Below are 144,179 nucleotides of genomic sequence, written 5' to 3' on the forward strand. Positions count from 1 at the left end.
CCCTCCGTAGATTCCAGGAGTTCCCTGGCCCGGGGAACTAGAACCTGCTTAGGGTCCCTTGTCTAGGGTTACAGATGAAGACCACAACGGTAGGCATGGCGAAAAAGAAGATCTGTGATACGGCGTGTATGGCGGAAGTGGCGACCCCTAATTTTAGGGTTAGTATAAAATTAAACGTAGCGTCTGATCCAGAGTGGGCGGCTACAAACAGCGTCTGACCCAGAGTGGGCGGCTGATAAACAAACTCACCAACCCGCTTGGCAAGCGTGGTGTTTTAACTGCCAATAACCCCCTTTCAAACCACAATGGCGAGTACTAAAACACACGGATATGGTCCCCAGGTGGGTAGGGCATCTAGTGCCAAATCCCACACCTCGAAAAAGGTCAGTCTCACGGAGTCTGGGGGAGACAAGAACTCGCTTATGAAAACTCAACGAAACAAAACCCTAAAACTAAACGTCTGCACATACAATGCAAGATCTCTAAATGGAGACGAAAAAATTTTAGAGCTACAAGAAGAACTATCGAAAATAAAATGGGATATACTGGGCCTTGCAGAAGTAGGAAGAAAAGGTGAAGAGAGAATACAGATGAAATCGGGAAACATACTATATTACAAAGGTAACGAAGACAACAACAACAACGGAGTTGGCTTCATGGTGAACAAAAGGATTGGCAAATAAGTAAGCACATTTAGAGGAATTTCAGACCGCGTAACATACATGATAATGAAAATTAAAAGAACGTCACTAAAGATAGTACAGATATATGCACCTACCTCATCCTATCCAGAAGAAGATATTGAAGCATTTTATGAAGACCTGACAATGGCCATGGAAGAACGTAAAACGAGAATAACACTAATTATCAGAGATTTTAATGCAAAATTAGGAATAAAGCCGGGTGAAGAAGAAACAAGGATAGGAAATTTCGGATATGGGTCAAGAAATAATAGAGGAGATACCTTAATGAACTATCTGGAAGAGAGGAAACTATATGCTATGAACTCGTTCTTCAATAAGAAACCGCAACGAAAATGGACATGGATCAGTCCTAACGGTCAAGTAAAAAATGAAATAGACTACATACTTTCATCGGGAAAGTCTGTTGTACAAGACGTAAACGTTCTTAACCATTTTACAACTGGTAGTGACCATAGATTAGTTAGAGCGAACCTAAGCATTAATGGGCAACTTGAAATGAAAAAGGGAACACAAAATTTACGAAATTTAGATATGGAAAAATTAAGGAAATTAAACAAGAGTATAAAGAGAATTCGCCGGTCATACGATTAGACAAAAAGAAGAAAGATGGAATAAAATTATTACAGAGCGGAGACCATGGACATATAAACGAAAGAGAGGGAGACCACAGATGCAGATGGGTAGATGACCTAAAACACCAAGCCGGCTCAAAATGGATGCACATGGCTCAGGATAGAGAAAGATGGAGGAGCGAAGGGGAGGCCTATGTCCAATATTCGATGTCGCAAGGCTAATAGAGAGAATAGAAATGGTGCAAATGAAAGGAATACATTCTTTATTTCGTAAACCGGCGACTTTAGGGAAAAATCCCGAAACTGTCCGATTTTTATTTTTAAATCATCATTTTTTGACATATTAAATATCATATTGGTGACAACATCCATCTGGGCTTGATGACGTAATCGATGATTTTTTTAATGAGAATAGGGGTTGTGTGATAGCTCAATTAAAAGTTATTTAATTCTTTATTTATTAAAATAAACATTAACACAATTATTTATAGTGTCCAAAGAAATTGTTTTTAATTAAACTAATTAACAAAAAAAGAAGAATGTCAAATAAAACATTACTTTTCGCTTAAATGCAATGTTCAAACTGCCAAAAGGTAGGTGGGTGGCAGCTTGAACATTGAATTTAAGCGAAAAGCAATGCTTATTTGATTAATAACCATTTTTTGCTATTTTCTGACAGCAGTAAAAGTTATTTTGAATTAAATAAATTACATACATAAATAAATTTAATTTAATGTTAAAACTGCCACCTCACTGCATTGTTGGCAGTTTGAACATCTAATTTAAGCGAAAAGCAATGTTTATTTGTCATACAATTATTGTTTTTTATTTTCTGGCAGCAGTAAAAGATATATATATATATATATATATATATATATATATATATATATATATATATATATATATATATATATATATATATATATATATATATATATATGTATATATATATATATATATTTTGAATTAAATAAATTACATACATTCTTCTTTTTTTGTGAATTTTTTTATTTTAATAAAATTTTTGGACACCCAAATAGTATACATTTAATTACGTTAATGTTTATATTACTGAATGGAGAATTGAATAACCTTTCAAATGAGCTATCACACTACCCCTATTCTCATTAAAACAATCATCTATTACGTCATCAAGCCCAGATGGATGACGCCACAGTATGATATATGGTTCTAGGTCAATTGCTCGAATGCAATTGCTCGAAAATCAATTGCTCGACATGAAAATTGCTCGAAATACAAATTGCTCGAATAAAATAAAATAAAATAAAATAAAATAAAATAAAATAAAAAGAGAAGTATATATCTAAAATGTTTATTCACAATAATTCACAAAATACCCACAAAAATCCAATACATACCCAATAAAGAAACATTGGTGATTCGATGTTTAGACAGCTACCGATGAACAAGTGTTTTTGGTTATCGAGCTAGTTAAATAGTAATTACTGAAACATATTTAAAAGTAATTAAAATAAAAAGTACTATAATATAAAAGTACTAGTGAAAGTGATTTGTATACGGAATATTTTAATTGTAAGTAGATGAAATTTATTATTTGTGTCTATTTGGATTGAATATTTCAATAAATCACGACAATTATCTCTACATTATCCAATTCCATGAACGGGTGTCACAGCGAAAGCTGTGAGACAGCACCGGAGTTGGATTTTAAATAAATTTAAAAGATGTCATCTTCCAGTCAACCACAACAAATTGCATCATATTCAAAAGCAGTTAGCCAACCACGCAATATATTAACTCCAGACAGAGATCAAGCCATTTTATTTAACACTCTAGAGAATTGTACAATCAATGACTATCTTGAAGGATTGAGTCAGCATATAGAACCAAGAAATATAATTTTCGCATCCCGTATATCAAACGGTAGAATATGCATATATCTATCATCTAAAAACTTAGTAGACAAATTCCTAACAGAAACAAAGAAGATAAAAGTAAATGGAAATATACTAGAAGCAAGAAGATTAATAACTCCATCAGTCCGCTTAATTCTGTCCGGTGTATGTCCAAGTATACCTTCGAACTTAATTAAAGACGAATTAATAAAACTAGGTCTAAATCCTCTATCAGACATATCATACCTAAGAATAGGAGCAACCAATCCTGCTTTCAGTCACATTCTAAGCTTCCGACGACAAATTTTCATTTCACCTCTGCCAGACAACTTTGTATTACCTGAATCTTTTTTTGTCGAGTTAGAACAAACATCATACCGCATATTTATAGCCCAAAACGATACATGTTTCAAATGCAAATTAACTGGACACCAGGCAGCTAATTGTCCAAATATTTCATCTCATAGCCATCCTTACAATGATAATGCAGTGCAAACAGAGATGAAACAAACTTTACCAATAAATCATACTCAACAAGATAATCCGCAAAATACTCCCACAATTTCAAATACCATTCCCTCCACACCTACCATGTCTTCTCAAACCACATCGCAAACAGAAGTCATCCCGCATTTATCAATAAACACAACCCAACAACCACCACTACAAAATACATCCATACATTTAACCACGTCTTCGGTCAACACTACAATCGCAACACCTACATCGTCTGAGTCATCCTATAATATCCAAAAACAAAAATCAACCTCACCCGAAGCAAGTCAAAACTTACCTCTAAACAAAAATACACAGATGAATACTCACGAACCCCAGATAACTTCGGATAAAACAACAGGAAAAAGAACCTTAGAAGATGCAACATCGCCACCCGCCGAAGACGAATTCGAAAAACCTAAACTTCAATTAATGAAAAAAACCAAAACTGACGACAAAAACTTAACAGATGAGATAACAAATCTTAAAACGTTTTTAGAACCAGTTCGAGAATATCTAGAAAAAAGCGAAACACAATTGTTAAACTTTGATCAAGTAGTGGATTTATTCGAAAATATACAAGGAGCAAAAGACATAATCAGCATAACAAAATTATACTCAGATGACTCTCAGGCACTTATAAAGTTTCTAACAGAATTACATCCATATTATACCGACAAAAGAATGAAAAACAAAAGCACCAGATTAAGGAAAAAACTTGGCAAATACATTGGTTTAAAAACTTCATTCTCGGGAGAAGACTCCGACTCGTCTATAAGCTCTTCTAAAGAATAATTAAATTCACTTCTCTACTTCAATGGAACTTAAATGGGTTCTATACCCATTTCGAAAAACTTAAACATATTATCTCTGAAACCCACCCATCTATTATCTGCCTACAGGAAACAAATTTCAAAAATTCAAGCCACGTATATAACTTTCGTAATTATTCATGTTTCTACAAAAACAGATTAAACCAAAATATTGCCAGTGGAGGAGTAGCAATTTACGTAGATGAAAAATTCATGAGCACACAGTTAACAGTGACTTCAAATAATATTGAATTAATAGCTATCTCAATAAATATACCTCAAAAGATTTATATATGTAATATGTATATCCCACCAAATCAATCCATATCCCAAGAAGATTTAATAGCTATTATGGAACAAATTCCTTCACCTAGAATTATCGTCGGAGATCTTAACGGACACAATCCGATGTGGGGCTCCATAAAACTCAACTCGAAAGGTCGTATTATAGAAGACATAATAACATCCCAAAATCTGAATCTACTTAACGACGGAAGACCAACCAGATTCAACATCCAAAATGGCACAACATCGGCAATTGATATTTCTCTGTGTGACCCAATTTTGTCCACCACATTAACATGGGACGTACTACCCTATTTATACGGTAGTGACCACTACCCCATTATAATTTCTTTAACACATCAGAGCACAATAAATATTGAGTCATCTATCATAAAGTGGAATATTAAAAACGCTGATTGGACTAACTTTACCAAACAAATTGAACAGGACATTAACCAAACCAACTTCACATCATCAAACGACATAGACAAATTTTTAAGTACATTTTTACAAATGATCACTAATGCCGCCATGACATATGTAGGAAAAACAAAAATATTAAAGAAACATAAGCCTCTTCCATGGTGGACACCTGAATGCAGCCAAGCTACGAGAGAGTATAAGAAAGCTTTCAATAAACTAAAGCGTCACAAAACAGACGAAAACACAACGGAATACAAAAAACGACGAGCTGAGGCAAGATACATTCTAAAAAAGAATAGAAAAGAATCCTGGAAAAAATTCATCTCATCTCTAAATACCTCTTCAACAATAAGTACAGTTTGGAGAAACTTAAGAAAAATCTCTGGTAAAAGCCAACCATATAAAATTCCTTTTCTAGCAAAAAATAACAAAATAATTAGAGATAGAAAAGAAATCGTAGATATGTTAGCAGACCAATACGAGTTAAATTCCAGTGATGAAAATTATACTGACGATTTCAAAATGCATAAAAACAACGTAGAAAAAAACATACTGGGATTTGACGAACATGAGATTCACAACCTTAACGTTCCTTTTTCCTTAATAGAACTTGCCGAAGCCTTAAACTCTTCGAAAGATGCAAGCCCGGGACCAGACGGTATTCCCCTAGCATTTCTACTACATCTTCCAGACAATGGGAACAATTTATTATTAGACCTTTATAATTCAATCTGGAGTAACCAGGTTTTCCCTTCAACCTGGTCCGAAGCAATAATACTACCTCTTCTCAAACCTGATAAATCCCGGACATCACCAGAATCATATCGACCAATATCTTTAACCAATATTATATGTAAAGTGCTAGAGAAAATGATAAATAAAAGACTGAGATGGTATTTAGAACAACAAAAACTTCTTATCCCACAGCAAAGCGGATTTAGGCAAAATCGATCCACTGTAGACAACTTAATAGACTTAGAGTCAGGCATACATGAAGCATTTGCAAATAAGCAAGATTGTATCGCAGTCTTCTTTGATATTAATAAAGCTTACGATACTGTGTGGCGATTCAATATCATAACGAAATTGCATAATTGGAATATCAGAGGAAATATGTTAAAATTTATATCAAATTTTCTTCAATCTCGCAGCTTCATAGTTCGATCAGACAACGTTAACTCAGATAAAAAAGTTCAAAAGAACGGAGTACCGCAAGGATCAGTTATAAGCTCAACCCTTTTCCTAATAGCCATAAACGATATACTTCAACAATGCTCACCAATTGTCAAAGGAAGACTATACGCTGATGACTTAGTTTTATTTGCCAAAGGAAAAAACTCTACATCTATACAAAAACATTTACAACAAACAATCAATCAGTTAGAAACATGGTCTAGGTCTATCGGATTACAATTCTCACCGACAAAAACTAAATGTATTCTATTCACAAGAAAACATAACACTCGAACTCCGCATCTGAAGCTATATAACCAAACCCTTAGTTTCACAAATAATGTCCGATTTTTAGGTATGGTTTTCGATCAAAAGTTATCATGGAAAAAACATACAGAAGAACTTAAAAAATCATGCCAAGCAGGATTAAATGTTATGAAAACTATTTCCAGCAAAAACTGGGGAGCAGATCAAAATACACTATTACACGTATATAAATCTTTAGTCAAATCCAAACTCGACTATAGTACGATAGTTTATTCATCAAGCAAAATGTCAGTATTGAAAACCTTAGAAACTGTTCAAAACGCGGCTCTACGAATAGCTACAGGTGCGTTTCGAACGACACCAGTTGAAAGTTTACAATGCTTAACAGGAGAACCACCCCTAAGTTTACGATGCAAATATCTTTCTCTCTCATATGCTTCTAAAATAGCCAGTAATAAAGAACACCCTACTTATACCAATACATTCACAGATCGATTTCAAGGCACTTTCTCTGCAACAAGATTAGATCCACCATTTTACGAAAGAATTAGGAGAAACCTTCATGACCTACATCTTCAATTTCCTGAAATTATCCCAACAAATTTCCCAACTTCTCCACCCTGGTTAATACCAATTCCCAAAATTAATACTAACCTTAGTATATACAAAAAAAGTGAGACCATAACAGACCTAATCAAACAATCATTCTTAAAAGAAATGGAAACCTTTAAAAATCACTACAAGATATACACTGACGCATCCAAATCATCAGACGGTGTTGGTGCAGCCATCCTCACACCCAATACATCATTAAAATTTAAATTCAAGCCTATTACGTCGTCATTCACTGCAGAGTTGTATGCAATATTACAAGCACTGATCCACATAAAAGAGTCGAAACAATCCCCGTCTCTCATAATAACCGATTCACTCAGCTCACTTAACATTATCAAACGTCTTTACACCAATAATCCAATTGCCTTACATATCCAATCAGAAATAGCGATCCTAAATAAAAAAAAGATCACTGTCGACTTTATGTTTGTCCCATCACACTCAGGTATACAAGGAAATGAGGAAGTAGATCTACTAGCCCGTTCAGCATCCCTCAGCCAGGACTCCATCCTTATTAACGAGGTTTCTTCCGATGACCTGAAGTCAGAAATAAAATATAAAGTGTTTAGTGCGTGGCAAAATAAATGGAGTGCGTCGCAAAATAAACTCAAGGAAATCAAACAATCAGTGAAACCGTGGCCGCAAATAATAGCGAACAGACCCGACCAAGTGAAAATAACACGTTTACGGCTGGGGCACAGCAACCTAACACACAAACATCTCTTTACGCGAACTGTGCCGCCTATGTGTGAAAACTGTGAAACAACACTCTCCGTGAAACATATATTAACTGAGTGCAAAACATATGAAACAATAAGAAAGAAGTATACCATCCCAATGAATATAAAGGAAGCCTTAGGAGTAAACATGAATGTTAAAAACACAATAAATTATCTTAAAGACTCTGGACTGTATCACCTATTGTAATTTTTATTAACTTTACTTTTGTTATATTTTTTAGATCGCTAATAACCCCTGTGGTTACAGCGTAAATAAATAAAAAAAAAAAAAAAAAAAAAAAAGAAACATTGGTAATGGGTAAGCATGTTAATGGGTATTTAATGATTTTAATCTTTCCCTAATACCTGGAAATTATTATAATACCTAATTATCATAATGAGAGAAAATCAAAACCGTTATTTTTCTTATTATTTTAAAAGTTCAAAGATAGTTTAGATTTGTAATAAATACTTTTTCAGCATAAATTAATGTACTATTATATATCTATGTGACATATCACATAATTTGTCCTAATTCAAGAATCTTTCTTATGTCTATATTTTGTATTATTTTGAATAAATATTTTAGATATATAATTTTCTTTTTTATTCGAGCAATTTGTATTTCGAGCAATTTTCATGTCGAGCAATTGATTTTCGAGCAATTGCATTCGATCAATTGCATTCGAGCAATTGACCGGTTACCATGATATATATACATATATGTCAAAAAATCATAGTTTTAAAATAGAAATCGACCTCTTTCATGATTTTATAAAGTTGCCAGCTTACGAAATTAAGAATTTATTCCTTTCATTTGCACCAAACTGTATATAAAAAACTTGTATAATTTAGTTGTTATTATCATAGCCTTCGTTTTTAAAACATTTAACTTTAGTTTGTTGCTCTTTAACAAACGATAATATAAAATTCCGTTTCCATTTTAAACAAATTCTTAACATTGTTGTTACTAGATTAGGTATTTGATCGCTAGCGCTGACGACCCGACAAAAATAAACTAAAGATCGGAAATACCTATAATGCGCGCATATAATACATATACCAGTATATTATTATGTATATACCCGCGCATTATAGGTATTTCCTTATTTTATAATATTGATGTTGCGTTCTTTTTGCTTAGTCATATTACATCTTTGGTGTGTAGAAGAACAATATTTCAACATTATGTTGTGATTGGAATTATTGAGTGAAAGTTTCTTTATTTTCGCATCTATCTGTGATTATTTATCAGGTGAGTTTTAGTAATTATACAGGGTGTCCAGAAACTCTTCCGACAAACGAAGACAGGAGATTCCTCAGATAATTTTAAGATAATTAAAGCTAATTCATCTAGTCCGAAAATGCTTCCTGAGGGAGATAGAGCTCTTTGAAGATGGCGTGTTGTAACTAGTTTTTCTTAAATACCTCCAGACATTTAGAAAAATAAAAATTGGTACTACTAAAAATGCGAATTTCTAGTACCGGTCATAGGCGTCCGTTTTGGTTAGGGTGACGGTTATTTTATCGCATAACTTTTGTCTTTACATTTAAGCTTTTTTGACTCTGGATTATTAAATTATGAGTTATTCTAGTACTAAAAGGTACTCTTGCTTCAAGTCGATAGAATACACCGTTTTATAGAAAAATTGATTTGAATATTTTTCGTTTTTTTAATTAAAAAAAAAATTAAAAAAAAACTATTTAGAAAAACGAAAACTGGTACGTTTATTGATCTTCCAGAGGTGAATCGATTTTACCAATTGCGAATTTCTAGTACCGGTCATAGGCGTCCGTTTTGGGTAGGGGTTAACAGTTATTTTATCGCATAATTTTTGTCTTAACTTTTAAGCGTTTTCGACTCTTGATTATTAAATTATGAGTTATTCTAGTACCAAAAAGTACTCCTGCTTTAAGTCGATAGAATACACCGTTTTCTAGAAAAATCGATTTGAATATTTTTCGTTTTTTTAATTCCAAAACAAAATTTTAAAAAAACATATTTAGAAAAACGAAAACTGGTACGTTTATTTATCTTCCAGAGGTGAATCGATTTTACCAATTCCGAATTTCTAGTGTCGGTCATAGGCGTCCGTTTTGGGTAGGGGTTTACTTTACAGTTATTTTATCGCTTTATCGGTTTCGTCTTTAATTTTTAAGAATTTTTGACATTAGATTATTAAATTATTAGGTATTCTAGTATTAACAGATGCTCTTGCTTTGAGTCGATACAATACATAGGTTTTTTTTAATATTTTTTAAATTTTTTTCAAATTCAAAAAACGAAAATTTTTCAAATCGATTTTTCTAGAAAACGGTATGCCCTACCGACTTAAAGCAAGAGTACCTTTAGGTAGAAAACCTCAGAATTTAATAATCCCAAGTAAAAATGCTTAAAAGTTAATGACAAAAAATTTATGCGATAAAATACCCGTTGCCCTACTCAAAACTGACGCCTATGAGCGGTACTAGAAATTTGCATTTAATGGAATCGATTAACCTCTAGAAGGTAAATATGCGTACTAATTTTCGTTTTTCTAACTAGAAGCGTTCTGGAGGTATTTAAGAAAAACTAAATACAAGACGCCATCTTCAAAGAGCTCTAGCTCCCTTAGGAAGCATTTTCGGACTAAGTGAATTGGGTTAAATTATCTTAAAATTATCATTATCTGAGGAATATCCTGTCTTGGTTTGTCGGTAGAGTTTCTGGACACCCTGTATATTTTAACGTTTGGTCTAGCGAATTATTTATTTACTTCAATAGATCACATTTTTAGTATCTTATCGTATTTATAATAAGTTGAGATTTAGTTTTTTATTCTTATTCTTTCTGCTGCTTATTCATTGGCTGATTTATATATCTATGGAAAGTTGCCCGATCTTTTTCACGATAAACCCATACTTCTTGTGTCGATTGGTGATTTATCTCTTGCACCTTTGACCACACGGGTCTCCCCTATTCTGCTTATGTGGTTATTTCATTCATTTTTTTTTATATTTAGTACCTTACGTTACATTTTCTTCTAATGTCTTTTAATGTAAAGTTGTCTTTGTGTTGTGGCTGTGTTGGATCTTGTTTATGATGCAATATCATTATGTCATTATTAGTATGATACTGGTTTTATAAATTCTTAATTTCATTTAAGTGTTAATATGTCGGTTTCTCCATATAGTTTTATAGTTTAGAGAAATAAGGAAAAAAAATATCCTGTTGGTGACACAACCCCCTCCAGGCCGAAACCAAATTTTTTGAGCAGTATGGACATCTACAGTGCTAGTCAAAAGTCCGTACCCCCCCTCGTATCTTTTGAACGGTTATACCTATAATCGTGAAATTTGGAGGGAGCAAATAAACGGACGTAAGCTTCTTAACTAGTAATGACAGGTGACGTAATAGTGACAGATGACTTTACAGCGCCACTGTGACAGATAATTTTAAATGGGATCTTATGGCAAGTAATACCTCGTTTGAAAGATATTCAAAATACCTATTCAGCCATACTAATTTTTTTGGATATAAATTGATTTTGATTTTGGTAAATAAATGAAATAAATATAAAATTGTAGTTTCGCATTTAATTAATAAAAATTCAAATGTCCGCCTATGGTTTTTTTGTCAAAAAAGTTCACGTTTTTCAGTTCTCTAATAGTTTTTACGTCAACGTCAACCCTTTTGGCAAGTAATCATAGGTGGAGGTTTGAATTTTTATTAATTAAATGCGAACCTACAATTTTATATTATTTCATTTATTCATCAAAATTAGCTTAAACTCAAACAAAATTAGTATTACTGAATAGGTATTTTCAATACCTTTCAAACGAGGTATCACTTGCCATAAGGTCCCATTTAAAATTATCTGTCATGGTGGCGCTGCAACGTCATCTGTCACTATTACGTCACCTGTCATGACTAGTTAAGACGCCTACATCCGTTTATTTCCTCCCTCTAAATTTCACTATTATAAGTATAACCGTTCAAAAGATACGAGGGGGGGGGGTACGGACTTTTGACTAGCACTGTATATTAATAACCTTTATGTTTCCTGCAGCCGATGTTGATGATATACATAGTTATAAACAAATGAAGGTCAAAAAACGGTAAATTTTCACTTTTTTCGTCTATAACCAAAAAGTTAAGTATTGTAAACAAATTTGAGAGTGAGAAACTGATAAATCGTATAAAAAACTTCAATATGGCGTTCACTGAATATATCTATACCTATTGGTTGCTTAGAAAATTGCAAAATAAATCATAAATTTTGAGTCTTTATAAATATTCATAACTTATGTAAAAATTAACTTAGAACGTTCTTATTACACGGAATGCTGAGACTTCTGCTGCTTAAATCATACCCTAAATTTCAAACCAATTGGTCAAATAATTTGAAAGGTATTTAATTTGTTTATCCCAAATTAATTTTGTTTGCAACGCTATAAGTCAGAAAATGCTGAATTTACACTATTACTTTGGATCGTTTATGAAAGAAGAAGATTTATACTATTAACTTAATTAAAAAAAATGACGAAAAATAATTCTAAATACTGCAAAATTATTTTGCAAAAACCTGTGAATTAAAAAATGGGGGGGGGGGCTAACTTCGTCCCTAATAGCCCTAGGACAATTGTTTTTCTTTCTAAATGTGTATAAAAATTCATTCTTTCCAAATATGAAAAAATCATTTTTTTACGTCTAAAGTTATTCTTATTGTTTATAAGTAAGCAAAAAATCGACGTGTTTTTGCAAAATAATTTTACACTGATTAAAATTACTTTTGTAATTTGTTTTTAATTAAGTCAATAGCGTAAACCTTCTTCTTCCATAAACTGTCAGAAGGCTTACTGTAACCTCATAATTTTCTGACTTATAGTGTTGCAAAAAATGAATTTGGGATAAACAAATTAAATAACTTTTAAACTATTTGACCAATTGCTTTGAAATTCAAAATATAATTTAAGCACTAGAAGTCTCAGCAATTCGTGTAATAAGAAGGTTCTAAGGTAATTTTTACATAAGTTATGAATATTTATAAAAACTCAAAATTTATGATTTATTTTGCAATTTTCTAAGCAACCAATAAGGATCGACATATTCAGCGAACGCCATATTGAAATTTTTTAGACGTTTTATGAGAATTCTTACTCTCAAATTTCTTTAAAATGCTTAACTTTTTGGTTATAGACAAAAAATGCGAAAATTTACCGTTTTTTGATCTTCATTTGTTTATAACTATGTATATCATCAAAATCGGCTGCAGGAAACATAAAGGTTATTAATATAGGTGTCTATACTACTAAAAAAATTTGGTTTCGGCCTGGAGGGGGATGTGTCACGAGAAAAATCTTATTTTTCTGGACTATTATTAAATCATCCTGCCACTCTATTTGCTTTTTTTTTTCTTGATCTTTTACTTTTTTGTCCAGGACTCCATAGCTGGACTCGACAGTGTAATTCCAAGGTATTTTATTTCTATTAGATGTTAAAGTTTTAGTTTTCTGAGTTATCTGGTTATTCTGGGATATCAATATTGCGTCGTCTACATAACTGAGTATGTTGATTTCTCTGTTTCCCATTCTGTATCCTCCTCCTTTGGTGACACTTCTGATGATTTCATTCACTATTAAATTGAAGTTCATAGGGCACAATAAGTCCCCCTGTCTTATTCTATTGCCTATGTTCATAAATCCTGTAAGTTCTCCATCTTTCTGACTTCCATTTTGTTGTTTTTGTAGATGTTTTTAATAGTTTTTATGACACTTAGGGAAACTTTTCTATTATACGGAAGATGGAACACATCTTTGACTCCTACTCTGTCCTGTTAAATGCTTTCTTAAAGTCAATGTTTGTTTATGACAAATATCGCATCTATACACGATCGTCCAGTACGAAAACCCTGTTGTTCATCTGCTAAACTTATCCTCTCATTCATTAGTTCTTGTAACATGTGTTTTAGGGTAGTATTTAACAATTTTATGCCTCAATAATTTTCTGGATGTTTTGTATCTCCTTTTTTTAATAGTGGAATTAGTTCTCTAATTTTCCATTCTTTCGGTACACGGTACTCTATTGTGTTTTATAATTTTGTTAATCCATATTGTTAATAACCCAAATAATACTAGCCCTAAGAAAAGCTAAGAATAACAAATCTCCAGGCGAAGATTGTGTAGTTACTGATGCAATCAAAATCGGAGGCACTTGTCTTCTTAAGAAAATAAAAAACCTTTCTAACATGTGACTTTTAGATAGTAATATACCCGACAAATGGCACAATGCTGAAGTAATTTTATTGTACAAAACATGAGATCCCCATGACTTAGAAAATTACAGACTTATAAGCCTTCTTAGTCACTTATAAAAACTCCTTACAAGAATAGTAACGAATCGTCTTGAGAAAAAACTTGATTTCTACCAGCCAATGGAGCAAGCGGGATTTCGTACCGGATTTGGAACAAATTATCACCTACAGAACATTAAAACGGTAATAGAAAAGACTATCGAATAAAATCGACCACTCGTTTTGGCTTTTGTAGGTTTCCATAAAGCCTTTGACACGGTAGAATTTGACAAAATTATGGAAGCACTACAAGCATACCGCATTGACTACCGATACACAAGATTAATTTACAATACATACAACAACGCAACTATGTCGGTGAAACTACATAAAAACACGGACCATATCCCAATCGGCAGAGGAGTCCGACAGAGCGATACCTTATCGCCTAAACTGTTTACCGCAGTACTAGAATATGCTTGTAAAAACCTTAACTGGGAAGAGCGAGGCCTGCATATTGACGAAGATTAACAAATTTGAAATTAGCAGACGACATAGTTTTATTCTCTGACAACCTCAAGGAGATATGTACAATGCTACATGAACTTTAGTTAGTGTGTGCCAGTTTAGGTCTTAAAATAACCATCTCCAAAACAAAATTCATGGCAAACCTAGTACCTAGCGGAAATATCAATATTGGAGACGACGAAGTAGAGCTAGTGGAAAATACATATACCTTGGACACGAAATAAAGATCACAAGAGACAACCAAACATGCGAATTACGAACAAGAATAAACCATGGGCAGCCTATGGAAAACTCAAAAAGACATCTTTAAAAGCGATATACCAATTTCTTTAAAACGTAAAACATTTGACCAATGTCAAAGTGTGTTGCCTGTGATAACTTATGGTGCCGAAACTTTGACATTGAGAGCTACAACTTCTAAAATGCTGCAAATAGCCCAGAGGAAAATGGAAAGGTCAATGCTGAGTATATCGCTTCGTGACCCAGTTAGAAATGAAGACTTAAGACGAAGAACAGGAGTTACCGATGTAATTTCCCGAATTGCCAGCCTGAAATGGAACTGGGCCGGACACATCGTCGTGTAAAATCGGAAGAATTTTTGCAAGAGCCTTTTGATTTGCAAGATATTGTTAAGCACTGTCCTGTTGTGTGCCGTATCGTTTTGTATGTCCAGAGAATATCGCATCGCGGCGAAAAGACCGCTGGATGCTGGCTAAAACGCATATCCCTCTCTCTCTCTCTCTGCATCGCACACGGGCGGCCGATTATAGGGGCGGCCAAAAGCAGTCCACTGATTATATTTTTTTAAACGAAAATAAATTCAAAAGACAAATAGTAATAATTCAGATATTTCTATAAACTCTAATATTTGAAAAAATCTAAACAAAATGCAAGAAAATGTTATTTATTGTATGAACTGCCCTTTTGCAACTGTAGTCATAAAGTACCGTGAAATGGGGTGAGATTGATCAATTTTACCTTTATTTTATTTATATTTTAAACGTTTTTGTTACTGTTCTATATTTAAACACTTCACGTGTTATAATAATATCTAAAGAGTAGTGATTTAACACTAGTTTTGTTTTAATTATTAAAAAAATCCACTTATCTCATAAAAAAAGGGTGATCAATCTTAGACCCGTGACTGGGGTGAGATTGATCATGATGATTTTATAGCATGAAACAGTAGTGCTTTTAAATAGAATATGATCAATCTTAACCCTGACTAATTCGGTCAGACAGTTTTTCGAATTTTTACAAAGGGGTGAGATTGATCATGCGGGGTGAGAATGATCACACTATTTTTATTGTACTATTCTTTATTTATACAAAAAAAAAACATATTTTAACAACTAAAAATGTAATTCAGAACAATTTATATATAAAAAAAAATTTGATTTAACATTCTTTTATATTAATTTCTCCGCGAAAATGATATTTTTGTATCCTATCAGAAATCGTCTCAAGTGTTGGATCTGGTAGTAAGGCAACTACTTCCTTGAAGGGAACAGTGGATATGTCATTTTTAATTATTTTGAAAATCTTCCTCGATCCTGCTGATTTAAGGCCTTGAACTTCGATTTCTTCTTCTTCTAAAACTCCTTTTACCTGACAGACATAGGTAGATACTCTTGGGTAGATGCACAATTTTTTTCCGGTGTCATCTGAGATGTTGGACTCGTTGTAATTAAAAATATTTTCAACTGGAACATTTTCAATCGTTTGTTCTAAATTGTCAAAGTATTTTTTAATCAGGTCCGGAGATACTTCTGCTCGGCTTTTTTTAATATTAGTTGCTAATCTTTTACCAGCAATACCTCCGTGTCTCTTCAACAAGCTATTTACCCAGTCAATTCCAGGAATATTCTCCTTAAACTAGATACACTTCTACCAGTTTTGTCCAAAAAACTTTTAACGCACATTCTCAAATCAATAGCACTTAGAGGATATCCCTAATCTGCACACGTTAAAATGGCTACTTCTATAATGGCTAGAATGGCTACTTCTTCTTCATATTATGTGAATACAGATTGTCCACCTCTTTTCTTAATCTTCCTTCCATGGTACTTGTTATTTAAAGTTCCGTAGGACAATTTGAATTTTTTTGCGGCTTTTCTTAGCGATAATCCATTTTCCAATACATCGTGCAGCGCCTGATTAACTTGTTCTTCATTAAAATTGCCATACGTTCTAGTGCCTAATTGTCTTTTGTACGTTCTTCCCATTGTGATTGATATTCTTAAATCTGTGACAAAAATTATAAATTAATTTCTGGAACTTACGTAACGTGGGGTTAGATTGATTACTTGATCAATGTCACCCCATTCAATATTATCCGCCATCTTAAAAAAGCTGGCGTTAGTTAAAATGCTAGATACTTAAAATTATTATTACAGAACCATACAAAATAATTTTATAACACTAGAAATAGCAAACTTACCTCTGTTCTTTCTCTACCATCAAAAGTACACAAAGTATAAAAATAGGCCAAAAATTATGGTTAATTTCAAAGCCACAAAACTTCTTCCCAATGGCAATTGCAAACTAACAACGACGTGAACTGATCATAGTCAATATCCAAGAAATGAATAGTGCCACAACCAGAAACAATTTTACATTGTGGCCGGTTGTATCTACATATATGTGATACAACGACAAATGATCAATGTCACCCCGGGAGATCAATCTCACCCCATTTTACGGTAGTTCCGGGAATGCTTTTTAATTCAAAGTGGCTGGCGGTTTTCGGACTTTAAGGATATTTTTATCTATGTGGTCCATATGCGAATTTTTCAAATTCTGAACATTTATTATTTGTTAAGAGACTACGACACGACAATAGAATACTTTCCGAGAATTTAGATAAGTGCTTGTTAAGTTGCTCTCATTGAGTAATAAAAAACTCTTTTTTATTACTCGATGGTTTAAAAAATCTGTTTTATTACTCGATCGTTGCTCTGTTATAATATTGTTCCTTTATGCTTGTATGGTTATAGATGGGTTATAGTTCAGTCTAAGTTGAGAATTTGATAATTTTAGACACGCTTTTGATAAACGATTTTGTTTGTAATAGATGTATAGTAGTGTGCCCGTTTCTTTTGCGCACTACTGTATTTCAAATAGGCCTGGAACCCGCGTGTTAAAAATAGTCGATTAATAGCAAGCTGAAAATTTGTTATTAGCTTAACGGTGTCTAGTCGTGCAAACTTTGATGTACGGGAACACTGGAACAGGGGAAGTTTTAATTGTAAAACAGTTTAAAAATTTGGAACTTCAGATTACGAAAACTTCCCATGTATTTGTCGGACAGAACATCCAATTAATTTGTTACCCTTTCATTAAACTCTCATGCAAAAATCAGACTGCTATTACTAACCAACATAATTCCTGTCAGTTGACATGCTCTTCGTGTTTCACTCATTAAAATGCCCAGTTGGTCATAGACACTAGTCTGATTTTTGCATGAGAGTTTAATGAAATGGTAACGAATCAATTGGAAGTTATGTCCGACAAACTACATGGAACGTTTTCGTAGTCTGACGTTCCAAATTTTTAACCTGTTCCACAATTAAATCTTTCCCTGTTCCAGTGTTCCCATACATCAAAGTTTGTCCAACTAGGCACCGTTAAGCTATTAACAAATTTTCAGCTTGCTATTAATCAACTTTTTTTTGGTACGCGGGATCCAGGTGTCTAAAAGTAAAATCGAGATCAGAGCAATTATTTTTCATATACCCGTTACGGTTATAACGATGTATCTCCTGCACATTTCTTTAAATACTAGTACCTATGTTGAAACGACTAAAGTGTTAAAATAAAAGGGGGCGGCATATATTAAGTTGCACACGGGCGGCCAACACTTTAGCGGCGGCCCTGTCTCGTCATCTCCTCGTTGTAGTCATCGGGAGAGAGGTGGCGAACTGTTTACACCGTTAGCTCTCGGCTGAAGAACAGTTAACGGAGTAAGAGAGAGAGAAAGAGCATCGTCCAGCCAGTTTCAAGCAGAATAAACACATGGCTGTTTTCTTTGTTCCGGCAAACTAAACAACCATCCTGGAATCCAAACAGGCTGGCCAGTCCCAAATTCAATTTAGTCTTTGCATGCGGCATATATCCCAAAACTTCTACACCGACATCTCGCCAACTTCGGTTTCAATTGACCGTTAGTGTGGTCGTTCGTTCGCTTACTCGCTTTTTTCATTGCTCCCAGCTCTGCTCCAGTGGCGGCCGGTGAGGTAGTGCCATGGAGCCATGGCACTACCTTATTTTTATACAGAAACATATTTTTTTTTATCTTTAAACCGTTTAAATGTCCGTTCATTTTTTTTGCGTATTTCTTTTCTCTTTATAAATTATATAATATCTGGCAACTGTGCAGTGTAGTACAACCCTCGCCACTCACAGTGGAAGGAATGATCGCATCGTGCCCCGTGCCGAAAGCTTAGATGGCTCAGCTGAAAAGAGAAAGATTTTACGGGTATTCTATGTAAGTGACAGAGATAGAGCTATATTGCACTTTTCATACACGTTTAGACTATTCGTGCCTAGTTCGATCTAATATTTTTTACTATGCTCATCATAGTGAATATTGGATCGAAGATCCAAAAAGATTCTCGTACAGGGTAGTACATTATATTTTCGAGTTTTTTTACGCGCTCGCTCGCTCGTTTTTATATTTATAATTATTACATTTTTAATGATTAAACTTTTAATTATAAACTATTATAGTTTTAAGTAATTTAAAATTTTTAATTTTTAATAAAACCCGAGTTAAATTCAGCTTATCGTGATAGTCTAATTAAACACAATGAACAAGAAGTGGATAAAAAATCGATATGTTTTGAATCAAATTAAAAATTATATCTATATGGTTTTATGAAGCTTTCGAGTTAGTTTTGAGAAATCACGACGAAAAGGAAAATTCACAAGATAGAGGCATCTTTATGGAACTGTTCAATGTTAGCCGAATTAGACAACGACTTAGGTTTATATTCAAAGTTCCAAATCTTTAAAAGCATGTAGGGTAACGGGTACAGTGATTGGCCACTTAAGGGATTTCAAATTGAATTAAAATTGTAAATTGGTATATTTTAATGTGAAATATTTTGTAAGGGTTTTTTAATAACAATGAAACATCAAATTTTATAAAAACTCAGGTTATTTTAGTAAAAATAATATTGTACATAAAAAATTAACACAAATTTGAAAACATACAAAATTACACAGTTATTGGCCATGCAAACATAGTTATTGGCATATAGAATTACAGTTATTGGCCACTCATAAAATTCCTAATTTTCTTTTTTTGTTTGTGGAGTTAGGGCACACAAAACTATTTAGATTTTCAATTTCTTGTTGTTTTTTAACACAACTACCAATATGGGAGCATCTGACAAAAAATAAACATTTTATTCCAACTTTTGATTTAGAAATATTTTAGGAACAAGAATAGCACAATCCTGTATACAAAAGATTATTATTTACAGATATGTTGGTGTTGACCGATTGTTTCACTAATATATCTGAGAGAATTTGTATTTTTTTATGTTCTGGATATCCCTCTGTTTCGAAAAACAACTTGTGACGTTCCGCCCCTTATAGAATCGATTATTGATGGGAAGATATTATTTAACTATCCAAAATATTATTTAATTATTTTCAGAATTATTTTCTTTCAATGTTTATTCAAATAGAACTTAAACCCATCTCAGAATTTTTAAATGCTTGATGACGTCACATTTAAAACGTGGCAACATTGGTTTCCCCACTTTGACAGCCAATGCTTAGTAGAGGGGTACGAAGGATTCAGCTGTGAACGTGAGCCTTGGATTGCGATTGTTTCTCGAGTGTTCGGTCTGAATCGTAGTGTGCGGGGTCATTAGACTCAATTATTCACCTCTAATTCTCAGTTCCAAATTGATTAAATATTACAATAAAAGTATAGTGAAGTTATCCAGCAGCAGTGGATTTGAAGAATTTTAGAGCATACTATATCCAATGAGTTCTACCCCGCACCTACCATGAAATCTTAAAGCCACCCTACAACAACACCAAGGCCAGACCACACAGAGAGAAACAATCAATAGGCGACCAGCCTGGATTATTTCCACATTTTCTTTTTTTGAGTACCTCCAGCTGCTTTCCAACAGTTTTGAGTACCTTCAGCTACTTTCTACCAGTCTTCCTCTCCTGTACCTCCAGCAGGACAGCTGCTAGCGAGAGTTAGCACCCTTGGGTGCTCATTACATCAACTTCAAGATTAGGAAAGAGTGGTTTGTTTGGGAACATTTACTGTGCTCTTATTAAAGACAGACTGGTTTTGTGATATTTAGTACATTTTTTTTTATAGTTCAATTGCACACACATTTTTCCTGCTTTATATTTTTTATAGGTTTTTTTTCTTTACAACATAATATTTAATTGATAGCGTTCCCCAACACTCTGCAATCTATAAAGGTATAAATTTCTGAGCTCAGATATTTTCCCTGATAATAGTAGTCGGTACTCTTATCTTGATTATTTTTAGGCTGTGTTCCACTTTTGTATAATTATTTAAACTCATTCCATTATTTTAGTATATGTTTAATTAAATTTTTAAAATTTAACTTCACATATTAGTCAAAATTGTAATTATTAACTTTATTTAACTTGAACTTATTAACTTTACTTAACTTTAACTTATTAACTTTATTTAACTTTAACTTTAATTTATTAAATTCATATGAACTTCTGGATTCTAATCCCTCAGATTAGTTTTTGGTTTCACTTGTTATTATTACTATTATAAACCACGAGTTAGGAAAAGGATCTGTGTATCCACTCGTAGGTTTATTTATTCAATAAGGCTTGTGCCTGTCCCACTCACAGTGAGGTATTTATATGTTATATATAGTATCAGGTAGTATTTAATTAAGGTGTACGTATTATAAACGTACAATTATTATTTGGTGAGGGTTCTACTAACCTAGTTGTAAGTTGTACTTCCTGTATTAGAGGTACCCGTAGTCAGTTTTTCTAACCTTATAAAGAGTATTCTTAGATCATAGTTGTATGATGATTTTGTAATTGACTTTCACTAGTATCACTTTTTCCTGTCATGTTAGAGTTACACACTAGTTACTTGTCCTAACTCAGAGATTGTTAAAAAGATCTAGTAGTTACATTCAATAAATATACATTTATTGTGATTTTTTTTTCTTATTACTCCTTTATTTTTAGTAGTATATTTTATAATTTAATAATCTTTAATAACTTTTCACATACTTGTACTACAAATTTAACATACTCTATAGCAGCGTAGAATACCTGGAAGAGCGTTAACCTAGTTATCCTTCTTCTGGCGCCCAAAAATTCATTCTATTTTCAGTATATTATTATATTTACTCTATCTATTTTCTGAACATTATCTTCATATCTTCTTTTCGAGCCATCATTGTCACTTCCTTTAATCTATTGTCTGGCCAAAAATAGCCGTGCAAATTGGCCGAATCCTTCCTTGAGTGTCAAGTGGCCCTTCTCATACATATTTAGCTAGCCATTCAAGTTATATCTATCTATTAATGATTTCTCATCTCTAGTCCTGTATCAATTCGATATTCTTTGTCTTGGCATCCTTCCATACAAATACTACTACAAAGTTGTATTTTAGTTACTCCAGCTTCTTCAACGGAGAAGCCACACATTTTTGTCCTTTGGCTACATTAAGTAGACCTTCTTCTTTTTACTACTTCTGTTGGAGTTTACCACTCCCTTTTCATTCACTCCAACAGAAAATCATCAGCTAGTTGTTACATCGGCTTTCCAACGTGGTGGCTTTATTTTTGGTCTGAGACAGTATTCATTTAGGTCAATTCTTCTCTTTTATCTGAAATCTCTTTGTTATTTCCGTTTGGTATCCTATACACATATTGTTACTTATTTATTTTATTTTTAATTTCTGATACATATCAGGTATTCTTAAACGCTGTTTTGATTTTTGTTTATATTTTGGGACCTCATTATAGTATATGTTTGTGCAGCTTACATTCTGGGTTAGATTTTGAATTTTTATTGGGAACTTATATTTAATATTGCTATTAATAATATAATTCATATAACAATTTTATTTCTTCAGTCAATAGTGGTATAGTTGGAGGTACAACTAAGTGTTGATTATTATTATTATTATTATAGATATATATTTTTTCTAGAGTGGTGGTAAGTTACATATAAATAAAAAAATTTACTTCCAGTATTTAGGTAGTAGGTTTACTTGAGTATACAATATTTATTGGATTATTTATCCATTTATTTGATCTTATATATTTATTTGATCTTATTTATTAGATTATATACTGCATTATATATATATTTTTTTTTGCTGGCTATTTTGATTTTGTTGGTGTGTTGCTGATATTTTCTCGGTTTATATTATATATATTTTGCGTGCAAACTTTCATATTTTCATATTTTTCATATTTCTGTTCTTTGGACTATTTGTCAATAACTTTGCTCTCATCATGTGTGCTTTTAAAGCTGAACATCTTCTGGTGGATGAATTGGATTATGAATTAAAGATTCGGGACATAATGCCAGAGGAGTCGACAACTGTCGATAAAAAACGCAATCTTTTGAGAGGTGCTTTGAAACAAGAAGCTGGCAATAGAAGTTTTCTCCAAATTTCAGCTGTATCCCTTCCTTTTGAGGAACAACAAAAAGGAATCACTGAAACATTGGACAGCTTGTCTAAAAAAATCGAAAAGTTTAGGGGAACTGTAAAGGATACAGAGTATGCGCGATTAACATCTCGTCTAGGCCATATTTCTGCCCGTGTACACTTGCTACACTGTCCTTCTGAAGAACAGGAACCGTTCAAGAGGTCTGTTTCTCTTAAAATATTAACACTAGAGGGTGAACTTGATTCTAGAGTTAACCCCATTGCTACCTCTACTCCTAATGCTTCAGTCAATGTACCTAGCTTTACGTACTCCAAACCTGTTCAAGTACACAAATGGGGTATTTCATTTTCAGGTGAAAAACAGCACACTGATGTGATGTCATTTTTAGAAAGGGTTGAATGTCTTCGAATATCTAGAGGTGTTTCTGAAGAGGATTTGTTTGCTGCTTCTGCTGAGTTGTTCACCGGGACCGCTTTTACATGGTTTATGAATAACAGGGGTAATTTTTCTTGTTGGTCTGATCTGATTAAAAAGTTGAAGTCGGATTTTCTTCCGTATTCATTCCAGGATGATTTATTAGATCAAATTAAGAATCATAAGCAGAAACCTGGGGAATCTGTTACTATGTTTATTAATACTATATTAGGTATGTGTAGTCGTTTAGACACTCCTTTGTCAGATTTAGCTAAAATTAAAATCATCCTTAAATGTCTATTGCCCTTTTATCATCAACAATTAGCTCTTATGGACATTCAGAACATTGATGACCTTACTATAAAATGCAAACGTTTGGAGGAAACGTTATCCTGGTCTTCTCAACCTCCATCCACATCTCGATCCTCTTCTAACTCTTCTTCTCAGCCAACTTCCTTTAGGCAACGTTCTTGGCTAAATAAGGGTCATGAACATAATGTTTCGGTTGTTAGTTCTCTTGTCTGCTGGAATTGTGATCAGCCTGGTCACCCATTTTACAATTGTGGGATTCCTCAAAATCGTATTTTCTGCCATGGTTGTGGCCGAGAGAACACCCTTAAAAGAAACTGTTCTAAGTGTTCGGGAAACGACACGTCGGAGGTCCGTCCCCTGAACGTTTCTCCGTCCAACATCCAATCAGGGAATCAAACCCCATCGTCAAACGAAACTACAGGACCAAGCACATCCAGCAACCCAAACCCATCTTCACGAAAAGGGAAAGGGGTGTCGTTCAAGAAAGCAGCACACACCACAAAACAAAATTAAACCAGAAATTTATTTCTATAGATAATACGTTAGATTCGCTTGATTCAAATGATCACAGATGGTCATTTACAAACGCTTCTTTGATTGGTAGTGTTCAACGTAACAATAATAATTGTGATAGTAATGTGGTTCCATTATCTATATTAGATTCTAGTTTTGTTAATGATGATGATACGTCTGGGTTAGTTCCATATAACGGTTGTAGACAACCAAATACTTTAGATCTAGATATTAATTCGTTATTAGTTAGGAAACAAAATGATAATAGGCCATATCTTCCTATTCAAATTTTAGGACAATCGTGTTTAGCTTTGTTAGATAGTGGCTCTAATATTTCATTGATAGGGGCACATTCGTTAAATTTATTGAAAAATTCTAGTATTCCCATTATGCCCATTTCATCTTTGCAAGTATCTACTGCAGATGGTACAGTTCAGTCCATTACGGGCAAACTCCAAATTAAAATCACAGTGGCAGATTTATGTAGGGAAATTACATTTTATGTTATTCCTTCCGTGCAGAATTCTATAATTTTAGGTATGGACTTTTTCAATGCTTTCAATAGTACCTTAAGTTGTTCTGATTTTTCTTTTTCCATATCTGAATTTAATTTATCTACCCTTAGTGCTATTCACGATTTTGCTAGTTTATCAAGCTCTGAACAAAGGCAATTAGAGAGTATGATCTCTAAATTTACTACTCTTTCTTCAAAAGACAAACTAGGTCGTACGTCGTTAATCTCTCACACTATCGAAGTGGGAAATCCCACTCCTTTCAGATTATATCAGTACCCCATACCTCAAGCCTGGCAGGCAGATTTAGAAAAGGAAGTAGATTCGATGCTTGCTTTAAATATCATAGAACCTTCAACATCGTCCTACTGTTCTCCGCTCTGGTTAACGAAGAAGAAGGATGGATCCTTCAGGATCTGCTTTGACGGTCGAAAACTAAACAGTATCACAACTAACAGGGATGCTTATCCTATCCCCAGAATAGATGTGATTTTGAGCAAACTTCAGAATGCCAAATACATCTCTTCTATTGATTTGTCTAAGGCCTTCCTACAGATCCCACTGAGTGAAGAGAGCAAGAAGTATACTGCTTTTGCTGTCAGTGGTAAAGGATTATTCCAGTTTGTCACCATGCCTTTCGGTCTTGTTTCTGCTCCTCAGACAATGTGTCGTCTGATGGATTTAGTCATTGGTCCACCGTTAGAGCCCTATGTTTTCTATTATTTAGACGATATTTTGGTTGTCACTCCTGATTTTTCCCTTCATATGGAAATTTTAGATAAGTTATTTTTACGTCTTAAGGAAGCTAATCTAACGGTCAATCTGGATAAATGTCAGTTTTGTCGCCCTAGTCTTAAGTTCTTGGGTTATGTTGTGGATAACCAGGGGCTGAGGACTGATCCTGAGAAAATAGTTGCTATCAAAAATTTTCCTATACCAAAGACCACCACCCAAGTCCGTAGGATATTGGGAATGTGTGGCTATTATCGGCGATTTGTACCGTCCTACTCTACTTTGTTGTCACCTCTTACTGATCTTTTGAAGAACAGGAAAAAGGGACAGACCATTACTTGGACTCCTGAGGCTGACGAAGCTTTTAGGCGCGTTAAAGATGCTTTAACGAGCGCTCCGGTTATGATGTCACCTAATTTTGATGAGCATTTTTATCTAATGACAGATTGCTCTAATACAGCTTCTGGAGGCGTATTATTTCAGTTGAAAGATGGCTCCGAACACCCCATAGCGTACACTAGTAAGAAGTTGAACAAGGCCCAGAAAAACTATTCAACTACGGAGAAAGAACTCTTAGCTATCATCCATGGGTTAGAAGCTTTTCGTTATTATCTGGAAGGTCGTAATTTCACTATAATTACTGATCATAGTTCCTTAGTATGGCTTCATAGTATGAAAAACCCTTCACAGAGGCTTTCTCGATGGATATGCAAACTGGCTGCCTATTCATATAAGATTGTCCATAGAAAGGCAAACGGGGTAGTGGTCGCAGATGCTCTTTCACGTGTCCATGATATTAATGTCCTAGATCTGTCCTCTTTAAGTCCTGATATGTGGTATCAGAATATGATTGATAGGGTCACTCAAGACCCACAAAAATATCCTGATTTTAAGGTAGAGAATAATATTCTGTACAAACACATCTTAAGTCCGATAGAGTCCTTATCCAATATGTCGGAGTGGAAAATAGTTGTACCTACGCCAAATAGGGAAAATATTCTGCATATGTTTCATGATGAAGTTACGGCGGGTCATTTTGGTTTTTATAAGACTTATCACCGTATTGCCGAATTATATTATTGGCCTGGTATGCGGAAGTCTATAAAAAGGTACATTTCTAAATGCATGGTTTGTGCTACTTGTAAACCAAGTAACCTACCACAGGCTGGACTTATGGGTTCCTTCAGGAACATAAATTTTCCTTGGCAGATGATCTCAATGGATCTCATTGGACCTTATCCTCGGAGTTACAAGGGTAATACCTATTGCCTGGTAGTTGTGGATTATTTCACTAAATTTCCTTTAGTTTGTCCCCTTCGCCAGGCCACAACTCCAGCAATTTTAAAATATTTGGAGGAACAAGTCTTTTTGGTGTATGGTGTTCCTCAAATTGTGTCATGTGACAACGGTCCTCAGTTTGTATCGAAGGCCTTTAAAGATCTTCTAGCTAAATATAAGGTTCAAAAGACCTTTTATAATGCTGCCTACCATCCACAAGCAAATCATACTGAGAGAGTAAATCGCAGTATTGTCACAGCTCTAAGGTCCTATACTTACCCTGATCACAGAGCTTGGGATCAATATATTCATTCCATAGCTCAAGCCATAAGGACTTCTGTCCATGAAGTTACCCAGTGCTCTCCAGCATATTTGAATTTTGGTAGGAATGTGGCTTTATCAGGTGATTATTTTGGTGTAATTTCAGACAATTCCGAAAATCTTCCTCAAATATCTGAGAAACTTCATCGCTTAGATGATCTCCAGACGTTACCTCATATTTTCGCAGACATTAGGAAGAAGTTAAAAACTTCTTACCTAAGGAACCAGCAGCACTATAATTTGAGGAAACGAGATCTGCGATTCTTTGTTGGTGATCGAGTCTTAAAGCGCAATTTTGTCAAATCCAATAAGGGTGATGCCATTTCTGCAAAGTTTTGCCAGAAATATGTCCCATGTACTGTCTCAAGGGTAATATCTCCTTTGATTTATGAATTAAAGGACAATTCGACTAATAAGCGAATTGGTCAATTTCATGTAAAGGATTTACTGCCTGACAACACCATGGACGATGTGGATTCTCCAACTTCATCGGAAGAAGATTAGCTTAACAGGGTTGTTTAAGCTAATATCTTCCTGTGTTTGCCTTTAATTAGTTTTATTATGGTATAGTATTTTAGTTTAAATTGTTAATCACCAGATAATGCCTGACCATAGCAATTTTTATCCTTCGGCATGGCTTGATGATTTCTCACGTATTAGTTATTAGGTACCGAATTCTTGTGTAATACCGCTTGTATGAGTTTATTATTATTTTTTTTGTATTATAGATTGCATTTGAGTCATTATCGACAAATATTCTCAAATACTAATCCAGCCAGTAGTATTACCAAGTTAATAACCTCCACTTGTACTCTTAGTTTTGTACTCAACCTCTCAGAATAAAAGGGCTGTTGATTATTATATATTAAGATATTTGGATGTGTGGGCTCATACAAGTATTCTTGCTTAATATAGATGGAGCTATGTTACACTACCATATCTTAGATTATGTGTTATATCTTGGATATTTGATTACATACCTATTATTTTTTTTTATTGTTTTTATATCATGTCATTGGATTTGCCATATTGGAAAGAAGTTGTGGTTGTTAATTTGTTATTGGGTTACTTTATTGATATTTGTCACAGGTACCTTAAATACTTTATATTAATTCGGATTCTTACTTCCTCCACAGGATGATTCTGGAATGAATTTGGAATTTTGATTTATAAATGAATTCTTGAGTCCTTCATATTTCTTCTTATGAACTAGTCTGTTAATGCTCAAAGTTGGTGAATACGTGGGTTCGAAGTTCAGCAACTGATCACTGCTATCCGATTTCGTAATCCATGTCTTTCTTGTCAGAGTAGGCAGATGTTTATCCATGATAATATTTCTGGTTGGGAAATGGTGTACAACACTTCCTAACCATTCTTGTGCAATTGTTCCAAATATTCCAGGCACATTTTCACACGATAATAGGGAAGTCTAGTTTGCTTATTTTATGTCTCTTAGTTCATAGTATATTGATGCTTGACCTTCCATAGACGTAGAGTCGTAATGTTAGTGATTAACCCACTGGGACAAATTATTGATTTTCTTTTTAGTAGATTCCCTCTTCTTTCCTTAGGCATTAATTGTTGCTTAGATTCAGGAATATCTCCTGGATAATCCTATGTATGTTCACATGAATATACAGTCTTATGAAAGATTGGGAGCTCGTTCCCGTCATATTTTGTATTTACCATGGAGTCATAGAACTTATAAGTTCATCCTTTATTTTTACTATTTAGTTTCGATAGGCTCATATTACCGGATGAGGGTAGATCTAGAGCTAATTTAGTTAGTTATTTAGTATTAGTGAGAATTGGTCCATAAATCTTCCTGATCGTTCTTCTTTGGATATGCTCCTATAAATCTGGTGTCCATTGCTAGTCCGATTTTGGATTAAGTGTCCGATTCTTCACTTATTTTGTTTATTTGGTTGTATAGGTTCGTATTACCGGATGTGGGTGTACGTAGACCTAATTTATTTATATGATTTAGTATGGATCTGAATTGGTCCATAAATCTTCCTGGTCGTTCTTCATTGGATATGCTTTTGTGAATCTGTTGTCCATTGATAGTCTGACTTTGGATTGAGTGTCTGATTCCACATTTATTTTGGTTAATGTGTTTGCATTCCTTTGGTATGTTCACTATTTATATTAGTTGGTATTGGTGAAAATTATTCTATAAATATTCCTAGTTGTTCTTCTCTGGATATGCTATTACGAATCTGGTGTCCATTGCTAGTCCAATTTAGGATTGAGTGTTTGATTCTTCACTTATTATAGTTATTGATTTCATTGGTGACTTTAGTATATGTACTTGCGTTATGGTATGAATTGGCTCTCACCTTTGCCTGGTTGTTCGTCCTTGGATATACTCCTTATAAATCTGATGTCCATGGATAGTTCAACTTTGGATTTACTGCCAATTCGACACTTATTTGTCATTATAAATTATGTCTCATCTTTAGCACTTTTACTAGGACTTCGGGTCATATTTTGCAATTTCCGTTATTTGCTGCAGTGACCATCCTACTTTCCCTTGATTATTAGTGGTGATTATTTGTAATCTTGCGAATCAACGGGGAATGATACACTAAGCACTACTACTCTAGTTTAATATTTTGAAAAAAAAAAAAAAAAAAAAATTTTTTTTAAATAAATTTTTTTTTCTGGTGGTTGAAAGGGAATGTGACGTTCCGCCCCTTATAGAATCGATTATTGATGGGAAGATATTATTTAACTATCCAAAATATTATTTAATTATTTTCAGAATTATTTTCTTTCAATGTTTATTCAAATAGAACTTAAACCCATCTCAGAATTTTTAAATGCTTGATGACGTCACATTTAAAACGTGGCAACATTGGTTTCCCCACTTTGACAGCCAATGCTTAGTAGAGGGGTACGAAGGATTCAGCTGTGAACGTGAGCCTTGGATTGCGATTGTTTCTCGAGTGTTCGGTCTGAATCGTAGTGTGCGGGGTCATTAGACTCAATTATTCACCTCTAATTCTCAGTTCCAAATTGATTAAATATTACAATAAAAGTATAGTGAAGTTATCCAGCAGCAGTGGATTTGAAGAATTTTAGAGCATACTATATCCAATGAGTTCTACCCCGCACCTACCATGAAATCTTAAAGCCACCCTACAACAACACCAAGGCCAGACCACACAGAGAGAAACAATCAATAGGCGACCAGCCTGGATTATTTCCACATTTTCTTTTTTTGAGTACCTCCAGCTGCTTTCCAACAGTTTTGAGTACCTTCAGCTACTTTCTACCAGTCTTCCTCTCCTGTACCTCCAGCAGGACAGCTGCTAGCGAGAGTTAGCACCCTTGGGTGCTCATTACATCAACTTCAAGATTAGGAAAGAGTGGTTTGTTTGGGAACATTTACTGTGCTCTTATTAAAGACAGACTGGTTTTGTGATATTTAGTACATTTTTTTTTATAGTTCAATTGCACACACATTTTTCCTGCTTTATATTTTTTATAGGTTTTTTTTCTTTACAACATAATATTTAATTGATAGCGTTCCCCAACACTCTGCAATCTATAAAGGTATAAATTTCTGAGCTCAGATATTTTCCCTGATAATAGTAGTCGGTACTCTTATCTTGATTATTTTTAGGCTGTGTTCCACTTTTGTATAATTATTTAAACTCATTCCATTATTTTAGTATATGTTTAATTAAATTTTTAAAATTTAACTTCACATATTAGTCAAAATTGTAATTATTAACTTTATTTAACTTGAACTTATTAACTTTACTTAACTTTAACTTATTAACTTTATTTAACTTTAACTTTAATTTATTAAATTCATATGAACTTCTGGATTCTAATCCCTCAGATTAGTTTTTGGTTTCACTTGTTATTATTACTATTATAAACCACGAGTTAGGAAAAGGATCTGTGTATCCACTCGTAGGTTTATTTATTCAATAAGGCTTGTGCCTGTCCCACTCACAGTGAGGTATTTATATGTTATATATAGTATCAGGTAGTATTTAATTAAGGTGTACGTATTATAAACGTACAATTATTATTTGGTGAGGGTTCTACTAACCTAGTTGTAAGTTGTACTTCCTGTATTAGAGGTACCCGTAGTCAGTTTTTCTAACCTTATAAAGAGTATTCTTAGATCATAGTTGTATGATGATTTTGTAATTGACTTTCACTAGTATCACTTTTTCCTGTCATGTTAGAGTTACACACTAGTTACTTGTCCTAACTCAGAGATTGTTAAAAAGATCTAGTAGTTACATTCAATAAATATACATTTATTGTGATTTTTTTTTCTTATTACTCCTTTATTTTTAGTAGTATATTTTATAATTTAATAATCTTTAATAACTTTTCACATACTTGTACTACAAATTTAACATACTCTATAGCAGCGTAGAATACCTGGAAGAGCGTTAACCTAGTTATCCTTCTTCTGGCGCCCAAAAATTCATTCTATTTTCAGTATATTATTATATTTACTCTATCTATTTTCTGAACATTATCTTCATATCTTCTTTTCGAGCCATCATTGTCACTTCCTTTAATCTATTGTCTGGCCAAAAATAGCCGTGCAAATTGGCCGAATCCTTCCTTGAGTGTCAAGTGGCCCTTCTCATACATATTTAGCTAGCCATTCAAGTTATATCTATCTATTAATGATTTCTCATCTCTAGTCCTGTATCAATTCGATATTCTTTGTCTTGGCATCCTTCCATACAAATACTACTACAAAGTTGTATTTTAGTTACTCCAGCTTCTTCAACGGAGAAGCCACACATTTTTGTCCTTTGGCTACATTAAGTAGACCTTCTTCTTTTTACTACTTCTGTTGGAGTTTACCACTCCCTTTTCATTCACTCCAACAGAAAATCATCAGCTAGTTGTTACAAACTTTCTTTTAGCCGACTCACCAGCACGTTTTTCTTTGCTGGTTTAAAAATTTGTACATTTGGTTTAGGAAGTATTCCTCAAATTTGATGAATTCTTATTGTTGGAGACATCAAAAGATACGTTATCAATTGAGGGCAGAATAGCGTTTTCCTCTACAGAATCAGGAAATTGGTTCCGTGGCAGTTCGTGGTTTTCTTTGGCGTTAATCATTTCTGGTATATGTACTCTAACTACACTTCTCAAAATAGTGCTTTTAATTGTATGATCAAGAAGTGTGTCTGATTTAAAAGTATTTGTATCTACAATATCATCTGTATTTAGTGTAACATTTTCTTTATTCTTCACAACATTTTGACATTTTTTGCTCTCGGAATTGGCTCTTGTGGCAATTTTTTTTATTACTTTCTTCTTGGTTTCTTTATTTTGTTTACTTTTATTGTTTGGTTTTGCGTCAATTCGCTTTTGTTTTCGTTCTAATTTTATTTTTTCTTGTTCGTCTTTCTATTCAATTTTACGCCTTTCTGCATTTTGACGATCTGAAGAAGTGAGCACGAAAGGCAACCGTTCTGTTTGCTTTTTACCCTTTCTTTCTGGGGTTTTTGGCCAAAAAAGAATTTGTTTGAGGTGTCAATTTCTTTATATAATGCGTTGTCTTGATTTACTAAAGGCAGATTATCGGATGTCGATTGATTATCTAAAGTCATTGTATCTTCTGTGACAATAGTATCTTTTTGTTTGGGTTTTCTCGTCTAAACTTTAATACTGCCCGGTTCTAATTTGCCTTTAATGGTTTAAATGCAGCAACATCTGCAGGCTGTATAATTCTGGTCGCATTGGGATATAATGCCACTAAAATAATTTGTAACTTTGAGCATAATTCACTGGTTTGAATGGTTAAGTAAGTTTTATGTCCATCAACGAACAAAATGACTGGAAATTTAGTGTTTTTTGCAACTAGGTACTTATATAAGACGTTTCCTATGTACTCATAGAAGTTTTCATTCTTCATCCATCCCGTATCGCTACAGCCTATGCCCCATTCTCGAGGAACTGAATTTATAACATTGCTAGGAAGTCGTTTGTATGGGTAAATAATCATCGGTGCTGTTATTTCTTCAGATGCTGCAAACCTAAACATAACCATCAAATTAACTTTAGAGTGATGTTCTATTTGATATTCATTTTTGCTTCCCTTTACAGCCAACACTCGTTTATTTTTGGGACACAAGAGGAAGCAGATTTCATCCCCATTAAAAACACGTGAAGGGTCTTGAAGAATATCAATGTAACGTTTACGGTGTAAATATTGTTGAACACCGGTGAAGCATTTTCTTATATCTTTTTCAGACCCAACTGAACTTGCTGCTGTTACCGCTTCTGGAGTTCGCTCGCTTAAATCTGGATGTCTCTTTAAAAAGGATCTATAGGTACCAACCTCTTCCGGGCCGATTGTCAGTAAAAGGATTAGCACGTGGATTTGCATCAAGAAAACCTTTAACCGAGTCTTGTATAGTTCCCACTCTTACTGGAAAACCTTTGTCTTGGCATGTTACGATCCAATTCTTTAAACGATTCTCTTCCTCCAAAGAAAGAATAGGATTGGGACCAAGGTTAGTTTTTTTCATTAAATTTTTCGCAGTTCTAAACTGCAATGTTGCTCATGGCACATTAAATTGTTCAGCGGCTTTCCGTTGGCTCATGCCATTTTCTATGGCCTGAAAAGCAGACTGAAGATCTTGTTCTGTATATTTTTTGTGATACGTTTTATCTTTCCGGATATTTGGCATTTTTTATTCTAAAAATAAAAATCATTTAATAGTATCTAATAATGTTATCTATACAATACTTACGTTTCATATTTGATTCATATTGCCCGCATTGGCATTAATTTTATAACAACTAAAATAATTGTAATTTTATAAAAACGAATCCGGACAAAAAATATATTCTTATTACACATTACAGTTATTGGCCACCCTGTGGTTTAGTGATTGGCAGTCGGCCAACCACTAGTTATTGCCATAAAAAATAAGAAAAAATGCTTGAAATATGTTGTGTTGGGCCAAACTAAGCTAAAAGAGCCTACATTATAATAAATATTTTAATTTAAAGTAGGTACAGTAATTGGCCGATAGGCCAATCATTATAATGCCGACATATTTAAGATACAGTGCTTGGCCACTAAAATTTACCGCCAAAAATTATAACCTTACTATTAAAACCACCGATAACGTAAGATGTACCCCACTAAATCGCCACAAAACATTAATATAAGCAGATACACAATATTATTAGCCAAGATAACTCACCTCATGAATGGCCTTCCTTAACAAATTCTTTAAAAAACTCTTAAAACTGGTTGCACCTCCTAAGCTTCGAACAACACACGCTGTCACAACTAGACAATATTAACTGAGAGAGATAATGGCTAGACCAAATATATAGCAATGTTGCCGAATTGCAATGCAAATACATTTATTTCCTTATACCTTCTAAAAATCTTAATATTTCGGATTTTTGTGAAAGTGGCCAATCACTAGTGACCGGCCAACAACTGTACCCGTTACCCTACTACCTCAAAACAACACAAAATGAACTCCTTCAGTGCATCTTAGATGTTTATAACTAGGAAATAAGGAAATAAATTGAAAATTATCTTTGTGTTGCAGTGATTGCCGATGAAACGACAGACGTCGCGTCGCTGGTGAATTTCAGTTAGTTATAGTTGTCCGATATTTGTGTAAAGGGCGATAAGTTGAGAGATTTTGGAGATTTTACTTGTTGGACGAACATGATGTCAAATCAATCACTGAATGCATTTTAAATGTTTAAATTTCTTGACACCCCAGAAATGGTATATAGCTACATAATGTAAAAGTATCCGTACCTATTTTTTTTTATTTCTATTTTATACCTTTTTTGACAATATCGTGAACCCGTCACTAAAAATTTAGGCAGCTGCCCGAATTCTGGCACTACCTACTTAAAGTGATACGAGCCGCCACTGCTCTGCTCTGACGATGTTACCGATGCTGGACGCTTCCGAACACTAGATCTGTGATAACCTCGGGGAAGTCATAACAAAGAAGCCGATTTTTATACTGCCAGGTGTTAAGACTCGACTGCGCCAATTAAAAATAAGAAAATGTTTTTAAACTTTCATTTCGTTTTTAGTCCAGGGCGCATCTGTTTTGAGATGGACGTTGAGAGGTGACTCAAATTTTTTTGCAGAAATTACTTGGAATTAACTCATATAATAATAATTGAGTTATCCTCCCACTCAAAAAGGTCCGGAACATTGTTTAAATAATCAAAATGTCAAAAAATTAAGGATAAATTCGATTTTTTTCATCGTTTTTTGATTATAACTTTAAAAGTATTCACTTCCGAGAAAAGTTGCACCAACATAAAAGTTGCGTAATTAAATTTCCTATAATATAGGTTATTGGTTAAAAATTTTAAAAGTTGTCAACCTTGTTGCAAAATAGCAATAATTGCGAAAAAAACACATAAAAAACAAGTATTCGCATTTTACGTTTTTCAACCATTTATGCTACATCTAGAACGTTTATATTTTACCCAGAAAATATATATGATATAGTAAAACAATACTGTAAATTTCATTAAGTTCGGTTCAATAAATTTTGCAAAATAAATTTTGCAATCCAGTTTTCCCAAAAAATTCATTTTTTCAAAATGTTTCAGGACTGAAAATAAAGCAGACAGCAAGTTGATATTTTTTTACATATGAAAGAATACTTTACCTTTCATTTGCAATTTGCAAAATTAAAATGGGTTAACTACCACGGCGTCGCCCGAATCAGTGATGGGAGGTGGACGAAGAGATTACTTGAGTGGAGGCCGAGATTAAACACAAGAAGTAGAGGAAGAATACCTACTCGTTGGACTGACGATCTCAAGAAAATGTCAAGAAATTGGATGCAAAGTGCTCAAAATAGAGCACAATGGACAAAAATGAGGGAGGCATATGTCCAGCAGTGGACGCAAAGGGCTGAAGGAGGATGATGATGATGATGATATTGTTAATTGTTATGTCGTTTTTTTACACAATATTTCAGTAATTAGTTTAGTGTTCCGTCTTTACCTGCAACTTTTCTGCTTTTTATCTTTAAGTGATTGTCGAAGTTCCTGTATATTTATATTAACTTCTTCCTCTGCATAGAGCTTTTTGGATAGTCAGTTCATGAATCCTTTTCCATCTGCTTTGGTTCTGTTAGTTTCCTTTGCCTCCGTCCTTTGACCTCTTATAAAGCGCCTTATTTCCTTTAGCAGTTTTCCTTTTATTTTTGTTAACTTCTTATAGCAGGGCAATTGAAAATTATCCATGCAATGTTTGATGTTAATCTTGTAGTCCGAGTTCCCCAAAATTATTTTGGTAAATTTACAAATAACAAAAGGTACAGTATTTTTCTATTTGTAAAAAAATTTCAACTTGCTATCTGCTTTATTTTTAGTCCTGCAATATTTTGAAAAAATAACTTTTTTTTGCGAAAGCTGGATTGCAAAATTTATTTTGTAAAATCTATTAAACCGATTTTAATACAATTTACAGTATTGTTTTCCTATATCATAAAGTTTTTCTGAGTAAAATATGAAGGTCCTAAGTGTAGCATAAATGGTTGAAAAAGGTAAAATGCGGATACTTCTTTTTTTATGTTTTTTTTCGCAATTATTGCTATTTTACAACAAGGATGATAATTTTTAAAATTTCTAGCCAATCCTATATTGTAGAACAGAGGCCGGCAAGGGGCGCCCGCGGGCGCCACTGCGCCCTTCAATAAATTTTAATGCGCCCTTAAACTATTGTTAACTTAGACAAGAAATTCAAAACGTATATTTTTTATACGTTTATATTAATATATTTGTTAGGTCAAAAAATAGTTGGCGCCCGCCATGAATTTTTAATTTAGTATTTCACTCTTTACATTAAAAATGTTGCCGACCTTTGTTGTAGAACATTTAATTACGCAACTTTTATCTTAGTACAACTTTTCTCGAAAGTGAATACTTTTAAAGTTATAATCAAAAAACGAAGAAAAAAATCGAATTTTTCCTTAATTTTTTGACATTTTGATTATTTAAACAATGTTCCGGGCCTTTTTGAGTGGGAGGATAACTTAATTATTATTATATGAGTTCATTCCAAGCAATTTCTGCAAAAAATATTAAGGGTCACCTCCCAACGTCCATCTCAAAACAGATGCGCCCTGGACTATCAGTTTATGTTATACTATTTATTTTATAGATGATGCTAAAACCGTTGATTGATAAATACGGATACCAGTATATTTACATATGTCAGTATACCTATTTATCAGCCATTGCTAAAACATTGATTTCTTACAATTTTGACTATTAGTTTTCATAATATCTGAAATTTTTTGTAGCTATTTAAATGGCTTCCACAACCTTAGCAGACAATCTGCCAGGTACGTATCTCTTTTGTTCATTCAGTTGATTTAGCACAATGTCTATCTGACTGTTCCATATTTGATTTCCTTTTTTAATTTTATTAAACTGCCAATTTACAATCTTCTCCATGAGATCTGTAAGCAGACGTGATTACATTATGTACATAATTTACGAGAGGCTATCAGATCAGGTATTCTAATCTTATGAAATCATAATGCGACAAGTCACGCTGTCCGGAACATTTTTTATCGATATGTAGACATTAAATGACGTTTCATAAACATCATTTTATTTTTTGCATTTCATTTTTAATAATAAAATTATTAACTAATAAACTAATTAGTATTTAGTATTCACTATTTGTAAATTCATTTAAGTTGGTTAGGGCCCTGAATAAAGAGTGTACCTCCTGGTCAATTTAATGTTTTCACTTTCTTTTTGGTAGTTTTTTTTGCTTTTTATTTATTAGTATATAACTATGCATAAGTATATTTTATGTGCGCAGATGTACATAATGTTGTTTTATTTGGGATGCTGTAGCAAAGAGTAAGTTATTATCTGTCGTGGCTGAATGGATTAAGCAATCCAATACCAATAAGAAAAGAAAAAAGATAATGGAAATTATCATAATGTCGGTTGAAAAAGCATTTAGTTTTACTTCGAAAATACTTTCAAACGTCTAAATAAACATATATTTAACTGAAATTCTAGTTAGTATTCATTAAAAATAACAACAACAAAAAAAAAGATTCAGAACCATATTTTCAGGATTTGTTGAGACAATTTAATTACAAAGTAGATGACATTTAGGATTATATTTTGGGTTAGCCGACTAACCCTATCGTCGTTTAAGAGTTGATACTACATACTCCGGTCAACTTACACATACACATCCGAGGTTACAAAAGTTGCCATCAAGCTGAAAATTGGAAGGATTGTTCAAAATACCATCATAAATGAAATCTAAAAAGTCCTCATAAATCCGACCCGAGCCAAAAAATTTACGCAGGGTCAAAGGTCACTAAATATAGTTTTTAGCGATTTTCAGCGAAATGGTAAGTTTTGTCATAAAATTAGTTTTAACAAATAATGTAGATTAGATAATTATATATAAAAAATGTCTTATTACTTTTTTTCCTAAGAGCCACCGTTTTTGAGATACAACGATTCAAAAAGTTGTAATCGTCATAATATGCGCAACGTTTCCACACCACCTTTGAGGTAGTGTACTTTGCTAGTTTTTTAACATAATTTCCCCAGTAGGCCTATTCCACGGATCTGTTATGATTCTGTTTAATTTGAAGCTATTGAATAATTGATATTGGCAAGGGTTAAAAATGATAAAAGTTATAAAAAGCGGTATAAATTAAAAAAAAAGGGAAATTTATTCAACTGGTTCATAATTTTCTAATACTTTTGCTTCCTCTTCACCTTGTTCTTCTTCTTCTTCACCTTCTAGTTCTTCTTCTTCTTCTTCTTGTTCATCCTGGCTGCAAGTAAATTGCTCCAATAATGACTCATCGCATTCCTCCTCGATAGAATCAAATGAATCCTCAATTGTTGGTGATTCAACATTGGAGCACGGGCGGTTTTGACAATAAGTGCATGTTACCGAACAAAACAGTCCAACTTTTTTGCAACCACATTTAGCGCTACATCCCTTTTTACAGTTGCAAAAAATTGTGCTCAGGAGTTTTCCGGCGCAGGTGGGAGTAAAGTTTGAATTGGTTCTAATGAACTGTCGACTAATTTCCATCCCTAGTCTTTTGGATCTCGCTGATAACCCAGCCACACTTGAACTTGGTAATATACCCGAAAAATATGTTGATGAGCAGCCGCTGAGGTTGGAGGAAGACAAGATAATTGCACTTGTCTTTTATTTCGAGTTTTTTAAAGAAAAATGCATATCGAAACTTATCTAAGCACATAGTTCTTTTAGGCGCTCGATACATAGAGAGAAGAAAGCTTATTCCGTTGGAAATAACTTCTTGTGGAGTTGAATTAGTTTTTTTGAAAACTTCAGCACATTCAAGTAAAATTAGGTTTAACACGTATTTTCACTCCGGAGTAGTAATCAAGACTAATTAATAACTCGAGGGTGACATCTACCTGAAGGATTTCTCCACCCAGGAAGATTACGTAATTTGCATAATAGTAAACAAACTAAATTTGTATAAAGTTTATTGTATATTGAAATGTTTATTGGTAGTTAGCAGTAAACATTTTGCCTAGAAAGTTGTCTTTCATTATTATGTCCAAACCCTTCTGAGAAAAGAATAGGTAGGCTGATTAGATTAGCCGGCGTACCGATAGAACGTGTTTATTCCGACAAAACCCATCTTTACAAATTGAATAAGCCGCATAAGTAAGAAGAATTTTTATAAGTTAATACTTTGTCATATCAATTTATTATTTTTGTTGGGAATAAGTTGTAAAATTAAAATAATAATTCTTATTATTTTCGCGTTACATTCACTTTGTAACGATTTTTTTGTTGGCTCTGTAATATAATACAGCTTAACATTGCATCCCTCGGTAGACCGCAAGCTGTATAGTACAAACATTATCATATTTATAATATCTTATATTATTATGTGTAATATAAGTTACGTTGACCGAGAGAATATTATCTTTACTTGTATTACAGCTTCATTGATATATATACGTGGTGTACTAATACATATTATGACGATTAGAACTCTTTCAATTGATTGAATCGTTGTATCTCAAGAACGGTGGCTCTTACGAAGAAAGTACTAACATATTTATTATAGATAATTATGTAATCTACATTTTTGTTAGAACTAATTTTATGATAAAACTTACTGTTTCGCTGAAAATCGCTAAAAACCATATTCGGTGATAGGTCTGGATCCCGCGTATGAAAAAAAAGTTGATTAATAGCAAGCTGAAAATTTGTTAATAGCTTAAGGGTGTCTAGTCGGACAAACTTTGATATATACGAACACTGGAACAGGGGAAGTTTTAATTGTGGAACAGGTTAAAAATTTGGAACGGTCAGACCACGAGAACGGCGCATGTATTTTGTCCGACAGAACAGACTTAAACTCTCCGAACAGAGATTAAACTCTCATGCAAAATTCAAACTGCTATTTATCACCAAATGGGCGTTTTAATGAGTGGAACGTGTGGAATATGTCAAATGACAGGAATTATGACAGGTGATAAATAGCAGTCTGATTTTTTGCATGAGAGTTTAATCTCTGTTCGGAGAGTTTAAGTCTATTCTGTCGGACAAAATAAATGTGCCGTTTTCGTGATCTGACCGTTCCAAATTTTTAACCTGTTCCATAATTAAAACTGCCCCTGTTCCAGTGTTCCCATATAACAAAGTTTATCCGACTAGACACCCTTAAGCTATTAACAAATTTTCAGCTTGCTATTAATCAACTTTTTTTTCATATGCGGGATCCAGACCTATGACCTTTGACCCCGCGTAATTTTTTTAGCTCGGGTCGGATTTATGAGGACTTTTTAGATTTCATTTATGATGGTATTTTGAACAATCCTACCAATTTTCAGCTTAATGGTAAATTATTGTAACCTCACTCCTATTTTTGAGTCTAACTAGACCGGTCTATACAGTGCGAGGCATAAGTTAATAGAAAATTATGCTCATTTTCATAGTTGATTTTTTCATGAACAGATTATCGGATTACAGTCCCTGGCCAAATTATTCGACGCACTATAAGATTTTATAAAAAATGTTAATTATGAGGGGATACTACGTAGGTTTTTTGTATGTGTTACAGTTCAAGTTGATTATCCAGTTGGAGTTGACTCCAACTAGTTGGAGTCAACTCTAACGGCTTGTTTCAGTAAAAGTTGATTATAAATATAAAATGAAGATTTATATTCAACATTTACTAGTAAAAGTAGACTCCAACTAGGAAAAGTATACTCTTCCCAATGCCATTTAGTAAAAGTAGATTCTGATTCACACAAACAGCCGATTCTAGAAATTAAATGTTACTGAATATGTTCAAATTAGTCTAGGATGTATCGTCGCTCCGTTAGGTAAATTACTCCGATTCGAATTTTTTGCACAAACTTACTCAAAATGAGGTCCTTATAACAAATCTACTAGGTGCCAGGCAGTACCTTCATCGATAAATTGTTTAAACAATTCTTTTTAGACAAATTCACAAAAATAATTTTTTCACTTCGAACATTTTTTTTTTAGATCATTTGGGTTATTCTGAGCAAAAAAAGGTATTTTGTGATTTTTCTCTAAAATTGATTGTTGTCGAGTTATACGCGATTTAAAATTTGAAAAATGCGAAAATAGCCATTTTCAAGGCTTAATAACTCGGTTAAAATTCATTATTATGAAAGTCAGAAAGTGACCAAATCAAAGTTTATAGCCCCCTCTACAAGATCCAGCAGAAATTTTTGTCACTATTTTATTACTAAGCTTTATCTTTAATTATTAACAATGAGCGCAAAGTGCGTATTAGGCGGCCGTCAATGGTGAGTGCTAAAGAGATGCACCATTCCAGCCGTCCAATGGCGAATCTCACTCGCACTCACATTGACGGCCGCCCTCAATACACGGTTAGCGCTCATTGTTGATAATTAAAAATAATATCTTATTAATGAAATAATGACAAAAATTCTTCAGGATCTTATAGAGGTAGCTTTAACGGATCTAAAAAAAATTTGTACGAATTGAAAAAATTACACACACCGGCAAAATTAGCCGAACACCTTAAAAATGGGACATGTTTGATGTCTCGAATTTCCTAAAACTGTTGTCCGATTTAAGTGATTCTTTTAGTAAGTTATAGCCTTATTAGTTAATAATATCGGTGTAATAATATTGTTGCTAGACAGGTACATGTCATTTTATACCGGATGTTACAATCATACTGTCTTTTTTTCTTTAAGTTCGGAAAACCCTGTGGAATATTCTAGTATATATAATATTTTAAAATTAAAACTCGATTGTAGGCTTTCTTAATGTTGGAAAATAAAAAAGTTATGTGCTTTAACAAGTAGCCATGTTTTTTATCAATAAATCCTCATAGTAGGGGAGGAAAGTATGCTAAATTTGCAGTTTGTACAGATGTCTCCTATTTAAGATTTTAAAGTAACCCCCCAGCCCACCTCCGTCGGGATCGTGTTTGGTGCCATTCGGTAGATTTTTGAAAAATATTGAATAGGTGTATTTTGCAGTTTTACGATCTGATGTTCATTTCGCGAAATATCGCAGGGTTCGTATTTAAGTTTTTTAATTTACCCCCTCCCCTCTCCGTGGGGTGTCACGAACCCCCACGGAGGTGGGGTGGGGGATTTAATTTAAAATCCCAAATAGAAGCCCCCAATTTTTATTGCATATTTGGATTCTCCACGTAAAAATAAGCAACTTTTATTCGACACATTTTTTTTAATTATGGATAGATAGCGCTATAATCGGAGAAAAATGATTGTTTCAAATGGAAAATTAAATTAAAAAATGAAAAGTTCTCCACTTTATGGAAAATTTAACTTAACCTTTTTCTGATTTTAGCACATACTCTTCACAACCCAATAGGTTCCCATAAAGCTAGAGTAACTGTAAATTTAGTATACTTTCCTCCCTAGTATGAGGATTTATTGATGAAAAACATGGACAGTTGTTAACGCACATAACTTTTTTATTATCACACATAAAGTAAATGAATCAAAAAGAAAAATGTTAAGAAAGCCTAAATCTACAATCGAGTGTTAATTTTAATATTTTACATGTGCTAGAATATTCCACAAGGTGTTCCAAACTTTAAGAAAAAACACAGCATGATTTGTACACCCGGTATAAAATGATATTTACCTGTCTAGCAACAATATTATTACAACGATATTCTTAAATAATAAGGCTATAACGTACTAAAAGAATCATCCAAATCGGATCAGTGGTTTAGGAAACTCGAGACATCAAACATGTCCCATTTTTAAGGTGTTCGGCTAATTTTGCCGGTGTGTGTATTTTTGCGAATTTGTTTAAAATCTTTGTTTATCGCCAAACGTCACTAAAATCATTCATTATTGTACTCATTTACCCTCATTTTCGACAGTAAAGTAACACTTTGTTGTATTGAAAGAAGAATGTTACTTTAACTGCCGCGATAATTAATCAAATTAACCGAGATTGAATGTAAGTGGTCAATGGCAGCAATCGATTATTTATTTGAGTGAAATTAAAACTTATTTACTTTAATTATTAAAAATATTGTACAAAATTTATCTTATTATTGATAAAATTTATGTCAAAAAGTAAAATTCTGTAGTGTTTCGCAATTATATTCATACAAAATAAATCAAAATTTTACAGATTTAGTAATTAGGTAGGTATACAATATTGATAAAACTATTGATTAAACATCAAAACCGGCCATCATGCAAAAGTCATATGTGATTACTGTCATTACTGTCATACGAATTTTTTATTTCGTCTAAAATAAAAAAAAATTCTCAAAGTTGTAAGTGTTAATGTTTTTTATGATTGACGATACAATTTTGTACGCACCACCTCAACACTCTTTATCGAACGCGTCTGTTCCTCTGCTCGTAATATCAGACTCGTTCGATAAAGTGTCACTTTACTGACTGACTTTACTGAAATTGGTTAAACAATTTTTCGACCGCGGTACTGCGTGACACCCTGTGTAGTTGTTATAAGGATTGTTATACGGATGTATTTCTTTGAGTAAGTTTGTGCAAAAAATCGAATCAGAATAATTTACCTAACGGGGGTGACGTTACAGACTATACTGATAAGTAGTTGAAACGGTCAAAACAAAGAAACGCACACTCATCAAAAATGCACTTGAGATTCTCGTATAATCAACATTTACTGAATCGATCCAGGAAGAGTCAACTCCAACTAGTAAAAGTTGATTTAAATTTTTAAAATCAACTTTTACTGCTCGTTTCAGTTGGAGTTGACTCCAACTAGTTGGAGTCAACTCTAACTGAGAATCAACTTGAACTGTAACATATGTACCAGACACAATGTATGTTGTTTGGTTGTCCATTTAATTGTCTATATTTTATCACAAATAAAACAATATTATAATTGAACAAATATGTATTTATTGACTCTTGATGGAAAACAAAAATAACGACAATTAAATGTTATTTTGTTGAGCCGCCTTTAGCCACTATTAGAGCTTTAATTCTACAGGTATCGTAGTACAGGTTTGCAGTGATAGTATGCTGCGCATAATTAAAGCTCTAATAGTGGCTAAAGGTGGCTCAACAAAATATTTAACATTTAATTTTCGTTATTTTTGTTTTTTTCAAGTCATTATTTTTTAGTCAATAAATACATATTTGTTAATTAATAATGATGATTAGTTTGTGATAAAAACTAGACAATTAAATGGACAACAAAATAATAGATATGCATTGTGTCTGGTACATACAAAAAACCTATTTAGTATCACCTCATAATTACTTTTTTTTTATAAAATCTTATAGTGCGTCTAATAATATGGCCAGGGACTGTACATTAATTTGATTTTTATTATTTTAGATTTTTCTTTAGTATTTACACAGTTGTGCAAAGGTTTACTCAACCTTCTTTTTTGTAATTATAGTGGGCGGAAAAAATGTTTTTCTTATGTAAAGTTTGAGACACCATGTAGGGAGGACGAGGTACAAATGTCACCTCATCAGTAGTCTTATGTTTTGTGAACATTTTATTTTTTTAATATCCCTGATACCTTTAGAAACAAAGAAAATAGACTATTTAGCATGTGTTTTAACTGAAACAAAACTAAACTAACAATAAAAAATAATGTGTGTGTACTTTGTACGCACGTAAGAAGTTATACTTCTATTATATGATTATATGATTATAAACGAAATTAATATACTTTTTGTTTATATTTTATTTAAATATTAAACTAATTTTTTGCACGATTGATCATTTTTGACTGTTTACCGTGACAGATTTTACGTCAGTAGGTGACATTTACTAGCAACTCGCCGGTAAGTAATCCAACTCGACGGTAAGTACTCCAACTCGACGGTAAGTAATTCACTTACCGTCGAGTTAAAAATCTCTTAATTTTAATTTATTTTTTGAAAGAATAAAGAAAACTAACGAATTATTTATTAATATTGAAACTTATGGTACAATTTGTTAAATTATTTAATGAAATCCCACTTGTTTGGGCTTAACGACTGTAAAAGTACGCTGGATGTTCGTTTTTGTATTGGGTACTTTTACAATCATTAAACCATCGGTTTGTTGGATGTCATTCATAGTAATATTATATAATTCTTCTCTTCTACAGGCACCAGATATTCCCAATATCATTGCGACCTACAAATTATGAAAAAATCTTCATTAGAGTATTTCTTTTACCTAAACTAGCTTATATTACCTTGTGAACTAGAAATTCTTCATCCGGTGCTTCCATCAGAAATTTTTCAAATTGCTGCCGTGTAAAAATGCTCGCTTTCTTGGGCCTATAGCCAACATTTTTTCTCTTCAAATACGCGATCAAAGTTGAAAACTTGGAAATATCAATGCCATCATAAAGAAAAACGGTGGATTTAATCATTGAATATTCTGCCCAGAGGCTTCCAGGAGCTTTCAACTGCATATGTCTTTGAACGAAATATGCCAATAGGGTCTTTTCTTCGATTCTTGCCTTCGCACCATTTTTTAAAACTTTGGTAGGTATTTTGATAACGGATTTTGGATTTTTCTGGAATAATTGCGGAACACCCTTCTTCCCAAGCCCGTTCAATTTCTTCAAATTCACTTTCGCTCATATTTTAATTTATAATAATCAAAATTGTACTTAAAATTATTGACAACTAAATAAAAACTCAATTTTCCATTGTTGTTATGCACCCTAGTTACCACCTAACAACCAAAGTCTCTATCTTGATAAAATGAATGAAACTAGTCAATATGACGAAAATGTTTAATTTTATAATTTATAATGGTATCAATCGTGCAAAAAACGTTATAAGCATGTCGAACGTTAAGGGTAACCGATCTCAGACAATAATTGGAGTCGTCGCTCCGCTCCTCCTCCAAACAATTGTCTTCGATCGGTATAAAACCCTTATCGTTCTCCATACTTAATATACTATATACTTACTACCTCTCAAACATTTTTATTAAAACAGTGCCAAAAATTAAAATAATAAAAGAATAAAACACACACAAACACATTAAAAATGCCACAAATGATTTCTGAACATTAATTGTCGGAAAATTTTTTAACTAAATACGTATTTTCTGAAAATAAAATTATATAATAAATATACTTACAATCATAAAATGTATAAAAAAAATAAAACAATAAAAGTTTCTATTGGGATTCGAACCAACTTACCAGCGCGGCTGGTATTGGCGTTGCATTGGGGTTCACTCGCATTAAACGCTTCGCCACGGAGACAGTGTGTCATTATGTGCGAAGATCGACTAACTAAACGGATTAAACTTTTGACATTTTTGAATTATGTAAATCAAATTATTTTGATTTTGAATTGGAATGATTTAGAATTGAAAAAATACAACAAAACATAGAGTAAGAAAACAATATGTTAGGTGAATATTGATAGAAATTTTGATGGTAATCAAATTATGTAAATAAAAGTATTACATACTATGTATTTTGGTAATCAAGTATATTTAAATGGGAAATAAGCCACAATTTTACCTAAAAATGATTTTATTAACGTTTCGACGCCCAAGTCGAGTGTCGTTGTCAAAATACAAAATAATACTAAATAAATAAAAATGTTGTTGCTTAGTAAAAAATTCTTCTAATAATTTATTTAATCTGACTCATTTATATCGGCAATTCAGACACGTATTATACATTTTAAAGTAGACGACTTTAAAATGATATTGCCAATATTGATGAGTTGCGTTCCTGGGACGACTTTACTAAAAGATAGTTCATTCGATTACATGAAATCAATCCCAACTCAAGAATATCCGCCACAAAAAATCATAGCATGTAATCTGTCTTTAAAAAGACAACCAAATGCAACGGTGGCACTGAAATTCTCGCGTTAGAGATTTCATAGTAAATCACGAGGGAAAACCAGGAAAAACCTCGTGATACTATCCCGACATCGTAAGTATTTGGGTTTACATTTAGTTTACTCTCAAAACTAATACCAAATTCTGACTTGATATTTTAAATTTTAAATAATACTAAAATACTAAATATGTACTAACTCGATATGTTACTGATTTACTAATTGTGGTATTTTCTTTCTATTGACTTCCTCCTTTAATATGGGTAACCACATCCTACTGCATTCTACCGAGGAATTTGCGACACAATTGGTTTCATTTAGCATAATTAGAGCCGCTTCTTTGATTTTTCTCTTTTTACTATCTGCTTCTTTTAGGACTATACTTGAATCTCTCCACTGAACTCTATGTTCATTATCCCATGCGTGTTGACATATTTGAGATCTATCAAATTCTCTATTTTTTATATAAGACTGATGTTCATTTTCTCTAACGTCTATTGGTCTTGACGTTTCACCTATATAAAATTGTTCGCATTCACAAGGTATTTTATAAATACAATTCTTTGTTCTTTCTTGTTCACTGTTAGGTTTAGTTTTAGATAGAATAGATCTCAAAGTGTTTGTTGTTTTGAATGTTGTTGATATGTTGAATTTATTTCCTATTGTTTTAAGTTTCTCGGATAGTCCTTTTACATATGGTATTGATATTTTCCTCGTATTATTTCTTGTGAATGTTGTAGGATCCCGTTCTAAGTTGTTCTGTTCCATTCGATCCAATCTTGACAATTCCTTATTTATAAACGATATGGGATAATCATTTTTTAATAAAACAGATGTTAACAATTGTTTTTCTTCTAAAAATGAATTTTCGTTAGAACAAGTAATTTTGGCTCTATCATGTAAGGATTTAATGATTCCCTTTTTAACGTTGATGTTATGATTTGATTTGTAATTTAGATATCTGTTGTTGTGTGTTGGTTTTCTATACACTTGAGTCTCATATCCAGTATCCTTCTTTGAGACCAAAACATCGAGGAAAGGTAGGGTGTTATTGTATTCCTTTTCCATTGTAAACTTTATTGTCTCTTCTTGATCGTTTATAATATTCAGGAAGGTATCCAACAATTCCGATCTATGAGGCCATATGGAAAACACATCATCTACATATCTCCACCATACTGTGGGTTTTAAATTTTGTTTAGAAATGATATTAGTTTCGAAATCCTCCATAAATATATTAGCCAATAATGGAGATAAAGAAGAGCCCATTGCGAGACCAAAATTTTGTTTATAGAATTCATTATTTAGTTGAAAATAGGTATTATTAGTACATAATGTCAATAACTCCATTATAGCTGATACATTTAGTCTTGTCCTAGTTGTTAATATATTATCATTTTCTAATTTCGTTTTGATTAAGTTTAAAGTTAGTATAAGAGCTGTGAGACATTTTTGAGTAGGTATTTTAGGCAACCTGAAAATTTTTCAGGTGACTCTTCTATGATAGCCTAATACAAAAATGCCGGTCTGGCTGGAGGGTAGCGGTTATTTTCCCCAAAAATCCCCCCCAAAATTAAAAAAGGGTAAAAATTGTTATTACAAAAAATATCATTGATATGACTTGAAAGTAAATTTAAATAATAAAATATAAAGGAAATAAACAGGCCAGACGATTTGAGGGCGATTTTAACTCTGCAAGATATTTGCATAGGCGCCCCAGGATTATTTTCAGGGGGTGCATCTGAACTTCAGAAGATTTCATTTGAATCTGTACATACTATTAACGAGTAAAAAATATACAACTATACATGCATATATATGTACATTCCTTCTGGACAGGGAGGTGCAATTGTTATTTTGACAGGGTATTTTTTAATTGTAAAAATAAATATTCAAAAAAGACAGTTTTTTTTTTCATGAAATTTTCCAATTGCCATTTGATCAAACAAATTACGCTTGCATATAAATGAAAAGCGCTATAGGTAAGCATCAGTGTGAGAAAGAGCGTATACCGATAGCTGTTTGCGTCCTCTGTTGTAGCTGAGCGAGTCCGTTTGCTCGAGAAAATCACGTGACCTGGCCATATCTATGTTGTCGTGCCTCGAAACGTTAGAGTAATTATTATATATATTATAGTTTTTTAAGTAATTTTTCTTAATTAAAGTAAAATAATACGTAATATACAATAGATTTTGCAAATATGAAACAAAAAAAAACATATTTATTATTATAAATATATAGGTAGAAAAGTATAAAATTATAAACTAAATTAATTCTGTGTCCGAATCTTGTACTTCTTCTTCAAACTCCTCATCTGAACTTACTATTGATTCCTCTTCTACACGATCTGTAAATAGTTGTAATATGTATTTAGAATTAGTTAAAAATTAATCAGTGATTAATTAATTGAGTTTCTCTACGTATTCTCTGTCCTTTTATACGGAGTCGAAGCCTGGACAATCACGGGCGCATCTGAAGAAATACTTGCCATTTTTGAAATGTGGTGTTATCGACTAATGTAAAATATAGCATGGACACAACACTTGACAAACACGGAAACATTAAGAAAGATGAAAAAGGGAAAAGAAATACTCAACAATATGAAGGAAAGAAAAATGAGCTAAAATAAATATACATTCTCTTCTTCTTCGTCAGACTCCCCTCGAGAATCAGATTCTTCTACCTGATCTGTAAATAGTTGTAATATGTATTTAGAATTAATGAAAAATTAATTAGTGATTAATTGATTAAGTTGCTACCTATTCTTACTTATATAACCAATGCTTAATACTTTTCCTTATATAACCAATCACATTAGGTATTTTATTTCTTAGTACATATATGACCAAAGTAGCTCATGTTTCTTTCGTTCATAGTGTTGAGTATTTCTTTTGCCTTTTTCATCTTCCCTAATGTTTCCGTGTTTGTTACGTGTATCCTTGATATATTTAACATTATTCGATAATTCCACATCTCAACAACAGGCTTCGACTCCATATAAAAGGACGGAGAATCCGTAGCAACTCAACTAATTAATCACTAATTAATTTTTAATTAATTCTAAATACATATTACAACTATTTACAGATCATGTAGAAGAGGAATCTGAGTCTCGAGGGGAGTCTGACGAAGAAGAAGAGAATGAATATTTAAGCTCAGATGAGGAGTTGGAAGAAAAGTACAAGATTCGGACACAGAGTTAATTTAGTTTATAGTTTTATACTTTTCTACCTATAATATTTAATTAAATAATAAATTTGTTTATAATATTTGCAAAATCTATTGTATTATTTTTCTTTAATTAAGAAAAAGTTACTTAAAAAGCTATAATATACAATAATTACTCTAACGTTTCGAGGAACAACAATATGGATATCGCCAGGTCACGTGATTTTTCTCGAGCGAACGGACTCGCTCAGCTACAACAGAGGACGCAAACAGCTATCGGTATACGCTCTTTCTCACACTGTTGCTTACCTATAGCGCTTTTCATTTATATGCACGCGTAATTTGTTCGATCACCTAGCAATTGGAAAATTTCACCAAAAAGCCTGTCTTTTTTAGAATATTTATTTTTAAAATTAAAAAATACCCTGTCATAATAACAATTGCACCTCCCTGTCCGGAAGGAATGTACATAGATATGCATGTATAGTTGTATATTTTATACCGGTTAATAGTATGTACAGATTGAGATGAAATCTTCTGAAGTTCAGATGCATCCCCTGAATAATCCTGGGGCGCCCATGCAAATATCTTGCAGAGTTAAAATCGCCTGGCCTGTATATTTTCTTTATATTTGAATATTTAAATTTACTTTAAAGTCACGTCAATGATATTTTTTGTAATAAAAATTTTTACCCTTTTGTTAACTTTGGGGGGGATTTTTGGGGAAAATAACCGCTACCCTCCAGCCAGACCGGCATTTTTGTATTAGGCTATCATGGAAGAGTCACCTGAAAAAATTTCAGGTTGCCTAAAATACCTACTCAAAAATGTCTCACAGCTCTTGGACCATAATGGCACATTTGTAAATAAACTGTTTATGTCAAAACTTACTAAAATATTATTTAGATTAAATTCAATATTTGATAATTTGTTTAAAAAATGTTGTGTATTTTTTATAAATGTGTCATTATTATTTGCAAATGGTTTTATAATATTTAATAAAAATTTTGATAGTTCACTACAAGGAGAACTGATGGTACTACAAATAGGTCTAAGTGGAATATTTGCTTTGTGAATTTTCGGTACTCCATAAAAATGTGGTGTCTTACTGTAATGAGGTGTCATTAATTTTCTTTGATAGTACGTTAGGTCATTTTTAAATTTGAATAAAGTTCTATAGATTTTGTTTTCCAGTGTCTTCGTTGGATCCTTCGTTAATTTGGTATAAGGTCCATTTGTAATTAGATCTGTAATTTTGTCCTCATATTGTACTTTATCCATTATTACAGTTGCATTTCCTTTATCCGCTGGTAGGATTGTTATGGAGTCATCATTTTTTAAAGTTTTTAAAGCTTTCATTTCCTCTTTGCTGATGTTCTGTTCAATTTTATTAGATTTTTCCAATTCAAGTTTGCATAGTACCCTATATTGTTCTTTTTCATGAGTTGGTAAACACTGGGATATTTTTTCTACTGCGCTAATTATGTCTAAATTTGGAATAGATGGATGAGTGACAGCATAGTTTAAACCTTTTGACAATACCAAATTTTCCGTTGCATTTAAATGTCTATTTGATAGATTGACAACTGTCGCTAATATGTCATTATTTCTATTTAAGTTATCAAAATTATGTATACTATTTTGTTCTAAAAGAATATTAAATTTATTTAAATGTATATTTCTTTGTTTCTGATATGAATTTTGATAAATTATGTGTAAACTAAAAATAATTCGATCAAAATCAGAATTTGATATCATTCCGTAAAGCAAATCTTCAATACTTACGATGTCTTGTTCAATATGTTCTAATTACAAATGGACCTTATACCAAATTAACGAAGGATCCAACGAAGACACTGGAAAACAAAATCTATAGAGCTTTATTCAAATTTAAAAATGACCTAACGTACTATCAAAGAAAATTAATGACACCTCATTACAGTAAGACACCACATTTTTATGGAGTACCGAAAATTCACAAAGCAAATATTCCACTTAGACCTATTTGTAGTACCATCAGTTCTCCTTGTAGTGAACTATCAAAATTTTTATTAAATATTATAAAACCATTTGCAAATAATAATGACACATTTATAAAAAATACACAACATTTTTTAAACAAATTATCAAATATTGAATTTAATCTAAATAATATTTTAGTAAGTTTTGACATAAACAGTTTATTTACAAATGTGCCATTAGATAAAACTTTAAACTTAATCAAAACGAAATTAGAAAATGATAATACATTAACAACTAGGACAAGACTAAATGTATCAGCTATAATGGAGTTATTGACATTATGTACTAATAATACCTATTTTCAACTAAATAATGAATTCTATAAACAAAATTTTGGTCTCGCAATGGGCTCTTCTTTATCTCCATTATTGGCTAATATATTTATGGAGGATTTCGAAACTAATATCATTTCTAAACAAAATTTAAAACCCACAGTATGGTGGAGATATGTAGATGATGTGTTTTCCATATGGCCTCATAGATCGGAATTGTTGGATACCTTCCTGAATATTATAAACGATCAAGAAGAGACAATAAAGTTTACAATGGAAAAGGAATACAATAACACCCTACCTTTCCTCGATGTTTTGGTCTCAAAGAAGGATACTGGATATGAGACTCAAGTGTATAGAAAACCAACACACACCAACAGATATCTAAATTACAAATCAAATCATAACATCAACGTTAAAAAGGGAATCATTAAATCCTTATATGATAGAGCCAAAATTACTTGTTCTAACGAAAATTCATTTTTAGAAGAAAAACAATTGTTAACATCTGTTTTATTAAAAAATGATTATCCCATATCGTTTATAAATAAGGAATTGTCAAGATTGGATCGAATGGAACAGAACAACTTAGAACGGGATCCTACAACATTCCAATTGGTGTACACCAAATCCTGTACACCAATTGGTGTACAAATGATATTACCACTTGTACACCAATTGGTCTATCTCTTTAAATTTCTTTAAATTTAAAGCGATAGACCAATTGGTGTACAAATGGTATTATCACTTGTACACCAATTGGTCTATCTCTTTAAATTTCTCATTTACCTATAACCGGGCTATACCTATGATGCATTTACAATTATTACGTACCTGTTGCTTTAAAAACTATTTAAAAATCACTACAATTATAAACTTTTTTGTTTCTGTCCTCACAACAATAAAACTAATATATTATACATTTGTTTACCTTCATATTGAACAATTATTTATTATTGACAGGTCATTTCAACACCCACTCAGAGCCCGTATAACGACTAATACATTTCGCAATCACTTGCATCGTGCAAAGTGGCTATGTTCAAATATCATAACAAAATTTGATCAACTATTTTTAAAACACTTACCAGTGTAAGATTCTTTAGCTTTGAATAAGCGAGATCGTAGATCGTCCCGGTTGAATGTTGTTATCCACAGTTCTCTAAGCCTTCGAGCTAATAGGTTTTTTATCAGTAATTTTGCGGCACTCATACTAGTTACAGTTTGATGGGCTTTCACATTGGCATGCAACAATCATCTCTTCTATGTTAAGAAGTCCAAAAATATAATATGAAAACTATTTAAAAAGGCAGTATAACCATTAACTAACTTTTTGTTTGTTGTTTCTCTTCCTACAAATTTTAAAACGCAACAACCATACATAACCAAACCACAGTCCCACAGCTGCCATATTGGATAATTTTTGTCATGTCATTTGAACATCCAATCAGAACAAAGTTGTAATGCGACTGCGCCGGGATCAAAGGTTTTAATCCTATTAAAATTCACCCTCATATCGCGCGTAAAGAAGTATAACTTCAAAAATAACAATTAACAAAACTTTTAAAAACAGAAAGGCACATAACGTAAACAGTGCTTATCGACACATATTATAAGAGTAATTTGTCGACCAGTTAAGCGGTATGCACAGCGCAACATAAGTTTGGGGTGGAATTTCCTTGAGAATAAGTAGGGATTTGGTGTCTACGTGGAGGCTCTTTAAATAGAGAAAGGTACATTTCACAGATTTTTTCTTTGAACATTTTGTTCCTTTCGCACTATATATGGGAAATCATTTCATCTTAGTAGTATGATAAGACATGGCCTCATCACGTATCACATGTCGTCAATTAAAACTCATATTAAAGAGTAAAACCGTCTAGTTTCTTTGTTATTAAAGATATCTGAGAAATTAAATAAAGAAATCATTTATAAGTAAATGATGGTTTTGCTTGTTTTTGATTCAGAGGGATGTACAATCGCCGGACAGCTGTTTCCACCGTGTCAGGCTTTTTCAACAGCACTAGCGTGCACTCCTCTGAATCGAAAAACAACTCAACCATCAATTTAAGGGGGATTTGAAAGATCATTCAAATTACCATTGGGACGCGATCCAGCGACATCTCTTAACAAATTGAAGAGTCTCAGATGCAGAGCAGAATCCACCATTAAAATGGTAAATAGTAATTTAAATCTGAGACTTTTCATGTTGAAAGTTCTTTCTGGTACATCCTTAATCTGCGACTTTAACAATTTATAAGACCACAGACGACGAATGTAGAAACCAAAAAGGATTCCTTCCAATCACATTCCGTTTTCATTCGTCTCGGAAAAGGACAGAAGAGGAACTTTCTAGTACTCAAATCTGAGTAAAGATAGAAAAGTAAATGATGGTTTTGCTTGTTTTTGACTCAGAGGGATGCACAATCGCCGGACAGCTGTTTCCACCGTTTCAGGCTTTTTCAACAGCGCTAGCTTGTAAAACATTTATAAACTATGAGACTGTAACATACTATCGATGTATACCAACCTTTGTACCTTTCCTCTCTACAGGATATCTAAAATTTTGTTTCGGTTAAAACATATGTTAAACTACAAAACCGTATATTGTCTTTATTTCTAAAGATATCAGGGACATTCAAAAAACATAATAACCACAAAACATAAGACTAAAATATCATTTCAATGTATACTCACATTTGTACCTCGTTCGCCCTACATAGTGTCTCAAACTTAACATAAGAAAAACACTTTTTTTCTTCCACCCGGTATAATTCCAAAAAAAATTGAGCAAACCTTTGCACAATTGTGTAAATACTAAAGAAATAATTTAAAGAAGAAATCCGTTAATCTGTTAACGAATATTTATTATCAACTATGAAAATGAGCATAATTTTCTATATCCCTAACTTTTCTATATCCCTTATTTGCAATAAGTTATCCTGTTGTATATTTCAGATGACGAGTTTGACATTGAAACGCCAACAGGTTCTGATGCATTCACGGTTGTCCAAAGACTGAAAGAATTTGCGTATTACTTAGTGGAGAATATAGAATTTCACCTAACTTTTTTGCTCAAACTATTAGAAGAACGACAAGTGCCCCCAAAACCGACCAGTCAGACTGTTGCTGTGATAAGTACACTGTTTTCGGTGGTACCAAAAATTGGAAGCGGAATTAGCAGCGGACTGAAAACTGGAGAGTCGTATGCCTTTCGAAGAATAGACAAAAAACATGCACGGGTTTTAGCTGAACTTATTTATCACTTTAGCGATAATAAACAAAAATTCAGGTATGTTAAAATAGTTAGTATATTATTCAACGAGCATGTACTAGCCACTATACAGTGTGTCAATTTTAAAACTTACAATGGGCTATATCTCCCAAACAAAAGCTGATATCGAAAAATGCTTGAAACAGTTTCTAGGAAAGTACGGGGGAACTAAAATGACATGAAAGGGAGCTCACCCCCATCAACCCCATAGGCCTCACCCACCACAACCAAAAAATTTTAAATTGCAAACCCCTACTTGTGATACATCATTTAAAAGACTATAAAAAATGCTATCCAATGGTATAAATAATAATTATACAGGGTGTTAATATCAGCTGGCTTTCTATGACTTTTATATTTAAACCAATTACAAAAAACTCGAAGATGTACCACAAGGTTATTTATTATTGTTAAAAAACATATGAAAGGACGCGTTTCGGCTTTACACAAGCCATCATCAGCTTAAATACAGGACAAAAACAACGGACTGACCTACAATGTAAAAATATCCAACGTTACACATGAGAATAAAGTAAATGGTGACAACGCCCACCTCAGTTTAGGAACTTACCAGAAAAACAGGAAGGAGGAAGAATCAGCTAGTTTACATTATAAAATATATAGATGTACACATTTCTTCATTAATAATTAGCTATTAGTAGCATTTTGTTATTATTGTATTGTAAAATCCTCAAGAACTTCCGCATGTAGAGGAACCATCATGTGAGCCGGTCAGGTGTAAAGACCTTCCGGTGAAAAGTCAAATTGCTGTCAATGATGACATAGAGTACTCAACAATGAAGTGTCATTAATGGTGGTAAACTTTGTAACTAGGAGACTGTTCGAACTAAGGAAAGAAAAAGAAGAAGATAAACGTCAGAATTCATTTAAGTGGATTGAGCCGAGTGGAAAGGAAACTGAGACTGTATTAAAGTGTGACAAAGATGGAAACGACCAGAGAATGTCTGTAATAATGTTGAATAGCAATAACTTTTATGTAAGTAACTACTGAGGCGGACGAGACCAAGTAAGGTTGGATAGAAGTAGGCCAGTCATTAAAAAGATTCAATCAGGACAAAAAACATATTACGGTAGTACCAAATAAATTACAATAAGATAATACTCCGAATTAGGTATCACAGTCGGGAAGAAAAATAAATAAATAATATATATTACAATATCTGTTAAGGTAAAATGGTTTTAAAAAACCGAAATAACACCCTGTACACTCAAAAGTGTTAAACTAAAAGAGTACATAGATTAAATGTATAAGGTTATTTGGTAAGAGTATGGGTGTTAAAACAGTTCTATCACAAGAAGATGCATAAGTGATGGACTACAATAATTAGGTGAAAAAATGTAATATTGTACAAAAAAGACCATGAGTGTCTTTGAACATGTTACTTGGCAGTGACACCATGAGAAAAATATGTGAAATAAAATTTTTATATTGAAATTGATTTATTATTTAACAAAATTGATATGGAGAGAAGGTAAGTTAAAAAAGTGGGATTCAAATAGCCAAAGAATCTTTAAGACACTAAATCAGGTCGCAACAAAAACAAAACCCCAACTATCAGACAACTGTACAAACAATCTTTAAAGTATATTGAAATAAAAGGAAAGGTTTTAACTGGCTGGAAGGAAGAGGTGAATATTGGAATAAATGATAGGATATATCTAGATGTGTGTATTATGAATAGGTATAGTGTAAGAGATTTTATGAAAAAGTTCTATAGGAGGAAGCATCCTGTAAGTTCGTTTATTGAAAAGAGAAAAGAGACAGATTATGTTAAAAACAAGAATGAGATAATATTAACTGAGAATGTGGGTAAGATCCAATATCTTGGTGACTGAAAAAACTTAATTAGAACGCTAAATTAAGACAAATATAAGGTTCAGTAGGTAGGAGTTGTTCATTGAGAACATTTAAAGATGAGTTATTGGTAGCTTTATGTATTTCGAAGGCTTCTAGTATGTTTAATCTATTGCCTTTATTACAAGAATGAACTATTTGAAAATCAGAGGTAGAAAATTGATGATTAGTAGTAAGAATGTGATTAGCAAAGGCAGAATTGGTGTTAGAGATATCCGTGTCTTTATATTTTTCAATAAATTTCAAACGTTCTGCATGTTGCGACCTGATTTAGTGTCTTAAAGATTCTTTGGCTATTTGAATCCCACTTTTTTAACTTACCTTCTCTCCATATCAATTTTGTTAAATAATCAATCAATTTCAATATAAAAAATTTTATTTCACATATTTTTCTCATGGTGTCACTGCCAAGTGTAGCGATCACGCTACTAATTAAATTAATTTAATTAAAATTGGATTAAAATATACCCCTCTACAAAATCCTTGGGTGACGCCCGCGAAGATCCAACTACGATTTTTCGGTGCACAGGCGCGCCAATAGAAAGAAAATCGATGATTGTCGATTTCTAGTTTAGTTGGTCACGAACTCACAAAGAGGCAACACATCGTCATTACTTAGGTGACGGAGTTTGGGCAAAATTGGGAAAATATATAACTAAAAGACCTCGAACATCAGCCAATAACCCATACTAATAAAAATCAAGCAGTAGTTATATCTGGAGACTTATTTACAAGAAAGGAAAAAGGTTATAATACCGCCGATGTGTTGCTTTGCTCAAGTGAGTATATTGATATATTTCTCTTTATTTCTTCATTATAAAATCAAATTCACCATCCTAGATATCTCGTTCGTTATCTGTAGATATTAATTTCAGTTAAGAAATAATTTAAATGTCACATTATAAGTTATATTACGGTAAGGATATTCATTTCCATTTGCAAAGGAACAGTCAAGGCCATATGTTTTAGTGCTAAAGTTAAATTCCAATTTCTCATTAGACTTTTTGCTCTAGGTTTTTTTGAGGTAATAATATAAAAAAGTTTTAACGAATATCAGACATGTCATGCGCATGTCCCTGCCATGTCTGATTTGATGATTTGAGTTAGTTTCAGTTTGACATGACATATGTATACCTAACCTGAGTTTTTTTTGTTTTGGTTTCCAGTGCAGTGACCCTGTGCTGTCTACACATAGTGTTATAAATAATGTAATTAAATTGATAAAATTTATTTTAGATTCCGTCCCGTAGCTACTTGTCACATAGACACTTAGCCTAGTCAATTTATATAGATTGTATCATCATTTAATGTGCCATCATATAAATATGTGCCAGTTACTGTAAGCAGCTAGGGTATGGGTTACCCCTAGAGTTACTTTTGATTGGATTGGATAGTACCTATTTCACAACATCCAGGATTGGATTTATCACCACAGCAGCCCACTAGTTTTTGCCGTGCCAAGAGGAAATTCATTCCTATCTGGACCTTTTTAAATAGGACTTGTGGTTAAGATAAGTTGTTTAATCTTATTATTTACATATTTTGGGTACTCTATAGTTGCTTGCACTGTAAACTTCTTGTATGCATACAATTGAGGTAAACTAGGTACATATTTCTTGATACATAAGGTTTTAGGTCGTTGGTTTTTTTTGATTTAATATAAGTAGTAGTTTCCAATAAATAAAATTAGGTCTTGTTCAATAATCATTATAAATAATAATTGTAGCTTAAAAATTTGATAGGGAAGGGGTCGTTAAAGGTTTGTCGCGGATTTCAAATAGGGAATATGTCTTGTAGGTTTTTACATTGTATATAAAGAGTAACTGACCAACTCATTTATACAACTCATTTATATCACTCATTTATATAACTCATTTATATAACTCATTATATATTTACTTATTAGTGTTTTTGCTAAGTGAGATCTTTATTATTTTTGGTAACCGTAGCGTTCTTGTTGTGGATCTCACTCTAGCGTAGTTCAATTTAGGAAATAATTACTAACTTTTTAGTTGTAAGGACTTAGTGCTATTCTGACGGACTTTTGCTTTGGATTTTGATTTTAATACCTTTGCTTGGCCAGTGATAGTGGATAATTGCTTGTTAAGTGGCCTTTGCGGTCCTATTTGATCTTTTCCCCATCCACTATCACTGTTATCACGTTGCGTTATATGTAAATTGTTAGTATTTAACATTTGTGATTAATATATTTGTATGTATTAAGGTTGGTGTTTTATTTCAGTCTGTATTACCAGTATATAACATAGCAAGACAAGATCAGTATTTAGTATTTTGTATTTCAGGTGGTTGTAACCAGTGTCATAGAGTTCCTGTTGTTCGTTATTTCAAAATCTCGAACCTGTCCAACTTCTTGGTTCTGAGAGCCGAGTTGTTCGTTCGAGTTGGCGCCCTTTTTTCTTCTTCTTTCTTTGTTGTAACTCGATATTATTTTATCTCTAGCATTCTTATCTATTTTCCTTCCATTTTTGTATTAACAGTCTCATTTTCTTCCTAGTTACTATCATTTCATTACCAAATTTTCTTCTCATATCTCCAAAGCCAATATTCGGTGTATTGAAGCTAGCCCGAATACTCACTTGAGATTTAGTGTCTCTCTGCCCTTTTAATTTTTTTTCCTGAGCTAAGCCCCTCTTCTTGTCTTCTTAAATCTCTTATCATTTATTTTACCCATCTTTATTCAGTTCTTCTCTTCAAAAATCTCTATACCCAGAGTAAAGAGGTTTCAATTGGCGCCCAACGTGGGGCTTCTTTTACATTTTTGGCTTTGAAAATATCTCATTTTACTTTTGGTTTTATCTTGGTGGTTTCAGTGATTGTGTTTTTAGATTTTGATTCGAATGTTCACTTTGGTACTTCAAATTTTTTTTGGACGTGTCTTATATCTATATCTTGAATAAACTTGTTTTGCTATAGTATACTGTGTTGACTGAATAAATTTATTTGTTTTGATTGGTTAAATTTAAATTAAAAATTTAAATATCTTGAATTTAAAGATTTCACCTATTTTTACAAGTCCGGAGTAGCATTAAAAGTGAATCACTACCTTGAATTAAAAGTTTTTTCGATTTTAGGTTTATCGGAAGTTGTAGCAGTACATTTCAACGGATTTCACGACTGGACCAAACAAATAAACATTACTGGTATAGGTATCCACTCACAACATTAACTTGAGGACAAAGAGTAAGTTACACTTTACCTACTTACATTTTATCTCATTCTCGTGTTTATTTACCAGTTGTTTATAATGGCATCGTTTAAGGTGGAATATCTGTTAACTCCTGAATTAGACTATGAATTGGGGATTCGTCAGTTGACTGATCCATCTTTAACTTCGGATGATGCTAAGATGGTCGTGTTGAGAGGTGCGTTGAAACAAGCTTCAGCAAATAGGAGTTATGCTGTTCTGTCAGCTTCCCATCTTAATTTTGTTGGTGAGGTCCGTGAAATAGAAGTCACTATTGCAGATCTAAAGGCTCAAATTAGTTCTTTTGTTGGCTCCGATAGTGATGTCGTATATGGTCGCTTGACTTCCCGTTTAGGTCATGTTTCAGGTAGGGTTCATTTGTTAGAGTCAGTAAATGAGGAAGAGGATGCCATCAAGAAGTCTCTGAACTTCAAGATACTTAATCTGGAAGGCGAACTTGAGTATAAAGTAGTTCCACAGGCTCACTCCACTCCTCATAACCCTAGTGTTTCAGTAAATTCCTTCCCTTTCTTTAAGTCGGCTCCTATTTATAAATGGGGCGTACATTTTTCTGGTGGCTCTAATGAAAATGTTGTTGGTTTCTTGGAGAAAGTAGAGTGTCTGCGTCTAGCACGTGGGAATAGCGAAGAGGAGTGCTTTTCGTCAGCAGGTGATCTTTTTAAGGATTCAGCCTTTACTTGGTACCTCAATAATCGAGGTAGTTTTACTTCATGGCAAGAGTTAGTTGCCAAACTTAAGTCTGATTTTCTTCCTTACAACTATGAAGACAACTTATTAGACGAAATTAAATCCCGGAAACAAGCTCCCCAGGAGAAAGTCACCATCTTCATCAATGAAGTTGTCAGTTTGTGTAAACGTTTGGAAGTCCCTCTTTCTGAGTCCCATATAGTGAGAATCATTAAGAAAAATTTGTTGCCGTCTTATCATCCTAGTCTGGCACTCACTGACATTCTCTCGATTGCTGACCTTACAGAAAAATGTAAGAGGTTAGAAGAAGTTTTGTCATGGTCTTCTGAACCTATATCTAGTGTCCCTAGTCGGTCAAGCGTTAGAAACAACGAATCTTCCTATTCTGGTAGGCCAAATTATTCCCGGTCTGGTAATGTAGCTACTTTTAACTCGAAGATTACCTGTTGGAATTGTCTTCGGTCCAAACATCGGTATTCTGAATGTTCTGAACCTAGAGGTCTGTTTTGTTATGGGTGTGGATGTCAAGGTGTACGTAAGAGTGAATGTGAATTCTGTTCAAGAAATGACAGAAGGGGTGACTCCCACTCGTCATCAAAATACAGGGAACACTCTAGAAAATCCTCAAGACCTAGAAATCAGTTTCTCGAGTCAGAAGGTCCATGCCCCAACCACTCAAATATCCCAACCCCCACCGAAAGACAAAAGACCACAGAACGGCAGATACCAACCGAAAAGAGGACGTTAGTCGATCATGTCCTTTGTGATTCTTCTGTAGTTTCTCCAAGTAATCCCTTATCTTCCCTCATTGATATTGACATTAATTCATTATTAGTTAGAAAAAACAAGGATAATCGTCCATACCTTGAAATATCTATCTTAGGACATTCTTGTTTAGCTTTACTGGACACAGGGTCCAATATCTCTATTTTAGGTTCTTTAGGTCTGGAATTTCTCCAGAATTCTAATGTTAAGGTAGGAATGGATGAGAGTTTGCAAGTGACTACAGCTGATGGTCAGGTCCAACCAATTTTAGGTCAGTTCACAACTGAGATTTCTGTTAGTTCATGTAAAAGGATGATTACATTTTTTGTTATACCTTCTGTTAAGAATTCAGTTATCCTAGGGATGGATTTTCTGAAAACTTTTAATAGTGAATTGAATTTTCCTGAATTTTCTTTATCTGTCTCTTCTTTTAATATCTCTTGTGTTGATGCAGTTAAAGATATGAGTAGACTCAATGCTCAGGAGTTAGAGCAGTTGAATAATGTCATCAAATCATTCTCTTCTATCTCTTCGAAGAATCAGTTAGGCAGAACTCATCTCATCGAACATCACATTGATGTGGGTTCGTCTAAGCCCTTCAGACAATACCAGTATCCATTGCCTCAAGCCTGGAATGAGAGCTTAGTTAAGGAGGTGGATGAGATGCTTAAGCTTGGTATTATCGAGCAGAGCTCGTCTAGCTTTTGTAGTCCCTTATGGATGACAAAGAAGAAGGATGGGACTTTTCGTGTCTGTTTTGACGGACGTAAACTTAACAGCATTACGATGAATAGGGATGCCTATCCTATACCTCGTATAGATATCATCCTCACTAAGCTACAAAATGCTAAATACATTTCATCCATCGACCTAAAGAAGGCATTCCTACAGATTCCATTAAGCGAAGAGAGTAAGAAACTTACGGCTTTTGCAGTAAGTGGCAAAGGATTGTACCAGTTTACTACAATGCCTTTTGGTCTGGTGTCTGCTCCCCAGACTATGTGTAGATTAATGGATTTGGTAATAGGTCCTGCTTTAGATCCCTATTGTCAATATTATCTTGATGATATTCTAGTCATTACTCCTGATTTCGACACTCATATCTCTGTATTGCAACAGTTGTTTCAGCGTCTCAAAGATGCAAATTTGACTATTAACTTAGATAAAAGCAGCTTTTGTCGTGATTCTATTAAGTTTTTAGGATATGTTGTAGATTCTCATGGCTTACATACTGACCCTGACAAGGTGTCAGCTATTCGTGATTTTCCTGTGCCTAAAAATACCACCCAGGTCCGTCGATTGTTAGGAATGGTGGGCTATTATAAAAAGTTTGTTAAGTCTTATTCTACCTTGTTGTCCCCTATCACTGATTTGCTTCAAAATAGGAAAAAGGGACAAAACATTGTGTGGACTCCTGAAGCTAATGAAGCTTTCATTAAAATCAAGGAGGCTCTCACCAACTCCCCAGTTATGGTAGCCCCAGATTTCACTAAGCCTTTCTATTTGATGACTGATTGTTCAAACACAGCATCTGGTGGTGTACTCTATCAAATTGTCGATGGAGAGGAACACCCTATAGCCTATACAAGCAGGAAATTAAACAAAGCCCAGAAAAATTATACTACAACCGAAAAAGAGTTGTTAGCTATAATTACGGGCATTGAACATTTCAGATATTTTCTGGAAGGTCGTTCGTTTACGGTCATAACTGACCATAGTAGTTTGGTGTGGTTACAGAGTATGAAGAACCCATCTCCTCGTTTGGCTAGGTGGATTTTAAAATTGGCACAATATGATTATAAAATTGTTCATCGTAAAGCTGCAGGTGTAGTAGTCGCTGATGCACTATCGAGAACTTTTGACATTAACTTGTTAGATTTATCTACTTTACAACCAGATGACTGGTATCAAAAAATGTTGTATGATGTCCAGAATGTTCCAGGTAAATTTCCTGATTTTAAAGTTGAGCATGGTGTGTTGTATAAACATGTGTTAAGTTCTATGGATGCCCTTACTGGAATGTCTGAATGGAAGATAGTCGTTCCAACAGCAAATAGAGCAGAGGTTTTGGCCACTTTTCATGACCATCCTACTGCAGCTCATTTTGGCTTCTACAAAACTTACTGTCGTATATCTGAACTGTATTACTGGCCGAAGATGCGTCAGACTATTCGTAGTTATCTCGCCCGATGCAAAATTTGTGCTACGTGTAAGTCGACAAATCTTCCCCAACCAGGTTTAATGGGTAATTATCGACGGATTGATTTTCCATTCCAACTTATATCTTTAGATCTTATTGGTCCTTATCCTAGGTCGTATAAAGGTGCTCAATATGCCTTAGTAGTTGTTGATTACTTTACAAAATTTCCTTTGGTGCATACTATGTCTAAAGCAACTACTTCAGCCATTATCAAGTATCTAGAGAATGAAGTTTTCCTAATTTATGGTGTTCCACAGATCGTGTCTTGCGATAATGGACCCCAGTTCACAGCCAAGGCTTTTCGTGATCTCATGTCTAAATATAATGTACAAAAGATCTGGTACAATGCGAACTATCATCCTCAAATTAATCATACTGAAAGAGTAAACAAATCTATCGTTACTGCTTTAAGATCATATTCATTTCCTGATCAGAGAGCTTGGGATACTCATATCCACTCTATAGTACAAGCTATCAGGACTTCTTCTCACGAAATAACCAAATGTCCTCCATCATACTTAATGTTTGGTCGTCATGTTCCTCTTTCTGGTGATTATTTTGGTAAAATCTCAGAAAATGCCACTAATTTTCCTGCAATATCAGATAAGTTACACCGCTTAGAAGATATTCAGCATCTTCCTGACATATATGTGGATGTTCGCAAACGTTTGAAAGCATCTTATGACAGAAATAAGTGCCGTTATGACCTGAGAAAGCGAGCCTTATCGTTCAGAGTCGGAGATTCCGTTTTGAAGAAAAATTTTGTCAAGTCAGATAAAGTGAATTTCCAATCTGCCAAGTTGTGTCAAAAATACATACCTTGCACTGTTATTAAGGTTATCTCCCCTTTGATTTATGAGTTGAAGGAAACGTCCACCGGCAGGAAACTAGGAAGGTTTCATGTCAAAGATTTACTTGAGGATAAGACTGTAGGTCCACATAACTTGTCTGACAATTCAGATGGTTCATCTTCAGATGAAGATTAAATTGTGAGGGCCAGTTTGTTATTTATGATCTATTTATCTATTCTGTTTACCTGGTTAACATCTGTTGTTATGCCTTTTATCTTATTTTATCTTATATTATCTTATCTTAATGTTGGTTAATATCTTAGTTTATGGACTTGTTCATTTTGCTGTTGGTTGTCTCTTGAAAGTCCAAACTATATATCATAGGAGTGCAGGATGGATAATGGGAATTTTCCCCATCTTGAATTCTGGGTTAAATAGATATTTATAGGGATAGTTAGGAAACCGTTTCTATAATATTTTCTTTGATTGACGGTTGCATGAGCTCGTGGACCATGGCCATAAAGCTTATGCATTCAAAAATGAATAACCATTTTCAATTTCGTTGCAAAACGAAAATACAGCCGAACCATATTCCAGTCCAACCAGAGAGTGCTGCAAGCACCTCTACCGGTTTCGAAACTTATTAGTCTCTCATCAGGAGGCACATATGCTGCTCTCCCTGATCAAACCAAAACAAACCCCAGCGTGCAGTCCCGAATTGCAACGAAAGAAATGGCATAGATGCCCTAGCGGCAACTGCTAGCAAAAGACTAAGTTTTCACTCTAATGGCATATAACATATCCCACCAGAATGAAAACAATGGGAACCTTCTCTGGTTACACCTCCGAGGCTTCTACAATTTGCAAGCCATACGGATGCTGAGACTAAGGAAGATGAGGGAATTCTACAATTTACAATTCACGTCACATCTGCTCAGCGCGGTAAAGTTCCAACGAGACTGGTTCCCTTCATACTCCACACAGAGTAAATGTAAATCAAAAATGAATAACCATTTTCAATTTCGTTGCAAAACGAAAATACAGCCGAACCATATTCCAGTCCAACCAGAGAGTGCTGCAAGCACCTCTACCGGTTTCGAAACTTATTAGTCTCTCATCAGGAGGCACATATGCTGCTCTCCCTGATCAAACCAAAACAAACCCCAGCGTGCAGTCCCGAATTGCAACGAAAGAAATGGCATAGATGCCCTAGCGGCAACTGCTAGCAAAAGACTAAGTTTTCACACATTCTGGTGGGATATGTTATATGCCATTAGAGTGAAAACTTAGTCTTTTGCTAGCAGTTGCCGCTAGGGCATCTATGCCATTTCTTTCGTTGCAATTCGGGACTGCACGCTGGGGTTTGTTTTGGTTTGATCAGGGAGAGCAGCATATGTGCCTCCTGATGAGAGACTAATAAGTTTCGAAACCGGTAGAGGTGCTTGCAGCACTCTCTGGTTGGACTGGAATATGGTTCGGCTGTATTTTCGTTTTGCAACGAAATTGAAAATGGTTATTCATTTTTGATTTACATTTACTCTGTGTGGAGTATGAAGGGAACCAGTCTCGTTGGAACTTTACCGCGCTGAGCAGATGTGACGTGAATTGTAAATTGTAGAATTCCCTCATCTTCCTTAGTCTCAGCATCCGTATGGCTTGCAAATTGTAGAAGCCTCGGAGGTGTAACCAGAGAAGGTTCCCATTGTTTTCATTCTGGTGGGATATCTTATATGCCATTAGAGTGAAAACTTAGTCTTTTGCTAGCAGTTGCCGCTAGGGCATCTATGCCATTTCTTTCGTTGCAATTCGGGACTGCACGCTGGGGTTTGTTTTGGTTTGATCAGGGAGAGCAGCATATGTGCCTCCTGATGAGAGACTAATAAGTTTCGAAACCGGTAGAGGTGCTTGCAGCACTCTCTGGTTGGACTGGAATATGGTTCGGCTGTATTTTCGTTTTGCAACGAAATTGAAAATGGTTATTCATTTTTGATTTACATTTACTCTGTGTGGAGTATGAAGGGAACCAGTCTCGTTGGAACTTTACCGCGCTGAGCAGATGTGACGTGAATTGTAAATTGTAGAATTCCCTCATCTTCCTTAGTCTCAGCATCCGTATGGCTTGCAAATTGTAGAAGCCTCGGAGGTGTAACCAGAGAAGGTTCCCATTGTTTTCATTCTGGTGGGATATGTTATATGCCATTAGAGTGAAAACTTAGTCTTATGCATTCACTTACTTACTGTGTCAGGGTTTAGCGTGGGTTCAGGACTGATCACCCTGGACTTGGGCACTTCACTTGGCTCAAAAATATATTAATATCTATAAGTTGTTCCTAGAGTATCTCTTAGGTTGAAATTAGAATGTGTCATGTAGAATTGGATCGTTCTGATATTCAGCAGTAAGTCAGTCTGTTTAACTTGGTTGTCATCTCCTATGCTGTTATCTTTTAAATGATTTGAGTTTTAACATATCTTATTACCATAAGTTTGGTTACCTGTCTCTACCACTTGCTTGGATTAGTGGCTGTGAGTATGTGAGTTACCTTATTTGTCTCCCTACTGAGCATTATGTTAGTAGATGTTCTTCTGCCTTAAATATGAAAAGGTAGATGTGAGTTTATCTTTACCTTTACCTGAAGTGAGTTTATATTTACCTTTAGTTTGAGTTTATCTCGTACCTTTACCTTGATGAGTTTATCTCTTATCTATATCTTGATTGAATGTATATCTTATCTTTATCTTGATTATTATAAAGTCCTAAGAATCTGTCCTTCTCTGTGCTTGTCGTGAGTAAAGAATTGGACCACGTCAATAGTACAGTTTAGGTATTACAGTTAGGATTTTTATTACCTTTTACCTTTTGTGCATACCCTCTACCACGAGTAGATGCGGGCTTGCCAGTATCTTTACCTTTTAGCATACCCTATACTATGCGTATAGTGCGCTTGCTAGTATCTTTACCTAGATTGTGTCTTCCTATCGCTACGAAAGCAAGTAGACGTTATGAATTATCTTTTACCTTGAGTTTTAGATGTTGATATCCGGAACCATATCATATATGTTTAGGTTTGTAGTAATGTAGTTTTAACTGGTCCTAATGAATTAGTCCCTCATTGAATTCTGGGGTGATTAATAGAATTTGTTCGCTCTCGTGTCAATGTTGGGTAAAGTTAATAGGATGCGTTTAGGTTAATTGTTGTTTATGGTTCTTAGTTATATTGTGTTGGGGGTTGTTAATACACACCTGTAATTTAGTTTTAATCATGGGTTTACTAACACTTGAGAATGTAGATAGTAAGTAGTGTTAAGAGTTGACTTACTCTATAAGGTTGTATAATTATATTTAGAATGTTAGTGATTAACGCGTAATTATTTGTTTTTCTCTATCTTTGGTTTTACTAAATTAAAGTAAATTATCTTGTTGAATAACTTATGTCAGTCAGTTACGTATGTCGGTTAGTTACACATCCCTTCTATGTTCTATACTTTCTGCAAGTACCATTAAAGATATCTCGCGTGGCCTCTATACTGTCTGTATGACTTCGTCCTGATTTTTGTTCTGTCTCCTCAGCAAATAGTATGGCTGTTGAGCCTACCAAAATTATGGTTTTCTACCACAACGTTTCTCCTTTACCGTGTCCATCCTCAGGTTCGCCTAGCGTCAGTTAGTTCTGGAAAATAAAAAAAAAAGGAAACTTGTAGAGTTTTCCTTTTTTTGCTGGAGAAGAGGGAGAATGTAGCGATCACGCTACTAATTAAATTAATTTAATTAAAATTGGATTAAAATATACCCCTCTACAAAATCCTTGGGTGACGCCCGCGAAGATCCAACTACGATTTTTCGGTGCACAGGCGCGCCAATAGAAAGAAAATCGATGATTGTCGATTTCTAGTTTAGTTGGTCACGAACTCACAAAGAGGCAACACATCGTCATTACTTAGGTGACGGAGTTTGGGCAAAATTGGGAAAATATATAACTAAAAGACCTCGAACATCAGCCAATAACCCATACTAATAAAAATCAAGCAGTAGTTATATCTGGAGACTTATTTACAAGAAAGGAAAAAGGTTATAATACCGCCGATGTGTTGCTTTGCTCAAGTGAGTATATTGATATATTTCTCTTTATTTCTTCATTATAAAATCAAATTCACCATCCTAGATATCTCGTTCGTTATCTGTAGATATTAATTTCAGTTAAGAAATAATTTAAATGTCACATTATAAGTTATATTACGGTAAGGATATTCATTTCCATTTGCAAAGGAACAGTCAAGGCCATATGTTTTAGTGCTAAAGTTAAATTCCAATTTCTCATTAGACTTTTTGCTCTAGGTTTTTTTGAGGTAATAATATAAAAAAGTTTTAACGAATATCAGACATGTCATGCGCATGTCCCTGCCATGTCTGATTTGATGATTTGAGTTAGTTTCAGTTTGACATGACATATGTATACCTAACCTGAGTTTTTTTTGTTTTGGTTTCCAGTGCAGTGACCCTGTGCTGTCTACACATAGTGTTATAAATAATGTAATTAAATTGATAAAATTTATTTTAGATTCCGTCCCGTAGCTACTTGTCACATAGACACTTAGCCTAGTCAATTTATATAGATTGTATCATCATTTAATGTGCCATTATATAAATATGTGCCAGTTACTGTAAGCAGCTAGGGTATGGGTTACCCCTAGAGTTACTTTTGATTGGATTGGATAGTACCTATTTCACAACATCCAGGATTGGATTTATCACCACAGCAGCCCACTAGTTTTTGCCGTGCCAAGAGGAAATTCATTCCTATCTGGACCTTTTTAAATAGGACTTGTGGTTAAGATAAGTTGTTTAATCTTATTATTTACATATTTTGGGTACTCTATAGTTGCTTGCACTGTAAACTTCTTGTATGCATACAATTGAGGTAAACTAGGTACATATTTCTTGATACATAAGGTTTTAGGTCGTTGGTTTTTTTTGATTTAATATAAGTAGTAGTTTCCAATAAATAAAATTAGGTCTTGTTCAATAATCATTATAAATAATAATTGTAGCTTAAAAATTTGGTAGGGAAGGGGTCGTTAAAGGTTTGTCGCGGATTTCAAATAGGGAATATGTCTTGTAGGTTTTTACATTGTATATAAAGAGTAACTGACTAACTCATTTATACAACTCATTTATATCACTCATTTATATAACTCATTTATATAACTCATTATATATTTACTTATTAGTGTTTTTGCTAAGTGAGATCTTTATTATTTTTGGTAACCGTAGCGTTCTTGTTGTGGATCTCACTCTAGCGTAGTTCAATTTAGGAAATAATTACTAACTTTTTAGTTGTAAGGACTTAGTGCTATTCTGACGGACTTTTGCTTTGGATTTTGATTTTAATACCTTTGCTTGGCCAGTGATAGTGGATAATTGCTTGTTAAGTGGCCTTTGCGGTCCTATTTGATCTTTTCCCCATCCACTATCACTGTTATCACGTTGCGTTATATGTAAATTGTTAGTATTTAACATTTGTGATTAATATATTTGTATGTATTAAGGTTGGTGTTTTATTTCAGTCTGTATTACCAGTATATAACATAGCAAGACAAGATCAGTATTTAGTATTTTGTATTTCAGGTGGTTGTAACCAGTGTCATAGAGTTCCTGTTGTTCGTTATTTCAAAATCTCGAACCTGTCCAACTTCTTGGTTCTGAGAGCCGAGTTGTTCGTTCGAGTTGGCGCCCTTTTTTCTTCTTCTTTCTTTGTTGTAACTCGATATTATTTTATCTCTAGCATTCTTATCTATTTTCCTTCCATTTTTGTATTAACAGTCTCATTTTCTTCCTAGTTACTATCATTTCATTACCAAATTTTCTTCTCATATCTCCAAAGCCAATATTCGGTGTATTGAAGCTAGCCCGAATACTCACTTGAGATTTAGTGTCTCTCTGCCCTTTTAATTTTTTTTCCTGAGCTAAGCCCCTCTTCTTGTCTTCTTAAATCTCTTATCATTTATTTTACCCATCTTTATTCAGTTCTTCTCTTCAAAAATCTCTATACCCAGAGTAAAGAGGTTTCACAAGTAACATGTTCAAAGACACTCATGGTCTTTTTTGTACAATATTACATTTTTTCACCTAATTATTGTAGTCCATCACTTATGCATCTTCTTGTGATAGAACTGTTTTAACACCCATACTCTTACCAAATAACCTTATACATTTAATCTATGTACTCTTTTAGTTTAACACTTTTGAGAGTACAGGGTGTTATTTCGGTTTTTTAAACCATTTTACCTTAACAGATATTGTAATATATATTATTTATTTATTTTTCTTCCTGACTGTGATACCTAATCCGGAGTATTATCTTATTGTAATTTATTTGGTGCTACCGTAATGTTTTTTGTCCTGATTGAATCTTTTTAATGACTGGCCTACTTCTATCCAACCTTACTTGGTCTCGTCCGCCTCAGTAGTTACTTACATAAAAGTTATTGCTATTCAACATTATTACAGACATTCTCTGGTCGTTTCCATCTTTGTCACACTTTAATACAGTCTCAGTTTCCTTTCCACTCGGCTCAATCCACTTAAATGAATTCTGACGTTTATCTTCTTCTTTTTCTTTCCTTAGTTCGAACAGTCTCCTAGTTACAAAGTTTACCACCATTAATGACACTTCATTGTTGAGTACTCTATGTCATCATTGACAGCAATTTGACTTTTCACCGGAAGGTCTTTACACCTTGAAGCACGGCAAATTAGCTAAACATGTGATGTACATAAACTTAAAAAAATACGTGCTACATAATTTAAAATCGCACCGGCGGCTCTAATCATCAAGAGATTTTAGGATGTGAGTTCATACAATAATATTAATGCTAGAGAAAAGAAATTATTAATTTTTTGGGCGCCATTAATAGATCAGAATCTATTACTATTTATCTATATAAAAATTACAAAAATGTTACGAAAAAAATGGTATCCCTTTGACTACTAATGGTACTTACCCTTGTTGTCTGTGGTAGGCTGCATTTCCTAATACAATAAGGATACATAGATGGATTGTGCGAACAGAAAAAGACGAAATAAGTTTTAACATAGTTACCATTTATTTAGATAGAAAATTGTCATTAAACTGAGTTGATTAGAAAAATAAAAAAAAAAATAAGTCTTTCGCGTTTCATCTTAAAAGTTCAAAAAAAAGAAAAAGGAACGAAACAGTTTATTGCAAAATACCCGGTGATGATCCATTGTTGTTGAATTGCTGGAATCGGGTTAGCTCGCCAGAGTTGTGGATTCGACGAAATCACTTTCACTTTTCACTTTCATTTTTAGAGTTAAAGTACTGTTACATACATGTAGTTGTTATTATATTATACGAAAAATAAAAATTCCATAGTTCTTTTTGTTTTATGAAAAGAAAATAACTGCATTCATGATTATTAGTGATACTTCTCACTGACTTGATAATTAAACATATTTTATTTAGACCATTGTCTTAAAAAAAATGGAACTGCGTTCCACGAAGATTGAATTAAGTGCGGTTTATATGAGACATATTAAACGGAAGTCGTATCCGCAAATGTTGAACTAAGTTCTGTTTGAACGAAACATATTACACGCCGTACTAAGAAAACTATTATTCTATCGTACCGGACACAACACAGAGAATATACCGGTATGGTATTTAAGACAACATATCGCACTTGCGATTTTCACGACAGAACCTTTAAGATTCCATTTTGCCTATCTAGACACAGACAAGAAAAAATGCAGGTCTTCACTGCATGACCGCTAGAACTTTATTGATTCCTTCTTGTCCTAATCTCGGACAAGATTCTTCTCTGCTCTCTATATTCACCTCCCTTTTTCACAGCTATCAACTAATTTGACCAATAATCATCATTCCGAAATTTTCGTACCAATCACATAGCTGGAAAATAATGTTTAGACCAGCCTTATTATGATCATACGTTTCTTTTTCGGCCAATCACCACGAGTGTCCTTTTTGTAACCGTTTAAGGATTCCCACGAAAGTTACTGCGTTGTAACCTTGTGGAATTCTGAGATTTCTATCACTCAAACACTTAGCAATCTTTCCTATTCTTCTTTTTATGAGGCATATCCTGTGCAAAGTAAATACTTTTAGGAAAGTTGTCTTCGAGCCCTAAAGTCTCTTTGTCATTTTACTGCCTGCAATAGCTAAATGACCAGCTTAGGCGTCTAGAATTTCTTAAAATATTAATCCTTCCGCTTTCTTGTGGGTGGCCTAAGAGAAACGCGTTGGGAAGTACATTTCGTGTTACTTCTATCTATAACGCAGAGACGGACTTTTGCGATATTTAGATTGTGATTCTTCGAGCCTGTTTCACTGCCTCCCCCACGATTTCAACTTCGTGCTAACCAGTTTGAAATCGGAAACGGAAATAAAAAAAATGAAACAGCAAAAAAATGAAAACCTCATTTGTTAGTCACCATATCGTAATATCGTTCAGAGGCCTTAGGCTTTCTCTAACGATCAATACATGTCTTACAATCTAGACATGGACGCGTTAATCATAACACAAAAAATTCACAAGAATACAACGACGCAATTCGTCATCGTAGACACAAAAAAAAATAAAAACACAAAAATAGGGCAAGATATGTTAACGTTTTTTCGGATGCATAGGTTTCTTTCAACCTAGACTAACACCACGAATAACATAAGAATAATGATGTCTTAGCATCATTAACGCCATAAAAAATTAACATGTTATCCTTTACTTGGATGCATAAAGTCTCTCATTCATGACTTATTCCAGAGATAACACAATATAATAACGCCATAAGCAGTTATTACTTACGGACAAAAAAAAACAAAAAAAAGGGAGTTACTGATAGTTCTAAGTTGGACCTTGTAATTCTATAAAAATAAGCCTGTAATTAGTTTATTGTGGAAAAATGGACACATTGCTTTTCAGAAACTTACTACTCTTTCAAGAACAGGGGGGATTAGGAAAATATTGATATTTTAACTTCGTTGTGGTAACCAGAACAAGCGATAACTGACGCGTATCATACGCCTATCATAGGAACATTTTCGGTGGGGTCAACTTAAGGTAGGGTCATAGTCGGTAGAGTCTATTATTCAAAGTTACACAACCAAACGGAAGTTTTAGGAAATGACATAGGAAGTCATCACCTAAGGTCTGTGGCTAAATTGCGATTATGAATGGCATCTCATTCCGACGAGTCAACTGGCGGGAATCCGCTCACTTCATCCCTAGCCTTTCTCAGTGTCTGGCCATCCATACCGTAAAGGGGGTTAGACAACATATTTTAATAGAGGGCGCTGAAATTCATAGGTCCTTGAAGTAAGAATAAACTTAGGCAAAACAAATAGGTTCTATTACGAACTATCACTAGTAACTGTACTAAGGACTTCTGATATCAATCTAGATACAAAAAAAATAAGAAACGATTTTCAAAAAAAATATAAAAAACATTTTCCCTAAGCTTAAGCTGGATTGCATATAAGCGAAGGTAGTATATCCTAGAAGGATACCAAAAAAATAAAAAAATAAAAAAAATCAAACTTTTTATTATGTAAAAAAAAGTTTTACTTCTATATCGGACTAACGCACGACATAAAAACATTTGAAGAAGGATTTTTAATATTTCCTTTCAACAAAACAAAAAAATTTTATTCTTATAACTAGGTAAAACAGTTCAAAGAACTGGGGTGTGAGCCAAACTGAGTTGCTCTGGAGATCAACGTGCGGAATCCCCTACACTACTTCCAGAGGCTCGTCTCCTTCGCGACAACATCAAAAAAAATATATCAAATAGATAAACATTGACCGCAGCGGGACAATTCCCTACTATTGGTCTACACCACACATCAAAAAAAAGGTTGTCGAGACAGCTCTAAAAAAATTAATGCGCGTCTCTCGTCCTGAAGGGAACGAGGCACTTGGGGACGGTTTTGCCGAAGCAAAGTTGTATTCAACGTACTACGTACTAGGGTATCAGTGCATTACTGATCCCACGCCAAAATTTGTTGGAAGAGAAACAAATCCCTTCCAGGAAAAAGTTCGCAATTTGCGCGACTTTTCCTTTAACACGGACCACGGAGGAAATGGGGTGTCGCTAAAAAAAATTACCGAAGTATTTAGATTATAATAGGCTTTCAGATCAAAAATTCATGTGTCCAAAATCATTTATTTGAAATCACACTTTCCAAAATTTAAGAATTTCGACTAATAAAAAAATTTGGTGCACAAAACACAAAAAAAATTATTTGTCTCAAAAAAACTTTAAGCACCTGTACTAAAAAATAGAAAAAATCAAAAATATCTAAAAAATTATATTTAAAGTTGGTTCATATCGCCCTGTAAATAACGGAATATACATTTCTATTCGCTATCGGACAAATCTGAAGCATCTGACGAAACATTGACGGATGAATAAGCTTTTAAATCTTTAATATGCCAATTTCCAGCACTGGAACCATCTGGATTCCTAAGAACGTAAACTAACGAGGATAGTTTTTTAATTATGGTACATAAAATATATTTGGGAGCCAATTTTGCCATGAAATGTTTCGGGGCGCTAGATAAAACCATATTTTTTCTCCAAACTTGATCGCCAACGTTAAACTGTACGTCGCGTTTACGCAAATTATATGTTTTTGCATTTCTCTGATATGCACGAGACAAATTTTTACGCACGGCCGTGAAAACTTCTTTTATTCCCGTTACTTCGGACGCGTAATTATCGCGATCACCCGGTAGGATTTCTATATCAACAAAATCATGGGGTATTTGACCGTAATAATTTCCAGACAACGGTACGTGTCTAGCGAAATTTAAAAATGCCGGTGAATATTTGGTTACTTCATGTTTCGCTGTGTTCATGGCTTGCCGAATTTCATGCATGTGTTTGTCCCAATCGCGATGTTCGTCAATATAACTTCTGATTGCCGTACCAATAGTACGATTGCTCCTTTCAACAAAATTTACTTGGGGAGAATAAACCGCAGAGAACCAGATTTTTTGGACTGCATATCTCTCACAAAGATCTTTCATTATTTTACAATTTAAATTAGAGGCATTATCACACATGAGATGTTGTGGAACTCCAAATATGAGAAACACCTGTTCCTCTAAAAATTTACAGATATTTGAAGCAGTAGCCTTGCGAAGAGGATGTAACAAAGTGTACTTAGAAAACCAATCTGAGACCACCAGCAACCACGTAAAACCGTTTCTACTTCTGGTTAAAGGGCCTATTAAATCAACGGCGATAATTTGCCATGGGTATTCGGCTTTTTTCTCTTTACCCATTTTACCCATTTGCGCCATATTTGGTGCTTTTTGTGCTCCACACGTTTTGCAGGCACGGACATATTTAACAACATCTCTTCGCATTTTTGGCCAGTAATAATTTTCTTGGATTCGAGCAAGAGTTTTATAAACACCAGGATGGGCACAAGTTGCAGGATCATGACACGACTTAATAACATCCTCACGTTGAGGTTTGGGAACAAGGACTTTCCACTCGATTAAATTTGAATTAAAAGGAAGACAAGCCGGAATAAATTTGTATATGAGGTCGTTCTCTACTTTCCACTGTGGAAAACTTTCTGGGTTAGACAAAATCTTTGTACGCAAATCATCGTACCAGGGATCGATGCGATCAGTATCAACTTCAAGATAAGCAATTTGATCATTCTCATGAATCCTACTAAGTGCATCAGGCACCTTATGACATGCTCCTTTACGATGGACGATTCGGAAATCAAACTGTTTGAGACGCATAGCCCAACGAGCTAAACGGCCTGTGGGATTTTTTAAATTTCTAAGCCATAACAACGAATAATGGTCAGTGATGAGGGTAAATTCAACACCATCTACGTAAGGACGAAATTTTTCAACAGCAAACAAAGCTGCAAGGGCCTCTTTCTCGGTGGTTCCATACGAACGTTCTGCTCTTGTCAAAGACCGACTAGCATAGGAAATCACCTTTTCTCCACCGTCTATTTCTTGAGTCAATACAGCTCCTAGACCGGTGTTACTTGCGTCACACTGAATAGTGAAGGGACGAGAATAATCGGGTTGTACTAGAACTGGGGAAGATACTAAAGCTTCCTTTATGGCGATAAAAGCATTCTCAGCTTCTGATGTCCAAACTATAGGTTCTTTCTTTTTTTTCCTTTCAAAAGATCATTGATAGGGGAAACAAGGGTAGAAAAATCTTTGACGAAGCGTCTATACCAAGAACAAAGACCAATAAAACGGTTAATCTCCGTTGTGTTAGTTGGACGGGGATAATTAACCATAGTGGAAATTTTGTCGGGGTCCGACCGAAGAGAGTTATCACCAACGATATAGCCTAAATACTTCAAAGTTGTTTTGAAAAATTCACATTTGTCTACATTTATCGTAAGGTTAGCATCCTTTAGTTTATCTCGCACTTGTCCTAACAAGGCAACGTGTTCCTCAGCAGTGGAAGAACAAACAATAATATCATCCAAGTAAGTAAAAATAAAAGGTTCGAATTCTGGTCCAAAAATTTGATCTACTAATCTTTGCTGGGTTTGAGCACTATTACAAAGACCAAAAGGCATCACAGTAAATTGAAAAGATCCACGGCCAACAACAGCAAAAGCAGTTTTTTCTCGCGAAGATAGATCAAGAGGGATCTGCCAAAAAGCTTTTTTCAAATCTATCGAACTTATATATTTAGCGTTACGCAATAATGACAAAATTCGGTCAATATTGGGGAGAGGATATGTGTCATGACGAGTAACTTCATTAAGATTCCTGCCATCAAAACAAAACCTAAACTCGCCTGTCTTTTTCTTTACAAGCAAGACTGGACTACATCAAGGACTGTTACTCGGTTCTATAACTTCAAGTTTGAGCATCTCGTCTAATTCGCGATTTAAAATATCTGACATGTATGGCGACATCGGAAAAGGACGTTGTCGAAAAGGCTTTGCGTCACCCGTATCGATAGTCATTTTGATCTTATCTGTTCTTCCTATACCATTCTTTTTGTCTACCTCCTGAAAACTATGGATGACAGCATCCGCTAGAGGTCTTAACTCGGCGGCAAGAGAATCAATCGAACACAAAGATTGTGGGAACGAAACATCGCCTTTAGGTTTTGAAGTTACTATCTCGCAACAAGGATTTCTGACACTCCATTTATTTTGTTCGAAATTTATCGCTAAAGAAAATTTTGAAATAAAGTTACTTCCTAAAATAAAATTTATTGGTAGCGATGGCACTACAAGACAACTAATCACATGACAAATTCCATTCGCCACAAACGGCAAATCTACAATACCAGAAACCTTTTTACTCGATCCGTCGGCTAAAGACACATTCTGACTACACGGTAAATCGATCTCAATGTTGTTTCTCTCAAGAAAATCCAATCCCTTGGATCCGACTACAGTAGTGGAACACCCGGTATCTAATAAAAGCGTAAAGGGTTGCGAAAGAATTTTAACCTCCAAGTAAGGTCTGTTATCGAATGGCTTTGAAGCAATGACCTGAGATAATTTTGACGAATGTTTATAAAAATTTTTTACTGTACCTAGCCATTTGTACCAATCAGAGACATTAAAATTTTCTGGAAACTTATTATCGGCCGCAAAACATGAATGTTCGGGGTTTGAAATTTTATTGTGAACACTCTTACCGAACTTAAGGGTGTTGGTTATTCGTTTTTTGAAGGTTTGACACAGTTTGGGCATGTCCTTACTGTAACATTATCTGCGCCACATCGGAAACAAAAATATCTATCAAAACGCTGTTTACAGTCGTTGAAATTGTGCCCGCGTCTTTGGCAATTAAAACAAACGATCATCTTCGATTTATTCGAAGTACTTTTACTAGGGTTTTTCGCCTCAGAATTTCGCGGAGCCGAGCGGTCGTCATTATTTTTAAAATTTGTTTTTCCGTTAGGAACATTGGCTTTTCTGGAGGGACCGGGGAACTCATGATTAACATAAGCGACGGACGTTTCCTTCTTGACACTAGGCACGACCACATTCTTCTCTAGTTTACGAATAACAGCAGACAACTCCTCAACAGTATTGGTATCGACTAATGCAATCAACGGAATATATTCAGGGATAATATTTTGCCTCAAGTGTTTCACGATAGTTTTCTCTAAAGGCTGCACCGTCAGCCGTTTTGCCAAAGACATAACCTGTGCCTGAAATAAAGCGAACGACTCATTTTTCTTCTGCTTCCTGGATTTGATCTGGTTCCATAAATCCTCGTCGTAGTCTTGGGGAAGAAACGTAGCCTTCAAAAGACCAATCAATTCGTTCCATGAAGAAACGGTACTACGAACACTCCTGAACCACACAGCAGCGCTACCTGTAAATAACTCGACAGCTGATCTGAAAAGAACCTCTTGTCCTACATTACGGGATTCAGCCAGGTCTCTAACTTTTTCTATGAAAGGGAAAACTCCTTTAGAATCTCCACTAAACTTAATGTTCCAATCAGCTAAATTAGTTGGATGCGACACCTGAACGACGGGAGCTGGAATATTAACGACCGGCTGTGAAGGAATTATATTCGAAGAAACTGATGGCCCAACAGGAACGACTTTGTCATCTAATTGCCCTTCTAAAAGTAAACAATCTGCAGAAGCCTCTGCCTTATACTCTTCTCCTTCCTCAAACTCTACGGGTAACCTAGCTATTCTAAAAGATAAATGCGTAAGATGAGCCTTTGCCCTACGATAGACCGAATCTCTAACGTCTCCTTCGAAATCTCCAATTAAACTACGGATGTCAACAGCAGTTTCGTCTATCTGCTTCTTCTCATCGTTGAATATTAACCTATTTTCCTCTAAATCAATAACGGCCTTTTTACTAAGTAATTTACGAAGCATTGTTTTTTTGTCACTAAGATTTTTCTTAGTCTTAACCCCTCGTATAAACAATTCATAATCAATTTCGTCATTTTTTAAATATTGAACCACGGAGGATTCCATTTTGAATTATATTCTCTCAAAAATTATGCAAAAAAAATTCAACAAAACTATTTAAACTCAAAATTTACTGTAAACTTGGAATTGAAAACTAGCAGTTATTATTTTATTTACCTTTGGAATTTTCTCTTTTCATATTTACATTACTATCTTATTTCTTATCTGCGCATCCATCGAAATTTTATAAACAGTATAAAATCTCTATTCAGACACATTTAGACAACAAGGAGCCACATTTTAAATTAGTGCTGGGAAAAATACCATTTACGTGTAAAACAAAAAAAGGAATGCAATGACGTTGTTTTTAAGTACTCGTTAACACGGAGCAAAAAGAAACAAAAAAATGACAGAAACCTCTAGGTGCGGTCGCCGTTTTATGAATAAAACTTAGGTTGCGTTAAAAATAAAAAAACCTTTTTGTGATATTACTAATTAAGAGTTACATGAAAAACTTAGCGTTATTTTATGAATCAATAATGAGCAGAACAACGTGGACAAAATAAGAAAACAAACTAATAAGAATTAGACAAGAGATAGCCCCACATGTTGCGCGCCATTTTATGAAGCACGGCAAATTAGCTAAACATGTGATGTACATAAACTTAAAAAAATACGTGCTACATAATTTAAAATTGCACCGGCGGCTCTAATCATCAAGAGATTTTAGGGTGTGAGTTGATACAATAATATTTATGCTAGAGAAAAGAAATTATTAATTTTTTGGGCGCCATTAATAGATCAGAATCTATTACTATTTATCTATATAAAAATTACAAAAATGTTACGAAAAAAATGGTATCCCTTTGACTACTAATGGTACTTACCCTTGTTGTCTGTGGTAGGCTGCATTTCCTAATACAATAAGGATACATAGATGGATTGTGCGAACAGAAAAAGACGAAATAAGTTTTAACATAGTTACCATTTATTTAGATAGAAAATTGTCATTAAACTGAGTTGATTAGAAAAATAAAAAAAAATAAGTCTTTCGCGTTTCATCTTAAAAGTTCAAAAAAAAAGAAAAAGGAACGAAACAGTTTATTGCAAAATACTTGGTGATGATCCATTGTTGTTGAATTGCTGGAATCGGGTTAGCTCGCCTGAGTTGTGGATTCGACGAAATCACTTTCACTTTTCACTTTCATTTTTAGAGTTAAAATACTGTTACATACATGTAGTTGTTATTATATTATACGAAAAATAAAAATTCCATAGTTCTTTTTGTTTTATGAAAAGAAAATAACTGCATTCATGATTATTAGTGATACTTCTCACTGACTTGATAATTAAACATATTTTATTTAGACCATTGTCTTAAAAAAAATGGAACTGCGTTCCACGAAGATTGAATTAAGTGCGGTTTATATGAGACATATTAAACGGAAGTCGTATCCGCAAATGTTGAACTAAGTTCTGTTTGAACGAAACATATTACACGCCGTACTAAGAAAACTATTATTTTATCGTACCGGACACAACACAGAGAATATACCGGTATGGTATTTAAGACAACATATCGCACTTGCGATTTTCACGACAGAACCTTTAAGATTCCATTTTGCCTATCTAGACACAGACAAGAAAAAATGCAGGTCTTCACTGCATGACCGCTAGAACTTTATTGATTCCTTCTTGTCCTAATCTCGGACAAGATTCTTCTCTGCTCTCTATATTCACCTCCCTTTTTCACAGCTATCAACTAATTTGACCAATAATCATCATTCCGAAATTTTCGTACCAATCACATAGCTGGAAAATAATGTTTAGACCAGCCTTATTATGATCATACGTTTCTTTTTCGGCCAATCACCACGAGTGTCCTTTTTGTAACCGTTTAAGGATTCCCACGAAAGTTACTGCGTTGTAACCTTGTGGAATTCTGAGATTTCTATCACTCAAACACTTAGCAATCTTTCCTATTCTTCTTTTTATGAGGCATATCCTGTGCAAAGTAAATACTTTTAGGAAAGTTGTCTTCGAGCCCTAAAGTCTCTTTGTCATTTTACTGCCTGCAATAGCTAAATGACCAGCTTAGGCGTCTAGAATTTCTTAAAATATTAATCCTTCCGCTTTCTTGTGGGTGGCCTAAGAGAAACGCGTTGGGAAGTACATTTCGTCTTACTTCTATCTATAACGCAGAGACGGACTTTTGCGATATTTAGATTGTGATTCTTCGAGCCTGTTTCAACCTGACCGACTCACATGATGGTTCCTCTACATGCGGAAGTTCTTGAGGATTTTACAATACAATAATAACAAAATGCTACTAATAGCTAATTATTAATGAAGAAATGTGTACATCTATATATTTTATAATGTAAACTAGCTGATTCTTCCTCCTTCCTGTTTTTCTGGTAAGTTCCTAAACTGAGGTGGGCATTGTCACCATTTACTTTATTCTCATGTGTAACGTTGGATATTTTTACATTGTAGGTCAGTCCGTTGTTTTTGTCCTGTATTTAAGCTGATGATGGCTTGTGTAAAGCCGAAACGCGTCCTTTCTTATGTTTTTTAACAATAATAAATAACCTTGTGGTACATCTTCGAGTTTTTTGTAATTGGTTTACCTCGAGACCACATTTGAGTAAGTATGGATACTTCTCTTCATGACTTTTATATTTGTAATGCTATCTCCCGGACTATTATTGTGAATGATAAATATCCGTCGGTACATTTTTTTGTATAAAAACTTAATTTGCCGTTTTTACAAAACAAGTTAAAAACTTTTTTTTTGGTTTTTGTCAAACACAATAATTTTTGGTTTATTTGAGACCTTTAAATGTCATTACTTTTCATCATTTGTACGATCGGTATTGTCATTAAGCTGTAGTTGTCAAGATGGTTTACATTACAGAACGCGTGGAGATTATTTTCATATTTGCGTCCCAGAACCAGTGTTATTTACGAACAGCTTAAATATTTAATGAAAGGCATTCGGACAAAAATTTAAGTCACGTGTACGTCCGCGATTTAGTTGAAAAGTTTAGAGAAACGGGATCAGTGCAAAATAAAAAAGGGATGCCCCAAGATTACTGAATGAAGCATCCCAAATTGAGGTCCTTGGAAATTTTGCAATAGAGCCTACTGCATCAACACGTCAAGTATCTGCAATGACAGGACTTTCACATGAGTCGATTAGAAAGGTGTTGAAATTACATATGTTTCACCCGTACAAAACACAAATTCTTCAAGAACTAGGCGATGATGATCCAGACCGACGAATTGAGTTTTGTGAACTCATGACTGAAAGAATTCGCGTTGAACCGAGATTGTTAAAAAATATGTGTTTCACTGATGAATGTACTTTTATGCTGAATGGTAATGTAAATAAACAAAACTGTCGGTACTGGAGTGATGCGAACTCGCATAGATTCAGAGAAGGTCACACTCAATATCCTGAAAAACTGATGTTTAAGCAGGAATATTAGGCGATGCTATAATTGGCCCCTTGTTCTTACCAGGCAATTTAAGTGGCGACATTTATCTCGATATGATGGAAAACACAATCGAACCTTTAATTGTGCATCAATTAGAGAACCAAAGGGACGACCAAGGCAACCTAGCTCTAGACAAAGATTTGCTGTACTTCCAACAAGATGGAGCACCTCCTCACTATGCAGCTCCAGTTAGGCACTGGTTAGATACTAATTATCCGAACAAATGGATTGGAAGGAAAGTTCCTATTGAGTGGCCACCGAGATCACCAGACTTACCGCCACCTAACTTTTTTCTATGGGGTTACCTCAAGTCAGTTGTTTATAAAACGCAACCTGCGTCAGTTGAGGAATTGCGAGAAAGAATTACGCAAGCATGTCGCGCTATTACAAGAACAACATTTGCCAAAGTTTTTGAAAATAGGATGTATTATTGTTTACAAAACAACGGAAGCCACCTTGAACATTTTTATTTAATTGACATTTTTAACAAATTTGTAGTTCAACAAAAACCTTATTAAATTTTTCATTTAAGCTAAAGTTTCACAATTATTGCTTCGCCCTGTATAATTATTATTTATACCATTGGATAGAATTTTTTATACTCTTTTCAATGATGTATCACAAGTAGGGGTTTGCAATTTAAACTTTTTTGGTTGTGGTGGGCCCACCTAGGGGGTTGATGAGGGTGAGTTCTCCTTCATGTCAATTTAGTTCCCCCTTTCTATCCTAGAAACGGTTTCAAGCATTTTTCGATATCAGCTTTTGTTCGTGAGATATAGCCCATTGTAAGTTTTAAAATTGACACACTGTATGCGAGTAGAATACCTACTTGTTCTACGATCTGGTTTTTAAAATTATACTTCTTTAGGGCGCGTCCATAATCCACGCTGGTTTTCGAAGTCAGCGCCGAGCTTTCTGACTCGGAAAGCAGCGTGCACTATAGACGCACCCTAAGGCTACGGCTCCACGGGCGCAAAATTCACGCTAGCAGTAGCGGTAACATGAAGAGTGAGTGATAAATGAAACCAACTTCGATAATACTGGGCGGCTCCACGATGCTGTAAACTACTGTCGCTCAAGATCGGTAAAAGACGCATCCTCAAGGTCATGTCGCAGATGGATAGGTCCAGACCTATTTTTATAGTAATTTACAGGGGCGTAGGTAAATTGAGTCCCATATTTCTAAATTAACCCGCGAGTAGTCGCGCGGTGAGATAGAATCTCAATTTTTATCCTTTTTCGCGATAACTTGATGAAAAATTTTGCAATTTTGAAAAAATTTCGTAAGTGCCTCAAGAAAGGTTGTAATAATGCGTAGGAATTTTTTTTCTTCTTCTTCTTTTTGTGCAATTTATGGCTTTGGGGAGAGCCAATTAGCTTTAACCCGCGAGTAGTCGCGCCGTTAGATAGAATCTCACATTTCATCCTTTTTCGTAATACAGTAAAACCTGTCAGTAACGGCCACTAAAAATGAAAGAACTTCTGGCCGATATAGAAAGGTGGCCGTTATTGTCAGTTTTTGTAGTCTACATTGTCATATAATTGGGTTGGGCAATTTTTAAACTGGCCGTTAGGACATGTGTCCGTTGTTGGCAGGTGGCCGTTAACACAGGTTTTACTGTACAGTAAAATTGGTCAGTAACGGCCACTAAAACTGAAAGAACTATTGGCCGATATAGAAAGGTGGACGGTATTGCCAGTTTTTGTAGTCTACATATAATTGGTTTGGGAAATTTTTAAACTGGCCGTTAGGACAGGTGGTCGATGTTGGCAGGTGGCCGTTACCACAGGTTGTTTTAATAAAATTGTTAGAAATAATTATTTTTAATATAAAAAGTAGATAAAAATAGTACAAAATAAAAATTTGTTTTAAATTCGTATTTTGAGATAGAATCTCACACGCGACTATCGACGTTACAGAAGTGAGCGTGACTACTCCCGGGTTAAGAAGGGTCAAAATATTTAGATGGTCGAATTGAATCCCGGGCATCGTAATCCTTCTAATTACCTTTTAATAACTTTTAATTTGTAAGTATTTTATTGGTTATGCATTTTATGATAATCAAATATAAAAGTAATATATACAGTGCGCTGGAATAAGTGTTACCCCCTTATTAACTTATTTATTTTAGCACATAAGCAAAACGCTGGGACAGGTCGATTTTTAAAATAATCATAGTATGTTATAGCATCAATGTTTCGAACTTTACGCGATCCCTCTTCAAGTGACAGACATAACTTTGATTTTTTAAATGGAAAAGTACATCATATGACACCTCATTTGAAAGCTTTTGAAATACTGATTACAAAAATGGAGATTACTTTAATCCTATTTGAGAGCGTAGGCGCAAAAAGTATTTTTAAACGCATTCACTTTTTTTTCAAATCCTGAGAAAACCAATAAGTATTTTTGAAAAATTTAAACGCCGGATGAAAGATTACATTAACACGGAGGGCTGAAAGTCCTTAGAATAAACAAGAACTTTCATTTGAATGATATATTTGAAATTAAAAATCAGACTATATTTTCTCTTTTTTTCACCCCTGTGGCTTATTAAAATAAACATTATAGAAGTTCTCAGGAGCATTTGACCCTCGATAATACTGTAATATTTAATTCTGCGTTTAAAATTTTCAAAAATACTTATTAGTCTTCTCAGGATTCGAAAAAAATGAATGCATTTAAAAAGAATTCGATCGAAATTTTGCACCTACGCTTTCAAAAAAGGATTAAAGTATTATACATTTTTGTAATCAGTATTTCAAAAGATTTTAAATGAGGTGTCACATGATGTACTTTCCCATTTAAAAAAATCAAATTTATGCCTGTCACCTGAAGGGGGATCGCGTAAAGTTCGTAACATTGATGCTATAATATACTATGATTATTTTAAAAATCGACCTGTCCGAGCGTTTCGCCTATATGCTAAAAATAAATAAGGAAGGGTAACACTATAGAGCGCGATCTATCTGTATACGGTTTGAGTTGATTGCCAAAACGAATTCTGTGAAAGTTTTTCTTAGTGAAAAAGGAAAACAATTGATTGTGTTAAATGGCTTCAAATGTCGTTTTCACAAATCTTTAAAAAATGACGGCATGATGACAAAGCCCTCAAATAGGAGCGCCCGCCTGCAGTGCATCCATTGCAAGCCCGTTATCGCCGACCCTGAATGAAGCCACTACAAGCCAAGATGCGGCGCTATGCATGTTGTAAATTGTCGTTCTCGTGGAACCAAGATTTTGCAGCTGTGCTGCTGCCGTAATTCTACCCCTACTGCTAGCGTCAATTTTGCGCCCGTGGAGCCGTAGCCTAAGCGCCGGACTCCACTTGCGATTTTCTAGTCGCGCGATTGTTTTGTCGCGAAGATGGAATACATTGTTTCAAATACAGTCAATCCACGATTATTTAGTCGCAAATGGATTGACTATTTGAAACAATGTGTTCAATATTCGCGACAAAACAGTCGCGCGACTACAAATCGCAAGTGGAGTCCGGCGCTTAGGCGCGATTGGGAATTATATTGAGAGTAAATTTTTATAATAGCGACAGTATGAAGTACCTACGCGCATACCGACAGTATGAAGTTAGTTGCTATGGTTGTGCAAAAAAATAGGGAATTTACCCAAAAATGTTGTGATTGGCTAACTTTCAAAAATCGTATCTCGGATACTATGAATCATTAAGACCTCTTGCAGACATCATTTTAAAAAGGAATAATAGATGTTTTTTTCGTGAAACAATGCCTATAATTATATCTCCTTGGAAAAAAGGTATGAGGCAAAAAACAACGTCGCGCGCTTTTGTTTTTTGTTGCTTTGCCTTTTTTATGCAAGGTGTTTGGTAAAGAATGGGCCATAGCTTAACCTTAGCTTTCTAAGGTTAAAGCAGGTCGATTTAAGCTAAAACTTACTTTAGTACAAAAGTTGATAATACCCGAAATACAGGGTGTCAAAGTTAAACTTTTATTTTATTGATTCTTGAAGATTTCCTGATAAGCATGGGATAACAACACGAAATTTGGTAAGCGGGAGTTTTTTGAGATGAGAAATCTAAATCCGTCACCAAAAATGATGTATTACCCAGAGGGCGCCACATACGTCTTTCAGTGTTCATTTAATATGTTCAGATTTTTTTTATCCCCACTCTACATACTTTTGGAGTCAAAATTTTTATTCTCTTAATACTTCTACTTAAAAAAGGTACACTACATTTATCTCGCTAAATTCAACTGTTTTTGAGATAAACGCATTTTAATTCTGCGATACAACATATTTTTGTCCATAATATCATTTTAGTTAGCCCCGCAAAATAAACTTAAAACCATAATAATTGTGCAAGTTCTCATATTTATGTCATTGCATCGCAAATTCCAATTGAAGAAATTTGCGATACATTTTTGTAAATTTTTATGGTTTTAAGTGATTTTCGGGTGTAACTACAATGATTATTTTTTTCACCTGTCAAATTCTGACGTTTTTGCTTTTTCAGCCAATCACCACGCGTCGTTCTAGCCAATCATTGAGTGTAATACTGATAAAACAGCCTCTTCCTTGATAAAACAGTCTCTTCCCTGATAAAACTTAAGGTACCCTAAATTTCACATAATACGTTACGAACGACATTGGAAAATCTCGTATTCGTTATAAAAATTGTGTTTTTAATAATTGTTCATTTTCGATTTAAACAGTTTTTTATGTATTAACAATATAATAAATAAATTGGTTCATTTTTAAATCATAAAATAATTTATCTATAACCTACTTAAGACATTGATCCTAGTTGTCTTAAAAATATTTCACAGATGCCCGTATTTACTAATAATACATATTGGTTCACAAAATAATCTTTTCAAATACCACTCGTTCTCTAAATTTTGCTTGATAAATTTTTTCGTTTTCATACTTAAACTTCTTTATTTAGGGTAAAATCACTCAAACAAACCGAAATGGATAAAATCACTCGTCCTTTTTGTTTTCGTAATTTTACCAAATAAAGAAGTTTTCGTGAAAACAAAAAAATTTATCGATAAAATTTAGAGGACTCGTGGTATTACCTTTGATTATTTTTTTCACCTGTCAAATTCTGACGTTTTTGCTTTTTCAGCCAATCACCACGCGTCGTTCTAGCCAATCATTGAGTGTAATACTGATAAAACAGCCTCTTCCTTGATAAAACAGTCTCTTCCCTGATAAAACTTAAGGTACCCTAAATTTCACATAATACGTACATACCTGTGTTTACTAACTTAATTTATGAACAGCCCTGGTACATAGATATTTTAAAAACACTAACCACGATATACTCAGATTTTCTACAGTTTTTATTTTTAAAATAAATATTTCTAAACTTTTCATAAACGTCAAACAGAACCGATGTAAACCGTACACAGAACACATAACTAATTCTTCTATTTTGTTGCCGATTTCAACAAACCAGTGTTATCACATAAAAGGATTCGAATATTTACAACCTAATATTTTGGAACAATAGTTACTTTTAAAATACACATTATATTAGTAGAATTAGTAAAATAGTTCTAAAATTACATTCTCCTATTTTATTATTACAAAAACACGGGTGAATAATAATTAAATAAAATGCATTCACCTGGGGGTCAGGCAAAACCAATTACACCACTGCACTGTGGTGAACTCACCCAGCGTAGCTGGGTAAGACCACGAAGCAAGTAGACCGCGCAATTTTGACCGATTTAAATTTTCGCGATTTAACATCGTCATAATTTAATTTAAACAAAATGGACGTATTTACTAATAATACATATTGGTTCACAAAATAATCTTTTCAAATACAACTCGTCCTCTAAATTTTGCTTGATAAATTTTAGAGGACTCGTGGTATTACCTTTGATAAAATGCAAAAAGTTATGTTGCCTCGCAGATTTAAAATGCGTTTATTTCAAAAACGGTTGAGTTTAACGAGATGAATGTAGTATACTTTTTTTAAGTAACAATATTAAGAGAATAAAAATTTTGATTCAAAAAGTGTGTCAAAAAATTGAACCTATTTAATGAGCGATGGAAGGCGTATGTGGCACCCTCTGAGCAATACATCATTTTTGGTGGCAAATTTAAATTTCTCGTCCCAAAAAACCCCCGCTTACCCAATGTTGTGTTATTATCCCATGTCTGTTAGGTTATATTCAAGAATAAATAAAATAAAAGTTTAACTTTGACCCCTGTATTTCGGTTATCATCAACTTTTGTACTAAGGTAAGTTAGCTTAAATCGACCTATGGCTATGGCCCATTCTTTACCAAATATCCTGTATATATTTGTGTCAAAAAAACCGTTTTTGATAAAATAATTTTTACTCCCGACAAGGGGAGACATCCACCCGAGGGTATAAGCGCCAGTTGGCACCATGTCACTTTTCTTTCTTGAGGTGTCCTCTACCTACTCAACAATTTTCATGAAAATCCATGGAGGTTCAACGAAATCAGAGGTGAAAACCTTCATTGACTGCACTATTTAGAATTTTCGGTAACCATTTGTTGTGATATTTTTAACTGTTCTATATCCTATTGAGGTGTATCTACATCTAAATAATATAATAATTATTGTCCTTAGGGCCGATTCTAGAGTTTTGAGCGCCCCGGCAAAACAAAATTTGGCGCCCTTTCATACGAAATATTATATCGGTACTGCAAATATAAAAAAAATAGTAAAAAAGGCAAAAAAACAAAATTTCATTATAAAGAACTATGTAACAATATATTTAATCAAAAAATAGTACAATAGTCAGTTATTATTTATAGCTAATGCAACATATGGCGTAGCATAACAAGCGCATTTGAAATTCAAGCAACGAAGGAGCGAGACAAAAGATAAAGATAAATGCACATTGCCAACAAACAGAAAAAATGTATAACGTTGTCCTTTTGCAATACCAAAAAAAGATGTTGATTGTGCGCACTGCAAGCTCTCAATCTGCATTCCCAATGAGAGAGAGTGGGAAGCCACATAGCATAAAAAATAAGGAGGATATTCTTTGCAGACACGAGCTTGTACACCTTTACTTCTTCCCTTCATGTTAGAGCCGTTGTCATATCCTTGGCCTCTACAATTATCTAAATTCAATTGAAAATCATTCATTGTTCTATTATATAATGAGTAGGCCTATGCCTCGATACCTAGAACTAAGGCTATGGGAAACATTGGAAGACCTCGAAGATCCACGAATATTAATAAAAGCAGTATAAGCACTATACAAGAAGAACAAAGTAGCTATCAAAACAAGCAGTCCATTTAAGACGAAAAATGGACTGCTACAGGGCTGTTCCATATCCCTTTCTTATTTTAATTATTCCTGGAAAATACCCTGAATCCATGGAGAAGAAAGTGCGAAGGAATGGGTGTATCAATAACAAAAGAATAGGCTGGAAATAGACGAAGGTAAACACATCAAAGGAACAGACAAGTACAAGTATTTAGGTTTCATAATATGAAACAAAGGAACAACTGAAGAAGATAATATAAAACATAGACTAGGACAAACAAGAGACTGCATATGAATATTTTGAAAATTAACCCGGTATTTTTGGACAAGAACATCAGTATAAAAACAAGAAGAAGAATATATCACACCATGACAAGAAGTATCCTGACTTATGGGTGTGAAAATTGTATAATAAATAAGAAAACCAAAATCAAAATAAAAGCCACAGAGATGGAATTTCTAAAGAAAAGCTGTGACTACCAGCTGAAGCTAAGAGCAACGAAAAGAGATAGCATAAATAACAAAGAGATTAAGAAAAGAATGGAAATGAACTCAGATATAATAGACTACATAGAACAGAAGGAATTAACCTGGTATTGACAAGCAGAAAAGAAGACAAAAAACGTTGGATTAACAGAATAACAGAGTTGAGCCCGATAGGAAGAATAAAGAAAGGAAGGCCCGAAGATCTTTCAGAGGTGAAGTGGACGAAGCAATGGAGAGAAGAATAAACAGAAAGAACTGGAGAGAACGGTTGAGTGAAGGAATACACTGAAAACTATGGAAATTAGAAAGGATACAGGATGTTTTTAAATAAGTGCGACAAACTTTGAGGGATAATTTTACATTAAAAAATGATGCCAGTTTGCTCTATAAACTTATGTCCGCAAATGTTTTGTTTCCGAGAAACGAGGTGTTGTAATTTTTCTAAAAAACTGACGATTTAATCATATTTCAAATAAAAAATCATTTTAGAATTCCTCGTTCAATTTGTGACAAAAAATTTACCTTGTTTTTCATACGACGCGCCGTTTTTTATGCAAAAAATAAAACATCTTAACGCTTACAAAGTATTCGAAATAGGTTTCTTTCTATACATTCATAAGAAGAACTTGTCATTCCTAATTCATACATACCCAGATTGGGAGAAAAAATTTTTAAAAGAAGAAATAAATCACTTTACAATGAAAGAATACTTAAATTTAATTACTTAGACCGATGAGAATAATAATTTTAAAAAATCACTTCAAATGTTCAAAATTCTCGTCGTTTACCTCATGACCTCATATGCAATAAGTTAATAATATGTATTATGATTTCCTACCATTAATTTAATTATTCATTTATTTTTTTATTACGTGGATGGCTACTAACCGAAATTTATGTAACGGAAAAATAATAAAAATTTATTAATTCCACAACCAATATTTTACAAAACTGTTTTTATTCCACTTTAAAACACACGCGCCAGTGTTAATGCAAATTTATAGAAAGACAAAATTATTTAACCAAAGAGTTTTACGACATAGGCACCAGTAGGTGTATAGTATCACTGAATATTCATAATTTTGTTGATAATTTAAAATTTGATCTTCGTGCATTTTTGAAGTAGATTGCTGACATATATGACACCTACGTGACAAATGACCCAAAAAAATGAACAACCTTTGTAGATCGTAAAAACAATTTGTCTGCATTAATTTTGTATGAGTGATAAAAACCATAACAATTCTTAGGTTGCATTATATTAATTAATGAGCTTTGGTTTTAGTCTATTAATGTATTTTTTTGAGTTATGAATTCTGACTATAGATAGAAATATTTTTCTTATAATATTAGAATTATTCAAACAATGTCATAGGAAAAATGTTAATATATAAAATAAAAAAAAATAATGAATAAAAAAAATATATTTTTATATCGGCGTTCTTCAAAATTTGGCGCCCCCGGCAGTCGCCCGGCTCGCCCGCCCCTTTATCCGGCGCTGTGTCCTTCATGTACCAAAAATTATTATTTGACATCTTTGTTAATTCAATAAAAGCTGTGAACTGTTACATGTTATTAAATCATTCATTTTGTTTTTATTTCTACTATTTATCTCGAAATAATATTTTCGAATTTTTTTTAGATATACTCTGATTGAAGCCGCTGTAGAAGTTTTTAGTAATTTTGAACTCCAATTTATGAAGCTAACGTGTAATGGAGGGCCAACGAGAGCAATGCAAAAATTAGCTAGAGATGCTTCTGATAGAATTTTTGATTACTTTCTCACAACAGAGCAGGACAAAAATATTACTAAAGCAGAATTAACTAAAGGTTGGTTGAACTCTCAGATTTTTATTAGATAATATTTTTATGTTGTTTTTAATTTTTTCTTATAAATAAAAATTATGACAGTAGATAAATTGATTGAAAGAAATACAGTTCTTAACCATTCTTGGACATTAAAATGTAAAATATTTTTGTTGCAATATTTTGTGTTTTCCATACAGGTAGTTGATGTTTTTTATCTATATCCAAGGGTCATTGGATAATATGCTTGTATTTCTTCCTACCTTCTTCTTCTTCTTTTGTAGTGATGAGCAAGACTGGTCTTGGTCTTGCGGTCTTGGTCTTGGTCTTGCAGCAAGACCAAGGCCAAGACCAAGACCACCTTTTGGTTGCAAGACCAAGCTTGCAAGAACAAGACCAAGACCAAGACCGAACCTTGCAAGACCACGCAAGACCAAGACCAACCTGCAAGACTCTTGCACTTTTTTGAGAAAAATTGGTTTTTATTATTTAACTTTATTTTTTTAGTTCAATAATATATACTGACATTGTAAGAAACCTTAAAGAATATCGAATTTTTAAAATACATAATATTTTGGTTACCTATATTTTTAAGTCGTTTTGATTAAGTCAAACGGTTTGCATTTTCTCAACCTTCAAAGTGTTCAGAAGGCAAGTTTTCAAACGGCGACAGTTCAAGGACAATTGAAATAACTTGTAAGACAAAAAAAATGCATTTATAGATAGGGTAATCCAGTTAAAAAAATGCAATTAAAAACGGTTTTTCTGTACCAGTAGTTTTCGCTTTTTTGTCTAATAAAAATACTGACACTTATTTAAATTCTTTTCGCATAATTGAGGAAAAATGTAGGTCGTTAAATTTAAAATTAATACAAAAAATATCATAATAGATTTTGAAAAGGGATTCACAATGCTGTGAAAGCATTGTGGCCTGAATAAAAAATAACTGGTCGTCGATTGTAATGTGTCAAGCTTGATATCGCAAAATTCAAAGCTTAGGTTCAGTTTCTGAATATAATGAGAAAAATTCCGATACTGGGAAATTTTTAAAATTATTTTTTGGATTAATTTTTTACAATCAACGAAAGTTGGAAGTTGAATTATTTGTGAAAATCCCGGATGACAAACGCGTAAAGAATTTTACTTATTTCATAGTTGAAAACTATTTGTAAGAATCTAGGTTGTTCCCAGAAAGGGCCAGTACTACAAATAGTATGTGCCGCACTTGAAATGCATGCGCATCATTTCAGTGTGTTTTAAATTCTAGTTTTTACTACCCACATCCGAATATTTTCAACTTTTTAAATGTCATAATGGGTATTGTAAATATGTGAAAATAAAAAGTGCGAATAACTCGTGTTACGAGAGCAATGTAGTTTAAATAAAATTAAAGAACTGCAAGATCACAAATTACAGAATTACATTAGGTTTAGTTATTATGTTATAGTATTCGGTCTATAAATAGGTATGGTAAATATTTTTTTATTGTTATGGTAAATATATTTTAATTATTTACTAAAAAGTATGTTTTAGTTAGTTTATAAAAAAAGTTAATTATATTAAATAATGATTAAATAGAGTAAAAAATATTTCATTTTTGTGTTCTCTTAAAAATATTTAATTTATGTTCTTAAATTTGACCCTCGTAGGATAAATACTACAGTGTTCGAGTGAAAGGAGCAGATCATTATCTGTTAACAACTATAAACCGTTTATCCCTGTTCGTAAAATCCGTAAATTGAAGGTCCCCGACCATTTGTGGCACCTTTAAGAAGCTCTTTTTCTTTAACATTTTATTAAAATACAGGGACAATAAACAATAATCCAGACTCAAGACGTGGTCTGAAGGCAGGCGGCAGGTATCGATAGCATGCAAAATACAACGTGACACAACCGAAGGCCGGCAATTGCAACAGGGGTTGTAAATGCTGGTTTTTTCCTACTGATAAACATTACCATTATAAAAATATACTCTAATCTCTGTATATAGAGAGAAATAATTAGGTCATTAGGTGAATATGTAATGTTAAAATTGGTATCCGTTTGAAACTACATTCTACATTCTGTTAAAAATTTAAAGCAAAAAATATAGTTTTATTCTTCACATCTTTATTTATTTCATTGTACATTTTATTCGAAATTGTTTGGCTCAAATTATTGCTACAAGACCAAAAACAAGACCATCAAAACTCTTGCAGCAAGACCAAGACCAAGACCAAGCTTGCAAGAACAAGACCAAGACCAAGGCTAGCCTGGTCTTGGTCTTGTTCTTGTTTTGCTCATCACTATTCTTTTGGTATCTATTCGTTTCGAATATTGGCGATTATTCTGTCTATTTTATTAACTGATGCTTTAAAGAGATTAGTTGTTAGTGGTGGCCTTACTCTTTTCCGTTTTTGTGGACTATACTATACTAAACATACTTTTTTATTACTATATTACCAAATCTACATAGAAGGAAATGAAGGATATTAGAGTATCCACGCTATAGTTCTGATTTATCGCTCTTCGATTTTCACATCTTTGGGCCACTGAAAATGCCGTTAAACGGTAATCGTTTTCAGATGGACAAAGAAATACAAAATGCCGCAAAAGAATTCTTCGGCCTAGAGCAGCAAGAATTAAATAAATTAAATATATCTTAAATATAGGTATCTATACTAAATTTAAATTCAAGATGCAGTAGAAATAAAAAAACCAAGACACGTTAAATGCTACTAGGAGCCAGTGCCGGATTAACCATTAGGCAAAGTAGGCAGTTGCCTAGGGGCCTCGGCCCCGAAGGGGGCCTCGCAGGGCCCAAAACGAAAAAATAATTAGAATTAAATAAAAGCTATAAATCATATTATGTTGAAAAATTCAAATATCGCTCAATACCATAAAAGTGATGGTGGACGTATAAAACTACATTACAATGCATACTTTTGTTTACATAGAAATTCTATGTTGTGAGAATAAGTCGCTAATAAATGCCATTTGGTAAACAGTACTACCTGTCAGTCTGCACGATTTCTTAGAAAAGTAGTAAGATCAAAAGGAACAAATTAGTCAGCGCCCCGTCCCTACCTTTTCATCCACTACCCAAGCCTTTCGCTGTAGTTTCCCGCGGAATTTATCATTTAGCCTCTTATTTCTTCTTAGTTTGGTTACTTCACAACAGGACATTCGGATTGGAAAAGTTCTCATAGAATGAAGTCACGTGAAGAAAGTCAAGCTCACCGATCATGTGTGAAAACACTCATCGACAGGCAGCGCTTTCGTGGTCGAATTGACAGCTCTTTGGAAATTCAATTTAATCAAGAACGAGATTGCTGGATGCAAGTTCTGAAAAATAGTCTCTTTAGAGCATTTTAGAGCTACTGGTAAAGTACGATTCGTTTTTAAGCTTTCATTTAGCTAAGTATGACAATAAGGGTACTGGAAAACCTTATTGCTTATCTTCAAAGATCTGCGAAAAAGTAATAGAGGTAATGGGAAAACACGTTTTGAATACAATTGTTGAAGAAATTAAGGAAGCCGAATACTACTCCTTAAGTGTTGATTCAACATCAGGTTTGTCTCATATTGACCAATCAACTATTATTATTTTAATTCATCTGATGGTAGTCCGGTAATGGTGTATGAGCGTTTTCTCACATTCATACCCATAAGTACCTAGCCATAGTGGAGAAAATCTTTCTTCTGCTGCTTTAACCATTTTAAACAATTGTGGCATTGATTTTAGAACGACATGAGGGGACAATCGTACGAAAATGCAGCAAACATGTCAGGCAAATACAATAGTTTCCAGGCTCATTTATCTAAAATTAACAAACTTTCAATTTACATTCCTTGTGCCGCACACTCACTTAATTTTATTGGAGTAAGTGCTGCTGAAAGTTGCGTTGGAGCAATATCGTATTTTGGGTTTGTTCAGTCCGTGTACAACTTTTTTTTAGCCTCTACCCACCATTGGGAAGTTATGATCAAATGCTTAAATGAAACTCGACTAAGCAATCCCATTCGCCACGATCTAGTCCTTAAAAGCACTTCTTCTTCTGGTTCCTATCCGTTTCGGATGTTGAAAATCATATTGGCAATCATAACCTTGCTCACTGCGGCTCGCAACAGTTCCGTTGAAGTTTTCTTAAACCATGTTCTCAAATTCCGTCGCCATGGTATTCTCCTTCTACCGGGTCCTCGCTTACCTTTGAGTTTACCTTGCAATATGGACTTCAGCAGGGAGTAACGGTGCTGATTTCTCATAACGTGTCCCAGATACTGCAGTTTTATACGTTTGATGGTAAACAAAATCTCCGATTCCTTCTTCATTCTTTGTAGAACTTCCTTGTTCGTGATCCTTGCTGTCTAGGATATTCTCATCATTCTTCTATAGAGTCACATCTCAAACGGATTAAGTTTTTTAATAAGGGCCTCTGTAAGCGTCCATGCCTCCGCTCCGTACAATAATATAGAGAAAACATATCATCTCAAATGTCTCATTTTTGTATCTATTTTCATTTTGTTGTTCTGAAGCTATTTCCTTGTGGCATTTTTATAATTACGTATTTTTTATGGGAAATAAGCCATAATTTTACTAAAAAATGAATTTATTAACGTTTCGAAGCCCAAATCGGGTTTCGTTGTCAAAATACAAAATACTATTAAAATAAAACAAACATGTTGCTAAGTAAAAAAATTCTTCTAATAATTTATTTAATCTGACTCATTTATATTGGCAATTCAGACTTATATTATACATTTTAAAGTAGAAGACTTTAAAATCATATCGCCAATATTTATGAGTTGCGTTCCTGGGACGACTTTACTAAAAGATAGTTCATTTGATTACATGAAATCAATCCCAACTCAAGAATATCCGTCGCAAAAAAATCATAGCATGTGATCTGTCTTTAAAAAGACAACTAAATGCAACGATGACAGTAAAATTCTTGCGTTAGAGATTCCATAGTAAATCACGAGGGAAAAATCATTTTCATGTAATCGAATGAACTATCTTTTAGTAAAGTCGTCCCAGGAACGCAACTCATAAATATTGGCGATATCATTTTAAAGTCTTCTACTTTAAAATGTATAATATAAGTCTGAATTGCCAATATAAATGAGTCAGATTAAATAAATTATTAGAAGAATTTTTTTACTTAGCAACATGTTTGTTTTATTTTAATAGTATTTTGTATTTTGACAACGAAACCCGATTTGGGCTTCAAAACGTTAATAAATTCATTTTTTAGTAAAATTGTGTCTTATTTCCCATAAAAAATACGTAATTATTTTCATTTTATTACAATCCGTTCTTGCCTTTCCGATGCGGCACTTTATTTCATGTACGTTGCTTCACTGCTCATTTATAATAGATCCCAGGTAGTATTGCTGTTTTACGCGCTCTATCTGCGTTTCATTAATGTATAGATGAGCCCCGTTTATATTCTCCTTGCTGATAATCATTTGTTTGGTTTTTGGGTATTAATGTTTAGTCCGTACTGTTGACTATACTCGTTGATTCTGTCCATTAGCCTCTGAAGTCATCGGCATATCTAATATTGTTTACTATTTCTCCATTTAGAAGGATGCCTTCGTCTACTCCGTATAGAGCCTCGTTTCTCGTTAATAATTCTCTCTGAGTACATATTAAATATCAACGGCGATAGGATACATCCCTGCCTAACTCCACGTAGTATTTTTATGTGATCTTTAAAAGCACTCTCTAGAGTTATCCACTTATCTAAGAAATGCCGCTCGGAGATGGAGGGGTTATCCGAGGTTTTGGAAGGAGAAGGCACAGGCTTCTTTAGGAGCCTCATAGAATGGTTTGCCTAGGGGCCTCAATAATCTTAATCCGGGACTGCTAGGAGCATTCCCGAATCATAATTTACAATGTATGTGTTACGGTAAGTATGATTAATTGGAAATTATTAATAATTACCGGTTATTATTAATACAAACCGAATAGCTAGGTAAAAGTAATAAATATGCCAGAATTAATCACATCGACCGGTAATTATTAATAATTCCCGGATTAGAACGGTAAATGTGATAAATTTTAATACCGTTAAGTGCGTAGAAGCCTGCGGAGTGTAGAGAGGTTTATTAGTCACTGCGACATACCAAAGCTAATACGGCGCATAGAGCATTCCACCGTGTTAGTCAAACTGTAGTCGGCCACTGTGTAATACACTATAATGTATTAAATACATAAGGCTAAAGCAGGGTTAAAACCATCCTTACCTCCTGGTATTTTATCCGAAATCAGAAGATTTAGAAGCGATAAAAGCAGATCATTCTGATGACGCTGATGGTGGAGCAAAGCATCGTGGTGATATCCAACTCAACACTACAACCGAGGATTCACAGTTAGCGAATATTTAAGATACAGGTAATACTAACAGCCCAATGGAACATAATGCGTGTGCGGTAATTGCTGTAAGTGAGGTAGACAATGCCAGTATTGGCGTTAATGCATATGAGGGAGACGAAGAAGATGGCACTGCAATTGACAAAACTTCAAAAGAAAATTCAGGAGACTCGGTATCTTGCTAAACAGTAATTTCTAAAAGATCTGACAGAATGTTAAAGGATTCCAATGATAGATTCCCTGTTGAAAAAGTAGGTCAAAGTGTTCGACTGCGAATTCCAGAAGTTTATAGAGAAAAGGCCGATAGCCGAAACAGTATTGCCTTTATTATTTCTGTGATACATGAAAAGCTATAACACTTATTTCAGTCAATAAAGCGTCTGATGCTCACATAAGTCTCATTGAATGCGTTCGCAAAGATTCAAATTTATTCCGCTACTGCAATTGTAGTGGCCAATGCAATTAAAAACGCTGCAAACGCAAAAAATTAAGCGTTCTTTTTAATTATAAGTGCCACAAGAGCCTTTCCTATAAAAACAAGTAGTTATAGTCTAGTAACTTAAAGCCTAATGCGTGTGTATGAGTTTGGTTTTACTTATAAGGTGTCTAGTTGAATTTTGTTATTGATAAATTATGTTTAAGTGTTAAATGCCTAGTTGCACCAACAAAACTTAAGCTCCAGCTTGGCCCAGCTCAGTTTATAGATATGGTCGCTTTAAGTCTCACTTACGTTGCACCATAATTTTCGATTCTTATCTATGCAATCCTCGTGACAATCCATTGTGGCAAGCTTAAAATTGATGTAAGAGTCAATGGTGCAACGCATATGTTTCGTAAGCTGAGCTTAAGGCACGGCTTAAGCTTAAGATCTGTTGGTTCAACCAGGCATAACTTTATTATCAGATTTCATAAATGAGCAATAGTGAAGCCCAAAATGCGTTTTTAGTACATTAACCAGAATTGCTATCAAAGTATTAATAATAACCGGTAAATCTAATTATAAAGGCATTATTAATCACATTCACCAGCTGCTACGGTTACTATCAATATTTACCGGTAATTATTTACCGGTAATACAGACGGCATTTATCACATCAACCGTAACATATATGCAATGTAAATACCAAATCATGATTTCCAAAGTTTATACATTGTAAATTATGATTCGGCAGTGCTCCCAGTAGCATTTAACGTGTCTGAGTTTGTTTATTTTTGTGAATTTATATTTAGATTAGTAGTAATTATTTGTAGTTATGTTTACTGATTAATTTCTTCTGGATCAAAGATACGTTTCAATTGAACAAGCCTATATAGTACAATTAATATTTACACACTTAGCGCTACATTGCCATCCTAATTTTTGCTGTTTTAAAAAAATTACCATGATTTTTGTAAATTGTTTAAATATAACATGAAATATTACAATAACACGAACTTAATTTTTAGGTATTATTTATGGAGAGTCCAAAAGAAATAGAGTAGGCAGAAAAGAAGGAAAAGAAGTTTCCAATGAATCATCAAAATGGAAAACATGCAAACTGTACTCGAAAGCGGGCATATTCATTACTGATCCAGGCCTATTTTATAAAAATGCTCATACTAATCCTCAAAAATATGGATATCGCAAAATGTTTACATGGGAAGAGGAAGACAATATTCGTAAAACATGGATTTTAGACAACCATTTTGAACTGCCTGAATATATCTTACAAGTGTCCGAAGACTTACTGACGGACATTAAAGAATATATTATGCGTAAAGCTCCATTTGAAGAAGCCCAACTGGACCGAGAAAAATATCATATGAGTGCAACGGAGGACAGACAAGTAAAACATAACCAAACAAAATCACTTTTGAAAATACTAACTGAACAAATTTTAAAAATAACTATAGACACGGAACATTACAACAATCTGCTAGATGCTGTATACAAAAATCAAGAAAATAGTAATAAACAACAGTATCAGATTGTTACCAAATTGGAACTAGTTCATAATGATATTTTAGATTCAAAAGAAAAACAAGAAAACTTGACCAGAACAAGCGAAAACCTTCAAAACGAAATCCAAGAATTAAAAAGTAACCATGATGAGATAAGCACATCTCTTATTACTGTAGAAGAGATAGAACAATTAGTAAAAGAGAATGCAACAAAAACGGTTTTAGAAGATCTAAAAGAAGGTGTTGGAAACTGTCTCCAAAGGTTAAATCCCAGTCCCGTAGTTCAAACAGTGGTTGAAGAGGTAATACCAAAAATTAAAGTAGGTGTAGAAGCAGTAAATTCAAAAATTAAAGAAGGAATAGAGTTAGTTGCTCCAAAAATTAATGAGGGGGCAGAAAAAGTTCTTCCAAAGATTCAAGATTTAAGTAATGATATTTCGAATAATATTCCCGTTGCTAGTGAAGTAATTAAGAAAGGACTTGAAGAATCAGTACAAAATGTCTCAAGAGGCGTGGAGACTTTTAAGAGCTGGTTCAATCGTTAAGAATATAAATTATAGCCTGTGTCCACGGATGGGGTGCCCAAGAGGAAAAACTTTTTTATTTTCAATTTTAGCGAAAAATGTTATTCTTGATAAAAAGTTTTGATTGTTCTAAAATCCCATGAAACAAAATTAAATTCAAGTTTTTCAAAACCTGCTTAATTTTGTAGCCAATTTTATGTAACTCCGTATAAATCTTTGCACTAAGTTCGAAATCGTAACAATAATTTAGTGCTGCTAAGCTACGCTGTAGCTTAGTAACTTTCAACTTCGATAAATAATTTGCGAATTGTCTCGACAATTTTAAGCGTTCAACAAAGAATTTATCTTGTGAACTGTTATTCTTGATAAATATTTTGCTTATTCTAAAACCCCATAAAAAGAAAACATTAAATTTTAATATCAATAACAAAACGATAATAAGCAATAATAGGAAAAATAACAGTAAATAAAAAAATTTAAAGCACTCATCGGAGTGCCGACAGAAGTGAAAACTTCTTATAGTATATAAATTACGAACTTAATGCTTTTCCACATCCAAAAATAATTGCTATACCTATATTATATACGCGTTGCGTACATTCTATGCTGTTTATATATACATACACATAATATATTTACGTACAAAATTTAGTTCGGCAAAGTGATGACGGTCGCAAACTCAATACTTTTTTCCTATCTAAACAGTGCTCAACGTCCCTAAAAAAGTTATCACTTTAAAAATTTATTTCGTCAAACAATGACGGTCGCTAATTTAATACTTTTTCCCCATCTAAAAAGTGCACAACGTCCCTAAAGAAGTTTCCACTTCAAAAATTTATTTCGTCGAAGCAATAACGGTCGCTAATTCAATACTTCTTACCCATTAAAAAAGTGTACAACGTCCCTAAGGAAGTTTTCATTTCAAAAATTGATTTCGCCGAAGCGATGACGGTCGCTAATTCAACACTTTTTCCCCATCTAAAAAGTGTATAACTAAAACGTCCCTAAAAAAGTTTCGCTTCAAAAATTTATTTCGTCGAAGCAATGACAGTCGCGATGACGGTCGATAATTCAATACTTTTTCTCCATCTAAAAAGACCACAACGTCCCTAAAGAAGTTTTCACTTGAAAAATTTATTTCGTCGAACCAATAACGGTCGCTAATTTAATACGTTTTCCCCATCTAAAAAGTGCACAACATCCCTAAAGAACTTTTCACTTAAAAAATTTATTTCGCCGAAGTGATGACGGTCGCTAATTCAATACTTTTTCCCCATCTAAAAAGTGCACAACGTCATTAAAGAAATGTTCACTCCAAAAATATATTTCGTCGAAGCAATGACGGCCGCGATGACGGTCGCTAATTCAATATTTTCCACATCTAAAAAGGGCAAAACGTCCCTAAAGAAGTTTTCACTTCAAAATATTATTTCGTAGAAGCAATTACGGTCGCGGTGACGGCCGCTAATTCAATACTTTTTCCCCATCTAAAAAGTACACAACGTCCCTAAAGAAGTTGTCACTTCAAAAAAACAACTATTTGACGTAGCCTTCACCAACTTCAAAATATCTCTCCACCCTAGCAGGTCTGGGGTGATACCTCTGACGGCATTTATCATTGCTTGTTTCAGATCTTCAATATTATGATTTAGATTTCTTTTGTAAACATTCTGTTTTAAGAAGCCCCATAAAAAGAAATCCAAAATAATTAAATCTGTTGGTCGGGGCAGAAAAAATATCGGTCCCTACCTTCCAATCCATCTTTCAAGGAAAATACTCATCTAGCCATCCTGTTATCAGCAAACTCGAATGTGACGAACAGCCATCATGTTGAAAATACATTTTACTTCTTTTCTCCAAGAGAAGTTCATCTACTTCCGATATTAAATAGTTGTCTAACAAATTGAAATATTCTTCCTGTTTTAGTCTTCTCCAGAAAATACGGTCCGGTAATTCGAACTGGTAAAACAGCACACCAAACACTTACCTCCTTATAAAATTGTCTATTACGTTGAATCCTGAAATAGCTATTTGTATAACAAGGGAGGAAAGTGCTACTTTTCCTCCCGAGAATGAGGTAGTAATTATTCAAGGGAGGAAAAGGCACTTTACTCCCATGTTATACATATGGTTTTTCCACCTTCCTCAAATAACAAGTCATTTTTTCATTTTTACTTAATTTATTTATGTAACTAACCAACAAAATTTATTAAAACTAAAACTAACAAGTAGGTAGAATATAACTGTCAACTGTCAAATATAAGTCAAATTATTAATGTAAACATTGTTAAATCAAAATAACAATTTACTGTTTTTACCATTCTGCAAAATACAGAGTGTTTTAAAAATAAACGTTAAAATGTATAGATACACGTAAAAATGTAAGATATTGTACAGGCCGTCAATAATTTATACATATTTCATGCATGAAATACCATGACGTCACTTTTATTTTCCTCCCTAGGGAGGAAAAGTACAATTTTGCTCCCTACAATCTGGTCCGGAAAAGTTTACTTTCGGTAGAGGTAGGTGGAAATAAATATTTTCACTAGCCCAATACCGACAATTTTAGGATGAAACGATTCCATTTGTCGTGAACGCGGACTCATCAGAAAATAGAATATTGTAGTGAAAGAAGCGGTAATTCATAAGTGTTTCACCAATGATTGCGCAAAAGTCAAGCCTCGTGTCATAATCACAATATTGTAAGATGTGAATAAATTTTGAGTTGAAGGGATGAATGTTGTTTTGCTTGAATTTTTTGTGTAAGTTACTTTTGCTAAAGCCAACTTCCGCTGTTCTTTTTCGTAAACTTAAACTTGGATTTTCCTTTACTGACTGCATAGCGCATAGCTAGTACTATAGGGCAGTAGCTGCTTCATCGTCCTCACTATACATCGTTTTCGACCTTTTTCTGTTTTCAACAGATCCTGTCTCATTGAATTCCTTCATTAGTTTCTTCAATCCATTTCGCGTAGCGAGTAAGTACAGTTACGATCATTGAATAGTTTACAGGCTTACGTATCTAGGAGCCAGTTTTTTTAATTTTTACCTCGTTTAAACCCACCTTTTACGTCAAAGTGACGTTAACAGTGGTGTATCTACAATGGGTTGATTAAAGTTAAAAAATCAAAATAATATAAATATATTTTACAAAATTTAAAAAAATGGATCGTATAGAAAGAAGTTTTTTTGAATAAACTGGATTATGGTCTTAATAGGTCACGAAAATAGGGAATTATGGTTTTAAAATATCCATTATTTTAAATCTATTTTATATTAAATAATGATAACAATGTTAAATAATAAACAATAATTTGTGTAATTCTTCTACGTTCAGTGCAAATACTGCCCGGAAATGCTTGTCTCTTCGTTAGCTTTTTGAGCTCTGGCAAAAAGAGATTCACTCAAATAATTTACTAACAACTCATCCTGTTGATATGTGGAGATCTTCTGCTCCCTTGAACCGCCCAACCTTGGTATAGAGTGATTATTATCCCATCTTTCTTTGATTTCCCATATGCGCATATGGCTCACGTACAAATCTGCAGCAACTTTCCTTAGTGAACAACATTCTTCGAGTTTGGCAATTGCTCTTGCTTTTTGCATATCACTCAAATGCATTCATTTTGGAGGAGTTTTCAACACTAGCGAATTTTTTGACAAGCATTGACTTTTTGAAATTTTTTGATTTTGGCATTTATCAAATCCGTAAGACACTGCAATTGTAGAGTATTACAATATAAAAATTAAGGTGTACACTATTCAGTGTTCGTAACTGTACATCTGAATATTTTTCATTGAACATTTCAATCGCATGTCGATGCGAAACAGCTCCAATTTCATAACACTTTACAAGATAAATTCCTTGTTGGATGCTCAACAATCTCTTATCGAAAAAGCATGACAATTTGCAAATTATTTATTGGAGTTGACATTTACTAAGTTACATTGTAGCTTAGCAACGCTAGATTATTGTCACGATTTCGAACTTAGTGCAAAAATTTATACGGATTTACATACAATAGGCTACAAAATTAAGCAGGTTTAGGAAACCTTAAATTTTATTTCGTTTTATGGGGTTTAAGAACAAGCAAAACTTTTTATCAAGAATGACATTTTTCGCTAAAATTGAAATTAAAAAAGTATTTCCTCTTGGACACCCTATCCGAGGACACACTGTATAATTATAGAGAGAATATATTTTATCATGTCACAGTAGCCGATACTTCGTTTCTTATTTGACGTATATTTAGATACATTTATATATAAATATTTTAAATAATATACTGTATGTTCTCTAATCTTCAATTTTTAGGTTTTTCTGACTTTGCAGATATACATATACAAACGTACTAATATTGTAACCAATTCAGTTTCCTTACCTCTCGTGTGCAATCCTAACAAAATAAACAAGTAATTATTTAATTATCAGCAGTAATTATACGAGCGCTCTAAAATTATCGATTTCTATCCCGAGTGACACTTTGACAGTTTTAATTTCACAACCCGAAAGGGAGTGAAATTATGTCAAAGTGTCATACGCTGGGCTAATTAGCAAAATACAAGGAAAAGTTATTTACCAGCAATTTTATTGCTGGAATCGAACCTTATGATTTTATATATTAATAATATAGGTATGCAAAGTCCGCAGATAGTGTGCTACTTTTTTTATAAACAAAATTGCCCCCAAAAATCGTGTTTTTTTCAATTTTTGCTCTATAGCTCCAAATATTTTAACTTTACAAAAAAAAAACACTCAAATAAAAATTCACCGTAATTAAATTCTGCAGACATGTTTTTCCCGATTTACTTCGACAAAAATTTTCCCCGGAAAATGCGGGTTTTTCCAACAAACTCTTTAATTTTCAACTAAAATTTTAGATTAGTAATTGTTTATCGATAATTAAATAGCTTGCTAATATAAAAGCTCTTTCCGCATAGATTATAATTCCAGAAGCCGATGAAAATTTAATGAACAGTTTAGCAACAATTGCATTGTTAATTAAAAATTTAAGGTCACTATAATAACCACAATAATTATGATACATAAGGATAACTATGATTTTTGTATAAAAAGACACTGTACATATCCAATTTACTTTACAGAATTGAAATTGGACTATTTAAGCGGCCTCAGGAATATTTTAAAATTACAAACAATTTTTTGGCTTATAAACAAATAGAATAACTCGGTAAATATTAAATTAAATTAAATCATAAAAATGGTATTGAAAAAAAAAAAGTGGAAGGACGCTTCTTTTAAAGAACAAACGTTTAATCGTGATGAGTAGTTCCTGAGATACAACCGGTCAAATTTGACAGGCATTTACGGCAAAGATATAAACAGTTACAGTAGGATCATAATTTTCAAACCATTATCTTTTTATTTTTGTCCTCTTTCTCCACACCAATTTTAATAACTTTAAAATATTCATAACATATATTATTATAATAAAAACTATCGATATTACGAGTAAAAATTGCCAAAAATACATAGCAAAATTCCAATCAAAAATTAGGTTGCAAAAAATGTAATCTCAAAGTTCAAAATCGGTAGACGTTAACAAAATGCATTTTCTCGGCTTTCCATGGAGCAATTTTCTTCATTCTTTTTTTGTTCCCAAGTAAATCGAGTAGAGCCATCTAACTAACGCATTATTAAATCTCAAACTTCCTTTTGTTTTGTTATAATAGATTAATTTTTTTATAAGAAAAGAAAACTACATATTTTTTCCAGTTGTAGACTTTTTTTAGATAAACTTACTATAATTCTACCTTTTAACGTTAAAAACACAAATATTCTCATTTGAAAGCTGTATAATTATTTAAACAATCTTTATTTAAACAAATTAAAAAATTTTGTTATAATAAATAAATAAATTTATTATAACAAAACAAAAGCAATTTCGACATTTAATAATGCTTTAGTTAGATGGCTGTACTTAAGAACAAAAACAGAATGAAGAAAATTGGTCCATGGGAAGCCGAGAAAATGCATTTTTTTAACGTATACCGATTTTGAACTTTGAGATTACATTTTCTCAATTATAATTTGAGATTAATTTTTGATTAGAATTTTGCTATTTTGGCAATTTTCATTCGTAATATCGATAGTTTTTATTATAATAATATATGTTATAAATATTTTAAAGTTATAAAAATTGGTGTGGAGAAAGAGGACAACAATAAAAAGGTGATGGTTCGAAAACTATGATCCTATTGTTTATATCTTTGGCGTAAATGAAGGTCAATTTTGACCGGTTGTATCGCAGGAACCACTCATCACAATTAAACGTTTGTTCTTTTAAAAGAAGCGTCCTTCCGCTTTTTTTTTTCAATACCGTTTTCATGATTTAATTTAGTGTAATATTTCCCGAGATATTCTATTTGTTTTTAAGCCAAAAAATTATTTATAATTTTAAAATATTCATAAGGCCGCTTAAATAGTCCAATTTTAATTCTGTAAAGTACATTAGATAGGTACAGTGTCTTTTTATACAAAAATTATAGTTATTTTTATGTATCATAATTATTGTGGTTATTATAGCGACCGTAAATTTTTAATTAACAATTCAATTGTTGCTAAACTGTTCATTAAATCTCCGTCGGCTTCTGGAATTATAATCTATATGAAAAGAGCTTTTATATTACCAAGTTATTTAATTATTGATGAACAATTACTTATCTAAAATTTTAGTTGAAAATTAAAGATTTTCTTAGAGAAACCCGCATTTTCCGGGGAAAATTTTCGTCGAAGTTAATCAGGAAAAACACATCTTTATTCAAAATTTAATTACAATGAATTTTTATTTGGGTGTTTTTGGTATAAAGTTAAAATCTTTGGAGTTATAGAGCAAAAATTGAAGAAAAAAAACGCGATTTTCGGGCGCCATTTTGTTTATAAAAAAAGTAGCACACTATCTGCGGACTTTGCATAACTATATTAGGTTTGTTATAGCATCAGTTCCAAACGGTTTGAAACCATCAGGGAATAGTGGACCAGCGCGAGTAGAGGGGATAGCACGGGTGACTGTATTATGTTTTCTCACTGACCAACTGTTTGCTGAAGGTTTCTGACTAGTTTGACTGTTTGTTAGAACAAACCTATAATTAGTATACACAATCACAAGACTCGATTCCAGCAATAAAATTGCTGGTAAATAACTTTTCCCAAAAATGGCCTATTCTCCGATAATCTGCCCAGACTATCACGAGGTAAAAACAAACCAGTAATTTCTAAGAATTAGAGTAAAATTCGGTAAGATTACTTCATGAATAAAACTGTTTTTATATCATTTTAAGTAATATTTTGTTGATATTTTCGCCTGAATATTTGCTAAATCTGTTTCTTGGTGTTCTCTGTGACAAGTTGTAAAACATTAATGGATATTAATGTCACCGAATATTCATGTTGGCGCAACAATGAAGGGCATCTAATTTTTCAGGTGTAAATTGGAATACTTTGGTCACATAATGCGTCACCCAGAAAATTATGACATACTTCACCTTGTCATGCAAGGTAAAATAATGGGAAAAAGAAGTGTGGGCCGCCGTACAACTTCTTGGCTTAAAAACCTACGCCAATGGTTTGGGAAAACGCACTGAACTATTTCGTGCGGCTGTAAATAAGACAGTGATTGTTAATATGCTGGGCAACATGAGAGCCAACGAGCGACAAGCGGTCTCGGCACCTTAAGAAGAAGAAGGGCATATGACGTAATACTTGACGACGGGAAATTATCGAAAAAAATTACCAATAATAATATCACTAGAGAGTTAGAATAAATTGGCAATATGAGAATTGACGTCATAGGATTTGAAGAATATCGCAAATCATTACATGACATTTTAGTTAAATCTGACAGTTGTCAGAATATTTATATTTATAAAAACATCAATATTTATACAAATATTTGCCAGAATAATATTATATAAAATATTTTAATGTAAAAATAAATAAATATACAATCAAATTTCACCATACAGTTTCCGAATAGGTATACCAATGACATAAAATATTTGTATTTACATCGCTGAAAAATACTAACCTAGAAATTACAATTGTCATTTTACCATATGATCTTGTGACAATACTGTCACAATCGATTACTTTTGTGTCAAATTATTTTTATTCGTATTATTAATTGGTTACCTATTTAGATTATTGTAATCGCCAACCAATTATACGTCTATAAGTATAAGTCGTTTTAATATAAAGAGTAATAATAGAGCATTGGATAATCTGTGACGCTCTGAATTTTTTTCGATAATTTCCCGTCGTCAAGTATAACGTCAGATGCCCGTCGTTGCTACGCAAAAATGAACATTCGGTGACTGACAATTAATGTTTTACATCTTACCGAATTACACTCGAACTCTTTTATAAATTACTGATTTGTTTTGCGCTCGTGACAAATTATGCCAAATTTTCATTCTATGATAATAATCTGATTGGACAGAATTAAACAAGTTATGATAAATCATTAAAAAATAGCGGCTGTAATTTTAATCTTGAAGGTTCCTGTTGGTCAGAATATCTATGAATGGAAAAATCAGTGAGATGCCTTGAAAATTTATATAAAAAACATATAATTATGCTATCCGAATATCAAAGCACTGCGATATAATAGTGAAGTCACTGAAGGTAAATATGAGCTATTACTTCTGGTTTCGGTGAACCTCCATCGATTTTCATGAGAATTGGTGAGTGGTTAGAGGATACCTCAAGGAACCAAAGTGATATGCTGCCAACTTGCGCTTTTACCTTGGAGATGGATGCCACCTTTTCTTGGAGGTAGATTCCATTCCTTCTCAGGGGTGAAAATTATTTTATTAAAAATAACTCCAGAAATTGATAGAGGGACACAGGGCCGCCTCTACCATGTGTGCTAAGTGTGCATCGCACACAGGCGGCCAACAATAGGGGCGGCCAAACGCAGTCCACTCTGTAAACTCTGAAATTAGAGCTATTCAACCATACTTTATCGCAGAAAAAAGCCCTTGTAAAACATTTCCAAACTTAACAACTATAAGAGCAATAAAATGAAGCGCTAAAAATGGGTCCTATCCTATATTGCTATGTTCCTGAGCGATATTTTACAGCTTAGTCTGGCCATCCACTAGAATCACCGTGGGACACATTTTCGCGCTTCACTTTACTGGTCTCACAGCGCTGTAAATTGTCGCTTGTCTGGCCTAACTCTACCTATAGCTAAGGGTGAGCGGTGGTTTTCAAAATTTAAAATTATTAAAAACTATTTTCGACCCTAAATGAAGCAAGATAGACTTTGTGCTTTAGCAATAGGCGGGTTCTCATTAGTCAACCTCATTGATCAATAGCGCTGATTCTATGCAACTAAACATAGAATTCAAATTCACACTATTTCAAGGATATTGAATTCGGTCTACAAAGTGCTAACTTTAATCATCGCTGTAAAGAAGAAAATTGTGCATATTGACGTTCGCATTGTGTGTGAATATTTAAAAAACGTAATTAAAAATAGGAAAACAAGAACATCTCTCACTGTCTTTTGCAATGGAAAAACCTCTTAAACGTTTTGGTTCGGGCAATTCGCTTGGCCGAACCAAAACAATTTGGGTTTATGGTTTATACAGATCATCTGTTCGTGTACCACTTTTATTTGCTTTTAATATTTTATTCAGTTCATTTATTTTTAATATTGTTTAGAGTCAGGGTTTCTATTTCCATTCCAAAACAATTTCAAAACTTCATAGCATTTTTCCCGCTTTATTATATTTTTATATTGTTCACTCCTAATATTCCATAGCACTCCTCTCTCTGGTATAATTCTAGAAACTTGCAGATATAGTTGTCTCTCCATTTAAAATTTGACATTTTTCACGAAATTACAATATATTTATGGTTTTCACAAAGAATTTAACCTGATCTCATATGCTTACTATACAGAGAGAGTCTGTAATTTGGAATAAATTCAATATCTCAAATACGAACTGTTTTTTTGAAAAATGCTCAGACACGTCGATTAGTATTTCAAATTGTCATTTTTGACATATAATAATAATGTATACAGGGTGTCCGAATTTAGAGATATGACGTCATCGTTGATTTTCTTAAATGGTAACACTGTCATTTTGATAGCTATTTTGATAGCATGTGTAAAATTATACATAACTGCAAAGTTTTAAATTTTTATTCCCTACCATTTACGAGATAATAAAAAATAACAAATTCATGAAAAACAAGTAATCAAATAATAATTGAATTTAATTATTTCAATTAAGCTAATGCTCATAACGTTGCCCATTGACAATTTGACAATAATTGAGGGCAACATTATGAGTATTTGCTTAATTAAAATAATTAAATTCAATTGTTATTTGATTACTTGTTTTTCATAACTTTGTTATTTTCTATTATCTTTTAAATGGTAGAGAATAAAAATTTGATATTTTGCAGTTGTATATAACTTTACTATTTTTGCAAATAAAACACTACTTAAAAGCAAAATACTGTCTATTAAAACCAAGATGAGAATGTATAACACCATAATTAGACCAATATTATTATACGCAGCAGAAACAATGACGATGACTAAAAAAGATGAAGAAAACTTAAGAATAGTGGAGAGAAAGATCATGAGAACCATACTGGGACCAATCAGAACAGAGCAAAATGAATATCGAAGCCGAACAAATGCAGAGATTAAGAAAGTACTAAAAGAAGATATCGTGACCAAAATAAAGCAATGCAGAGTTAGATGGTTAGGTCACATCTGGCGGGCAGGAGATGAAGCAGTGACATATGCTATGATAGAATGGAATCCAGGAGGAAGAAAGAAAAGAGGAAGACCAAGATCAAAGTGGTTGCAAGAAGTTGAAGAAGACTTAAAAAACGCAGGAGTCAGAGAATGGCGGGGAAAAACTAGAGATAGGAAAAAATGGAGAGAAATCGTTAAGAAGATAACATAAGCAAAAGGGACTGATCCTCCCTAAGAAATAGGATCTAGAAAGCTTACGCGACTTAGCCCCATATCGGGGTGTACAGTCACTATATATATATATATATATATATATATATATATATATATATATATATATATATATATATATATATATATATATATATATAACTTTACACACCCTATCAAAATAGCTATCAAAATGACAGTGTTGCCATTTAAGAAAATAAACGATGACGTCATATCTCCAAGTTGGGACAACCTGTATACATTATTATTGTATATCAAAAAGGACAATTTGAAATACTAATCGACGGGTCTTAGCATTTTTCAAAAAAACAATTAGTATTTGAGATATTGAATTTATTCCAAATTACAGACTCTCTCTGTATAGTTTACTCCACAAAATTCAAGTCAACGCAACTGAACGCTAGTTTACCAAAGTTTACCAAAAAATTTGACATAAATGTCAAAATGATTAATTTAAAATTAAAATTAAAAACATTAATTATAAAAAATATTAGTTAGTCAAAGCTGTAGTATATATTTTTACCTTAAATATACTTACGTTTTAAATGCTGAATTTAAGTTTTTTTTAATGTTCCGTAATATGTAATTATAAATTAATCTGCGCCATCTACACGATAATTGTGAAAGTATCCGAAGTAATAAATTCATATTTTATCAATAAAACTTCAAAATGGTTAGCAAAATCTTAAAAAAATCGATTACAATTTAATTACTTTTTTGCGTTGTAAATATTAAGCGATAACAATCAAATAATAAATTTAAAAATTACCGGTGAAATTTGAATAAGTAATCCGCCAGGAGCGACACCAGCGAAGCTCAGAGCGTATAGCATAGAATCAAGGATATTGATCAATGAGATTGATTAATGAGAACCCGCCTTTATCTATCGAACATGAAGTGTGTGCGACATTGGATATTAAAGACATTGTCAAAAAGTTTTTCAAAACGGAAGCTCGAAAGTCACTTTTTAGTTTTTTATGTGTTTGTGTCATCTATTCACGGTTTATTTTAATTAAATGGACGTTTAAATTAGGATATTACATTAGAACAAATAATTCAATTTTGAGAGAGCTAAAAGTTAGCCAACGACTCTCCAGTAAAGTCCACATCCAACAATTAAAATACTGTAGACATGTTATGAGAGCAAACACAGAAAACATGGAAAGACTCATTATACAAGGAAAGGTGGAAGGCCGAAGATCACGAGGAAGCTCACCAACAAGATGGATCGATCAAATTACAGGAATATGCAAAAGACCTATGCATGAGTTAAAAGAAATGACCAGAAATAGAGATCTTTGGAGACGGACAATACACGACATCACGTCGACCACTACACTCCCTCCGGGGGGTCAGGATTGAAGAGAGAGAGAAGGGGGCGGCAAATATTAAGTTGCACACGGGCGGCCAACACCTTAGCGGCGGCCCTGGAGGGACAAGTTCTAAACACGATTTTTTATACAAAGCTATTAAAATATATCAATACTTTTTGAGTTAGGTACCTACCAAGATCAAAGATTTTTTTAATTTTTCGTGAAATATGCATGATTTAAAGCGGTTTTTCATAAATAACTCAAAAACTGTAAGTTTTTACAAAAAAGTTATCATTACCAAAATTGAAGCTAATAAAAAACGAATAAATTCCTTACTTGAGAAACATTTTAGTATTAATTCAAAATTAGTTATAGGTCATTGAATGTGTATTTTTTCGGCGAGTACTCAAATCGAATTATTCGTGCTTAAATAACGGAAAAACAATACTAAACACTTGTCAAAGTACTCAGAAATACCTATTAAATAAGGTTCAGAAAAAGTTGATAGCATCAAAATGTATGCTCCAAGAATTTTTCCAAATTTATGGTCCAAAAACTTTTCTAAAAAAATGTTATTGTTTTTTTAGAATAACTTCTAATTAATTTTTATATCACGTTCATCTAAAAACCATTTTAAAGGTAATTTCAAGAGCTATAAATTCGTAGAAAATTTAGTCTTATAAATCCCTTATTTTTTAATATAAACGGTTAATAGGCTATTGATTATGTACTATAGAAAGGAACTACAACGTTAACGGGGTTTTATTATTTCATATGGTCAATGAATCTCTATATATGAAAAAACCGCGGAGTGCTACCATTTAAAGGGGTGCGTTTTTGAGAAATGGGTGAATTAGTCCCTGGGCACAGGTTACATTAGGGTGAGTTCTATGCACTTTTGGTACAAATACGTATACACAAAAATTGTTCCTGGTTAAATTTCCTATCCAAATATAACTTTTGAAAGTCAAAGATACTTTTTTTTACAAAAATATATTCAAAAGAAAAAGCACAAAGAAACCCAAAAGAAAGAAATTTTGTTTTTTGTCCCATAACTTTTGTCCACGGGGATATAGGTATAGACATTGCTTCACAGAAAAAAAAGTTACATATTTTCTCTTTAAAATGGTGTTCGGTAGAGGTCATTGGGATTTACAGTTTTCGAAATATGATTTTTCAAAATTCGCCACTCACAGCAATTTTGGGCAATTTTCCTTGTTATTTCGCAAATATTGTTCTGTAACTTTTTTCTACGCAGCTTTAGGCATATGCAATGGTACATGTAAGAGGAATAGAAATCAATTACCTTTAAAATGTTCTACTGTATAATGTTGTACGAAAGAGGTTATCATTTTCAAGATTTTATACTTTTAACGAGTTTTATATTTTTTACGGTTATTTTTTAACTTTCCCATTATAACTTTTTTTTTCTACATTTAGGTATATATTATATGTATAATAAAAATGAAAGCTTATTCTGTTTTATAAGTATTATAAAAAAATTCCAGGATTATTTTTGAATAAGATATGCTTTTTCAAAATGTAATAAGTAGGTACTTGCAACGATTTTTGATTTTTGGATTATTTTTTAAATTTCTCATTATAACTTTTTTATATGATTGTGTGTTATGATTAAATCTTCTTTTTTATAGGTAATACTTTCGATCCACTTGACTCGGCCGGGCAAACTTCAAAATATGGATTAATTTCAATATTTGCTCTCAAAGCTCCTGCACCACAAGCTTTGCTTGAAAAAAATAGCATATAAATGTACCAAAGGATGTACAAAAATCTGCGGTTGTAGGAAGATAGGAATTAGTTGTTTAATATTCTGCAAAGGGTGCATGTGCATGGGTACTAATTGTGGGAACTCTAAGATAACTGAGGTGTCAGAGGAAGATATTGAAGCTAATGCTAACGAAGAGATGGACTTTGATTTTGAAAATGTTTTAAATGTCAACGTTTAAATAATTTTAACTAAAGTGATGTTTTCTAAGACTAATGTTTATGTAATTTTTGTAAAAGAAATAATTTTAAATAATACAGGTAAAAAATATCAAAGAATCACTCGGTTTCCATTATTTAAATATAGATGATACACCATGTTAAAGAACAGAAAGCAAGCTCTCTTTATTGAGCAATATATAGTATATTCATGTACAAGAAAAAAAGTTATAATGAGAAATTTAAAAAATAATACTAAAATCAAAAATCGTTGCAAGTACTTATTACATTTTGAAAAATAATATCTCATTCAAAAATAATCCTAGAATGTTTTGTAATACACCATTTTAAAGTAAACAAAATAAGCTTTTATTATTATATAATATAATATATACCTAAATGTGGAAGAAAAAAAGTTATAATGAGAAATTTTAAAAATAATCGTAAAAAATGTAAAAAATAATATTTTTTTTTATATTAGGTATCATATAATATATAATATAATATTATATTATATATACTATATATAATGTATTATTATATAATATATAATATATTATATAATAATATTATTTTATTTTTATATTATATTATAAAAATCGTTAAAAATATAAAACCTTGAAAAACCATAATCTCTTAAAAAAAAAAAGTCGTACAACGATACACAGTAGACCATTTTAAAGGTAATTGATTTCTATTTCTATTACGTGTACCATTGCATATACCTAAAGTTACGTAGAAAAAAGTTACAGCACAATATTTGCGAAATAACAAGGAAAATTGCCCAAAATTGCTGTGAGTAGCGAACTTTGAAAAATCATATTTCGAAAACTATAAATTCTAATTACCTCTTCTAAACAACATTTTAAAGAAGAAATATGTAGGTTTTTTTCTGTAAAGCAATGTCTATACCTATATCCTCGTGGACAAAAGTTATGGGACAAAAAACAAAATTTCTTTCTTTTGGGTTTCTTTGTGTTTTTTCTTTTGAATATATTTTTGTAAAAAAAAGTATCCTTGACTTTAAAAAGTGATATTTAGATAAGAAATTTAACCAGGAACAATTTTTATGTAGGTATGTTTGTACCAAAAGTGTATGGAACTCACCCTAATGTAACCTGTGCCCAGGGACTAATTCAGCCATTTCTCAAAAACGCACCGCTTTAAATGGTAGCACTCCGCGGTCTTTTCATATATAGATATCCATTGACCATATGAAATAATAAAACCCCATTAACGTTGTAGTTCCTTTTAGCTATCTTATTTTGAATATAATCAATAGCCTATAAATTAAAGTGACCCTGTTACAAGGGTCTCACATAGTGTTGCCAGGTCCGATTTGTTTTTAATCGGTACATAAGAAAAAACAAATCGGGATTTAGGGTTGTAGATCGGGACAAATAAACAACAATAGTCCAGTAAATGACCGTTTGGAGTGTAATTTTCAGAGTCAACTTCGAATTGAATGAAAATCTGGGTTTAGGTTCTACTTACTGTCTACTTCAAAGTTGAACTTGTTCCGTTGGTTGCTTTTACTTGGGGGTAAAAAATTAAGTCCGCGTTTAAATAAGTCCAAAAATGGGTCAACTGACTAACTCTAAAAAACCTTTGTTCTATATAATTTTTAAACTAAGTCAATACTTTTCGAGTAATTTTATGGAAAAAAATATTCTTAGCAAAAATGTAGCTTTTAAAAAGCAAAAAAAATTGTATGTTAAGAAAGTCTATAAAACCAGTAAAAGCAAAGTTGTAGCTCATCAAAAATACGTTCTTATTCGTCAGATTTTGTTGGATATTGTAAATATAGTTTTAGTAGACCACTCTGTAAAACCTAACAACTGTTATCAGAGTAACACATTTCTTATTATTGTAAAAAGTACATTCGCCATGAGTATTAAATGAGCCTTCTTTGTAGAAAGATGTGTTTTATTTTAATAATTTATAGTTTGTAATATTCATCCTCAAATTAGGGCTAAAATATATTACAAAGTGGCGATGAGTTTTATGGACATTTGTTCTAGTATTACGAACGAGACTAGTGACTTTTTGTCGTAGTTAACGCATTTTTTATATTAAAAATGCCGGACGTGCCAAAAACGCCATCGTATGTTCCGTTTACCGATACCATTCAAGAGTTCGTGCCCGGTAACTCAGATTGGACAGTGTATAAGAAACGATTAAGTAATTACCTTGCTGCAAATGATATTAGTGACGAAAATCGGAAACGCGCTATTCTCTTAAGTTTATTAAATGAAGAAGCGTATAAATTTTTGTTCAATATGTGTATTCCAGCCGAGCCAGAGATAAAAACGTTCAAAGAGTTGGTTGATTTGATGGATGAACATTTTAAACCGATTAAATCAGTTGTTCTGAAGCTATTTCCTTGTGGCATTTTTATGATTAATTATTTATATGGGAAATAAGCCACAATTAAAATGAAAAAAATAATTTTATTAACGTTTCGACGCCCAAATCCAAAAGGATTTGGGCGTCGAAACGTTAATAAAATTATTTTTTTCATTTTAATTGTGGCTTATTTCCCATATAAATAATTAATGATTAAATCAGTGTTTAGTAACAGGGAAAATTTTTTTATAGCACGCAAAATGGCCAACGAAAGTGCCAAAGAATGGGCAGCACGTCTACGTAGTTTGGTAGTGTCGTGTGAGTTTGGTGGCGCCCGTGAAATCGAACAGGCGTTAGTGAATCAATTTATCATAGGCTATGATAATGGCACAGTAAAAGATCGTCTCTACGAGGAGAAATCCACGGTAAAGTTTTCCGAGGTGGTGCAAATAGCTTCAGCAAAGTCTGTAAGTTTTTCAAATTTACAAGTTGTAAAAAAGGAACCAGAAATCCATTTCGCTGGCGGAAGCTCTTCCAAATTTAAACAGTCAGCGCATGTTCGCGCATCTACATCTCAGGAAAGCAACTTCGACGCAGGAGGGAGGAGCCAATCTTCAACAGCTGGAACTTCCACCAAAACTAAATGTTTGGTATGCGGACGTAAAAACCACAATTCAGATAAGTGTACCTATCGAGAATGTTTTTGTCACATTTGCAATATAAAAGGGCATCTAGCACCAATGTGTTCAAATAAAAATAATAAATCTAATAAAACAGGTAATAAAAACAATTTTCTAGATTCTGAAGAATATTGTTTATATAGTTTACAATATAATACGAATCCTGTGTTAATAGATTTATTAATTGATAATGAGTTGTTTACATTTACGTTGGATACTGGCGCTAGCTATAGTGTTATTTCAGAAAGCTTTTATAATTTAAATTTTAGCAATAAAATTTTGCAGGCAACCTCCAAAATTTTTAAACTTTATAATGGGGACAAATTAAAACCTTTAGGTTTCGTTAATTGTGAGGTTAAATATAAAGAGAAAAATGCTATGTTAAATTTGTATGTTATTAGTAAAGGAGGACCTCCATTGCTAGGTAGAGATTTTTATAATCTGTTCGATCTTACCATTTTTAACGTAAACGATTTAGCATTTTCGTCAGATTTGAATGATATATTAAATAAATTTCAAAATTTATTTTCGCCTGATTTGGGTAAATTTACCAAAGGTGTAATTTCAATAAAATTAAAATCTGATTATGTAAGTCCTAAATTTTTTAGAGCTCGTCCTTTACCATTCGTGATGAGGGAAAAGGTAGAAAATGAGCTAAACAGGTTACTACAACTAGGTGTAATTGAAGCTGTAGATTTTTCAAATTGGGGTACGCCTATTGTTCCTGTATTAAAAAAAATGGGTCTGTTCGAATTTGTGGTGATTTTAAAGTCACCGTAAATCCTTTAATAGAAATTGATTCATATCCTTTACCTAAAATTGAAGACTTGTTTACAAAATTAAACGGGGGGTTACATTTTACAAAATTGGATTTATCTAATGCTTACCAGCAGATATGTTTAGATGAAAAATCGAAAGAGCTTCTAACGATTTCTACACATAAAGGTTTATTTCGTTATACTAGAGCACCATTCGGGATTGCAAGTTTACCTTCTAAATTTCAAAAAATTTTAGAATCACTTTTACAGGGTCTTGATGGTGTTGTATGTTTTCTAGACGATATTCTCGTCACTGGTAAAAATAGGGAAGAACATTTATCAAGGCTGGAGACAGTTCTTTTTAGGTTAGAAAATGCAGGTTTAAAATTATCTGTAGATAAGTGCGAATTTTTTAAAGAAAAAATTACATATTTAGGCTACGATATTGACAAAGATGGTTTACATACCTCTGAATCTAAAATCGAGGCAATTGTCAAGGCGCCGACGCCTACTAATGTGAACAGTTTACAGTCATTTTTAGGGTTAATAAATTATTACGGCTAATTTGTTAAAAACCTATCTACCGTGCTAAATCTTCTTTATAATTTATTAAAACAAAAGGTATCATGGAATTGGTCAGTTGACTGCCAAAATGCATTTCTAAAAGTTAAACAAATTTTAGTGTCAGCACCGGTTTTAGTACATTATAATCCCGAACTACCCCTAAAATTAATAACTGATGCTAGTGAGCAGGGGGTTGGAGCGTTAATCTCTCATGTAATGCAGGATGGTACGGAAAAAGTAATTGCATACGCCTCACGTACACTATTAGACAGGGAGAAAAAATTTTGTACATTAGAAAAATAAGCATTAGCGGTTGTATTTGGGTTATGTAAATTTCATAACTATTTATATGGAAGAAAATTCACGTTAGTCACGGATAATAAACCATTGTCATATATTTTTCATCCAAATAAAAAAATACCGGAATATTCAGCTAATAGATTGCGAAGGTGGGCCATAATTCTATCTAGTTATCAATATGATGTACAAGTAGTAAATAGTGAAAATAATCCAGCGGACATGTTGTCACGTTTTCCGCAATGTATTGAAAATAATTCAGTTGAAAATGTTGAATTTAATTATGTTAAGTATTTTTCAGAAAACTGTAATTTTCCTATTAAATTGGAAGACGTTAGGGAGGCAACCAAAAATGATAAGGTTTTATCTGCAGTTCGCAAAATTGATGTGGGTTGGTCTATAAACAAAAAATTTGCAAAAGATATTAAATTTAAGTCATTTTATAAAATTAGGAATGAATTATCTATCGAGTCAGATTGTTTAATTTGGAATAATCGAATTATAATTCTATCTAAATTACAACAAAAATTTTTACAAAGTTTACATTCATCACACATGGGCGTAGTTAAGATGAACAGCTTAGCGCGATCTTATATTTGGTGGCCTGGATTAGGAAAACAAATTGAAGAAATATGTAAAACTTGTGAAAACTGTTTAAAATTTAAGAATGTACCTGAAAAAACCGAAATTCAATCGTGGCCTTGGCCGGAACGACCTTGGGAAAGACTTCACTTGGATTTTATGGGTCCATTTTTGAATAAAAACTTTTTAATAATATTAGATGCTCATAGTAAGTGGATAGAAGTATTTCCCATGAGTTCAATAACTTCTGCCATGACTATAGACGTTCTACGGTCATGTTTTGCACGTTTTGGGTTGCCGTGTCAAATGGTAACCGATAATGGTAGTTCTTTTTGTTCGGATGAGTTTCAAATTTTTTTAAAAAATAATAATATTGTTCATATTACTACTCCCCCATATCATCCTTCATCTAATGGCGCTGCAGAAAATGCTGTGAAAACAGTAAAAAATGCTTTAAAAAATTTTTTAGGTGATAAAAAAAGGCTGAAACACTAAAAATCTCTTACCGCTAGAATACATTTTTTGTTTATTTTGTATTGTAGTTACATGATTTCTTAAATTTGTTCGATCACCTGGTAATAAAATGTCAAATATTGTCCTTAAGTTCCTATTTACACCTTAATTTAGCATTAAATAATTTTCTCTTCGATTATCGCTCCACTCCTCATTGCACAACTAAGGTAAGTCCTGCAAAATTAATGTTAAATAGGAACTTAAGAACAAGATTTGACATTTTATTACCAGGTGATCGAACAAATTTAAGAAATCATGTAACTACAATACAAAATAAACAAAAAATGTATTCTAGCGGTAAGAGATTTTTAGTGTTTCAGCCTGGTGAACAAGTGACTGTGCGCGACTATCGTAAAAAAATACGGTTGAGTGGATAAAAGCCGTAGTTTTAAGGAAAATCGGAAAAGTAACATATATTGTTAAAATTCCTGAACTAAATGATGTTAACTGGAAACGTCATTTGAACCAAATTAAAAATTTTCATATAGTGGAATCTTCACTACTGAGTGGTTCAAATAAAGTTTCTCCTATTGTAGATATTGATGTAAATATTGTAAATAAAGAGAATTTGAGTAAAGAAAGTACTGAACGGCCTAAAAGAGTGGTCAAACCCATAGATCGTTTAACGTATGAGTAATTTCTTTTTTATTATTTTGTAAACACTTATATTTGTTTTACTAGTAAAAAATAATTTTTTTTAAGGGGGAGATGTTGGATATTGTAAATATAGTTTTAGTAGACCACTCTGTAAAATCGAATTTTTCAACTTAAAATAACCAAAAAATTAAGCAATTTTCCAGAAAAAATTTTTTTTAAACTTTTTAAAGTCTTTAAAAAAATCTTTAATTTTGTTTTTATACAAAAGTCTCTAGCATTAAAACTAAGCGAGTTAAGCTCAAAATAAAGTTGGCTCCTTTTTTGTTTTTTTGGTAAAAAAAAATCGTGAAAATCTCTTCCTATTTAGCACCGTAAATAAAATTAATCGTTACCGCTTTACCATTGATACGATCTGTAAGGTTTACCGGTTGGAAGTGCTTAGTTAAAAAAAATGGTTTTATAGTAAAAAAAAATTTCCTAAAATATTGGAAAATGCCCCATTTTCAAAATAACATCTCATGGAGTAAAAAGTAGGTAGGTTTCGCTTTTATAAATATGATAGATTCATTTTGTTTTTCTGTTAGATAAAAATTGGTTCAAATATGGCTGTTCATAATTTGCATACACTCGTGATTAGTGACTCGTTCAGGCCCTTTCAATCATGTAAAAAATACATAAGTAAAGTAAATTGTTTGTAAAGCGGTCACAATTAATTTCATTTGGGGTGCTAAGTAGGGGGAGATTTTCACGATTTTTTACCAATAAAAAAGGAGTCAACTTGATTTTGAGCATAACCCTCTTAGTTTTGATGCTAGAAACTTTTTTAAAACATAAAACTAATAAAGCTTTATTACAAAAGTTTTAATTGGTTTTTCCCGAAAAGTGCTTATTTTTTTGGCTATTTCACGTTGAAATATTTGATTTGTAATTTGACGAACAAGAATGTATTTTTCATGAGCTACAACTTTGCATTTGCTGGGTCTATAGACTTTACAAGTTCACAATTTGTTTCATTTTTTTATAATATGCTACATTTTTGCTAAGAATATTTTTTTCGATCAAATACTTACTATTTGAGTTAATTGTGAAAATCGCCCGAAAACGTGATTTTTTTGTCGAAAAATAAACATTTTCAATCGTAAATAACTCGAAAAGTATTAACTAAGTTAAAATTCTATAGAACTGAAATTGCTTAGAATTAGTCAATTTATCCGTCTCCGGAATTATTTTAAACGAGCGGTTGTCACCCCAAAGTCACTGTCACCTCCCAATTAAAATCAACCAACGGCACAAGCCGTCCAAATTTTTATGCAATTCGGAGTTGATCCTGAAAATTACACGGTATCGCCGTACTTCCAGTTCATTTACTGGACTACAAGGTGTTTCTATAATCTGTATTTAATCATACATAATAATAGTAATCGGACGAAATTACAAAAAAAATCGTTGATAAGTAAATTATTTATTTTTTATTAAAATTATATTTTTCATTCGATTTTGCCGCTTTTCGGAGTGCCTTGTTTTTATAACATCGTTATAAAATTAACTGCAAGTCCTCCTGAAATTGGTTTTCGTGGGTGAAAATCGGGACATTTAGTGTCCCGGTCAGGTACAAATCGGTACGCGTTCCCATACCCCCGAAAATCGGGACGTCCCGCGCAAATCGGGACACCTGGTAACGCTAGTCTCACAGTAAAATTTAGGCTTTAAACGTTTCCATCTCGTTTATTTTTTGTCATAGAAAGCTAATAAAAAAGTAAAAGTAATATTATAGCTAAACAAAGTAAAATTTGATTTTGTATCATTTTTACGTATAGATATCGAGTATTTTTTGAGTTATTATCAAAAGAAAATGAAATTTACGAAAATCTGAAAAATTCTGATTTTTTAAATCATATTTTTTTCAAAATTTAAATTTGAATATTTTGTCGAGATACCTATTTGACACACACATTCGTAATATAGTAACGAATGACAAGACGGACCCCAATTAGAGAAATATGTTAGTACCTACCTATGAGGAAATTATTATATAATTAAATAATATAGATACATATTAAAAAAACGATTCTGTACGGCCATTAAGAAGAACAAAAAATACAGTTTATTCAAATAAACTTCTTTTATACCATTCGTAGGAAGAAGAAGAAGAATTTTGTTAATAATTTTTTTATAAAACTTATAGTTTTTGAGTTATTTATGAAAAACCGCTTTAAAACACGCATTTTTTCACAAAAAAATAAAATTTTGGGTAACTAATAGCCCAAAAAGTACCAATTTATTTATTTTAATAACTTGATATAACAAATTTTGCTTATAGAATTATTAGAATTTATTCCTCTGTCGATTTATGGAGTAATTTATTATAATAGGCTTTTAGAAAATATAAAACTGTCTTTGTTAGTGGCATCTGAGAGCGGATATTTAAAAGTCCTAGATCGTTACAGAGTTCGTTTACAATAATTCTCTTTGATATATCTAGTTGGGCATAGATGTCGCGTATAGGTGGAAAACGAATTACCTATAAAAACCAGCATAGGGATTACGTACACTCGATACGCATCGTATCCGCCATGTTTTCCCGTAAGACGCTATGGGAAAACATGGCGGATACGATGCGTATCGAGTGTACGTAATCCGGGCCCTGGGAAGCTCAAAAAGATCTGTTGTAAAATTAGAAGATATAAAAAATATGATAACATTTGAAGTGATAAAATAATAATTTACAGTGAATAATTACACTGGTGGTTACACTAATTAATTAAAATTTGGTAAAATTGGCAAAAAAATCATTATTACTAAATAACTTAGTAATTTTGCCAATTTTAGCAAAATTGGACAAAAACAAAAAAATTACCTACTAAAATCACTAGCCAGTTGTGTCTGAGTTTAGCCAACAGACTATATCAACTATGAAGAATTTTAGGTAGGTATCGATATTTAGACCAAAAATGAAGATAATGTTAAAAAATGAAAATACTTAGATGCGGTAAAATGTAAAATGATTTCCTGAGAAAACTACTTGCAACTCCGATCAAGACGGCTAAACAATTATTTGAAGAACAACAAAGAAATGTCAAATCGTGTCAATATTGGAAAAAGAGGAAATTTTCTTAAAAACTTGAAATTACCAAAAAGGTACCTTCGACAAATACGCGAAAAACACACTTCTAAAGTTCTAAATGAAAAACACAAGGATACTCACGTTGTCAGCGATTAGACCTCTAAAAATTATACGATCAAACTGAATTTTGCTAAGAATGTCAATTTTAGGATCCTAAAAAAGATACCAATAAGTTGGCCACTCCTTCTTCCGGGCTTTCATCTAACCACGGGGAAAACGGAAAACATCAACATGGATTTACCAAGAATCTGTACTTACATACGCCGTAGAAAAAAAATGGGAAAAAGGGGAAGTCGCCTATGATGGCATAGTGCGTAAGATCAGGGGCGTAACAGAGGCCCCCGCAGCATGAAGCTTGCGGGGGGCCCCAATCGATTACGGGGCCCCATCTTGTCGTCTGATATTATATAATAATCTGTTATATATTATTTTACGTTGTGTGGTTAAATTTAAACACGTAAATTTCTAAATAGGCGTATTCGGCAAGTGAATCATCTCATATCTAGAAACTTAATCCTTTCCGGTCTCTCGAACTTTTATGGTGACGACAATAAACTATAGTGCTTTGTTCGTGACTATTGAAAGATTTGAGAATTGCAATTTGCCGAATTTTAGAACAATATTTATAAATCTAAAAATGGGCCTTTTCTTTCATCTTTAGCTACGTTTATTATTTCGATATAATTATCCAGAGGCGTAACAGAGGCCCCCGCAGTTACGGGGGGCCCCAGTATGTCAGGGGCCCCATCTTGTCGTCTAATATATATGTAAAAATGTGTTGTTATATTATTCGCATACATACGTTTTTTAAGCAGTGCAATATTAAAAATGAAGTTGCCCATCCCAATTAATAAAATTGTAGATAGATTCGCTGATAGTAGTGCACGAAGAAAGTTGTTCATCTCATAGAATAATACTATGTAGGTACTAATGTTATATTTTAGTAATTTTTGTTCTATTTTATTCTATACCAATAAGTAGGTCATTATATACCAAGTAAATGACAGTTTTGGAGATTCTCAGCATCACGACGGACGTATTTGTTTGAAAATTCCACACCTGTAATTTTGAACCAATCAAAATACGTTATTTTGACAGATCACCATGGCAACGGAGGTATTTTATCGGAAATTTTTTGCTCGTGGGGTACCCAACAGCGAATTATAGTGGAAATTTTTTGACGTTTACAATAACAGAACATTTTTGACAGACTGGTTTTTATTTGTTTACATCATTTAGTTTTGATTCATTTTAGTTACAAAGCTAAGATGTTTTCTATATTCTTCGGACACCTCCTCTCTTCTTAATGGCGAAAATGCAGGACTTTGAATGTTTTCAATTAAGTTTCTATGTCTAATAAAATATATATAATATTTAGACACTAATTTATTTACCTTTTTCCCATTCAGTACTTTCAATTTTGCGTAGTTTAGTTTTAAAAACGCCAAAAAATAATTTTCTATCACTTGTAGTTACTCAAAACTTATGTAAAATTGAAGAATATACTATTTTCTATCTTGAAATGGTATTCCCATGCAACTACAATGAGTAGAAATTACGAATTTGAAAGCCTAAATAATTGCTGACAAAGCTATGGCGCGCTATTAATCTGTTCATGCAGCTTTGGATTTTCAAATGCAAATTTGGTGTGGAATTTTCTTACCGAATACCACGCGAAGTCAAATTAATATCCGGAAATTTTTTTTTGATCATGAATATTTTTAGAAAATTTCCCTCGTCTGCGACTCGGGAAATTTTCAAAATATTCATGATCTCAAAAAAATTTCCGGAAATAATTTGACCTCTAGTGGTATTACTAGTGACAATTTGGATTTAGGTTCTAGTTACACTCCACTTCAAAGTTGGACTTATGCCGTTGGTTGCTTTTATTTCGGGGGGTGACATCCCTTCTTGGGGTGAAAACATACATTTTAAATAAGTCGAAAAATGTATAAATTGACTAATTATAAGCAACTTTTTTTTTCTATAGAGTTTCTTTATCTATGTTAATACTTTTCAAGTCTGTTGAAAAACCAAAATGAAAAGTTTTTCGGGAAAAACTCATTAAAACTTTTTTAAATGTTTAAAAAATATTTATTTTTTATAAAATTTACAGCACCAGCACTATGCGAGTTACGCTCAAAATCAAGTTAGCTCATTTTTTGGTAAAGAAAATCGTAAAAATCTCCCCCTATTTCGCACCCCAAATAAAATTTATCGTTAGCGCTTTACCATTTCATCATCATCATTAGCTCGACAACCCTTTTTGGATCCTGGCTTGTTCTAGGATTTTCCGCCATTCTGTTCCTTGCTTTGTTCTTCCAGTGGGTAATCTCAAGTGTTTTAAGATCTTGTTCCACTTGTTCCATGTATCTAAGTTTGGGTCTTCCCTTTTACCTTCTCCCTACTGGTGTTTGCTTCATTATATGTTTTGGTGTTTCGGTCTCCAACATTCGTTCAACATGGCCCATCCAGCGCAGACGTCCGATCTTTATGGATGTTATGACGTCGGGTTCGTTATATGCTGCGTATAGTTCAAAATTATATCTTCTGCGCCATACGTCATTTTCTTTCACCCACTTATATATGTGTCTAAGGATTTTTCGTTCAAACATACCTAATAAGTTCTCATCGCTTTTCGACATTGTCCATGTCTCTGATCCATATATAAGGATCGGTTTTATCAGGGTTTTGTATATTTTGCATTTGGTTTTTCTCGTGATGTTGTTAGATCTTAGATGTTTAATGAGTCCATTATATGTTTTATTAGCAATATGTATTACCATTTACTTTAAATATTTATTGTTTATATGATCTGTACGCTTGACCGGTTCGAAGTTCTTATTTTTGAAAAAAAAAATGGTTTCATAGTAAAAAAAGTTTTTCATTTTGGAAAAATGCCCTTTTTCAAAATAACTTAAAAAGTAGTAGTGATACGAAAAATCTCAAAGAGTCAAGTAATGTAGGTTTTGGTTTTATAAATATTTTGGCTTTATGTTGTTTTTCTGTAAGACAAAAATTGATTATGGTTTTTTTAATTTGCGTATATTCGTGATTAGTGACTCGTTCAAGCTCTTTCAACTAGAACCCTTTCAAAAACAAGCAATTTGGACCGGTGAAACTTACAAGTCATATCAAAAAGTTAAACAATTTGTAAAGCGATAATGATTAGTTTCATTTCGGAGGCTAAATAGAGGAGATTTTCACAATTTTTTCATCAAAAAATGGGATTAACTGTATTTCTAGCGCAACTGGCTTAGTTTTGACACCAGAAATATTTGTAAAAAATAAAAATAAAGCTTTTTTTAACAAAAGACTGAGTTTTCACTCTAATGGCATATAACATATCCCACCAGAATGAAAACAATGGGAACCTTCTCTGGTTACACCTCCGAGGCTTCTACAATTTGCAAGCCATACGGATGCTGAGACTAAGGAAGATGAGGGAATTCTACAATTTACAATTCACGTCACATCTGCTCAGCGCGGTAAAATTCCAACGAGACTGGTTCCCTTCATACTCCACACAGAGTAAATGTAAATCAAAAATGAATAACCATTTTCAATTTCGTTGCAAAACGAAAATACAGCCGAAACATATTCCAGTCCAATCAGAGAGTGCTGCAAGCACCTCTACCGGTTTCGAAACTTATTAGTCTCTCATCAGGAGGCACATATGCTGCTCTCCCTGATCCAACCAAAACAAACCCCAGCGTGCAGTCCCGAATCGCAACGAACGAAATGGCATAGATGCCCTAGCGGCAACTGCTAGCAAAAGACTGAGTTTTCACTCTAATGGCATATAACATATCCCACCAGAATGAAAACAATGGGAACCTTCTCTGGTTACACCTCCGAGGCTTCTACAATTTGCAAGCCATACGGATGCTGAGACTAAGGAAGATGAGGGAATTCTACAATTTACAATTCACGTCACATCTGCTCAGCGCGGTAAAATTCCAACGAGACTGGTTCCCTTCATACTCCACACAGTTATTCATTTTTGATTTACATTTACTCTGTGTGGAGTATGAAGGGAACCAGTCTCGTTGGAATTTTACCGCGCTGAGCAGATGTGACGTGAATTGTAAATTGTAGAATTCCCTCATCTTCCTTAGTCTCAGCATCCGTATGGCTTGCAAATTGTAGAAGCCTCGGAGGTGTAACCAGAGAAGGTTCCCATTGTTTTCATTCTGGTGGGATATGTTATATGCCATTAGAGTGAAAACTCAGTCTTTTGCTAGCAGTTGCCGCTAGGGCATCTATGCCATTTCGTTCGTTGCGATTCGGGACTGCACGCTGGGGTTTGTTTTGGTTGGATCAGGGAGAGCAGCATATGTGCCTCCTGATGAGAGACTAATAAGTTTCGAAACCGGTAGAGGTGCTTGCAGCACTCTCTGATTGGACTGGAATATGTTTCGGCTGTATTTTCGTTTTGCAACGAAATTGAAAATGGTTATTCATTTTTCTTTTTTTAACACTTTAAAAAAGTTCTAATGAGTTTTCCCCAAAAAATATTTCATTTTTTTGGGTATTTCACGTTGAAATATTCGATTTGAAATTTGACGAATAAGAAAAACTTTTCATGAGCTACAGCTTTTCTTTTACTGGTTCGACAGACTTCATTTTTGTTTCATTTATTTATGAGCTACATTTTTGCTAACAATGTTCTTTTCGATCAAATACTTATTCTTTGAACTATTTGCGAAAAATCGCATAAAAATGTGTTTTTGTTTTGTTAAACAATAAACATATTTACTCATAAATAACTCGAAAAGTCTTGAGTTGACCACTTCGGTGGTGACACTGGAAATTACACGGTATCGCCATATTTTACGTTCATTTACTGGGCTGCAACACATATAGGTATTTGTTACACATATCGCATTTAGTAATTTTTTAAAGGGGGCCCCATTTCCATTTCTGCGGGGGGACCCCGACGGACTTTGTTACGCCACTGCGTAAGATGGCATACCGAGTGTATTTTGGAACGGAACCCACTTGTCCCACTTATTCTGACAACTAATATGTATTAGAAAAAAGACTAAGTTTTCAATCTAATGGCATACAAAACAACATAATGTTACTCTACATCCCACCAGACTGAAAACAATATATATTTTTTTAATATTAGTTTATGCTTAGCTAGTCGGTTTGTAGTTTCGTTATAAAGTTAATGGTCCTCTGATGCTTCTTGTGAGAGAACGAAAATTATACATTATTCGGCAAGTCCCGTAGGTAGTATCTAACACTACACAAAATTAATAGTCCAGGGTCGAAAAATAAAAACGGGAAAAAAATCAATACAGGTATTTGAAGGTGCTAAATCGTAGGGGGAATATAGTTAATTAAAAATACATACAGAGGTACTCGTAAATCGACCTCACTTTTTTATAAAAAATGCCAAAGTCAGAAAATATTTTTTTTTGCCTATAGCATTTTTAGTATCATATTTACAGCAAAAGTTGTATTACAAAAGTCGTGTATCATAAAAAAACGATTAATTTGAACTTTTATAAGTTAAAATACATAAAGAATTAACGGAGATAATTGCAAAAAACCACATTTTTTGCACTATTTTGTAAATGTTAATAACTTTTACCAAATAGGCCCTAAGAAACTAATTATACCTTGATCATGAGGTAATTTAGTGCCTTTATTAGTGTACAAAATTTCGAGAAGATCTGTTTGTTAGTTTACAAGTTATGTTAATGTTTTTCCTAGACATCGAATATTTAAACAATCATTGTTGCCCAAGGAGTATTTTCAGAAATTTTTGGCAAATTGAAATGAGTTCATAAAGACTCAACTTACTAATAAGTAAAAAAAAGAATATATTTATTTTTTAAATGTTGTTAAACAAGTCGATTAAAAAATCAGTGGCGTAGCTAGGATGGGTGGCATCCGGGGCGGTAATCGATGGTGTCACCCCAAATCCTAAAAATAAAGATTGTGAAAATCAACGAAAATCCGATAAACGTATGTTTTCAATAATGAAAAAAAAATAAAAGTTATAGTTAATGAAATTGCTCCGAAGTTATTTAGTCTTGTTTGCGTTATTGTTGCTCGCAAGTAATTCTTGATTAATTTTAGCTTATATACTAAAACTTCTCTCACATGAAGCAACCGATACACAAATGGTCATAAACAATTTTAAAGCAACCATTAAGTATAGGAGGGATTCCATGAAATTCCATTCCACAATGGATTTTAAAAAGTCTACAGCTAACCATTTAGAGGCTGTAGTATTGGCCGCTTGTAAATGTCTTCTGAACCTTGGTATTTCTAGTAGGAGGTCTGCTTCTAATACTTCTGCATGGAAAAAGTCACAAAATGTTGAAACAGTTAATTTCAACTGTTCACTGTTCGTGAAAAGCAAAGTGTGTGTCTGCATAACCTCGAACAATGAAGCCACATCTAGAATGGACTTTGATCTGGTTTCGAGTTCAACATTGGATAGGTCAAAACATTCCAACAAATCCTTTTGAAGTTCGGCTTGAAGTGTGAGTCCTGCGTCGGTAGCTAACTCACCATCCATTCGTTTTTGACGTCGAATTCGATTTTCGGTGCGAATGTCTTCGTCTTTATATCTTTTCGTTGCTTCATCTATAATATGACCACGTTTTTCTTCAATATAAAGACGAAGTGCTCCTATTTTGGTCGCTGATTGATCAACGGTTATGCCTTTACTTTGCAATCCAATCTGACAAAAATTTATTTCTCTTAGTACATCATTCCAAAAGAAAATATAACAAAGAAATGTGAAATTACACACAGCGGGCATAAGGTTATGTGTAACACCTCTGGTGTCTAAATTTTCTTGTTGATGACATAATTCCTCAATTGCAGCAACAAGCTTATCAAAATGTTCTGCTAATACATTAACTGCAGCATAGTGAGCACTGCAACGTGTTGTGGATAGTCGCTTAACAGCTGCTTTGCTGTGTTTAGTAAGCAGTTCCCAGCAGCGAGTGGAAGCAGAAGAAAAATTAAAAATTGCCTCTAGAGTTCTGAAAAATGTACCACAAGATGTATTTTGTGCAAAAGAGTGCTGGCCACATAAATTAATTAAATGATCAATACATCCAACGAAAATAGTCCTTTTGTTTTTTGCTTTAATAATAGCTTGTATTCCTCCATGTATGCTGCTCGTAACAGCTGCATTATCGTATCCCTGTGAACGGTACTTCATAATATTATCTATATCATCAATTTTAAGCTTCTCGACAATTTCGTTACTTAGATCAACAGCTTTTTTGCTTTTAACGTAACAAATCCAAGACATGCCTCTTTGACCTCGACTTTTCTCGGTTTAGTGTGTTCACAAATAATATCGAATTGTATTTTGATTGTAAAGTGAGTAAAAATACAAATTAACGATTCATTCTTTTGTGATCGGGTCTCTCGGGTGTCACTCCCGAACGGGTGACACCCGGGGCGGACCGCCCCCTCCGCCCCACCCTAGCTACGCTACTGTAAAAAATGGTGAGTTTTTTCCTTATAAACAATTAGAATATCTTTGTCATTTTTTATGATATCTAATTATAGCTGGTTGTATCAAAAAGCTGGTAAAAAAAGTCACATTAAAACAGAAAAAAACTTTCTAGGACCAATAATGGCCAAGTTATATATTTTTTTTTGAAAAATCACATATCTATTGTTTATAAATATTAAGAGTAGAAATTTTTACATAATGATATCAAATATCTATGTTTTATATTACGATTGATAAGTACGGAATATCTTCTATTTAAAACGAGTAATAACCCTTTAAAGTCAAGTTACTCACGCTGACTTAGCTGGGATCGTGTGATATGGAAGAAGGTCGGAGTCCAGTTCCTCGCGGCTAGATTTTGCTATAGAAATTTCAATTTGGAGCGCTTGAAAAATTTTACACTATCTCAGCTTCCAGAGAACGTAGAGCCTTCATTTTTTTTAAATTGGGGTAACTCGACGAAAGAATAGGAACTAGCTCATTTTCATTGACCGGAAAAATCGGAAAATTCTGGAAAATGGGTCTTTTTATTCAACATCCATTTACAACGTCAACACTAATATATTTTGATAAATATTTTCATAAAATATTATAAATTTGTGAATAAATATTAAAATATAATTATAGTATATGTTTATTTATATACAGGGTTGTTCATTTTATTAGCCTCGGTGTCTGTACGGAAAACGACTTGATTTAATAAAAATTTCTTCATAGAAATATACAGGGCCATTAACACTACAATCTAAAAATAATTTAAATTATACAGGGTGCTTATAAAAGGAGTGTGGTATATTAAAGATATATTTTTTTATGGAACACCCTACACCTGATGAAATTTTTGAATTGCCCTTAAAAATAAGCTAGACTAAACCTAAGTACAGGGTGTTTTGATTTATTTCAATTTAAAAAAAATGTAAGGTTTAAAAAAATAATAAATATTTACGAATCTAAGAATCGGTGACAATTTTTTTTTTAGATCTTCATAATAGACTATTCAGCATATTTAAACAGATGTTTATTGTAACTAAATTTATAATTACTTAATCGTACATGTTTAGATTTAAAAACTAATTGAAAACAAAAACATTCTCAAATTGAAATAAAAATGTATGTATAGATTATAATTATTTATCTTCGTTAATTCTACACAGTTTATGTACAGATTCATTAATTTCTTTAACATTATCCCTAATTTTTTTAAACAAACCTTCTTCAACTTCACTTTCGTCATATAATAATTGTCAAAAGGTTGTAGCATATTTTTCGTCAGTGTCATTTTTGCAATTTATGCAAAGCTCGGTACAATTGATTTATTTCAAGAAATTATGGATAATGTGGAAGAAATTAACGAATCTGTATTAAAACTGTGTAGAATTAACGAACATCAATAATTATAATCTATACATATTTTTTTTTCAATTTGAGAACGTTTTTGTTTTCAATTAATTTTTAAATCTAAAAATGTACGAGCAGTGGTAAGAGCGCCTACCTTTGGATCGAAAGGTCCGAATGGTCGTGACTTCGAATCTCACCAGGGTCAGGAATTTTTCGTTTATTATAAATTAATAAATGAAAATAGTTTCTGTCCTTGTGGGATCGGTACTCACCGGAGGGACCGGAGACGTTCGGATATAATTAGCGTCTCTTTGCAAAGACAATGACGTCGACTTTGCAAAGTAGCAAGACACTTACTCAACACACACACACACACACACTACACATGACACTAGGTACCTACCATGCCAATGGCCATTAGTTGTCGAGGCATTAGCTAAATAAAAAAAAATTACAATAAACATCTGTTTAAATATGCTGAATAGTCTATTATGACGATCCAAGAAAAAATTTGTCACCGATTCTCATATTGGTAATTATTTATTATTTTTTTAAACCTTACATTTTTTTTAAAATTGAAATAAATCAAAACACCCTGTACTTAGGTATAGTAGTTTAAGGGCAATTCAAAAATTTCATCAGGTGTAGGGTGTTCCATAACAAAAATATATCTTTAATATACCACTCTTTTTGAAGCACCCTGTATAATTTACATTATTTTTAGATTGTAGTGGTTATGGCCCTGTATATTTTTATGAAGAAATTTTTATTAAATCAAGTCGTTTTCCGTACAGACACCGAGGCTAATAAAATGAACAACCATGTATATAAATAAACATATACTATAATTGTATTTTAAAATTTATTCACAAATTTATAATATTTTATGAAAATATTTATCAAAATATATTAGTGTTAACGTTGTAAATGAATGTTGAATAAAAAGTCGATTTTCCAGAATTTTTCGATTTTTCCGGTCAATGAAAATGAGCTAGTTGTTATTCTTTCGTCGAGTTACCCCAATTTAAAAAACGCTGGACGGAAGGGCCGCCCGAGAACTTTATCGTACCGATCTATTATCGTTATCGTACTAGATACTGGCATTCTATAAAAATAACAAAGTTACTCGTTATTTTGATATTTTAGAAACACCTTGTATACTTGAAAATATTTTATGGTTCTACGCATCATTAATTCCCGCAGTTGAGAAAATGTTCGGGGACACACTATAGATTATTGCATAAATCAATAGAATATTAGTCATACTTTCATTTCAAATTAGTCCATTTTTCTGAGAAATTAATAGTTTACAATATTTGCATTTTACTGCATGGATTGAAATGAAATTTTGGGAGTAGCCCAAAGCAAAATCTCCTAATTCAAAGTCTATCCTATATACTATGGCGCTTTTATCATGGGGGCGGTTCTCACCACTTCTCGGGGATAGAACATTTTTATTTTCGAATTGCATGGAGCAAAAGGAAGAATTTTAAGAAAATTTAAAAATGCGTTCTATAATTTGATCTTATTTTTTTCACCCGTCCAACTTTTTGAAAGTATAAAAACACTATATTAAGAGGTATTGTAAAAGAAAAACAATGCATTTAAATTCTGGTGAATGAGGGGTTAAATGTATGTACTTCTCATTTTTCCTTAAAGTACATTAGTCATATATTTTTTTGCACCATATCTCGCTTAGTTTGAATGTAACCGACATTTAACGGTGCTCGTTTTAAAGGCCTTTTCAAACACTACAAAAGCATGAGCACTTTGAGCATGCACCAAAAAACAAACTCTTTTTACCTACCATATCTCTTTTTGTATTATAAATAGAAAATTTACGAAGGAACGAATCTCTTTGTTATTTATAATTAAAAAAAAATTATATAGTGTTTTTAGTTTGATGCATAGTTTTTAAGGTATTCACAAAAAACCGTCCGAAAACGTGTCATTTTTAAATGAAAATGGCCAATTTTCAACTACGCATAACTCAAAAAGTATTGAGTTCTCAAAAAAAAGTATAGATCAGTTTTTGCTTAAAAAGAGGTTCTCTAGCCACTTCCATGCTTATTTTGACCAATAAATTTTCCACCCCCTTGAAGGGGTGGGAATTGCCCCAAGATAAAAGCGCCATAATATATAGGGTAGATTTTGTTTCTTGAGCTATTCCCTACTTACTGTGAAAATATCAAGTACATCGATGTAGTAGGATGGAATTCGGAGCCAAATACCCTCATTGACTGCCCTATAATAATGCTCTGCTATAGTCGCGTGAGAGGGGACACACACAAGATTCTAGCAAAATTTCAATTTTCTGTAACTTTTCGAGTTTTTGAGTTACAGCAACGAGTTTTATGTCATTGGAAAAATAATTTTACATTCTTTCAAAATATGTAAAAATATACAGGGCGTATGAAAAAATTAATATTTTTTTTCATTTCCGGTTAAACCGGAAGCCATATTGTGGGTAAAATTTATTGTGCTAATAGATAACAAAGTACTATCTATATGTGTCTGCCAAATTTCAAATTTTAGTTTCTATTACAGAGATAGTTACGGGCACTCGAATATTTTTTTATAAAAAATTCATAACTCCCCTTCTATGAGGAGTTACGAAATCTGACCAATACTATTAAATTTACCGATACAATATCAAAAATATATCAAAAAATAAACAAATTCCTTGGACTCATTTTTGAGAAAATTTAGTTCAAATTTATGTCAAACTTTGACCCCTTAAATATAGGCAACCCATAACTTTTTCTGAAAAACGATAATATTTTTGTTATAGCCCCATCTTTAGGCTATATAAATGTTTTTTCAAATTAAATTTATCTTAAACAAGTTTTTAGATTGGTAGGGAAATGTATCGGGTGGGCGGTCGGCCATACTGGCCGCCATTTTGGATTTGGAAATGTCAAATTCCGTATTTCTATTTACCTATCGATGAGCTAACTTTAAGTTAAATTTCATTCGTTTCGATCAAAATTTGCAAAAATGGGCCCCAAATAACCCCTCTATTTCGGCCCCCCTTTGAGAGGTTTTTTTCAAAAGCTTAGTTTCTCGACAAAATTCTCTTAAACTTACTCATACCGAATTTCATCGAAATCGGTCCAGTAGTTTTTGCTGGGCGGTGGCGACATACGTACGTACATACGTACGTACGTACATACGTACATACTTCCATGTTTTTTTTATTTGCTTTTTAGACTCAGGGGGACTCAAAACGTCGAAAAAAAGTGAAATCTGAAAAACATTTTTTTGCACGATCCTATAACTTTATATATTATACTCATACTGCGTATGTAGTACGATAAAGTAAAAAAAATTGAAGGCTCTACGTTCTCTGGAAGTTGAGATAGTGTAAAGCGCTCCAAATTGAAATTTCTATAGCAAAATCGAGACGCGAGGAACTGGACTCCGACCTTCTTCCATATCACACGGTCCCAGCTAAGTCAGCGTGAGTAACTTGACTTTAAAGGGTTATTACTCGTTTTAAATAAAAGATATTCCGTACTTATCAATCGTAATATAAAACATACGTATTTGTTATCATTATGTAAAAATTTCTACTCTTAATATTTATAAACAATAGATATGTGATTTTTCAAAAAAAAAGTATTATTGGTCCTAGAAAGTTTTTTTTCTGTTTTAATGTGATTTTTTTACCAGCTTTTTGATACAACCAGCTATACTTAGATATCATAAAAAATGACAAAGATATTCTAATTGTTTATAAGGAAAAAACTCACCATTTTTTATCGACTTGTTTAACAACATTTAAAAACAAATATATTCTTTTTTTACTTTATTAATAATTTGAGTCTTTATAAACTCATTCCACTTGCCTAAAAATTTCTGAAAATACTCCTTGGGCAACAATGATTGTTTAAATATTCGATGTCTGGGATAAAAATTTAACATAACTTGTAAACTGACAAACAGATCTTCTCGAAATGTTGTACACTAATAAAGGCACTAAATTACCTCATGATCAAGGTATAATTAGTTTCTTAGTGCCTATTTGGTAAAAGTTATTAACATTTAGAAAATAGTTCAAAAAATGTGGTTTTTTGCAATTAACTCGGTTAATTCTTTATGTATTTTAACTTATAAAAATTTAAATTATTCGTTTTTTCATGATACACGACTTTTGTAATACAACTTTTGCTGTAAATATGATACTAAAAATGCTATAGACAAAAAACCATATTTTCTGATTTTGGCATTTTTTTATAAAAAAATGAGGTCGATTTACGAGTACCTCTGTATGTATTTTTAATAAACTATATCCCCCCTACGATTTAGACCTTCAAATACCTGTATTGATTTTTACCCTGAAATCGCTCATATTTATTTTTCTACCCTGGTGTATAAAATTTAGAATCCAGCATCTAGAGTTAATAGAAGAACAGCTTATTTTTAATCTTAATACACTTTGAATATATTTGTTAGACATAGGTATTATAGTTTGTTTGTTGTGTGCGTTATTTTGAAGTTATCTTTGGATCTAAGATTTTTTTGTCTTGTTTTAATAAAATGACGGTGTTTGCCTTGTAATGGTCCCAAAGAGAACGCAATCAATAAGTATGTTTTTATTGTCAGTACAAAATATAATCACTAGGTGATTTCAATACAAAGATTGGAAAGGGGCAAAGCGGAAAGTGTGTAGGAAAATATGGTCCGGGAAATCGTAATGAGAGAGGGGATCGTCTACTACAATTTTGCCAAGAGCAGAACTTTATTATTACAAACACAGTTTTCAAGTTTCCCAACAGACGACTGTATACATGGCAATCACCCGCAGATTCATCGGAGAAAGTAGTTAGGAACCAGGTAGACTACATTATGATAAATGAAAGATATCGTAATGCTGTTAAAGCCGTGAAATCATATCTCGGAGCAGACGTGGCCTCAGATCACAAACCCACTTATCGCCAAAATTATACTCACATTTAAAAATAATAAAAGACATCTGAGAATTGCTACAATAGACATAAGCAAGCTTAAAGAACCCAACGTAAAAGGGGTAATGCCTTCAACACGAACTGCATATGAACTGCAGAAAGCTGAACATAGACACCAATGATATTGACGAGCACTGGGAGCGACTAAAACATTGCCTACTAGAAACTTGTAAAGAAATACTAAAGACTTCCACAAAGAGAAAAGAGGAATGGATGACCGACGAGATACTGAATATGATAGAACAACGGAGACAATATAAGAACAAAGATAAAAATAAATACGGGGAGATTCACCATGAGATAAAGAAGTTGATAAAGAATGCAAAAGAAAAACACTTTGAAGAGAACTGCAAAGAGATCGAGGACCTCCAAGAAAGATACGACCTATTTAATCTTCATAAGAAAGTCAAAGAAATGGCTGGACTAAGAAAATCTCACTGGTTCACTTCTGGATAGACACGGGGTTGTTATAACACAGACCGATGAGAAAGTACAACGTTGGGCAGAATACCTACATAGACAATGTTCGATGATGAAAGAAGGGACCTGGAAAACATAGAACTTACTTCAGGAGGGGTACCCCTTCAGGAGAAATATGTCCAGATATTACAAAAGAAGAAATAATCCACGCATTAAAAACAATGCAGAACGGAAAAAGCCCAGGACCTGACATGTGCCTGAGCTATAAATTTTGTTCAAGAGTATCACTAAAACAGCGATTCTCAACCTTTTTGAGTGATGTACCACCTACAGTTATTTTTATTATTTTTGGTACTACCTGTATTTTTAAATTGTATTACCAATACTTACTAAATACTATTATTTTTAATTTTAACTATTTAAAATGGGAAATAAGCCACAATATTATTAAAAAATGATTTTTATTAACGTTTCGACGCCCAAATCGGGTGCCGTTGTCAAAATACAAAATACTATTAATATAAACAAAAATGTTGTTGCTTAGTAAAAAAATTCTTCTAATAATTTATTTAATTTGACTCATTTATATCGGCAATTCAGATACATATGATACATTTTAAAGTAGAAGACTTTAAAATGATATTGCCAATATTTATGAGTTGCGTTCCTGGGACGACTTTACTGAAAGATAGTTCATTCGATTACATGAAATCAACCCCAACTCAAGAATATCCGTCACAAAAAATCATAGCATGTGATCTGTCTTTAAAAAGACGACCACATGCGTGATATATATATCACATTTTCATGTAATCGAATGAACTATCTTTCAGTAAAGTCGTCCCAGGAACGCAACTCATAAATATTGGCAATATCATTTTAAAGTCTTTTACTTTAAAATGTATCATATGTATCTGAATTGCCGATATAAATGAGTCAAATTAAATAAATTATTAGAAGAATTTTTTTACTAAGCAACAACATTTTTGTTTATATTAATAGTATTTTGTATTTTGACAACGACACCCGATTTGGGCGTCGAAACGTTAATAAAAATCATTTTTTAATAATATTGTGGCTTATTTCCCATTCTAAATAGTTAAAATTGTAAAAATGCCACAAGAAAATAGCTTCAGAACAACATTATTTTTAATGTTGTTCTGAAGCTATTTCCTTGTGGCATTTTTATAATTACGTATTTTTTATGGGAAATAAGCCACAATTTTACTAAAAAATGAATTTATTAACGTTTCGAAGCCCAAATCGGGTTTCGTTGTCAAAATACAAAATACAATAGTATTTTATTAACGTTTCGAAGCCCAAATCGGGTTTCGTTGTCAAAATACAAAATACAATAGTATTTTGTATTTTGACAACGAAACCCGATTTGGGCTTCGAAACGTTAATAAATTCATTTTTTAGTAAAATTGTGGCTTATTTCCCATAAAAAATACGTAACTATTATTTTTAATTTTTTCTGTGTTTTTTGTACCACCGCCAATAATGTTATGTACCACTAGTTGTACATGTACCACAGATTGAAAACCTCTGCACTAAAACATCAATATGCTGTTCATTTATAATTTTTAGAAGGTCGATAGGAAGGGGTCTAGGAAAGTTGGTCTAGAACACTTCGTCGACGGAAAATTAGTCGACAACATTTGGTCGACAAACAGTTGGTCGAATGCACAATTCATCGAATGTACAATTCGTCGACGAACATTTGATCGAATGGATTTTTCGTCGACAAACTGTTATTTATCTTTAGGATAAACGGATTAATGGTGAGAAACGACGGATTATTTGTTTTTATTTTGTTAACTGGAATATTGTATTATACATATCTGAATTTATTTTTTTTGGGATTTTGTTAATTTTTTTTTCTAAATCTTACTTATTTTAATGAAATTTAATGAAAAAATTGGCTGCGGTGGGAGAGTAGACAGCAAATATAAACCGATATTTTAATTACTGAATATTTTAATCACTGATGTTGTACCGTTCTTCTTTTTGGTGTCGGCGCACTAGCGAACAGAGCATTTCCGGACAAGTCAAATTTGGTGGTACTTGCGGACAAAAAGAAATATGCGAGATGCTGAGGTAAATAAATTGTTAGGGAATCGAGGCATTTCCGTACAATATTTTCGACTGCAATAATCAGTCAATATCAGTTAAAAAGTAAAGATATCGTGAGAATAAACTTCCCTTCATACTTTATCCAAGGCTTAGGACTGGCAATCTATAAAATATTTTTTTTTGATATGGTACAAAGAAACTAACTTTATATATTGCCTGTTTCCGCCATGTATTATTCCATTTGGGTCTTTGTCGACGAAAAATCCATTCGATCAAATGTTCGTCGACGAATTGTACATTCGATGAGTTGTGAATTCGACCAACTGTTTGTCGACCAACTGTTTGTCGACCAAATGTTGTCGACTAATTTTCCGTCGACGAGGTGTTCTCGACCAACTTTCCGATACCGCAGGCACATTACCCAAAGAACGGTTAACGTCAATCTTTATTTGTCTCCCTAAAAAGGAAAACGCCAGAAAATGCGGCGACTACCGCACCATTAGCTTGATGTCCCATGTGCTAAAGTTGCTATTGAAAGTCATCCATAACCAAATATATCATATACTGGACATAGACATTAATGATACGCAATTTGGGTTTCGCAAAGGCTTAGGAACTCGTGAAGCTCTTTTTTCACTTAACATACTTATATAAAGGTGCCTGGATGTCGATCAAGATATATATGCGTGTTTTATTGACTATAATAAAGCATTCGACAAAGTACGACATGAACAATTAATGCATGTCCTGGAATCAAAGAAGAAAGACTACAATTACCTCAGGATTATATCTAATTTAAACTATAAACCACGAGCAAAAGTACGTGTTAACGATCAGATATCAGAGGAAATTGAAATCAGACGTGGAGTGAGACAGGGATGCGTGTTGTCGCCAATTATTTTTAATGCCTATGCCTACTCAGAAGAGATCTTGATAAAAGCTCTTGAGGGTGAAACAGCTGGAATAAAGGTAAATGGAGTTCCTATTAACAACGTTAGATATGCGGATGACACTGTAATCTTAGTTGACAATATTGGGGATCTTCAGAGGCTGGTGACCAGAATAGCGGAGTTTGGACAATAATACGGTCTAACAATGAACGTCAATAAGACAAAGTTTATGAGAATATCAAAAACTCAAAGAAATAATGAGAATTTCTTCATAAACGGAACCAATATCGAACGAGTCGACCAATATGCATACCTTGGAACAATGATCAATTCCACAGGCGATTACTTACAGGATATCAAAATCAGAATAGAAAAGGCTAGAGCAAATTTTAACAAAATGAGGTAAGTGCTCTGCACAAGA

The 144,179-nt window shown here is 33.2% G+C and overlaps 1 protein-coding gene and 1 long non-coding RNA gene across 2 annotated transcripts; both read left to right on the forward strand.

Annotated features, from left to right (window-relative positions):
- The first annotated feature begins 9,065 nt into the window (after positions 1-9,065).
- LOC114341475 (uncharacterized) lies at positions 9,066-107,309 on the forward strand. Its single transcript, XM_050658879.1, has 5 exons — positions 9,066-9,197; positions 37,786-37,827; positions 56,242-56,575; positions 93,898-94,085; positions 101,863-107,309. The coding sequence occupies exons 2-5, from the start codon at positions 37,794-37,796 to the stop codon at positions 102,900-102,902; spliced, it is 1,596 nt and encodes a 531-aa protein (XP_050514836.1). The 5' UTR covers positions 9,066-9,197; positions 37,786-37,793; the 3' UTR covers positions 102,903-107,309.
- On the forward strand, positions 67,795-71,641 carry LOC126890053 (uncharacterized). The gene is made up of 2 exons (XR_007700267.1): positions 67,795-70,201; positions 70,659-71,641. It is a non-coding gene; the product is annotated as an uncharacterized LOC126890053 (long non-coding RNA).
- Positions 107,310-144,179: the final 36,870 nt, after the last annotated feature.

The sequence above is a fragment of the Diabrotica virgifera genome, chromosome 8 (genome assembly GCF_917563875.1).
Source record: "Diabrotica virgifera virgifera chromosome 8, PGI_DIABVI_V3a".
NCBI classification, from domain to species: domain Eukaryota; kingdom Metazoa; phylum Arthropoda; class Insecta; order Coleoptera; family Chrysomelidae; genus Diabrotica; species Diabrotica virgifera.

Coding starts and splice junctions, on each gene's coding strand:
- LOC114341475 (XM_050658879.1), top strand. CDS start 37,794: ATGGCTTCCACAACCTTAGCAGACAATCTGCCAG. Junction 37,828..56,241: donor CTTAGCAGACAATCTGCCAG/GTACGTATCTCT, acceptor TGTATATTTCAG/ATGACGAGTTTGACATTGAA. Junction 94,086..101,862: donor TAAAGCAGAATTAACTAAAG/GTTGGTTGAACT, acceptor CTTAATTTTTAG/GTATTATTTATGGAGAGTCC.